The sequence below is a fragment of the Gorilla gorilla genome, chromosome 1 (assembly GCF_029281585.2).
Source record: "Gorilla gorilla gorilla isolate KB3781 chromosome 1, NHGRI_mGorGor1-v2.1_pri, whole genome shotgun sequence".
In the NCBI taxonomy this organism is placed as follows: domain Eukaryota; kingdom Metazoa; phylum Chordata; class Mammalia; order Primates; family Hominidae; genus Gorilla; species Gorilla gorilla.
Window position 1 is genome coordinate 95924019 of NC_073224.2, and position 144179 is coordinate 96068197.

Consider the following 144179-nt stretch of genomic DNA (forward strand, 5'->3'; position numbering starts at 1 on the left):
CCTATGGAGAAATACCTTGTCTTGGGTGTGATAGAAATTCAGTTGTAGGGGATTAATGAAGAGACTGCTAAGTTAGGCAAGCAATTGTATATCTAGCTCATTCTTTGATCTACTTGATTTTAGGTGTTGGTTTATGTGGACCCTGAGTAAAGAATATACTCCAAACTCTTGGTATTATCCTCATGATTGTCATAATAGTAGCCTCCCTGGTGTGCTGTGTTCTCTCAAAAGTTTTAAATGTTTGCATGCAGCCATCACTAAAATGTCAAATGGTCTTGCTTCAACTGGAATGACAAGGGCTGAAAGAAATGTGTGACCATAGGCCAGGCATGGTGACTCATGCTTGTAATCCCACCACTTTGGGAGGCCAAGGTGGGCAGATAGCTTGAGTCCAGGAGTTTGAGACCAGCCTGGACAATATGGCAAAATCCCATCTCTACAAAAAGTACAAAAATTAGCTGGGTGTGGTGGTGCACACCTGTAGTCCCAGCTACTCAGGAGGCAGAAATGGGAGGATCACTTGAGCTCAGGAGGTGGAGGTTGAAATGAGCCAAGACCGCTCCACTTCAGCCTGGGTGACAGAGTGAGACCCTGTCTAAAAAAAGAAAAGAAAAGAAAAGAAATGTGTCACTATGAGGGCACCATGACCTGTGAATGACATGCTGATACTGGAAATCCAAAATGATGGCAACTGAGAGTGACGCTAAGTTTTGGTCATACTCTCACCTAACTGAGGACTGAAATGGGGGAATTTTTAAACAAATTTATGGGAGGCCATTGTTTTGGACTGAGCTCATGTACTAGGTCCAAACAGACCAGACCAAACCAAAATGGAGTCACTCGTGCTAAATGTGACATAATTAAATTAAGATTTTAAGGAAACACATAGATCCTAGAACAAACCAGGTTTTTTTTCTCCTATAAACAGGAGATCCCAGCAGAAGGAAGTATCCTCTACCCTAACCCTTAAAAAAAATAACCCGAAGTCCCACCTTGCAAAACCCACTGTTCTACTGTTTCCCAGTGGGTTTCAAGACCAAATAAATACTTTCATGATGGTGATTGTGACATCAATGACTAAAGTTCAGTAAATCTCTCAAAATTGAGAGGATGACCAAAAAGGGGGAATTGTTAAATCAAGTTTAGCCTAAAGTGGCTTCCTTACATATTTTAAGTTCGGCCTAAAGGTTTCATCATGAACTATAGCCTAAGTGGAAGTGTAAACAAACTGTAGTCTACTCTCGTGCCAATCACTAAGTTTTGACCAATCAAATGTGGCTAAATGTTCAAACCATGTTCCAATAAGGCAAACGTCAAGCTATAAACAATGCAACTGTTTCTGTACCTCACTTCCATTTTCTGTATGTCACTTTCATTTTTCTGTCAGTAAATCTTCTTCCACCATGTGTCGGCGCTGGAGCCTCTAAGCCTACTCTGGCTCGGGAGGCTGCCCGTTTTGGGAACCATTCATTGCTTAACTAAACTTTAAAAAATTTAATTCAGGCTAGGGATGCTGGCTTATGCCTGTAATCCCAGCACTTTGGGAGGCTGAGGCGGGTGGATCATTTGAGGTCAGGAGTTCAAGACCAGCCTGGCCAACATGGTGAAACCCCATCTCTACTAAAAATACAAAAATCAGCTGGGCATGGTGGCACGTGTCTGTAATCCCAGCTATTTGGGAGGCTGAGGCAGGAGAATTACTTGAACCCCGGAGGCAGAGGTTGTAGTGAGCCAAGATAGTGCCACTGCACTCCAGCCTGGGCAATGGAGTGAGACTACGTCTAAAAAAAAAAAAAATGTAATTCAGCTGAAGTTTTTAAAAATCACCCTTCTGCCCATAATTCTGGACTTTTTTAAAAAAGCAGTTTACTCACCAAAGTAGAGTCCATATGTCCATTTCAATCAATGATAGCAACACATTTATGGTGAGAAAGGCCTGCATTTATGCTGGAGTAGTTATTTTCTGAGGACGATTATTATTGGCCATTTTGTGCAGTTGTTGTTTTATGCACATCATATCAGTTTAACTAAAGAGCTTGAAACAAATTCACTATTTTCCCATCCTGTCCTGACTTTCATTTTTATTGGCTGATTAACATCAGCTTCCTTAATGCCATCAAAATAAAGTCTCTGAATTTTCTTTTGGCAGCAGTGGGCTTTAAAAACATTTTTAGGCTGGGCGTGGTGCCTCACACCTGTAATCCCAGCACTTTGGGAGGCTGAGGCGGGTGGATCACCTGAGGTCAGGAGTTCAAGATCAGTCTGGCCAACATGGTGAAACCCCATCTTTACTAAAAAAATACAAAAATTAGCTGGCCATGGTGGTGTGCGCCCGTAATCCCAGCTGCTGCAATTACAGGCACGTACCACCATGCCCGGCTAATTTTTGTATTTTTAGTAGAGACAGGGTTTCACCATGTTGGGAGGCTGAGGCAGGAGAATCGCTTGAACCTGGGAGGTGGAGGTTGCAGTAAGCTGATATCGCACCACTGCACTTTAGCCTGGGTGACAGGGCAAGACTCTGTCTCAAAAAAAAAAAAAATTAAAAAAAAATTTATTAAAAACATTGAGATGGGGTCTTGCTATTTTGCCCAGGCTGGACTCAAGCTCCTGGACTCAAGCAATCTTCCCACCTCAGCCTTTAGAGTAGCTGGGATTACAGTTTTGAGCCAACATGCCTAGCTCAGCAGTGGGCTTTTGAAGGAAGAGTTGTGCTTTTTCTTTCATTAACCGTGCTGGACTGCATGATTGGAGGATGTATTCCTGGTTTCAGGAGTCCTCTGTGAACCTCTGTTTAGCCTTTGGTTCCCGTGCAAGGCTTCCTGGACTCCAAGGTTAGCTCCTAAGAAGGGCCTTCACAAGCTTCACAAAGAGTTACAGGCCTACATTTATTTTGATTGCTCTAATTTTCTAGACATTTTCCTTATTTTTCTTCCTCTTTATTTTGAAAATGTTCAAATCTACAGTAAAGGGTATGGAAGGCAGAATAATGGTCCCCCAAAGATGTCCACATTCTAATTTCTGGAACCTGTGGATATGTTATCTTAGATGGCAAAAGGGACTTTGCAGGTGTGATTAAGTTAAGGATTTTGAGATTAGAGGAGTGTCCTGGATTATCCAGTTGGGCCCAATATAATCACATGAGTCCTTTAAAGGCAGGTAAAGGGTCAGACAAGGGTACAGAAGGCAGGCAGAGGATACAGAAAAGGAAATGCGATGATCAGAGCAGAGGTTAGAGTGATGTGTTCTGAAGATAGAGGAAGGAGCCACGAGCTAAGGAGTATGGGTGGTGTTTGAATCTGGAAAAGGAAACATTCTTCCCTGAGCCCTGAGAAGAAACACAGCTCTGCCAACACCTTTCAGCTCCATAAGGCTCATTTGGAATTTCTGACTTCTGAAACTTTAAGACAATAAATTTGTGTTGTTCTGGTAATTTGTTAAGAGCAGAAATAAGAAACAAGGTGCAAAAGATTGGCAATGAACTCCTTCATCTAGACATTTTGCTACATTTGTTTTCTCTCTCACTATGGTTTGTTGAAGAATTTAGAAATGAGTTGCAAGTGTGACACTTTTTTTTTTTCTGAGACGGAGTCTTGCTTTGTCGCCCAGGCTGGAGTGCAGTGGCACCATCTTGGCTCACTGTAACTCCGCCTCGCGAGTTCAAGCAATTCTTCCACTTCAGTCTCCCAAGTAGCTGGGATTACAGACACCTGCCACCATGCTTGACTAATTTTTTGTATTTTTAGTGGAGACAGGGTTTCACCATATTGGCCAGGCTGGTCTCGAATTCCTGACCTCAGGTGATCCGCCCACCTTGGCCTCCCAAAGTGTTGGGATTACAGGTGTGAGCCACTGTGCCTGCCCTCTGATACTTTACCTTTAATTATTTCAATATTAATCTCCTACACAATACAAATATAACTAAGGGCATTTTACATTAATAAAATACTAGTACTTAACAGTAGCTCATATTAAATTTCACTAATTATTCCTATAATGTTCTTTATAGCTTTTTGTTTGATCCAGAACCCGACAAGGGATTATGCACTGCACTTATTTGTCATGTGTACCTAGCCTCCTTTAATCTAGACTAGTAACCGAGTTATTTTTGATCTTTAATGATATTACCATTTTTGAAGAATCCAGGGGGTCAACTATTTTGCAGAATGTTCCTTAATTTGGGTTTATCTGGCTGCTTCCTTCAGGTTATTAGTTCCAGGCTAAACATCTCTGGCAGGAATATATGTTGCTGCTGTTTTGTCCTTCTCAGAGCATCTAGGGGACAGACAATGTTGGCTTGTCCCACCCCTGGTAATTGATATAGGACCTTACCTAGCACATGCTCTGTACTGGAAGAAAGAGGGCAGCCTGCTTCAGGAGAAAAGGTGTGTGCATTATACAGAGAAGTCTTGGGACAGTAACTGGAGTTTCAAATTCTTTGATTTTCTTTCTTTAAAGCTGTTCTCCCTGACAATGGTGTCAGTAGCACAAAAAGATTGACTTAGTAATGTCATTTGAGCATCATCAGCCACTTTTTGTGCATCCACAGGTTTGTTTATACAAATAGTACCCCCTTACTTACAGTTTTGTTTTCTATAATTTCTTTCTTGTTTTTTTTTTTTTTTTTTTTTTTTGAGACGGAGTCTCGCTCTGTTCCCCAGACTGGAGTGCAATGGTATGATCTCGGCTCACTGAAACCCCCGCCTCTAGGGCTCAAGTCATTCTCCTGCCTCAGCCTCCCAAGTAGCTGGGACTACAGGCAACCACCACCATCCCCAGCTAATTTTTGTATTTTTGGTAGAGACGGAGTTTCACCATGTTGGCAAGGCTAGTCTTGAACTCCTGACCTCAAGTGATCTGCCACTCTTGGCTTCCCAGAGTGCTGGGAGTACAGGTGTGAGCCATCATGCCTGGCCTTGTTTTCTACAATTGCAATTACCTGAGGTCAACCATAGTCTGAAAATAGGTGAGCACAGTGCAATAAGGTAATTTGAGAGAGAGAGAGAGAGAGAAACCACATTTATATAAATTTTGTTACAATATATTGATATAATTGTTCTATTTTATTATTAGTTTTTGCTAATAATCTCTTACTGTGCCTAATTTATTTTTATTTTTAATTTTATTACTTTTTTGATACAGAGTCTCGCTCTGTTGTCCTGGCTGAAGTGCAGTGGTGTGATTTCGGCTCACTGCAACCTTTACCTACTGGGCTCAGGCAATCCTCCTGCCTCAGCCTCCTGAGTAGCTGGGACTGCAGGTGCAAGCCAGCATGTCAGGCTAATTTTGTTTAGTTTTTGTAGCAACAAGTTCTGGCTGTGTTGCTCAGGTTGGTCTTGAGCTCCTGGGCTCAAGCAATCTGCCCGCCTTGGCCTCTCAAAGTGCTGGGATTTCAGGTGTAGAGCTACTGTGCCTGGCCTCTGTGCCTAATTTATAAATTAAACTTTATCACTGGTATGTGTGTATAGGAAAAACACACTACATATAGGGTTGGTACTATCATTGGTTTTGGGTATCCATTGGGGTCTTGGAACATATACCCTGAAGATAAGAGGGAATGACTGTATTTCTTCTTTTTCTAAAATAAGAAATAAGAATACAGTTATGATATTGGCTGGTGTGGTGGCTCATATCTGTAATCCTAGCACTTTGGGGGATCAAGTGGGAGGATTGCTTGAGCCCAGGAGTTCGAGACAAGCCTGGGCAATATAGTGAGACCTCCTCTCTACAAAAACCTAAAAACACTAGCCAGGTGTGGTGGTGTGTGCCTGTAGTCCCAGCTACTTGGAAGGTTGAGGTGAGAGGATTGCTTGAGCCCAGGAGGTTGAGGCTGCAGTGAACCGTGATCGCACTACTGCACTCCAGCCTGGGCAACAGAGTGAGGCTCTGTCTCAAGAACAACAACAAAAAAATAATGATATTCACTTTGGCAGAAGATTAAGATGTATAACAAAGTACAATTGCTTCATACTTTTGTCTAGTTTTTCATAAAATTTTGACTGGAAATATTGTCAATATGGGGTTCCTTTGAGATTATTTTTTCTTGTGGTCAGGAATTTTAGATCTCTCTCTCTCTCTCTCTCTCACACACACACACACACACACACACTTCACTGAAGGAGAAAGGAATTTATTTTAGAATCTCAGAACTATTCTAGAATCAGTGGAAAGTGGGAAGGCTGGCATGGCATCCTAGGCTTGGCAAATGGGCTGGAACTCAAAGGAGGGAGAACTTCAGGGAACACAACTGTGGTTGGTCACAGCTCCAGTCTTGTCAGGATGCTGCTGCTGGCTCTGTGTCTGTCAGGCTCTCTGAGGCTGCTCTGGGCTGCTGATGCTGCCACTACTGTGGTCATTACCAAACTGACTCTCTGACTTTGCTTCTCTGTCTCAAGATTTAGAATTCTGGGCTGCAACACCAACTGACAAAGCCTAGGTCATCAGCCTGCATCATGGACTGTCCAGAGGGGTACGAAGGAGAATCAGGACCTTCAGCTTCCTTAGTTAGAGGTGGGGCTCTGCCTCCCTCCAAGTCTTACATGATACAGGGCGTGAGAGAGATTCCTCCAAAAGAAGAACGGTGTTCTGGTGTGGGGTAGCCAGAAAGGGCACAAAGGTCCACTCTACTCAGCCCGCAAAAGAGAAGGGTGCAGGCTTTTCCATGAAGAAAGTAATTCTTCTAATTAATAGTATCTTCAAATAAAGGATCTGTGGCTCTGGGAAAACTGCAAATGAACAGTGAACATAGAACATGTGCCATCTCACTATTCTACCATTAATTGGGAATTAAAACAGGAAGATGCCCTGAGAGGATTTTGAACAGGGGACAGATGTAGCCAGAATGCTCGCTTTCCAAGGGAGAGCCCCTTCATTCAAAGTGAAACTTTAATGGAGCATATAACCCACTTGAAATGTCTCAACTTGTAAGTGATGTGGATTACAAAATTTAAAAATGCTGAAGTAGGAGATCGAGACCATCCTGGCTAACACGGTGAAACCCCGTCTCTACTAAAAATACAAAAAATTAGCCAGGTGTGGTGGCGGGCACCTGTATTCCCAGGTACTTGGGAGGCTGAGGCAGGAGAATGGTGTGAACCCGGGAGGCGGAGCTTGCAGTGAGCCGAGATTGCTCCACTGCACTCCATCCTGGGCCTCAGAGCAAAACTCTGTCTCAAAAAAAAAAAAAAAATCCTGAAGTAATGAAATTTTTATTTTTAATTTAATTAGTTAATTTTTAATTTTTTTCAGCCAATTTTAGTTTTTATTTTTATTTTTATTTTTTAATTTCTATTTTTGGTTCAGGGGTACATGCGCAGATTTCATGTGTAGGCAAGTTGCATGTTGTGGGGGTTTGGTGTACAGATTATTTCGTTACCCAGGTAATAAGTATAGTACCAGATAGGTAGTTTTATGATCCTCGCCCTTCTCCCACCCTCCACCCTCCAGTAGGCCCTGGCGTCTGTTCCTTTCTTTGTGTCCATGTATACTTAATGTTTAGCTCCCATTTATAAGTGAGAAAATGTGGTGTTTGGTTTTCTGTTCCAGTGTAGTTTGCTTAGGATAATGGCCTCCAGTTCCATTTATGTTGCTGCAAAGGATCTTGTGCCTTTTTATGGGCTGCATAGTATTCCATGGTATGTATGGGCCACATTTTCTTTATCCAGTCTACTGTTGATGGGCATTCAGGTTAATTCTATGTCTTTGCTATTGTGAATAATGCTGCAATAAACATACGTGTGCATGTGTCTTTAGTAGCACCATGGATTTTCCTTTGGCTGTGTACCCAATAATAGGATTGCTGGGTTGAATGGTAGTTTTAAGTTCTTTGAGAAATTGCCGAATCGCTTTCCACAGTGGCTGAACTAATTTACATTCCTACCAGCAGCGTATAAGCATTCCCTTTTCTCCACAATCCCAACCACATCTATTATTTTTTGACTTCTTAATAATAGCCATTCTGACTGGTGTGAGATGGTATCTCATTGTAGTTTTGATTTGCATTTCTTTAATGATTAGTGATATTGAGCACTTTTTCATATGTTTGTTGACCACATGTATGTCTTCTTTTGAAAAGTGCCTGCTTATATCCTTTGCCCACTTTTTAATAGGGTTTTTTTTCTTGTAAATTTGTTTATGTTCCTTAGAGATTCTGGATATTAGACTTCTGTCAGATACATAGCTTGCAAGTATCTTCTCCAATTCTGTGGGTTGTCTATTTACTCTGTTGATAGTTTCTTTTGCTGGGCAGAAGCTCTTTATTAAATACTGTAATTAGGTCCCATTTGTCAATTTTTGTTTTTGTTGCAATTGCTTTTGGTGTCTTCATCATGAAATCTTTGCCAAGACTTATGTCCAGAATGGTATTTCTTAGGTTTTCTTCTAGGGGTTTTATAGTTTTGGGTTTTACATTTAATCTTTAATCCATCTTTAAGAGTAGACTTTTGTATATGGTGTGAGAAAGGCATCCAGTTTCAATCTTTTGCATATGGCTATCTAGTTGTCCCAACACCATTTATTGAATAGGGAGTCCTTTACCCTTTGCTGATTTTTGCCAACTTTGTCAAAGATTAGATGGTTGTAGGTGTGTGGCTTTACTTCTGGGCTTTCAATTCTGTTCCATTTATCTATGTGTCTGTTTCTGTACCAGTACCCTGTGGTTTTGGTTACTGTAGCATTTCAGTATAGTTTGCAGTCTGGTAATGTGACGCCTCCAGCTTTGTTTTTTTTGTTTTTTGTTTTTTTTGCTTAGAATTGCTTTGGCTATTTGGGCTCTTTTTTGTTTCCATATGAATTAAATTAATTAATTAATTAATTTTTTTGAGATAGAATCTACCTCTGTTGCCCAGGCTGGAGTGCAGTGGTGTGATCTTGACTCACTGCAACCTCCATCTCCTGGGCTCAAGCGATCCTCCTACCTCAGCCTCTTGAGTAGCTGGGATTACAGGCATGCGCCACCATACCCAGCTAAGTTTTGTATTTTTGGTAGAGACGGGGTTTTACCATGTTGCCCAGGCTGGTCTCAAACTCCTGACCTCAGGTGATCTGCCCACCTCAGCCTCCCAAAGTCCTGGGATTATAGGCGTGAGACACTGCACTCGGCCAAGAATGTCATCAGTAGTTTGATAGGAATAGCATTGATTGTGTAAATTGCTTTGGGCAGTATGGCCATTTTAACAATATTGATTCTTCTTATCCATGAGCATGGAATGTTTTTCCATTTGTTTGTATTGTCTCTGATTTCTTTGAGCAGTGCTTTGTAATTCTCATTGTAGAGATCTTTCACCTCCCTGGTTAGCTATATTCTTAGGTATTTTATTCTTTTTGTGTTTATTGTGAATGGGATTGCATTCTTGATTTGGCACTTAGCTTGGACGTTGTTGATGTATAGAAACGTTACTGATTTTTGCGTATTTATTTTGAACCTTGAAACTGCTGGAGTTGCTTATGAGATCTAGGAGATTTTGGGCAGAGACTGTGGGGTTTTCTAGGTATAGAATTATATAGTTTGCAGAGACAGTTTGACTTCCTCTTTTCCTACTTGGATGCCTTTTATTTCTTTGTCTTGCCTGATTGCTCTGGCTATGACTTCCAGCACTATGTTGAATAGGAGTGGTGGGAGGGGCATCCTTGTCTTGTTCTGATTGTCAAGGGGAATGCTTCCAGCTTTTGCCCATTCCATATGATGTTGGCTGTGGGTTTGTCATATATGGCTGTTATTATTTTGCAATATGTTCCTTCAATGCCTAGTTTATTGAGGGCTTTTAACATGAAAGCATGTTGGGATTTTGTTTTTTAAATTTGGTTTTAGCAGTCTCCTAGAATACCAAACACTTTCATTTAATCATTTAATCTCTAGCAGACCCTGGTTATAGATCCACTTGAGGTCTATTCTTGGAGTTGTAAACATTTTATCGTTCTGTCTTTCAATAAATATCTTCTGAATCCTCTCATAAGCAACGCAGTGTGTAAGTATACCTTAGTATGTAGCAGAAGGGCTTATGTAAAACAAGGGGGCTTTTGCACAGGCCAAATAGGAAAGTAAAAAATCCATGAAGAATATAATATGGGTGCTATACACACCTGTTGATTGAGTTTGGGGCTTCCCAGCTGAGGTGAGCTGCTGATGGCAGTGGTAGTAAAGAGAAATCCAGGTTTTTGAGATAATCTTTCTAAATGATAATCACGCCTTTCACATATTCATGTACATTCTCATTTTGCTCTTGTCATTTCACTCCTCACAACAGTCCTGTGAGGTAGAGCTCGTTACTCACATTTTTATTTTTAGTTTTTGAGATGGAATCTTGCTGCATTGTCCAGGCTGGATCGCAGTGGCAAGATCTCAGCTCACTCTAACCTCCACTTCCTGGGTTCAAGCAATTCTCCTGCCTCAGCCTCCCGAGTAGCTGGAATTACAGTTGCTGCCCACCACGGCCGCCTACTTTTTATATTATTTGGTAGAGATGGGGTTTCACCACGTTGGCCAGGCTGGTCTCAAACTCCTGACCTCAAGTGACTTGCCTGCCTTCGCCTCCCAAAGTGCTGGGATTACAGGCATGAGCCACTGCACCCGGCCTTTTTATTCACATTTTACTGCATGAAAACTGAAGTCCAGAGGGATGAAGTGGTTTGCCCAATGTCACATGTCTAGTACATGATCTTGGATTGGAGCTCAAGCCTGTGGGCTTGCAGGAAGTTCTCATTCCAGAGTACCAACTCTATGCTAATGTCAGAGCTAGCATTTTTTCACCAAATCTAAGGTATAAAATGCACCATTGTTTTATGTACCACTCAAGATGAAATACAAACTATGATATGCCATTGAATGAAGGATGCACTCAATATCAGAGATATGAAAGTGTTAGACATAGTTTTATAAGAAGCATAAATTTTATTTGGACTGGGCACAGTGGTTCACACCTATAATCCCAGCACTTTGGGAGAGTGAGGTGGGAGAATCACTTGAGCCCAGGAGTTAGAGACCAGCCTGGGGAACATAGTGAGACCCCATCTCTAAAAAAAATTAGAAAATTATCTGGGTGTGGTGGCATGTGCCTGTAGTCTCAGCTACTCAGGAGGCAGAGGTGGGAGTATCACTTGAGCCCAGGAGGTCAAGGCTGCAATTAGCCATGATTGTACCACTGCACCCCAGCCTGGGTGACAGAGCAAGACCATGTCTCAAAAAAAAAAAAAAATCGAATATTTGTCTTGAACCTATATACAGTCTATTTCCTTTTGTTAATATATCTGAAAATATATAGTTCAATATTTTCTCTCCACAAATAAAGTATTAGCTTAACAAATATGGTGCCTCATAAACCTTTTCTTAAGAACTGCTGTGAGAAACATGAAAACAGTGAAAAGGTCATGTTATTGTGTTAAGATAATAATGGGCATAAGGGATGTGGCAACACCGAGCAGGAAGTGATCCATTCCATTGTTGAGGGAGAAGAGGCATGAGTGACATTTATGCTCAGGAAATTGAGGAATGACACTGGGACAGAAATGGCAAAGCAGGTATTGAAGCATCAGAGGAAGTTTGTCCTGGATCAGTGATTCCAAAATGTAGTCTGGGGGCCAGTGCTACTCTAGAATGACCCCCCCACCAAAAGAGTGTTTTCATTGGTTTGTAGCAAAATGAGAAAAGTAAGAAAAAATATTATTTTTCATAAAACTAAATTTATTCAAGCTGAAAATTTATATTTATTTTGATACTTTGTCTTTCCTGTGCTGTCATTGAGATATATATATATATATATATATATATTTGTGAAATCAGTTGTATTTCTATATATAAGCATCAAACAATTAGAAAATAAAATTTCAAAAATATGGCATTTATAATAGCATCAAAAATGTCAAACACTGCCAGCATGGTGGCTCACGCCTGTAATCCCAACACTTTGGAAGGCCAAGGGTGTGAGGATTGCTTGAGCCCAGGAGGTTGAGACCAGCTAGGGCAACATAGTGAGATCCCATCTCTACAAAAAATAAAACAATTAGTTGGCCGTGGTGATATTTACCTGTGTTCTCAGGTACTTAGGAGGCTGAGTTGGGAGAATCACTTGCCTGGGTGACAGAGTGAGACCCTGTCTAAAAAAAGAAAAAAAAAGTCAAATACTAAGGAACAAATAGCAAATCATACACAAAATCCCTATAAGGAAGCTATAAGATACGAAAAAGCAATAAAAACACAAATAAATGAAGAAACAGGCCACACTCAATATTTTAAAGACATAAATTATTTCTAAATGATCTATAGATTCAATGTAATTCCAATAAAATCCTAAAGGGTGTGTGCATGTGTGTGTGTGTGTGTGTGTGTGTGTGTGTGTGTGTGTGCGTGTGTGTATGTGTAGAGGCAAACGACCAAGAATAACCAAAAAAGAAGAGCAAAGTGAGAAGCCTTGCTCTGCTGGATATCAAGACATTTTATCAATCTAAAATATTTGGAACAATGTGGTATGGGCACAAGGAAGTGCTGATTTCCATCACAGTCAGGCCAGTAATTACCTTTGGGAAGGGAGAGGTCTGTTATCTGGAAGCCGCATATGGGAAGCTTCTGGGTGCTGCTAAAGTTTCATTTCTTAGCTAGGATGATAATTACACAGGTATTTACCTTTCTTGTAATTTGTTAAACTGCACATTTAATGTCTTATATCTTTCTCTGTATGTGTAATTTTACAACAAACCTTCTCCAAGTCACTGGAGATGTAGATGTGGGGCTGGAGTGAGTTGGTGGTGAGGGGCTTTCTTCCACACTCTTCTATCTTCATGCACATCTATACTGTCACATACTTACCTATACTCTCAGCACTTTGGGAGGCTGAGGCAGGATTGTTTGTGCCTAGGAGTTCGAGACCAGCCTGGCCAACATGGTGAGAACTCGTCTCTACCAAAAATACAAAAGTTAGCAGGGTGTGGTGGTGTGTGCCTGTATTCCCAGGTACTTGGGAGGCTGAGGTGGGAGGATCACCTGAGCCTGGAAGGTTGAGGCTGCAGTAAGCTGAGATTGTGTCACTGCACTCCATCCAGCCTGGGCAACAGAGTGAGACCCTGTCTCAACATAAATAAATAAATAAAATAAAATAAAGAGAAGCTGCTGTCAAGCAAGCCTGGATGTTGCCCTCTCTCTCGATTTTCTATTTCATGAGGTAATAGATTTACTTTTTAGAAAAGCCACTTTGAGATGGGGTTTCTATTCGTTACAGCTACAAGGAACCAGACTGAACTAAATAAATGTCCAGGGCAGTGGGGTTTGGAGGAAGTTGTGTGGGGAACAGATTCAAGAGGAAGTAGGGGTAGAATCAATGGGACGCAATCACTGATTGGATGAGGATGGTTAGAAGGGGTAATGTCCCTAAAATGGATGTACTGTTTTCCCAGTCTATTAGATGGCATCATGTACCATTAAGGATGAGATGCATAATGATATTAAAGATGTCAAAATACAAAAAAAGTGTCTTAGAATCAACTAAAGAAAGTAGTATAAGTATAAATTTTCTTTTTTTTATTTTTGCAAATATGTTACTGTTTTATTAAGCCATAAAGTTTTCAGGTGGTTAGTTACACACAGTAATGAACAACTGAGGGGATGTTTAATTTTTTTCTCTAGATCTTGGGCCCTTGGTGTTAACTTTATATACATGTATTTACTATTGTGAACTGTAAACTTAGAGACCTCTATTTTTTTTTTTTTTTTTTTTGAGATGGAATTTCACTCTTGTTGCCCAGGCTGGAGTGCAATGGTGCGATCTCAGCTCACTGCAACCTCTGCCTCCCGGATTCAAGCAATTCTCCTGCCTCAGCCTCCTGAGTAGCTGGGATTACAGGTGCCTGCCACCGTGCCCAGCTAATTTTATATTTTTAGTAGAGACAGGGTTTCACCATGTTGATCAGGCTGGTCTTGAACTCCCGACCTCAAGTGATTGGCCACCCTCGTCCCCTCAAAGTGCTGGGATTACAGGCATAAGCCACAGCGCCTGGCTGAGACCTCTATTTCTAAGAGGTTGTTGTTTGTAAATATGAAAGCTGAGTATGTTCATTTTGTTACCTATACTGATGAGTTAATTTAGTTTCTAATAGATTTAATTGTATTTAATTAATTATTTTCCAGATACACAGAGCAAATAGCTTCTAATAGATTTTAAATTTACAAAAGTATAACTTTTTTTGCAGTTTTTCTTCTTGGGTGCTATTTTATTTTCTTCTATCAATATGTGAGTATTTTTCGCAAATCAGTACTTTGAACCAACAAATAGGAAATAGTAGCTTAACAAAAAAGATATTCACAATCTTTGTAAGAAAAGGTTGCAGTATTATTAATGCTATAATGACATTATGTATTAGATGTATGATATCACTGGGGAAGAACTGAGTAATTCTATTATAGCTGCAGGGTAGCATTTGAGAGCTTCATGACATAGGAGCAGGAATAAGACAGGAGGTTCGAAGTAGCAGAGAGGTTTCATACTGATTCAGTTTCAAATGAAGTCTGTAGTAAATTTTCCCTCGTTTGTGGCAAAATGACAAAATTAAAGACAAAGTAGTGAGTCTTTGTGTGAAACTAAATTATTCAAACTAAAGATTTATATATTTTTTAAAACTTTTTTATTCGTTTTTTGTGTGTTTTGTATCTCTTTCCCCTCCGTTCCTTTTTACCAATTTATTCAGAAATGATCACTTTCCCATTTTGTTAAAATTTCCTTTTTCTATTGATATGAATTGATAATTATGGCCAATGATTAATTTCATTTATTTATTTATTTTGAGATACCTAAGCTGAAGTACAGTGGCACGGTCATATTTCACTGAATCCTCTATCTCTGGGACTTAAGTTACCCTTTTGCCTTGCCTCAGCCCCATCTGAAACTACAGGCAAGTACCACCATGCCATGCTAATTTTTTTATTTTTATTTTTAGTAGAGAAGAGGTTGCCCTATGTTGCCCAGGCTGGTCTCAAACTCCTGAGTTCAAGTGATCCTTCTGCCTTGGCCTCCCAAAGTATTGGGATTTGAGCCAACGTGCCAAGCCAACAGATGCTTAATTTAGAGAAAGTTTTTATTTTGCAAGAAAGAAAGGCACAAAAACCCAAAACCAACACCAACTCTTGTTAGTCTCTTCGTCTACTTCCTACTTGACACAGGTCCATGAAACCCCCAGATCCGGGAACAACGCTAGTAGGTGTTATATAGGATTGGTTTTTTCTTTAGAACCTGTTAATTCCACTGTATAAATAACCTCCCTGAGATAACCAGAAGCCTCCCCTGCACTGGGCATTGTGCCAGGGGAGGGTGAGGCTGGAAACCTGGGTTGGCCCCACTGGGCTTCCTCCATAAAGCTTTCAGCACCTCATTCCACATCAGGAGTGTTTTTGGAGAAAGCTGCACTCTGTTGAGCTCCAGGGCACAGTGGAGGGAGTGAAGGAGCTCTCTGTACCCAAGGAAAGTGCAGCTGAGACTCAGACAAGGTCTGTGAGTTGGGGGAACCCTGTTTTCAGCTTAGGTCTGCTTTTGGTCTCAGAGATGTGTGAAGTTTAAACAAAAGTTAAGGGGTTTTGGAGTCTTTGTCGGACTGGACAGGGGTGGGGCAGGGATGTAGAGAAAAATGATGGCCAAGATGGTGACCTTCATCTTGCTTTCTTTAGATTACAATGAACCAACTCAGCTTCCTGCTGTTTCTCATAGCGGCCACCAGAGGGTGGAGTACAGGTGAGTCACGCTGCTAGGGACAGCAGTTCCTTCAGCTGGATGACTTCTGGGATCATGGTCTCTCCCAGGACACAGAGTATGTCTCTGAGATGCACAGAGGCTGGCTTGCATGTAGACTGAGTGCCGATTTCTGGTCTCTGGCGGAATCTGGCATGTGGCAGTGAGGGTATTGCTTGAGGCATGTCCTGGGTCCAGGCTCTGTGCTTTTGTGTGGCCCTGAGGGGGCTGTGGTAAGAACTGTGTCACCTTCCAGCCACTGCCCACTCCTGTGGCCTTGGCTGTGGGATTTCCATGGGAACTACATGGTCTGCTTTGTGCCTGGAGAATGTTCTCTCCACAGTCTTCCTCTCTATAACAAGAATAACAATGACATTTTAAAATTTGTATTTTTCTTCACTGTCTGAAAATTTTTTTTTATTAAAGAAAAGGCTGTTTCGAAATATCTTCTTACTTCATCTTTGCAAAAGCACTGTTTGTTAACTGTGTTTTAGGTATGAGGAAACTGAGGTCAGTCACCTCTGACCTCAAAGCTTTCCCCTAGACTGTTCGAATAGTTTGCAGACTTTTTGGGGTAGAGATTAGTCTCACCACTCCCTACTTCACACCCCATGTTTCAGCCATATTAAGCAGCTTGTAGTTCTACAGCTGGACTACGCTGTATTTTTTTTTTTCTCTAGGCCTTTGGATATGCTGTTTTCCCTGCCTTGGATTGTCTTCCTACTGATAAATCATGTTTATTCTCTCAGAATAAGCTAAGATGTCACCCGGACTGGAAGGTCTTCTGTGACTAATACATGAGACAACCCCTCTTGCCTTCTTCTCCCAGGCAACTGCCCTGCTCGCTCTCTGGCCTTTCCATTCTCCACTGTTACCTCGGAGTCTTTCTTTTGTTCTCTTGAGTTTGCCTTTCTTCTACCATTTATTCTTGTCAATACAATTTTCTGTTGACTTGTTAGCAATTCCCTCTAGAGGCAAGCTCTTGCTGGGGAAGTTTAATGTCTTTGATTACTCAGTGCTTAGGGCAAGACCCAGCACAAGGACAGGTCTTGTGGCGGGAGGCAGGCTTTAAGCCTGTGCTGGCTGTTGGGTGGGATGGGCTGAGTGGATATGATGCCGATGGGATGAGTGGATGTGACACTGATGGGCTGAGTGGATATGACACTGGCTGTCTCAGGCCTTACCACCTGGGCAGTGAGGTTCTGCTACAGTGGTGGAATGAGTGTGGGACTGGTGATAGGAGAGGGTAGGTTTTGTGTCAAACCAGGAATGAGAATAAACCCTGTGTATTCCCTAGATGAGGCTAATACTTACTCCAAGGAATGGACCTGTTCTTTGTCTCCATCTCTGCCCAGAAGCTGCTAGGAAATCAAAGACGAATGTCCTAGTGCATTTGGTGAGTGATGAAACGTTCAAACAGAGCTCAGTCAGGGTATCAGGATTGTGTCTTCTGGGAGTCTTTTTGTCTTTTAGTTAAAAAATTATGGTAAAGTATATGTATATTATAATTTACATAAGATTTGCCATTTTAGGCAATATTAAGTGTGCAATTCAGTGGCATTAATTACCTTCAAGGTTGTGCAACCATCACAGCTATCCATATGCAGAACTTTTTCAGTGCCCCAAACAGAAACTCCGTACTTAATAACATGGAGGGGCCGGGTGCGGTGGCTCAGGCCTGTAATCCCAGCACTTTAGGAGGCTGAGAGGGGTGGATCAGTTGAGGCCAGGAGTTTGAAACCAGCTTGGCCAACATGGTGAGGCCCTGTCTCTACTAAAATACAAAAATCAATCGGGTGTGGAGTACATGTTTGTAATTCCAGCTACTTGGGAGGCTGAGGTGGGAGGATCGCTTGAACTCAGGAGGCAGAGGTTGCAGTGGGCCAAGATAGTGCCACTTCACTCCAGCCTGGGCAACAGAGTGAGACTCCATCTCAAAAACAAAAACAAAAACAAAAACAAAACAAAAAATAACATGGAGTTATTAAGCAATAACTCTCTTCCCTCAGTCTCTGGTAGCTGCATTTTACTTTCTATCTCCATGAATTTGCCTAGTGTAGTTACCTCATGTAATTGGAGTCATATGGTATTTGTCCTTTGGTGTCTGGCTTATTTCACTTAGCACAGTGTTTTGAGGGTTTGTCCATGCTGTAGCATGGGTATTTCATTTCCTTTTATCCACTGCAGCTACATATATGCACATACACCATTTTTGTTTATTCATTCACCTGTTGGTGAATATTTGAATTGTTTCTTCTATTTGGCCCTTGTGACTAATGCTGCAATAAACACTGGTTTAAAAGCATCAGCGTGAGGCCCTGTTTTCAATTCTTTTGGGGATAGACCTGCAGTGGAATTGCTGGGTCATACAATAATTCCATGTTTAACTTTATGAAAAATGTCACTGGGATTTTATACAATTCTGTGTTCTGCCTCAGTTACAGGAACATGATCTTCTGAACTCAGGGAGGCCCCAGTACCCCTGGGAGCACTTAGTGATGTGACTCAGGACAGGAGCCTTTAGGCCATGTCTCTGGTTCCTAGGGCCTTTCTTGTCATGGGGCTGAGATGAACCCTCAGCTCTCAGACAGGGAGGCTCTGGGCTGGTTCCCTCTACAGATGGCCTGTATTTTCTCCGCACTGAGAATGGTGTTATCTACCAGACCTTCTGTGACATGACCTCTGGGGGTGGCGGCTGGACCCTGGTGGCCAGCGTGCACGAGAATGACATGCATGGGAAGTGCACGGTGGGCGATCGCTGGTCCAGTCAGCAGGGCAGCAAAGCAGACTACCCAGAGGGGGACGGCAACTGGGCCAACTACAACACCTTTGGATCTGCAGAGGCGGCCACGAGCGATGACTACAAGGTTGGTGCCACTTCTTACCCACTCGTGTGAGGGTGAGGAGTGGAGTGTGGCTGGCTACAAGCCTGCAGGAGGGATGGCTGGAAGGTAGGGATGTGGAATGGGCTGGAGAAGAAGAGAGAAATACTTACATATTTTTTTTTTTTTCTTGAGACGGAGTCTTACTCTGTTGCCCAGGTTGGAGTGCAGTGGTGTGATCTCGGTTCATAGCAACCACTGCCTCCTGGGTTCAAATGATCCTCAGTCTCAAAAGTAGTGGGACTACAAGCACCCTCTACCATACTCAGCGAATTTTTGTACTTTTAGTAGAGATGGGGTTTCACCATGTTGGCCAGGCTCGTCTCGAACTCCTGACCTCAAGTGATCTGCCCGCCTTGGTCTCCCAAAGTGCTGGGATTATAGGCATGAGCCACCACACCCAGCCAACTTACACTTTGAATCACAACTTCCTCCTAACAAGGCTGTTAGGGCCCTGGGTGTGGTGGGATCATCGGCTGGGAGTGGGGTGTCTGAGTATGGTTGGCCATCTGCTCATCTGGAGTCCAGAGCTCTCAGTCCAGCTGAAGTTGCATGTGTGGACCTTCTGCCTCCTGGGACCTCCTGGCCCAGTCAGGCTCAGTGTCTGTTGCTTTCCAGAACCCTGGCTACTACGACATCCAGGCCAAGGACCTGGGCATCTGGCACGTGCCCAATAAGTCCCCCATGCAGCACTGGAGAAATAGCTCCCTGCTGAGGTACCGCACAGACACTGGCTTCCTCCAGACACTGGGACATAATCTGTTTGGCATCTACCAGGTACAGAGGGCTGTTGGCTGGGACTGGTTTTCATGGGTGTACAGAGAAGCAAGTGTTAGAGGTTGGGCAGGAGTCATTTGTTAATGGGCCTGTCTCCCATGTTCTTCTAACCCAGATTTGCTGATGGCTTCTGTTGCTTCTCTTAGGAATTCTAAGCCAGGCAAGAGAAGGGACCTATTGGAGAGGACAGCTGGGTCAGGAAGAGTGTGGATGGGTCAGGGAGAAGGAGAGAGAGAGAATGAAGTGGTCCAGGCTGCCGCAGAAGCACAGCTCTCGCCTAACTGGCAGCAGTGTCATGGAAAGATTCTTATTTTGACTGGTTTTGAAGTAATCTCAGTCACTGAGAAAGCATTGTTTCCCCTCTATGAATGGCAGCATCCCAGGAGATGCTGGTAATGGCAAAGCTATTGTCTTTACTCCATGACTTTTTCTGTGTTCTTTGTAGAAATATCCAGTGAAATATGGAGAAGGAAAGTGTTGGACTGACAATGGCCCGGCGATCCCTGTGGTCTATGATTTTGGCGACGCCCAGAAAACAGCATCTTATTACTCACCCTATGGCCAGCGTGAGTCTTTAATGATCCTCTGAACTCCTGGTAGGAAAGGGAATACATTCAACTATGCTAGGTAACAGTTATGCATCGGACTGAAGCCTGGTTCTCTTCTGTAATGTTCCCTATATTGCCCCACTTGATTTGCATGGCTGCCTTTGAGATTTGAACTTTATTAACCTCATTTTAGGAAACTGAAGCACTGAGAGGTTTAGAAACTTGCGAAGATCACAAGGCATATGTGGAAGAATCAGCAATTGGGGTGAGGAAATTTGGCTCCAGACTTTTTTTTTTTTTGAGATGGAGTTTCACTCTTGTTGCCTAGGCTGGAGTGCAATGGCGCAGTCTCAGCTCACCGCAACTTGTGCCTCCCAGGTTCAAATGATTCTCCTGTCTCAGCCTCCCAAGTAGCTGGGATTACAGGTGCCCATGACCACGCCCAGCTGATTTTTGTATTTTTAGTAGAGATGTGATTTCACCATGTTGGCCAGGCTGGTCTCCAACTCCTGACCTTTGGTGATCTGCCCCCTTCGGCTCCCAAAGTGTTGGGATTACAGGTGTGAGCCACTGCGCCTGGCCAGGCTCCAGACTCCAGACTCTTTACTCCTAACAACCCACTCTCAGCCCTGCAGGAGCTTGTTAGGACCAGGCCAGGTCCATGTGCACAGAACAACCGAAAAAATGGCGAGACTTTTTTTTCTATTGTGAGTTTATTTTGTGTGAAGCCAAAGTTGGTAGCATAGTATGCTCCGCAGAGGCTGAGCATATATTATAGAACTCAAAGCTGTTATTATTTACATTTGGGAGTTGACATTTTAAAATAAAGGAGAAAAGAAAAATGTAAACAGGAACAGAGTGAATACATCTGTTAATTTTGCAACTCAGCCCTTGGAGATGTTCAGTGGTGATCTTCCTGCAGAGTTGAATTTCTCTTCACAAGCCTCTGGCATATGAGGAGCCCTCTCTGAGGACCAGCTCTTCATTTCTGGGGTTGGGAAAAGGCCCCTCTTAGCTAAGTTTGAAGCCAGGATGCACCAGCCATTGGCCACAGGGGTGCTGGGCTCCACCAGTACAGCTGGAATGTTGGGCTGTAGCCTGAGCTTTGGCATCGAGAGCCTCTGGGCTGGCCTAAGGAAAGCAATTTCTAGCATCTTCCTTGAATGCTGTTTTCTGCCTCTTGTTTTCAGGGGAATTCACTGCGGGATTTGTTCAGTTCAGGGTATTTAATAACGAGAGAGCAGCCAACGCCTTGTGTGCTGGAATGAGGGTCACCGGATGTAACACTGAGCACGTGAGTCTCTGTGGGGACCACAGGGACCTGTGAGTAAGGTCGAGTTTGTCAGTGTGTGTTGTATGTGTGTGTGTGTTGAGTGTGGTATGACTGGGGTGTGTGTGTATGTGTGTGGGAGTGTGACCTTCTCTTGCTCATTGCTGGGCTTCAGGGGCCAGGGCCGTGGGAACTTTTGTCCAGGTATGCATATCCTGTCCCTTTGAAGACCAAAATCAAGGGGTGAGGCTTCAAAAGAACCATTACTGGGTGTTCAGCCTTTGTGAGAAAACACTCAATCGCTTGGAGCTGGGGTGAGGCTTGTGTGCTGAAACATTGTGTAGAAGTCTTTAGAGCTGAGATTCCTTGAGAAACACAGGTGTTGTTTTCCTTCATCTGAGGTTTATATTTCAGAGAAAACCTGGACCTCTCCAACCCTAGCCATGGTTTGCCTAGATACACACTGCACTGGGGAGTTGCTGGGACAGTCCTGGACATCATCTTCTAGAAACCTCACTCAGGCCATCCCTTGTGTGGTTGAAATGTTAAGGCTCAGGAATCCTGAATGGTGGGATTGATAAATTCCAAAGATTTGAAATGGAATACCAGTTGTATTAGTCCATTCTCTCACTGCTATAAAGAAATACTGGCCAGGCATGGTGGCTTCCGCCTGTAATCCCAGTATTTTGCGAGGCAAGGCAGGTGGATCTCTTGAGTTCAGGAGTTTGAGACCAGCCTGGGAAACATGGCAAAACTTGTCTTTACAAAAAATACAAAAATTAGCCAAGTTTGCTGGCACATGCCTGTGGTCTCAGCTACTTGGGAGGCTGAGTTGGGAAGATCTGCTTAAGCCTGGGAGGTGGAGGTTGCAGTGAGCCAAGATCACACCACTGCACTCCAACCTGGGTGACAGAGTGAGACCCTGTCTCAAAAAAAAAAAAAAAAAAAAAAAAAAGAAAGAAAGAAAAAGAAATATCTGAGACTGGGTAATTTATAAAGAAACGAGGTTTAATTGGCTCATGGTTCTGCAGGCTGTACTGTAAGTATAGTGGCTTCTGCTTCTGGGAAAGCCTCAGGAAACTTCCAATCATGACAGAAGGCAAAAAAGGAGTGAGGTGTCTCCCATGGCAGGAGCAGGAACAAAGGCAGGGGAGGCGTTACACACTTTTTTTTTTTGAGACAGAGTTTTACTCTTGTTGCCCAGGCTAAAGTGCAGTGGCACGATCTAGGCTCACCGCAATGTCTGCCTCTCAGGTTTAAGCGATTATCCTGCCTCAGCCTCCCAAGTAGCTGGGTTTACAGGCATAAGCCACCACACTGGGCTAATTTTGTAGTTTTAGTAGAGATGGGGTTTCTCCATTTTGGTCAGGCTGGTCTCGAACTCCTGACCTCAAGTGATCTGCTTGCCTCAACCTCCCATAGTGCTAGGATTACAGGCATGAACCTCCATGCCCGGCTGGTGCTGCATACTTTTAAATGTCCAGATCTCATGAGAAGTCACTCACTATCATGAGGACAGCATCAAGGGGCTGGTGGTAAAATCATTCATGTGAAACCACCCCCATGATCCAATCACCTCCCACAAGGCCCCACCCCCAACACTGGGGATTACAATTCGACATGAGATTTTGTGGGGACCCAGGTCCAAACCATGTCACCAGTTGAATACAGAGGATGGGCAGGGAAGTCTAGAATAACATGGTTCTCATTTGGGTGAGGGAGTGTCATTTATGAAGTCAGAGTGTCTGGATGATGAATAGGTTCTGGGTCAATGAGGGATATAATTAACTCTATTTTGGTCATTTGGAGCTTGAGATTCCTGTGTAGATATCCAAGCTGGACTTTGAGGTCTTCAGCACAAGAAGCATCTCAACAGGAGATGGAGATTTTGGGGCCATCAATGAATTTTTAGTAATTGAGGCCACAGTGGTCATGCAGTTTATAAGGGAGAGGGAGATAGGCCGTCCACTAGGGAGCAGCACTTAGAGGATTTATGAAAGAAGAGAACAGGCAGGGGCTCTGAGCATGAATGTTCAGAAAAGTTGAAAGGAAGTCAAGACAATAATGTCACTAAAGCTAAAGGAAGAGAGTTTTTTTTTTTTTTTTTTTCTTTTGAGACAGGGTCTTACTGTGTCACCCAGGCTGCAGTACAATGGCGTGATCTAAGCTCACTGCAACCTCCACCTTCCAGGTTCAAGCAATTCTCCTGCCTCAGCCTCCTGAGTAGTGGGACTACAGGTGCCTGCCACCATACCTGACTAATTTTTGTATTTTTTGTAGAGATGTGGTTTCACCATGTTGGCCAGGCTGGTCTCGAACCCCTGGCCTCAAGTGATCCACCCTCTTCGGCCTCCCAGACTGCTGGGATTACAGGTGCGAGCCAAGGAAGAGAGGTTTTTATGGGAAGAATAGATCAACACTGTCAATGGAGAGTCTGATGAGGACCAAAGAAATCACTGGATTCAGCTGTTAAGATGGCATTGGCCTCACTGGCAGATCTCTCATTACTGCCTCTTCCTCTCTTTGTTTCCCAGCACTGCATTGGTGGAGGAGGATACTTTCCAGAGTCCAGTCCCCGGCAGTGTGGAGATTTTTCTGGTTTTGATTGGAGTGGATATGGAACTCATGTTGGTTACAGCAGCAGCCGTGAGATAACTGAGGCAGCTGTGCTTCTATTCTATCGTTGAGAGTTTTGTGGGAGGGAACCCAGACCTCTCCTCCCAACCATGAGATCCCAAAGATGGAGAACAACTTGCCCAGTAGCTAGAATGTTAATGGCAGAAGAGAAAATAATAAATCATATTGACTCAAGGCTTGGTGTTTCTGTGAATTCCTTTCGTGTAGGGGTGAAGCACTATAGGAAATTTCAAAAGCATGTGTATTGCTTTGGCTGATTGTACTTCAACTGCATGTGTGCTTGGACTGTCAGGACTCCGGAATCCTGATAGAGAAACATGCCATCTCTACTTCCCTTTCGATAGCCCTTAAAATAGCCACAGGCATACAGGCAAGGGGAAAGGAAGCATTTTATCCTAACCCTTCCTAACTCACCCACATGGACTGATCAATTTGTATCCTCAACCTGAAGACCCGAAAAGAGAAAAGAGTCCATTTTTTGGGGGGTGAACCAACAAAGAGGAGATATACCCAATATCTATATCTAGTATGTTCTAACCTTAGTGACTGAGCGTTCTCCTTAGGGAAGAATGGGCTGGCATGTTGTGATGATGGTGACTCTCCTTGTGCAGTGGCTTAACCATTCCTGGGCTCCCATCTGCAGGTGCTCATTCAGAAGGAGACATGTGGCCAAATCATCCCCAGTGGGTTATTGGTACAGATAGGATGGGGATGGCATCAGTTCTTACCCGTGACTAAATATTAGGCATAATATTGTGTTTCCTCTACAATGCAAATTGGATTATGACAAGCCCTTGCAATTCTTTGCCACTCTAAGTGTCAATTACTTCTCACTGGTTAGAAAATGAAGTTTAAAGTTCTTAGGACTTAGAGGAATTAGAAGAGGAAGGGGAAGAAGGGAAAAAGGAAGGGGAAGAAGAAGGGAAAGAGGAAGGGGAAGAAGAAGGGAAAGAGGAAGGGGAAGAAGTTTGCTTAGAAAATGTTTGGGAGGGGTGGGGTGCAGTGACTCACGCCTATAATCCCAGTACTTTAGGAGGCCAAGGTGGGCAGATCATGAGGTCAGGAGATCAAGACCATCCTGGCCAACATGGTGAAACCCCATCTCTACTAAAAATACAAAAATTAGCTGTGCATGGGGGCGCATGCCTGTAATCCCAGCCACCCGGGAGGCTGAGGCAGGAGAATCGCTTGACCCTGGGAGGCGAAGGTTGCAGTGAGCTGAGATCACACCACTGCACTCCAGCCTGGGTGACACTAGGACTCCGTCTCAAAAAAAAAATTGTCTGGGAGGGTTTTCTTTGTTGTTTAAACTAGATCTATTTGGACCTGGGTTAGAAATTGTTAGTATTCTCTCTAGAGCCTTTCTTTCTTTAGTTCTTCCTACCTTTTTAATAACTCATTTTCTGTCATCTGTTCTTTCCTGCCTTCTCTCTTACCCCTTGTCCCCATTCTCTATCCTGAAACACAGACGTCTCTGTCCCTCTTCACTCTCAGATGCCCTTCTTCCAACTAGAGGAGACAAACCTGAGTATGTTTTTATCTCTGGTTGGAGTTCCCCTGTATGTGAGTCACCTTTTGTGTGCCAGACACTGTTGGCTGGGAGTGCACAGACAGTGGTGGGAGAGAGAGGTGAACAGTGTTTCTCTTTTATAGATTCCTTTATGAATTAATTCCAACAATATTCATTGAGTGTGTACTAGTTCCTGGGCTAAGTGCTGGGGATACGGTGATAGAGAAGTGATAGAGAAGACAGATGAACCCAATTCTAAAGCTGCAGGTGGTGGAGCCCAGGGGCCCTTCAGGTGCAAGGTGATAAAGTCTCCCATGAGAGCTTCCTGTGGAGCTGTGGAAACACAGGAGAGCGATCCCCAATCCAGAAAGGCATGTTAGTGAAGACCTCTCAGAGAAGGTGGCTTTCCCTGCCACCTCGGCGTGACCACAGAGATCTCTGAGCTGGGAAAGTTTTTAGCCGTCATTGTTTTCATTGTGCTCCACATCCAGAGAGTGAGGTTGTTAAAGGTCTAAATGAATCTGACCCTTCAAAAAATTTTCGTCTATCAGAATCTCAGTTTCCTTATCTGTAAATTACAGATAAGAGCAGTAAAGTCCTCACATGTGGTTTTCATAAAAATTAAATGAAATAACATACAGCCTTTAAAGGAGTGCCTGGCTTATAGTTACTGCTTGATATATATTAGTTATTGTTATTATTTTTTGAGACAGGGTCTTGTTTTGTTGCCCAGGCTGGAGTGCAGTAGTGCGATCTCAGCGCACTGCAATCTCTGCCTCCCATGTTCAAGCGATTCTTGTGCCTCAGCCTTCCAAATAGCTGGGATTACAGGCATATGCCAGCACACCTGGCTCATTTTTGTATTTTTAGTAGAGACTGGGTTTTGCCACGTTGGCCAGGTTGGTCTCGAGCTCCTGGCCTCAGGTGATCCACCCACCTCGGCCTCCCAAAGTGGTGGGATTACAGGCGTGAACTACCATGCCAGGCTTATGAACAATTTTACACAAACAAATTATATAACCTGGATAAAATGGACAAATTCCTAGGAACATAAAACCTATCAAGACTAAATCATGAAGAAATAGAAAATCTGAATGAACGTATACCTAATAAGGTGATTGAATCAGTAATAAAAAATCTCTTGATAAAGAAAAGCTCTGGACCTGATGGTTCACTGGTGAATTCTACCAGTGAAGAAACATTTAAAGAAGAACTAACATCAATTCTTCTCAAACTTTTCCAAAAAACTGAGGAGAAGGCTAAACTCACTAATTCTGTGAGTCCAGCTTTACCCTGATAACAGCCAGGTGAAGGCACTACAGGAAAAGAAAACCACAGATCAGTATCCCTTGAGAACATTGATGCAAAAACCTTTGACAAAATACTAGCAAACCAAATATATATATATATATATATACACGTATATATATACGTATATATATATACACATATACGTATATATACGTATATATATACACATATATGTATATATACACATATACGTATATATACGTATATATATACGTGTATATATATACACATATACGTATATATATACGTGTATATATATACACATATACGTATATATACGTATATATATATACGTGTATATATATACACATATACGTATATATACGTATATATACACACATTATATATGTATATATATATATACATATCACTATTTTTTTTTTGTATTTTTAGTAGAGACAGGGTTTCACCATGTTGGCCAGGCTGGTCTTGAACTCCTGAGCTGAAGCAATCTGCCTGCCTTGGCCTCCCAAAGTGGTGGATTAAAGGCATGAGCCATCACACTCAGCACCCTGCCACATATTAAAATGATTTTAAACCATGACCAAGTGGGATTTATTTCTGAAAAGCAAGGATGTTTCAATATATGAGACTTGATCAATGTAACACATCACATTAATAGAATAAAGGAAAATAGCTACATGATCATCTCATTGGATGCAGAAAAAGCATTTGACAGAAATCAGTACTCTTTCATGATAAAACACTCAACAAACTAGGAAGAGAAGAAAACAACTACAATGCAATAAAATAAAAGTCATAGATGAAAAACCCACAGCAAACATCATACTTAATGGTGAAAGCTTTTCTTTTATGTCAGGAACAAGGCAAAAATGGCCACTTTGGCTACTTCTATTCGACATAGTACTGGAAGTTCTAGCCAGAGGAATAAGTCAAGAAAAACAAATGAAAGTCATCTGAATTGAAAAGAATAAGTAAAATTATCTCTGTTAATGGATGATGTGATTTTATATGTAAAAAAACCCTAAAGATTCCACAGAATATTGTTAGAACTAATAAATAAATTCACCAATGTAGCAAAATACAGAGTCAACAAACAAAACCATTTGCATTTCTATACAGCAACAATGAACAATATGAAAAGTAAAATTAAAAATTCCAGTTACAATAGCACCAAAAAGAATAATACACTTAGGAATTAACTTAGTCAAGGAAGTGAAAGACTCCTTGCAAAATATTTCTGAAAGACATTAAACGAGACTTAAATAAATGGAAAGACATCTCATGTTTATGGATTGAAAGGCTTAATATTGTTAAGATGTCAATACTACCCAAAGTGATTTATAGATTCAATGCAATATCTATCAAAATCCCAATGATATTTATTTGCAGAAATAGAAAAACCCCATTTTAAAATTCATATGGAATCTCAAGAGACTCCAAATAGCCAAAACCACCATGAAAAAGAACTAAGCTTGAAGACTCAGATATCCAGATTTCAAGACTTGCTACAAAGTTACAGTACTCAAAGCAGTGTGCTACTGGCATAAGATCAGACATACAAACTAATACAATAGAATAGAGAGCCCAGAAAGAAACCCTAGCATATATGGCCAAATGATATTTGACAAAGTTGCCAAGACCATTCAACGGGGAAAGGGCAGTGTTTTCAACAAATGATACTGAGAAGACTGAATATCCACATATAAAAGAATAAAAGTTGAGGCTGGGCATGGTGGCTTACACCTGTAATCCCAGCAGTTTGGGAGGCCGAGGTGGGTGGATTATGAGATCAGGAGTTTGAGAGCAGCCTGACCAACATGGTGAAACCCTGTCTCTACTAAAAACACAAAAATTAGCCAGGTGTGGTGGCGCATGCCTGTAATCCCAGCTACTCAGGAGGCTGAGGCAGGAGAATCACTTGAACCCAGGAGGCAGAGGTTGCAGTGAGCCGAGACTGCGCCACTGCACTCCAGCCTGGGTGACAGAGTGAGACTCCATCTCAAAAAAAAAAAAAAATTAACTCCAAATAGACCCATGACTCAAATGTAAGACCTAAACTATGAAACTCTTCGATCAAAATAGGACAGAAGCAACACAGCACTGGATTTGGCAATAATTTCTTGACTATGACAACAAAGCATAGGCAACAAAAGAAAAAAATGAACAAATTGTGCTTTATGAAAATTTAAAAATGTTGTGCACCTAAAGACCCTATCAACAAAGTAAAAACCCACAGAATGGGAGAAAATATTTTCAAATCGTATATCTTATAAAGAATTAATATCCAGACTATGTAGATAACTCCCAAAATTCAACAACAAAATACCAAACAACCCAATTAAAAATGGGCAAAGGACTTGTATAGACCTTTTTCCAAACAAGATATACAAATGCCTAATATGCATATGAAAAAATGCTCAGCATCCCTAATCATTAGAGAAATGCAAACCAAAATCCCAATGAGATACCACCTTACACTCATTAGGATGGCTACTATAAACAAAACAAAACAGAAAATGACAAGTGTTAGTGAGGATGTGGAGAAATGGAAACTCTTATGCACTGACAGTGGGAATGTGTTTTAGTCTGTTCTCACATTGCTATAAAGAAATATCTAAAACTGGGTAATTTATAAGGAAAAGAGGTTTAATTGGCTCATGTTTCCACAGGCTTTACAGGAAGCATAGCGGCTTCTGCTCAGCTTCTGGGAGGCCTCAAAAAACTTACAATCATGGTGGAAGGCGAAGGAACAGCAGGCACATCTTACATGTTGGACATGGGGCGCGGGGGGGGGAGGTGCCACCCACTTTAAAACAACCAGATCTTGTGAGAACTCTATCATGAGAACAGCACCAAAGGGAGAAATTCATCCCCATGATCCAATCACCTCCCACCAGACCCCACATCCAACACTAGGGATTACAAATGGACATGAGATTTGGGCAGGGACACAGATCCAAACCATATCAGAATGTAAAATGGTATAGCATCTGTGGAAAACAGTATTAGGTTTCTCAAAAGATTAAACATAGGCCAGGCACAGTGCTTCACGTCTATGATCCCAGCACTTTTGGAGGCTGAGGCGGGCGGATCTCCTGAGGTCGGGAGTTTGAGACCAGCCTGGCCAACATAGTGAAACTCCATCTCTGCTAAAAATATGAAAATTAGCTGGGTGTGGTGGCACATGCCTGTAATTCCAGCTACTCAGGAGGCCGAGGCAGGAGAATCACTTGAACCCAGTAGGCGGAGGTTGCAGTGAGCTGAGATTGTGCCATTGCACTCCAGCCTAGGGGACAGAGTGAGACTCTGTCTCAAAAAAAAAAAAGATTAAACATAGAATTACCATATGATTCAGCAATTCCACTTCTGGGTGTATACCCAAAAGAATTGAAAGCAGGGTCTTGAAGAGATATTTGTTCACCCATGTTCATAGCAGCATTACTCACAATAGCTAAAATGCGGAAACAACCCAAGTGCCCATTGACAGATGAAGCAAAAAGTGGTATATATGTATACATATATATGTACATATATGTATACATACATATATATACAAATATATGTACACATATCTATATATAGATATAGATATAGACAGGGATATTATTCAACCTTAAGAAGGAATAAAATTCTGACTGAAGCTACAACATGGATGAATCTTGAGAGCATTATGATAAGTGAAATAAGCCAGTCAGAAAAAAACAAATATTGCATGATTTCACTTTATGAGTACCTATAGTCAAATTTATAGAGACAGAAAAATGGAATGATTGTTTCCTGGGGCTGTGGGGAAAGGGGTATGGGCCATTATTGTTTAATAGATAGAGTTTCAGTTTTACAAGATGAAGAGTTCTGCAGATGAATGATGGTGATGGTTGTACAAGAGTATGAATGCACTTAATACTTGTTCTTGACTGAGGTGGATGGAGAGAAAGATTTTTATTGTGCGCGTGCATGTGTGTGTGTGTGTGTGTGTGTGTGTGTATTTTTTTTCTTTTTTTGAGACAGAGTCTCACTCTGTTGCCCAGGCTGGCGTGCAGTGGCATGAGCACAGCTCACTGAAGCATTGACCTCCCTGGCTCAAGAGATCCTTCTACCTCAGCCTCTCAAGTAGCTGAGACCACAGGCATGCCACCATACCTGGCTAATTAATTTTTTTTTTTGTAGAGTTGTGGTCTCACTACATTGCCCAGGCTTGTCTCGAACTCTTGGACTCAAGCAATCCACCTGATTCAGCCTCCCAAAGTGCTGGGATTACAGGGGTGAGCCTCCACACCCAGCCACGTGTATGTATTTGTGTGTGTCTTTATTGAAGATCATTTATTAATGAAAGCTTTCTTTACCATTTACCTGTTGAAGACACGGAGTCAGTTAGTTCTTTCATTGCTGCTTGCAAAACAGACCATCTGATTTTTCCTTTGGGCCTCTCTTTCATAATATGTTACCAAAGGCAGCTGGCACACAGCGTTGCATTCTGTTTCCCTGATGTCTTCCCTTAGAGCTCAAGGGCACTAGGTATATAACACACTTCTTGAGTGGCCACAGGCAACGCTCTTAACATTTTCACTTCTTACATAACATGGAGTGCCATCTTTCCAACCTTCAATATTAATTTCTTCATCACCAGTAAGCCTATTACCAAGCCAATGCTATGTGTTTTAGGTATTTACTGAAGCTGGAGAAAGGAGTGTGTTGACTGGTGTCTTGCTTCTCCTAAAGGCTTCAGCCTGACAGTGACACTTTCTGCTTACATTGCTCGGCCAGAGCAAGACACATGGTCCTGTTTAACTTCAAAGAGAAGTGCAGCCTTCCATGTCCCCACCCTGCCCCAAAAGAGGAGAATTGTATCAGAGTGAACAACACTAATGATTACCTGAAAGGTTTCATGATGAGGTAGTATTAGTGGTCTTTCTTTGTGGTTGTAACAAGCAGCCAGAGACGCATGGCAGCTAGGTCAGCTCCCTCTCTCACTCTCCTTCTACCCCCGTCCACCTCTCTCCCACCTTCCTTTCTTTCACAATGCAATGGACGCTTATCATGACACAACCCAACAACTAGAATATTATTAATAATCTACACCTACCTCTGTGTTCCTCTATGTCACTCCATCCCTCCCTTCTTCCTTAGTTGTTGCCATTATCTCAATTTGTGGTTAAGATCCTATTGCTTAAGCTACTTTTTAACAATCATGCACACACATCATGCAGATGCCCAAATAATATGTTTAATTTTTTGTTTTTAAACTATATAAAAATACTATCATATTGTATATTGTCTTCTGGTGCTTATTTTTTCCTATGACATTATGTAACTACTGTTCTCCTGTGCTGTCCCACATTCATTTTCGATGCTATTGAATTTACATTGTATGAATAGATCACATCTTGTTTTTCCACTCTCCCATTGCCATTTGTTTTGTTTCCAGTTTTTTTTCCAATACAAAACAATGCTGCTATGCACATTGTCATATGTGTCTCCAGGTATATATGTGCTAAACTTTCTCTTATATGTAGGTATATAACTAGATGTCATATTGCTGGATCATTAGAGTTTATAAATATTTTACTTTACAAGATAACACCAATTTATTTCCACAGAATTGTACCAATTTACATTCCCATCAGCTGTATATAATTGATCCAATTGATCCATATGCCCTCAAATACTTGGTGTTACCAGACTTCTTTATTTTTGCCCATTAAATTCTTGAACTCAGCCGCCCAAAATGTTAAGATTACAGGTGTGAGTCATCGCGCCTGGCCAGAGGCAACTTCTTAGCAGGAGAGGGTATGCCACAAAAACCCAGAGAGCTTCACATGAAAATCATGTAGGGAGGTCAGTTAGGGCACGGATAGGGGAAGAAGAAGAGGAACTCTTAGAGAACAGGAAGCCAGTTTTAGGTTCTTCATCTTCTATAATCTCATATGTGAATGCGTGGGCCCATGCAACCTGTGTGGTAGATTCAGTGACACATAGAATCAGGGAAACTCTCAGGACTGATGAGGATTCTACATGAGGGATAAACAGCAATGTGAAATAGAATAAAACAGCAATGTGATGTAGAATAAAATACTCCACAGTAAAGTTTTGTCATGTCAAAACAATTTCATGGTCAATTACGGATATTCAAACCATTAAAATAACAACTTGGTTGTAAGTTGTACTGGTCTGTTTTCACTCTGCTGATAAAGACAGACCCAAGACTGGGAAGAAAAAGAAGTTTAATTGGACTTACAGTTCCACATAGCCGGGGAGGCCTCACAATCCTGGTGGGAGGTGAAAGGTACTTCTTACATGGTGGCAGCAAGAGAAAATGAGGAAGGAGCAAAGCAGAAACCCTGATAAACCTGTCAGATCTCATGAGGCTTATTCACTATCACGAGACTAGCACAGGAAAGACCCTCCCCTATGATTCAGTTACCTCCCCCTGGGTCCCTCCCACAGCATGTGGGAATTCTGGGAGATACAATTCAAGTTGAGATTTTGGTGGGGACACAGCCAAACCATATCATAAGTTTATCTGATTACACCACTAAACATTGATCACATTCATTTCTTTTTAGGTGTCAACGTAGCACAAAAAAATTAAAAGAGAACATTGGCTTGCACAAATGACTTTATCATTATAACCCCAATTTTGATTTTCTGTATTTGTAATTCACAAACTAGATAAAATTCACAAACTAGATGGTAGGGCACTTAGAAGTCATTATGTTTTTTTTTTTTAATTGCAAAACACTTGGTCTACTAATATGTCAAACATAAAAATCTCAGAATATAATTTCATACTAAATCAGATTCTGATTTATACAATGTAATAAAAGATACAAATGTATAAGACAAATTTATATTTAATTATCTTTAAATAGGAGGCTAAATAGGAGGCTATTCTATGGTGCATTTCCCTTGCAATTTGGGAAAACTTTTTTGTACCTTTTTCATGTAGAAACATTTTGTTCCAACACAGGGAAGCAGAGATTGATTCCATTTCCCACACCACATTGCTAGTGTCAGAGAGATAGCCTGCGGTTCTCTGCATCGTCAGAGCTGTTTCTCACACTGAATCTGGGAATGGCAAATTTCTTGTTATGTTGAAATTCTGAGATGAGTTAAGACATGGATTGCACTCTTTAGCCTTTGCTCCTGTGGATGTGGGTTCTCTGCATTATCTGATGTCCCATAAATTGTTTTGAGAGGCTCTGTCTTCCATCTTCTTTATGAGACTGTTGCATCTCTTACCTTTAACCTGAACCTGAAAGTTATCACAGCCAATAAATAAACAATAACTGGCTACTTCTCTTCCAACAAGTGAAAGCCCACAGAAGATAAATGTACATAGAAGGGAAAGCGATTTTCTAGCCCTTCTGAGAAAAAGAGACAGAAAAAGAGATTGTGCTTATTAAAAGTGTCGTTATGGTTTCATTCAAACAGGAACACAGACAATATTCAGATGGTTAGAAATAAAGGCAATGAGTTCTCATTTAGTGTCTGGTGTTACGGAAGTTATTTATTGAATTCTTGCAAGATTGGTTGACTATACCTATAAGATCAGTTGGGCTCTTTGTGAACGGTTCATCTTTGACAACTTTAATAAACTTCTTTCCAGTGGTGCAGTAAAGGATTAACCTTGTTCAAAGAGAGGCCCAACCTTTGCCCTTGGCTCCTGGGAGGTAATCTCTAAGCTTTGAAATGTCCTGCTTGATAAGAGTATCTTCATTACTGGGGACCTTGTTAGCATTGTCAATGCTAATAATGTGATTTATGGTGGGAGCTCTGGCCACATAGCATCAACTCAATTTCTGGAGGGGCCAGAGACTATGGTCAGCCACATGGGTGGTCAGCCATGTCTATGTGAGCAAGCCCCAATAAAAATTCTGGACACCAAGACTTGGAAGAGCTTCCCTGCTTAACAATATTCTCTGTGTGTATTGTCACACATAGTTTCTGGGAGAAGTAGGCCCTGTCTGCACAGCTCCACTGGGAGAGGAGAACTGGAAGTGCTGTGACTGACTCCTTTGTTTGGGACTCTCCTGGACCTTGCCTTAGGTACCTCTTCCCTTGGCTCATTTTCATCTGTATTTTTTGCTTTAATAAACTCTAATATTACAGAAGTTATTTGTTGAATTCTTGCAAGATTGGTTGACTATACCTATAAGATCAGTTGGGTTCTTTGTGAAGGCTTGGGTAAAACATTTGTAAAACAGCTTTCAGTGAGTTTTGTGAGTCATTCTAGTTAATTATCAAACCTGAAGGTGGTCTTGGGGACCTCAAACTTGCAATTTGTCTCAGAAATGGGTGGTCCTGGGGACTCATGAAATTTGTAGTTGGCATCAGAAGTGGGATTTACTGGAATGACCTTGACTCACCGAAACTTGATGAAAGCATGGTTTGGGCAGGGGTTTATGAACCTTTGATTCCCAGATGGCCGCTAACCTTTAAATGCCCCTGTCTGAGTCCCCTGTCCCAGACTTATAAAGATCTCGTGAATATGTATGGGAAATGTAGCTAAGGGAGTCTCTGGTTTATATTGATTTTGTAGGTCTCGGGTCCTCGTGCTAAAGTGGCTGAGCTGCACAGAAGGGCTCTCTGCACAAAAATTCGGTGGGGCAAAATAAAAACTCCAAGAGGGCAGAGTCCATGGTGACTTAGCTAACCAGTCTATCTCAGGGGAAATAGAAATGTCTTCCTTAGGGAATTCATTCATTCCTTCAGCACTTGACAATCTACTAATCAACTCTGAAGAACGAGGCACTGGGTGAGGCTTGGAAACACTAAGCTAAGGAGAGCATAGACTTTGTGTTGAAGAGCTCAGGGCTGGGGAGGTCAGTGTGTAGAACAAATGGCAGGTTGTTTTTTTGATATTGTTGTTTTTTTTGTTATTGTTGTTTATTTGTTTGTTTTTGCTCTTGTTGCCCAAGCTGGAATGCAACGGCGTGATTTCGGCTCACTGCAACCTCCTCCTCCTGGGTTCAAATGATTCTCCTGCCTCAGCCTCCTGAGTAGCTGGGATTACAGGCGTGCACCACCACACCCGGCTCATTTTTTGTATTTTTAGTAGAAACAGGGTTTCACTATGTTAGCCAGGCTGGTCTCAAACTCCTAACCTCAGGTAATCCACCCATCTTGGCCTCCCAAAGTGCTGGGATTACAGGCGTGAGCCACTGCGCCCAGCACTTTTTTTTTTTTTTTGAGACAGAGTCTTGCTCTGTCTCCCAGGCTGGAGTGCAGAGGCATGATCTCGGCTCACTGCAATCTCTGCCTCCTGGGTTCAAAGGATTCTCCTGCCTCAGCCTCCCGAGTAGCTGGGATTATAGGCACACGCCACCACACCCAGCTAATTTTTGTATTTTTAGTAGAGATGAGGTTTCACCACATTGGCCAGGCTGATATCGAACTCCTGACCTCAAGTGATCCGCCTGCCTTGGCCTCCCAAAGTGCTGGGATTATAGGCATGAGCCACTGCGATCAGCCTACAAATAGCAGATATTGTGTGATAGAGTTTGTCAGGGACCACAAGACAGACACACACTAAGTGGTACAGCTGCTCCGAGTTCAGTTTCCAGGAGATGATAGGTCATCCACATGCCTGGTGGGAAGGATGGAGCTGGTGTGTTGGGGTCAGGATTGGAGAGGCTGATTCCTAATTCACATTCATTAGTGGGTTCCAACAGTTGGATCTTGTTTTCCACCTGTCATGTGAGGAAGTTTACCCCTCTTTGTTATATCATGTCTTGTGCACCACTTCTCAAGGTTAAGGACATGGCCAGATCAATTCTGAAGAAATTCCCCAGGGTTGAGGGCTGACCCTTGGGAGGAGACAAAGGAGCGAAGAGATGATAACCATTAGACCAGCTGGAAAAAGCTATTCAGAGCTTAAAAAAATGAAAACAAAACCACAAAAACTTCACCTATGTCCAGTGTTTTTTGTGTGCATATTCTCAAGTATCATTTTTAATTTGATCCTGAAAACTACCTTGTGAAGGTGGGGAGGATGTATTGTTGACCCTACAGGCTCAGACAGCAACAAGGCCAGAATCACATAGGTTGTAAGTTGCTGAATGGGAGCTGCAAGTCCAAGTCTTTGACTCTAAATCCAGCGCTCTGTCCAGAGCCCCGCTGCTGCCTCTGTTGGCAGCTGAAGCTGTCAGTCTGCTGCCCCCTGCCAAGTTCAGACAAGGTGGCTGGAAATGGACCAAAGGATGGAAAAAGAGAATAAGAGTGGACTTGAAGGGAACCGAAAGTATTTGTTAAGGGGAAAGCAGAAGGAAGAAAGAAAGAGGCATGAACCCTGGGGCCTGGCCTTGAAGCACAGTGTTCCAGGGGAGGGGGGATGCCGCTGTCCCCACCCCTCCATGGGGGCCTGAGCAGATCCATAGCTGCCTGGCCTTCCTGGAGGGTGGCGTCCAAGCATGGATGGGAAGGCAGCAAAAACAGGCCCATGTCACTTCTGGGAGAAGGCAAAAGAGGGAAGAGAGGACTACCATGGAAAAGTAGAAAAAGAGGAAGGGAGGGAATCTAGACATACAGATCGGAAATGTGGAGCAAAACAAATTCTTTTTTTTTTTTTTTTTTGAGACACAGTGTCGCTCTGTCACCTAGGCTGGAGTGCAGTGGCGTGATCTTGGCTTAGCGCAATCTCCACCTCCTGGGCTCAAGTGATTCCCCTGCCTCAGCCTCCCAAGTAGCTTGGATTACAGGTGCATGCCACCCAGCCTGGCTAATTTCTCTATTTTTAGTAGAGATGGGGATTCACCATATTGGCCAGGCTAGTCTCGATCTCCTGACCTCAAGTGATCTGCCTGCCTCAGCCTCCCAAAGTGTTGGGATTACAGGCGTGAGCCACCATGCCCCGTGTGAAGCATATTCTTATGAAACAAATTTAATTTACATGTGCTTAAACTTTGGTGTACACTTGCATGGAATCCCCAGGCTTGTTAGATTTTTCTAGTGCCTCCAGCCCTTAGGTCTCTTCCTATGTTCTCTCAGCTACTCCTCCTTTCCTTCAACACTGTTAGCCGCTTATCCAGGGCCCTACATCTCAGCCCACTCCTCCTCCAGCCCCTCTCCACTCCACCTCCACAATGTCTGTTGGAATGGAACAGTCGAGGATACTGGCTGTTTGGCCCCCATGGGGGTCTCTCCACACAGGATTCAGAGAATTGGAACATTGCTTGGGCTGAAGCAGAGAACGGGATGCAATTTTGAAACTGGCTTTGTGAGTCACTGTGAACTTCAAGCACCCTCCCACTTGAGGTAAGCTTCACCAGTTTGGCTTGTGGGAACTGTCAGACCAGCTCCAGGCGCTGGGGCTTTCTCAGCGGCCTTGTCAGCTCACAGCAGGCGTTAACAGCCTCTAATTGAGGAAACTGTGGCTGGACAGGTTGCAAGGCAGTTCTGCTCCCCATCGTCCTCTTGCTGACTGGGGACTGCTGAGCCCGTGCACGGCAGAGAGTCTGGTGGGGTGGAGGGGCTGGCCTGTCCCCTCTGTCCTGTGGAAATGCTGGGGCAAGAGGTCACCCTCGTACTCCTCCTGCTCCTCAAGGTGTATCAGGGCAAAGGTAAGGAGGTCCTACCTGGCGTGGGGCGAGGGATGGACTAGGAGCTGTGCCCCTCAGGGAGATCAGAGCCAGAGCCTCTGCTTGTGCCACATACGCAGTCATCTGGAACTTGACTCCGAGCAGCTCCTGACAGCTCTGACAGTCTAAATCAGACAGGACAGGCTGGCAGTGCACTGGGAGGTCTGTGAGAGGGGCATCTGGCCCTGCCACCAGCAATCCAGGAAGTCTTGGGTGAGGAGATTCCTTCCCACTGGCTTCAATTTACCCATCTGTGTAGTGGAGAGAGAAGCCTCCTTCCAGCTGCCTGTAAAGATGAAGAAAATTGCATCCTCCAATTGTGGCATGAGAGAAGAGAAGCAGTCCCAAGGAAGTGGGTGGTTCTCGAGCTCAGAGACAGATGGATGGACCCCTGAGGCAGGAAAGCTGAGCCCAAGGAGGGGAGGGAGAGGCCAGCAGCCAGGAAGAGGCTGGAAGGCATGGTCCTTCATCTCCCCGGCTTCTTCAGCCACCCAGATGCCACAGGAGCCTGGAAATTATTAGGGACATGTTGGGTTGGGGCAGAAGAAGGAGACAATATGAGGAAGCTCCACAGCAAACCTAAAGCTGTCAGCCAGGCATGGAGCCATCTAACATTTACTCCTGGGGACCCCAGCTGAGGGCTGCTCCCCTCTTTCTCCAGTTCTGGGGTCCAGGATGCTCTGAAACCTGGATCCCGCATTTAATTTAATTGAATTAATTTATTTATTTCATTTTTAATTTTTATTTATTTATTTATTTTTTGAGACAGAGTCTCCTTCTGTCACCCAGGCTGGAGTGCAGTGGCGTGATCTCCGCTCACTACAAACTCTGCCTCCCGGGTTCAAGCGATTCTCATGCCTCAGCCTCCCGAGTAGGTGAAATTACAGACGTGCACCACCATGCTTGGCTAATTTTTGTATTTTTAGTACAGACCAGGTTTCACCATGTTGGCCAGGCTGGTCTTGAACTCCTGACCTCAGGTGATCTGCCCACCTTGGTCTCCCCCAACCAAAGTGCTGGGATTACAGGTATGAACCACCATGCCCAGCCAGGGTTCTGCATTTTAGATCAGTGACTCTGCAGGGGCTTCACGGGGGTGGAGAGCATGGAATTAGAGGAGGGTACACTCTGGGCACAAAGAGGGGAAACTGAGGCATAGTGTTGTGTGGGTTCAGGGCCAGGTAGAAGCCCCATATGCAATAAAGTCCCATGCCCAGGTACTCAATTCAGTTACCGAGTCCCTGAGCATTCTTGTGTCCTTCAGGAAGACACAGTCAAGGCTCAGGTGGACTCAACATTTGTAAGGATGCAGGCCGCCTAGGGCAGAGCATGATGAGGAACAGGGATCAGGGAGGAAGGAGGGAAGCCTGCAGCTCTTGTGGGTGGGTTGGGGGGCCTAGTGGCCCAGGATTCTGGGCAGGAGAGCTAGGTTGGAACCTGATCTAAGGATCCTTGAATGCAGCTCAGACAGCTGAAGGAGGACTGATGGGATTGGTGCCTGGTTGTGGGGATGAGAGTAACAGAGAAGCTGAGGTTATGACCCTGAGGTCATGAGCCTGTGTGACAGAGGGCGATGCTCCCTCCACCCTCATTCCCAGGGCTTCAGCACCATAGCTGGGCTTGGCTATGCCGGCCCTTGCACGGTGAAGCTGGTGAGTGACTTGTTAGGCACAGGGAGGGATGGACTTGGGTCTTCCTGAGCTTCTTCCTCCTCCATCCTGTGTCTGTGGGGCAGGCCTGGCATAAGTTGACTGAAGCTGCTCTATTTCTTTAATTTTTAAACCTTTTAGTTTGAAATAATTGTGAAGTTCCAGGGAAGCTGCAAGAATAGTTCAAACGGTTCTTGAATTTCTTTCATCTAGATTCACCAATTAACATTTCATCACATTTACTTTATTTCTCTTTCTCTAGCTGTATGTATATGTGTGTATAAATGTATAATAATTTTTGCTGAACCACTTGAGAACAAGTTGTGACATTATGTCCCCTTACTCCTAAATATTTTAGCACTTATATCCTATGAACAAAGACATTCTCATGTTACTACAGCACAATTGTCAAATTCAGTAAATTTAACATTAATACCATCAAATACGCTGTCCATATTCACATATTACCAATTGTCCCAAGAATATGCTTTATTTTTTTTTTTTGCTGACCCAAGATGCAATCAAGATCATGTATTACATTCACTTGTTATGTTTCTCATGTTCAGTCTATGACCATACTTTAACCTTTCTTCATCTTTCATGATATTGCATTCTTGAAGAAGACAAGCCAGTTGTTCTGTAGAGGGTTCCTTAATCTGGGTTTGTCTGATGTTCCCTCATATGATTCAGGTTATCATATGCATTTTTATTTATTTTATATCATCATTATTATTATTTTTTAGAGATGGAGTCTCGCTCTGTGGCCTGGGCTGGAATACAGTGGTCCAATCTCGGCTCACTGCAACTTCCGCTCCCCCGGGTTCAAGTGATTGTCCTGCCTCAGCCTCCCGAGTAGCTGGGACTACAGATGCATGCCACCAAGCCTGGCTAATTTTTGTATTTTTGGTGGAGACAGGGTTTCACCATGTTGGCCAGGCTGGTCTTAAACTCCTGACCTCAATTGATCCGCCCACCTCCGCCTCTCAAAAGTGCTGGGATACCAGGTGTGAGCCACTGTGCCCGGCCTATTATTATTTTTCAAGAGAGGATCTGGTTCTGTCACCCAGACTGGAGTGCAGTGGCATGCTCACGGCTCACTGTAGCCTCGACCTCGCAGGCTCAAGCCATCCTCTCACCTCAGCCTCCCTGGTAGCTGGAACTAGAGGTCTGTGCCACCATGCCTGGCTAATTTTTTTTTTTTTTTGTAGATACAGGGTTTCCCCATGTTGCCCAGGGTGGTCTTGAACTCCTGGGCTCAGGCGATCCACCTGCCTCAGTCTCCTAAAGTGGTGGGACTACAGGTGTGAGCCATCATGCCTAGCCATCATATGCATTTTTAAAATTATTTTTTCTATAAAAAATTTTTTTTCTGTGCCCATTGACAGCAGATATTATATGCATTTTTGACAGGAATACCACAAAAGTGATACTGTGTCTTTCTTAGCGCATCCCATCAGGAGTCATATGATGACAGTGAAATTTAAAAAACCACTTTGTTTACTGAATAATTTAGCAGGAGTACTATTTATGTAAGATGTGCATATAACTCTTGAGCATTGCGAAATTCTTCCAAAGACTTCTTCTTTCATTCAGAGTAAAAGCCGTGCATTTTACAATGGTGCGTGACCTGGCTTCCAAGACCCGCTCCTCTTTGTCTCTCCTCTTGCTCACAGCATTTCAGCCGTGCTGCCTGCTGGTCCTGGAGCTCGCTCTCTGCTGTATTCACAGTTTTCTCTGCCTGGGATGCTGCTCCTTCACTGGCTACATGGCCTCTTCCCTCAACTCCTCAGAGTTTTGCTCAAATACCTCCTTTTCAGTGATGCCTTCCCCACTGAAAATGTCAGCCTGCCATTCTGCAACCTCTTAGCTCTCTCTCCACTTAATTTTTCTCCATAGTCCTCATCTCCATTTATGTTCCATCCTGTTTACTTATGTTTTTCATTTTCTGTCTCCCAGTCTCCTCTTCAGCCCCCTAGACTGTAAGATCCTTGAGGCCAGGGCTTTTGTCTGTTTTGCTCACCGTTGTCTCCTCAACATCTAGAGCAGTACCTGGCACAAGTCAACCCTCAGTAGATACTTATTTCACAATAGCAGCCCCCTCTCTGTTCCCATTCTTTCTCTGGATATATTTTGAGTAGCTCTGAACCAGGGCTATTGAGGATTCAGTGGCAAGTAAGTCCAGGGCCCGTTTGTTCAGAGAGCTTACACTAGATTGCCTGAGTCACTGTTACTACAGTTGTGATTAGTGCCTGGTGCAGTGCCAATGCAGTAGGTGTTCAAAACATGTTTCTTGAGTGAATAAGTGAATTATTTTCAGGCATCTTACGGGCAGCCTGGGATGTTTTTTGGGTTAGACATATTGGGAAGGAGGGGTCTTCAAATCATTGCCCAAGGAATAGGCCTGGGCCCTACAATTCATTTTGGACCCAAAATTCAGGTTTCAGTTGTCCATTCTGAGGAAACCCCAAAGGACACACAGGCTGGAGGCTATGAATCCCCAGATGCTTTACAGCCTGAGTTGAGATCTGCTGGACAATAAAAGGGCACAGGTGACACCTTATAGATTAGCTCCAAGGGTTGCCAGCTGTTTGCGTAGATTGTGTTGGAACTGTCACTTCTCAGGGAGTGGAGTCTAACTGCAACTGCTTTGGCTGGGATCCAGGTAAGCTGTAGAAAGGCTGGAGTCGTTTTTGCTCTTCTCTTCCTCATTGCACCTCCCCTCCAACAAAGGGTGAATGGCAAAGTAGCTGGACACAGGAAAGAGATTGGAATTCAATGTACCCTGGGATGCAGCACCATCCAGAAAGGAATCCACTGAAATCACTTCAAGGAGAGACAGGGCATGTCTTGTTTTTTTTTAATTTTTAATTTTTATTTATTTATTTTTATTTTTTTGTGAGACAAGGTCTTGCTCTATCACCCAGGCTGGAATGCAGTGATGTGATCACAGCTCACTGTAGCCTTGACCTCCTGGGCTCAAGCAATCCTTCTGCCTCAGCCTCCTTAGTAGCTGGGACTACAGGCATGTATCACCACACTTGGCTTATTTTTAATTTTTGTGTAGAGGCGGGGTTTTGCCATGCTGCCTGGGCTGGTCTTGAATTCCTGGGCTCAAGCAATCCTCTTGCCTTGGCCTCCCAAAGTACTGGGATTACAGATGTGGGCCACTGTGCCCAGCCAGGCCATTGTCTTCACAGACAAACCTCTTTTATTGAAGTGCAACATACAGAAAAGTACACAAAATTGTAAATGTACATCTCAATGAGCTATTGTTAAATGAACACACTCTTGTGTCTACCACATGTTCTCTCCCATTCATTACTTCCTCTGTCTTCCATAAATATAGCCACAATTCTGACTTCTAACATCACAGATTTGTTTTGTCCGTATATATGGAATCAAACGGTATGCACTCTTGTGTCTGACTACTTTTGCTCAACATCTTATGAGATTTATGTATGCTATTATTTGTAGCAGATCATTTTCATGGCTGTATAGTATTTTATTGCATGACTATATCATAGTTTATTCACTTTTTCTATTATTGATGAACCTTTTGGTTGTTTTCAATTTTGTTTTTGCTGTTATAATAATGCTGTGATGAGCCTTTTGTGCATGCATGTCTGTTGGGTATATCTCTAGGGGCAGAACCATGGAGTATGTGTACGTAACTCTAGCAGATGCTGTCAAACTGTTTTCCAAAGTGGTTGAACCAAATAGTACATGAGAGTTCCATGCTGCTTTGGGGCCACTGGCTTTTGGTTCTGAAGGTCTGCATATGGAAAATTAAACTGTGGAAATGTGGAGCTTGGCAAGAGGCCAAAGGCAAGGGAATTACAGCTCTGTGATTTCTCTGGTATCCTGCATGAAATTCTGACAATAGAGTCATTTTTAGGAGTTATGTGAGATGCATTGTTGAATTAATTAATTTAAACGGATTCATGAAGCCCTTGCTTGGGTTGTTCATTTTGCTGTTGTGACGTTTGAATTTCTTGTCTATTCTGCATATTAGTTGCCTGTAGGATTCATAGTTTGCAATTTTTTTTCCTATTCTATTGGTTGCCTTTTCACTCTGTGAATTGTTTCCTTTACTGTACACGATTTTTTTTTAGTTTGCTGTAATACCATTTGTTTATTTTGCTTCTGTTGCCTGTGCTTTTGAGGTCTTATTCATAAACTCTTTCCCCAGCCCTTATTATGCTCCAAGAATTATGCAAGGTTTTGTGGGGGAAACAAAGATGAAACAGATGTCTATTCTACCCTTAAGAATCTTTCAGACAGAGGAAAATGGGTATGTATAATTACAACTATAAGGGAAGATGGAAATGCTATGTGTCATTAACAGGCAAGATACATTTAGAATAAAAAAGGAGCTAAGAAGTTGAAGATTCCTTCTAGGTAGGAACACTGGGGAACTGGCCTTGAAGAATAAATAAGAGTTTAGGAGGTAAGTACAAAGTAGAAGGACAATTGAAGCAGCGGAAACAGCTCAGAAAAGCCAGGGATGCATGGGGTTTGGATGGGAAACAGGAAAGGCAGATGCACTTGTTATCATTGGAGAAACAGTATGACATATGAGATGATTTGGTTAACTGATGCAAAGAGTGGGACTTGGGCTAGGTGAGTTTTGACAGAGGTAAGGGGGTTGCATTGCCTGAGGAGGAGAGTTAATATGGTCAGTATGAAGCTAAATAGAGAGGAAGAAAGAAATGGGATGTGGGCCCTATAGGATACTTTATCTATCTTATGATTTTGCCCAGACTAGAGCTGGATTGCCCCAGCACTTTTGGAATCTCACTGGACTCTGTTCACTTAGTCCCCAGCAGGTACATCTTTTGATGCCTTTACCCCAAGCCTGGTAGCACAAGCCCTAGCTGAGAAAACCTTAACATCTATTTGTTGGCTGGTGGAAATTCCACTTGCTCTGAGACCCTCCCGTGCTCCTTCTCCCAGGTGCTCAGGCCCCACACCTTCCTCCGACTGGCAGGTCCAGGTTGGAGGAAGCTGAGCTGACTCAGAGCTCTGCACATGGGCTCAGGGCTGAGCGGGACTCACTGCTGGATCAGATTGTCTCCTTCACCATCCTCTGTACTTGTCTCCTTGACCATCCTCTGTTCTTCCTGAGGCTGCAGTGGAGTTAATCATCTACCCTCTGCCCTCCCTTTCAGAGTTACTAGTTCACCTCATCCGTTCTTAACCACAGGAAGGTGGCCCCCAAAGCTGCCGAGCAGTAGCAACAGCAGTGGCAGGGGCCCGGGGGCCTTCCTGGACTGCGGCCTCTTTCCTCTAAACAATTTTCACTTGTTGGCTCCTCCTCTATGCCTCGCTAAATGTGTGAGAACTTGTGTTGAAGTTATGTTTTCGTAGTAGCATTTCATCTCCCCTATCTGGTGTGTGTACCCCTCTGGGACAGAAACCGAGGTCTTTCTGTATCAGTCACAATACCCTGGACATAGTGACTTGTCTACTTGCCTTTTCACCGTATCTGCTCTGCACCCCTGCCCTGGCACCCACCCCTTCCAGGCCGTCCATGGAAACTCATTCCAACCATCTTCCTCCTTCCCACACTGGAGTGTTGGGGGCTGCAGGAGAAAATTCAGCAACAAAGAGCAGCTACAGATTCGTAATCTCCAACCCCAGCTGGACTGTCAGTGTCCTGGGAATCCTCATTTCTGGCCCACAGCTTCTCCTGTTCCCCAAAAGGTGGGAGAATTCCACACCTTCATCATCTCTTTCAGGGCCCTGTTCCACTATCTCAGCCTCCACAAACCAACAACCTCCTTCTTTAAGAAAACAGAAGCACAAGTTAGGGATTCCACCAACCTTGCTAACAAGTCTCCAGTGTCAATGTACTTCATCTACTCCTGTAAATGGCCACATTTGCCTCTGTTGAGGGCAAGAGTGTTCTTGCCCTGTCCTTGACCAATACTCCCCTGTGTGCTCAGGGCACCAGAGCTTCTTTCAGAAGTCACCTGGGACCTGCTGTCTATGAAGACATCCCTCATCTTTCTTCAGCTGCTCCTTTTCTGTGGGCTTCCTACCTTTAGTACAGTTTCCTTCCAGTTGAAAAATCAAACCAACAAATCAAAACAACACCTGGTGTTCTCTCTAGCTCCTTTTTATTTGCAGACAAACCAGTCTTAAATGTATAAACTAATATAATATTACATAAAAATAAAATATAATGGCATTTTATTTTATATTATATATTTTATATATTATTTTATATAATTATATTATATTATATTAATATTTTATATTAATATAATATAAAAAATAAAATATAATATAATTTTTAAAAAGACCCCAAAGGCAGTATAGCATGAGGACTGTAGATCACACATTTCATTCTTTAAGTATTTAGAAGTCTATGGCTGGGAGTGGTGGCTCACGCCAGAACTTTGGGAGGCTGAGACGGGTGGATTACTTGAGGTCAGGAGTTCAAGACCAGCCTGGCCAATATGGCGAAACCCTGTCTCTACTAAAAATACAAAAAAAAAAAAAAAAAAATAGCTGGGGGTGGTGGCAGGCACCTGTAGTCCCAGTTACTCATGAGGCTGAGACAGGAGAATCACTTGAACCTGGGAGGCAGAGATTGCAGTGAGCCGAGATCATGCCACTACACACCAGTCTGGGTGACAGAGCGAGACTCCGTCTTAAAACAAACAAACAAACAAACAAACAAACAAAGAAGTCTAGACAATAACTTAACCATTTTCCTGTGTGATTCCTATTCAGTTTTATAATAGCAGAGAACAACCTTCTTCTACATAGCGCTCTACATTCTGATCTACTGGTGGATTATATGGGAGTTTATGTTATTATTCATTACACCGTATATTTATATTTAAGTACCTTTTAATAGTTGTGCTACCTCTCACAATTTTATAAAAGATAAAAATAAAGTGAAACCACCGCAAAACACCTGAAAATTAAACTCATGTTCCATCACCCCGTTCTCCAAACCTGCTCCATCTTTACCAGACCCATAAGCCACACGTGTGTTTTGTGTTCACTTAACCATGCTACTGCTGTGTCCGTAATACCTGCCTTCCCTGTTCCTTTCTGCATACACCAGGCAGGCCTTGGCTTTTTCTTTCAATGGCAGCTCCCACCCACCGCCTCTGGGCAGCCACTCCTAACTCTGCAGGGCAGAGGAAAACATGCTTTCCTTATGCTTGCCTCACACCCTGGGCACACCTCCATAGCACATTCCATATTGCATTTCAGTTGGCTGTTTTAGGTCTATCTTCTTTTTTCACTTTTTTTTTTTTTTTTTGGGCAGGGTCTTGCTCTGTCACCCAGGCTGGGGTGCAGTGGTGCAGTCATGGCTCACTGCAACCCCTGCCTCCCAGGCTTTTCTGATATTTAGCTAAGAGTTGGGTTTAGCTGAGATGAGTGAGGAAATCTACAAATTCACTTGCTATGGTAATGTTTCCACAATGGGCAAGTCATATTTTGCTTTTATCGAAGTACATCTTAGTTAATGGTCAGAACAGTTGAGTGAGAGGTAGTCATTACTCTTTCTGCTTTTTTATCAAGATACAACTCACAGCTGTGTGCACAAAATTTAAATCAACAGCTTGATGAACTTTTATATGTGTAAGTACATATCAAAACTACCCACATCAAGATGTAACACATTTCTAGCACCCAGTTATTCCTTTTTGGCCCTTCAAGTTGATAACCCTCCTCCTGCAAGGGTAATCACATTCTAACCTCTCTCACCATATATTAGTTTTTCCAGATTTTAAACTTTATATCAGTGAAATAATTCACTATGTACTTTTTGGAGTCTAGCTTCATTAATACTCATCATTGTGGTGAGATCCATCCACATTATTGCCAGGAAAAGTAGCTTTTCTTTTTCATTGCTGTGTAATATTCCTTATAAGACTATACCATGATTTATTTGCTCATCTAATCGTGATAGACATTTGGGTTTTTTCTCATTTTGAATTATTATGACTAAAGCCATTATTAACACTCTTGTACATATTTTTAGTGGATATAAACACCAGATTTTCTTTTTTTTTGAGACGGAGTTTCACTCTTGTTGCCCAGGCTGGAGTGCAATGGCATGATCTTGGCTCACTGCAACCTCCGCCTCTCAGATTTAAGTGATTCTCCTGCTTCAGCCTTCCAAGGAGCTGGGATTACAGGTGTGCACTGCCACGCCCAGCTAATTTTTTTTTCTTTTTTTTGAGATGGGGTTTCACCATGTTGGCCAGGCTGGTCTCAAACTCCTGACCTCAGGTGATCCGCCTGCCTCGACCTCCCAAAGTGCTGGGATTACAGGCATAAGCCACCATGCCTGGCCCAGATTTTCTTGTGTACAAATTCTTCTGGATCAAAGGGTATATGTAAGTTTAGTTTTAGAAGATACCGTAAAATAGTTTTCCAAAGTGCTGGTACCAATTTACACTCTCACTAGCAATAAATGAGAATCTCAGTTGCTCCCATCTCTGTCAAGCCTTGGAATTTTCACATTTATTTATTTACATTTATTTTTGAGACCAAGTCTCAGTCTGTCACCCAGGCTGGAGTACAGTGGCGTGATCTTGGCTCACTGCAACCTCTGCATCCTGGGTTCAAGCAATTCTCCTGCCTCAGACTCCCAAGAAGCTGGGATTACAGGCGCCACCACCGTGCTCTGCTAATTTTTGCATTTTTAGTAGAGATGGGGTTTCACCATGTTGGCCAGGCTGGCCTCGAACTCCTGGCCTCAAGCAATCCACCCGCCTCGGCCTCCCAAAGTGTGGGATTACAGGCTTTAGCCGCTTCGCCCAGCCTTCAGACCTTTAAATGTTAGCTATTTTGGTGGGAATGTGAAATCTCATATTCTCTGATGACTAATGTTGTTGGGCACCCTTTTGCATGCCTATTGGCTATTGGATATTCTCTTTCCTAAAGTGCCTGCCCAAGTCTGTTGCTTTTTTTGTCATTATTGTCATCAGTCTATTATTGATGGAATTCTTTATATACTCTGGATATGAGCCCTTTTTCAAATATATGTATTGCAAACATTTTCTCCCAGTCTTTGGCTGGCTTTTTCACTCTCTCAATGTTGTCTTTCACCAAACAGAAGTTCTAAGTTTTAGTGAAGTCCAATTTATCAATATTCTTTTATGGTTAGTGATTTATTTTTTTGTGTGTGTGTCCTGTTAAAGAAACATTTGTTGTCTGGGTGCAGTGGCTCATGCCTGTAATCTCAGCGCTTTGGGAGGCCAAGGCGGGTGGATCACTTGAGCCCAGGAGTTCAAGACAAGCCTTGGCAACATGGTGAAACTCTATCTCTACCAAAAATGCAAAAATTAGCCAGTCTCATAATCTGGTCTCAAAATAAACATAAAAATAGATTAAAATGTAAAAATAAAAAAGGAAACATTTGTCTATCTCAAGATGTAGATAAGATATTCTCTTGTGCTTTTTCCTGGAAGCTTTATAGGTTTAGCTTTCATATTTAAATTTATGATTTGTTTTAAATTAATTTTTGTATATGATATGAGGGAGATATCAAGGTTTTTTTTCCTTATAGATATCAATCTGACCAAGCACCCTTTATTGAAAAGATCAAGTATGTGTTGGTTTGTGTGATATTGTGAAATATATATTTGGTTTTCAACCTCCTTTCCTGGCATACAAGTCCTAAAATTTTTAGAAATTCCAGAGTGATGTCTTTTTGTAGGCTAATGAGGTGACCGATGGCTGGCAGCCTGTAGGCAGCTTCGGGATAGGGGCCGGTCACCAGAAAGACCAAGGCAGGGTTGGAATATTGGACTCTGAGCCCGTCCCCAACCTCCAGGAAAAGGAGAGGGATTGAAGGTTAAGTTGATCACCGATGGCCAGTGGTCAATCATTCCCACTTATTGAGGCCTCCATGAAAACCCAAAGAACAAGGTTGAGAGAGCTAAACATACGGAGGTTCCTGGAGGGTGGCACGCCCTGGGAAGGCATGGAAACTCTGTATCCCTTCCCCTACACCTTGTCCTATGCAGCTCTTCATATGTACCCTTTGTAATAACCTTTCTAATAATCCAGTGAATGTGTTTCCCTGAGTTCTGTGAGCCATCTAGCAAATTAATTGAACCCAAGGAGGGAATAACGGGAAACCCAGTTTATAGCTAGTTGGTCAGAAGTGCAGGTAAAACAATCTGGAGCTTGCAGTTGGCATCTGGTGGATATCTACAGGTAGATAGTGTCAGAATTGAACTGAATTAGAGGACATCCAGTTGGTGTCCACTGAAGAGCTGATTGCTTGCTTGGCACGTGGGAAACTCCCCACACATTGGTCACAGAAGTCTTCTGTGTTGATTGTTGTGGTGTAAAACCAGAGGAAAAACAGTTAGTGTTTTTCCCACACACAGGGTCTATTTCTAGACTATTATATTCCATCGACTACTTTTCAATCCTTGCAATACTGGAATGCTATCTTAATTTCTGAAGTTTTACAATATATCTTGATATTAGGTAGTGAAAACCTTCTAGCTTTGTTCTTCTTCAAGATTGCCTTGGCTATTCTATGTCTTTTACATTTTCATATAAGTTTTAGAATCAACTTGTTAATTTCTATAAAAATAACCTGCAATAATTTTTATTGGAATTCTATTGAATCTATAAATTAATTTAGGAAGAATTGACATCTTAGCAATATTAAGTCTTCCAATAAAAACCATGATATAGTCTCCTGTTTATTTAGCTCTTTAATTTTTTCTCAGCAATCTTTTGTTGCAATAGGTGTATAGGTCTTAAATATTTCTTCTTGAAATTATTTCTATATATTTTATCTTTTTTGTGCTGCTGTAAATAGTATTGTTTTCAAAATTTCATTTTTATCTGTTTGTACTAATATATAGAAATAAAAATGATTTTTGTATATTGACCTTATATCTAGCAATTTTGCAAAACTGACTTCTACACTCAAATAATTTTTCATATAGTCGTCTTGGTTTCCTATATACACAGGTATATAGTTTGTGAATAATGACAGTTTCACATATTCATTTTTTTTTTTTTGAGATGGAGTTTTGCTCTTGTTGCCCAGGCTGGAGTGCAATGGTGCCATCTTGGCTCACTGCAGCCTCCGCTTCCTGGGTTCAAGCGATTCTCCTGCCTCAGTCTCCCGAGTAGCTGGGATTTCAGGTGACTGCCACCCACCTGGCTAATTTTTGTATTTTTAGTAGAGATGGGGTTTCCCTGTGTTGGCCAGGCTGGTCTCGAACTCCTGACCTCAGGTGAGCTGCCCAAAGTGCTGGGATTACAGGCGTGAGCCACTGAGCCCAGCCTCACATATTCATTTCTAATTTTTATTCCCTTTGACTATTTTCCTTGTTTTGTTGAACTAGCCATGACCTCCAGTACAATGTTGATTAAAAGAGGTAATTATGGAATCCCTTTTCTGTTCCTGAGTTTGCAGGGACATGGATGAAGCTGGAAGCCATCGTTCTCAGCCAACTAACACAGGAACAGAAAACCAAACACCATGTGTTCTCACTCAAAGTGGGAGTTGAACAATGAGAACATATGGGCACAGGGAAGGGAATATCACACACCAGGGCCTGTTAGTGGGTGAGGGGCAAGGGGAGGGAGGCATTAGGACAAATACCTAATGCATGTGGGGCTTAAAACCTAGATGATGGGTTGATAGGTGCAGCAAACCACCGTGGCACACGTACACCTACGTAACAAATCTGCATGTTCTGCATACGTATCCCAGAACTTAAAGTAAAACAAAAAAAAAAAAAAAAAGAAAGAGGTGGGTACAAATGTGAATGTTTGTTGTTTTGAACAAACCTCTCCAACCATGTTTTTCCTCTGCTCCCACATCAAAATAATAACAAGCATCAACGTAGAAGACTTCTGTGACCAAAAGGGAGGTGGATTTCTCCTCACAGCAAACTGAATAATGGATTCTGCAGTGGACACCAGCTGGGTGTTCTCCAATTCAGTTCAGACACTAACTGGAGAGAGTGTCAGACCACAGAGGCTGGGGGCTCAGTCCCCAACACCACCCCTCCACCACACCAGTTGTAAGTCTGGGCCTCCAAAACTTCGGACCAACCAGCTTCCACTTGGGGTTCTCACAACCCCCTCCTTGGGTTCAATTAATTTGCTGGAGTGGCTCACATAAACCAGGGAAACATTTATGTTTGCTGGTCTATTATAAGAGATATTACAAAGCATACAGATGAAGAGATGGCATAGGGCAAGGTATGGGGGAAGGGACATGAAGCTTCCATGCCTTCCCTGGGCACACTGCCTGCCAGGAATCTCCAGCTATCTGGAGGCTCTCCAAGCCCAGTCCTCTTGGGTTTTTATGGAGACTTCACTTCATAGGCATGACCAACAACCTTGCAGAAATGTGACTGGACAAAAAGGGTATGATTCCATACTAACAGGCTGGGTGGAGAAACCCAGCAAGGCCTGTCTGTTCAGATTCTTCTTGGTCTCTCTGTGTAGCATTTCTTTCTCTAGAATCTGAGGCAGGAACTTCTCTGGAATGAGGGTCTTTTGATTCATATCAGATTAGAGTTGTCTACACTCAGCAATGGTGATCTTCTTGCTGGCCTTGCCATTCCTGGACCCAAAGGGCTCCATGGTGTCTACAATATTCATGCCCGCTTTCAACTTGCCAAATACCACACGCTTGCCATCCATCCATTCAGTCTCAGCAATGTAGATGAAAAACTGTGAACTATTTGTGTTGGGTCCAGCATTTGCCATGGACAAGATGCCAAGACCTGTATGCTTCAGGATGAAGTTCTCGCCATCAAATTTCACCCCATAGATGAACTTGCCACCAGTGCCATTATGGTGTGTGATGTCAACATCCTGGCACATAAATTCTGCAATAATCCTGTGAGAGCAAGAGCTCTTGTAACCAAATCATTTCTCTCTAGTGCTCAGAACACAAATGTTTTCTGCTGTCTTTGGAACTTTATCTGCAAACAGCTCCAAGGAGACACGGTCCAAGGGTTCATGGTCAACTGCTATATTAATGAACATGGTGGGGTTGACTACGGTTGATAGCAAGAGACTCTAGGTGCTGAAGGCACCTCCAAAGCACCAGGTATATACATTTTAACACTTTTATTTAATGAATTTACTTTTGGCTTTGCTAATTTTCTCTATTGTATATTTGCTTTTTATTTTATTGAGGTTAACTCTTACATTTACTTTCTCCTTTCTCCTTTCTCTGGGTTATCATCATCGTCATCATCAATATTTGAATTACTATTTCTTTTTCTTTGGTTTCTTGAGATTGAATCTTGCATTATTGACTCGCAAACTTTCTTTTTTTTCCAATATACAAATTTAAAGCTATAAATTTCCCTCTAAACACTGTCTTAGCTATATTGCACATTTGATACTCATTATCACTTAGCTCTAAATATTTCCCAAATTTCATTTGATTTATTCTTTGACTCATGGGTTTTTAGAAATATGTTGCTTATGTTTTAAACATTCAGAGATTTTCTGGTTATTTTTCTGTTATTGATTTTTTATTTAATTCTACTGTGCTTAGAGGGCATAATTGGTATGATTTCAATACTTTGAACTTTGTTGACACTTGTTTTAATACACAGCATATGATAATACTTTGGTAAATATTGCATGTGCACTTGAAAAGAATATGTATTCTGCAATTGTTAGGAGAATTGTTTTATATATAATTAATATATATATATTGGTTTAATGATCTTCAAATTCTTATAGCCTTATTGATTTTTTTGTGTGCTTCTTGTAGCAGCTAGAGAGACAGATGTAATAAAACTCTCCAACGACAGTTGTGGATTTACTTCTCCTTTTAGTTCTATCAAATTTTATTTTATATATTTTAAACTTGTTATATGCATAGAAACTGAAGATGATTGTTTATTCCTACTTAATTGGTTCTTTTATAATGATGACATTTCCTTCTATTTCTGTATATTTTTTATACATCTTATGTCTTTTTTGTTCATTTTCTCCATTAGTGCCTTCTTTTGTATTTAATTGATATTTTTGTGCTGCATCTTTTTGATTCCCTTCTCATTTCTTTTTCTGTACATTTTGTTATTTTCTCAATGGTTACCACAGGTCTTACAACGAATACCTCCAACAATATAGTTTGAATTGATGCCAATTCAGCCTCAATACTATAGAAAACTCCTATACAGCTCTATCCCCCCACTTTTATTGTCACAAATTACATCTGTTTCTATTGCTCTTCACTTCTTGTGCCTGAGTTTCCATTTTCTTTATATCTAAAGAACATCCTTTGGTATTTCCTTTACTGCAGGCCTTTTTGTGACAAATTCTTTCAGTTTTTTATTTTTTCTAAAAATGTCTTTATTTCAGCTTCATTTAAAAAATTATTACTGTTTTTTGAGACAGTCTCACTTTGTCGCCCAGGCAGGAGGGGAGTGGCACCATCTTGGCTCGCTGCAGCCTTGACTTCCTGGGTTCAAGTGATTCTCGTGCCTCAGCCTCCTGAGTAGCCAGGATTACGGGCGCGTGCCACCACGCCCAGCTAATTTTTGTATTTTTAGTCGAGATGGGGTTTTGCCATGTTGGCCAGCCTGGTCTCCAACTCCTGACCTCAACTGATTCACCTGCTTCAGCCTCCCAAAGTGTGGGGATTACAGGCACGAGCCACTGCGTCTGCTTTCATCTTTGAAGTACCGAAATTCTAGATAGGCGGTTATTTTCTTTCAGCACTTTAAATATATCATTCCTTGGAAAACCAAACAATGTATGTGCTCACTGATACGTGGGAGTTAAGCTACGAGGATGCAAAGGCATAAGAATGATACAGTGGACTTTGGTGACTTGGGAGGAAAAGTGGGAGGGGAGTGAGGGATAAAAGACTATAAATAGAGTGCAGTGTATACTGCTCGGGTGATGGGTGCACCGACTCACAAATCACTGCTAATGAACTTTCTCTTGTAACCAAACACCACCTGTACCCCAATAACCTATGGAAAAATAAAAAAAAAAAAGATACCATTCCATCATCTGCTTTTTATTATTTTTGCTGAAATGTCAGCTAAGTTGTTTGTTTTGTGAAGGGAATTTAGTTTTCCCCCACTCTGGCTATTTTACGATTTTTCTATTTATCTTTGGTTTCCATAATTTTTTTGATGTATTGAGAGGTTGTCTTTTGTTCATTGGTTTGCTTTTTTTTCTTTTTTTTTTGAGACAGAGTTTCACTCTTGTTGCCCAGGTTGGAGTGCAGTGGCGTGATCTCGGCTCACTGCAACCTCTACCTCCTGGATTCAAGTGATTCTCCTGCCTCAGCCTCCCAAGTAGCTGGGATTACAGGTGTGCACCACCATACCTGGCTAATTTTTGCATTTTTAGCAGAGATGGGATTTTGTCATATTGGCCAGGCTGGTCTCAAACTCCTGACGTCAGGTGATCCATCCGCCTGGGCCTCCCAAAGTGCTGGGATTACAGATGTGAGCCACCGTGCCCAGCTTGTTGGTTTGTTTTGATCTTGCTTGGGGTTTGTAACACATTTTACAAATCTATCTTGATGGCTTTTGTCAGTTTTGGGAAATTCTTATCTGTTATCTCTTTTGCTTAGTTCCTCTTTCCTCTCCCGTCTCCTTGCTTTCCAATTACACTTAGTTTAGGGGTTTTGTTTTGTTTTTGCTATATCTCAAATATCTCTTACACTCCTTCTTGTGTATTTTTATCCTTTTGTTTTTCTTTACTTCACTCTGGATATTTTATAACAGTTTTCTAATTCTCTTTTCAATGGCATCTAAATGGCCTTTTTAACCCTTCAATTGAGTTTGTTTTACAGTTATTTTACATTTTACTTCTGTAATTTTCATTGAATTCTTTAAAAAAAAATCCAATTTCAGGTAACTATTGCTGCATAATGACCCACTCCAAAATCCAGTAGTTTAAAACAACTACCTATTTAGTTAGTGATTCTGCTAGTTGGCAATTTGGGATGGGCTCAGCTAGGTGGTTCTTTTGGTTTCCTCTTGCATCAGTCATGCATGTGTGGTCAGCTGCCAGACTGGCCACGGGTGGCTGATTCATTTGTTTATTTTTTATTGTTTTTTGAGATTAAGTCTTGCTCTGTCACGCAGGCTAGAGTGCAGTGGCATGATGTCTCGGCTCACTGCAAGCTCCATCTCCCGGGTTCAAGCGGTTCTCGTGCCTCAGACTCCCAAGTAGCTGGGGTTACAAGCGTGTGCCACCACGCCTGGCTAATTTTTGTATTGTTAGTAGAGACGAGGTTTTACCATGTTGGCCAGGGTGGTCTCGAACTCCCGACCTTGAGTGATCTGCCGTCCTTGGCCTCCCAAAGTGCTGGAATTACGGGCATGAGCCACCGCACCAGGCCAGGGGTTTATCTCTGCATCATGTGATATCTTATTCTCCAGCAGGCTATTTTAGGCTTGTTCACAGGTCAGCCAGATGAGGTTCCAAGAGAACAAGTAGAAATGTGCAATGCCTTTTCAGATCTAGGCTTAGAACTGGCAGAACATCATTTTTGCTGCGTTTCATCATGAAGACCAGCCCGGTTCCAAGAGACAGGGAAATGAACCCCATTTCTTGATAACAGAAGGAGCTGTAAAGTCACATTGCAAGGACATGGTATTTTTGCATTCTATCACGCTAGTTCTCTGCTGAAATTCTTAAACTTATGTTTTATTTCCTTGAACATATTAGACATGATTACTTTAAAGTTTATGACTGACAAGTCTATTATGTAGATGCCCTGTTTGTTGGTTTCTATTGTCTCTATTCTTCTGTTGGTTTTTGGACATGTTTCCTTTTCTTATACTTCATTTTGAATATTGTGTATGAAACATTCTAGAAATAATTTAATGCTCTGGTTGATGTTATTTTCCTCTAGTCATAACTTATATTTGCCTCTAGTGGGCAGCCAGGTTAGGGCTACTAGAGATTCCAGATCATTAGTTCAATCCAGGGTTGTGATGATTCAAAACTGAGCTTCAGTTCCTGTGAGGGCTGTTCATTTCTCATTCACTCTTACTCTTTGGGTATAGCCCTCTGTGGTACCAACCTCAACACTGACGGATTTTAGGTCTACCCGGTTTCTAATAGGAGGGACCTGAACTTCATGTTCTCTTAGTTCCTTGAGTTTTATTGTGAGCTCTGCTCAGCTTCTCAGCCTTTCAGCTGCCATTTATGGAATCAGAAGATGCCTCCAGGCAGTCAGAAATGTTGATCTCACCTCTCTGAATTTCCTTCTTCCAGATCTTGGCCCCATAATTTTTCACTGCTTTATAAACTCTCTGATAACTTTAACAATGTGCTTCTACATGTTGTTCATTTTTCTTCTAGCTATTTTTAGTGGGAGGATTGGTTAGCATGTCTTAACCTGGATTTTCATTACATAATTAGAATTCCTTAGATGATTTTTTTATCTCGACAATTAAGGGGATGCTGTAGAATGAAAGTGTTCTGTTTCCAAATCACAAACTCTCTGGAGTCAGGAATCATGCCTTATACATGAAGAGGCCCTGCCTCTTCAGGGGCTGGATTACAGTGGGACTCAGTAAGGACTGAATAATTGATGAAGACAGTATATGTCCTCCTTGTAGGTTTAGTAATGATTTTTTCCATTCACCTTTGCTCTCAGGGTCTTTGTGCAATATTTGGTAGGTTGACTTGTTCTTATAAATAGTGCTCGGATCGTAGGAGACAGAGACACAGAGATGCACAGCACAGTCTCTGCTTTTGAGAAGCTTTTTGGTTTGCTAATGGGCAGAGCCAGTACAAGTCATATAAATATAAATGGGAACCTATGTGTTTTAGTCTTAGGAGCATCAAGATCAAAGAAACATATTTCATCAAACAAATAGTATTACAAGTCCTTTAATTATTTACTTAGTCTCTTGAGAAAATGCCAGGATGAAGCTGTGGCTTGGAGAGACTGCATTCATAATGCACTGGACATATAAAAACCCCTCTGTCTCCATTGCTCTCTTCTTAATAGCCTCCATTTTAACGGAGCCACTTGTAAAACTCTCCCCATCTCCTATTTTCTCTTCCAAATCCTCCCTGAGCCTCCCCAACTCACCCAGAGAGACTTTTTAATTTCCTGCACCTGCTGGGCCATGCCACATAGCTTTGTTACTAAAAATGGCTGTAGGAACTTCCAGTTTTGTACACTGACTGCACAGAATTGCTCTAGGTTGTCACACCCCCATATTCATTAGGTTTCATCTTGATTCTTTGAGAGGGAAGTGCTGGGATCTGCCTGGGAAGTGTAGTTTTATTTTTAAAATTGTTTTCTAGGGAGAAATTTTTGTGGAGACTTTCTGATCACTGAAAAACTGGCAAACATCAATAAGTAATGACCAAAATCCAATGAACCAAGTGCCACGAGAGAGGATTATGTATTCAGCTCTCTGAGAGGATGGTTGAGGGGCCATGAGTTCAGCTTGAACGGTTAGTCTTCCTGGGCCTGACCATTCAGAATTTCCGACAGTCACTACTTGCCATTAGTAGTTGCCTCAGCACTGCTTGGAGGGAGTCACCTTGGATGTGGTATTTATAGCATCATGGTTAAGAATTTATCCTCTCAAGCCAAACTGCTGTCTTTACAAAGAGTAAACAAATAAGCTCCCTAGCACCTGTACTCCCAGCTGCTAGGGAGGTTGAGGTGGGAGGATCACCTCAAGCCCAGGAGTTCAAGGCTGCAGTGAGCTGTGATTGCGCCACTGCACTCCAGCCTGGGTGACAGAGTGAGACCCTGTCTCTAGAAAACAAAACAAAAGAAAACAAAAACATAACACCAAACTGACTAGGTTTCAGGCTCATCATTCTTTTAACTCATCATACCTTTTAACTGAAATAGTTAAAATGTATAAAGTGTGAAACCTGCCTGTCACATAGTAAGTACTCAAGATTTTAGCTATTGGTCTATGGGATCCCTCAGACTAGGGACACAGAGCTTGGGGACAAGGGGAGGCAGATGGAGGGGATACGCTTTAAGGTGCTCCTAGGTTCTGGGCTCCTCATACTCATCCCCACCCCATTGGCTTAAGGGAAGTCACATCCAGCTGCCCACATTGCTCAGGCCTGACACTCTTCCCGCTACTTTCAGCTTGGGTTCTCTTTCCTAGGATGCCAGGGATCAGCTGACCATGTGGTTAGCATCTCGGGAGTGCCTCTTCAGTTACAACCAAACAGCATACAGACGAAGGTTGACAACATTGCATGGAAGAAGTTGCTGCCCTCACAAAATGAATTTCATCAGATATTGAAGTGGGAGAATGGCTCTTTGCCTTACAATACTTCCAATGATAGATTCAGTTTTACAGTCGAGAACTTGAGTCTTCTCATCAAGGCAGCTCAGCAACAGGACAGTGGCCTCTACTGCCTGGAGGTCACCAGTATATCTGGAAAAGTTCAGACAGCCAAGTTCCAGGTTTTTGTATTTGGTAAGTCTCCAGGACTGTTCATACTGCCCTCTCTGATTCCTACAGGCCTCTAATTTCTGTATTTCCAATGCCTTTCTGATCAGAATCTCTGCTTCCAGATAAAGTTGAGAAACCCCGCCTACGGGGGCAGGGGAAGATCCTGGACAGAGGGAGATGCCAAGTGGCTCTGTCTTGCTTGGTCTCCAGGGATGGCAATATGACCTATGCTTGGTACAGAGGGAGCAAGCTGATCCAGACAGCAGGGAACCTCACCTTCCTGGACGAGGAGGTTGACATTAATGGCACGCACACATATACCTGCAATGTCAGCAATCCTGTTAGCTGGGAAAGCCACACCCTGAATCTCACTCAGGACTGTCAGAATGCCCATCAGGGTAAGTGGAACACACTGGGCTATAACAAGCGCTGAAAGTTTGGACCCCGCAACCAGGCTTATGTGCAAGACAGATGTGGTATGAGATAAAATCCCTTGGCCTCCTCTCCCAGTGCCTTGTAGCCCTTCCCAGGGTAGCCCTAGCCTCCAGGCACACAGTTCCTGTAAAGCTAGGCCTATCCTACTCTGGAAAAAAATGTTATCCCTATTTCCTTCTGGGAGATGCAAGCTTTTCTTCTGCAGAGGGAGGGCATAGTTGTTTGGTGAGTGACAGTCCTGAAATGGCTCCTGAACATTATTTTCTTCCTGGGAGAGGCTGATGGAGAACTGTCCTCTCCTCCTGAGTGATAACTTTCTCCAAGCCACATAGTTCAAGAGGTAACTACACTGTGCAGCAGTAGCCTGGAGCAGGAGCATCAGGATGACCCCAGGGATACCTAGATGAGTTCTTGGGCTGTTGCTTATGCTCATCCTAAGAGTTACCTGAGTTAACTTTCCACAACTTTTTATTACATAAACAGGGACTTAATGTGCCAGCAGCATGGGCATTATAGGAAAAAAAAACCATACAGCTCTCATTCATAAGGAACTTATAGCCAAATGGGGCAACAAAAATAACTACTTGTGGACAAAAAAGAAACAAGACCGAGGCAGGCCGGGCGCAGTGGCTCATGCCTGTAATCCCAGCACTTTGGGAGGCTGAGGTGGGTGGATCACAAGGTCAGGAGTTTGAGACCAGCCTGGCCAACATGATGAAACCCTGTCTCTACTAAAAATACAAAAAATTAGCTGGGCGTGTTGGCGGGCACCTGTAATCTCAGCTACTCAGGAGGCTGAGGCAGGAGAATCGCTTGAACCCAGGAGGCGGAGGTTGCAGTGAGTCAAGATCGTGCCACTGAACTAGGACACTGGCTTCATCATTCAGAAGCTCTGTGATCTCTTAGAGGTCAGGTGTGGTGGCTCACACATGTAATCCTAGCACTTTGGGAGGCTGAGGCAGGTGGATCACTTGAGTCCAGGTGTTTGAGACCAGCCTGGACAATATGGTGTAATCCCATCTCTATTTGAAAAAAAAAAAAAAAAAAAAAAGAAGCTCTGTGATCTCTGGCAGATTCATTAACCTCTCTGAGCCTCAATTTTCTTACCCCCTTGAGTAAAATGGGGGTGATAATAAGTACCTCACAGGATTGCTGTTAAGAGTAAATGAGATAATGTTTGCAAAGAGCCTTGTCAGCCCTTGGAACACTTAATTCCTTTTCCTTCCTCTTGTTGGCTGGATTATATATCAGGCTACATGTGTGACACAAATCTTTTAAGTAGAAGTTCAAATGAGGAAGAGCCATGAAGGAAGGAATAGTGGAAAAGTGAGATGGAAAACTTGCCTGTACAATGAGTATTTTTTTGAGTTAAAAACAAAGGAATGGATAAATGTAACATTTGTTGTGCTACATGTCCCTCAGTATCCATGACGAATTGGTTCCAGGACCCACCTCGCAACCACAGATGCCAAGATCCACGAATGTTTAAGTCCCTGGCATAAACAGGTGCAGTTTTTGCATATAACCTATGCACATCCTTCTGTATACCTTACTTAAGTCACCTCTAAATTAGTTATAATGCCTGATACAATGTAAATGCTATTTAAATAGTTGTTATACTGTATTGTTTAGGGAATAATGACAAGGAAAAAGGCCTCTACATATTCAATACAGATGCATTTCTTTTCCCTGAATATTCTGGATCCACAATTCATTGAATCCACATTGTGGAACTCAAAACTTTGGAGGGCAACTGTATTAGATCATGTAATTAACCCCTATAGGTAGATAACGTTATCCCCTTTTACAGGTGAGAAAATCTAAGAGGCTCTGAGGCATCTTCCAAAAATAAGAGGACTTGAGAGGCCCAGAGAGGTTAAATAAATAGTGCAGAGCTCACAGGGTTAGAATTTGAGCCAGGCCTGTCTGATATATCTATGCTCTTGGCATCACTCAGAGGAGGTTAACCAAATGAGCAAAGAGAAAACCTTGACCATGAGTTCACAGAGCGCGAGGCAATCAGCCACAACACAGAGAAAAGTGGGTTTTGAGGCAGCCCCTGCAGCAGGCAGGTGGGAAGGAAGAAGAGAGCGAGCTGACAGCTCAGTTCTCACGCCTTCTGTATTCCTCAGAATTCAGATTTTGGCCGTTTCTGGTGATCATCGTGATTCTAAGCACACTGTTCCTTGGCACCCTTGCCTGCTTCTGTGTGCGGAGGAGAAAGAGGAAGGGGAAGCAGTCAGGTGAGTGGAAGGTCCTTGGGGTGGTGCTCCTGCCTGAGGCCTTGGATCCTGTGACTTTGTCCTGCGTCCAGTGGGATGTGTCTGGGAGCACAGCATCTTCTTTTCCTCAACGAGCTTTGGTATGTTTGTGTGCGTGGTGGCGGCGGGCAAGCAGGCTGCTAGGCTCTCTCTCCCAGTTCATGCCTTCTGATCCCAATGCACAGATTTCCCTGTAGACAGCTGGTTTGGGAGGAGGTGTGGGAGGGGCAGTTCGGTTGCTGCCTCTGTGCTCTTTGGGGTTCCTGGGAAGAGCATTAACTTGCCTCCTTTCTAGAACCTTTTTTAAGGTTTGGCCATTTGGGGTGGAGGTGGGACCTGTTAGAAGCAAAAGCCCTTCTGGAGGTTTCTGCAGCTCTGCTCTTTGTTTTCTTCCTCCCTCAGAGACCAGTCCCAAGGAATTTTTGACAATTTACGAAGATGTCAAGGATCTGAAAACCAGGAGAAATCAAGTATGTCATCCCGGAGGCTGGGGTCTCTCTCAACTGGCTTGGAAAATGCTCTTTCAATGATGGTTATTCAGAGCAGAGGGACAAAAAGGACTGAACGACTGTCCTTTTGATGTGACCCTCAGCCCTTCCCCATCTATCTTTTCTGCACCTGCTTCCTAGTTCTGGTGATGGAGGAAAAGAGGAAACAAAAGGAGCAGAGGAGATGAAAGGGAGGCTGAAGGGGCATCTTGGTGCAGAATTGCACCTGCTGAGAAGGGATGGAGCACAACAGAAATCAATGACAGAGGCAGAGTGCTGCTGTGGTATTTGTTGTCTGACCACAAATTCTTTTTCCTAATGAGTCAGGGCTTACATTCATGAGTCCCTTAATGGTGACACAGGCTGGGAAGTGTGACCAGCCAAAGCATAATAGTTTTGTAGCTGGCTCAATAGGCTGCATTCACAGCCTTTTGGAAGAAGAGGCCTGAGTGTGGCTGAGGTACTAGAGAGAGTAACCAGCCTGGCACAAAGCCCACCAGCCTGAGTGGGCTCCTCCAGGAGCCTCTCGCCTGCTCTTTGCAGCAGGTAGTGGCCAACTCTGCCTGTCATCCAAGAATTAGAAGAGGAGGAAATTGCAGAGGGCCTGCAGATGCCCCTACTGCTGTGTCTTGCTTAGGGCAGATGTGGTGACAGGCCCAGGGGAAAAGCTCTGATGGAGCCTACCAAACTGCTGGCAGGAAGTGGGGCAGGGTGGGTGAAGTGGGGCGGAAGTCCCTTCTTTCCACTGCCCCCTGGCGCTTCGCTGTGGAGACCCAGCAGCACGCAGGAAGCACATGTGGTGGGGCTCTTCCGCGCTGGCCACATACGTGAGGCCCTGTGCAGCCTCGCAGAGCAGGCAAGCATCCTCTCCCAGATGCCTCTGGGTTCAGAGGCTGTTAGAGCAGCTCCCCATGCCTGTTTTTTTATTTTTATCTTTATTTATTTATTTATTTTTGCCCCAGCAGTGGCTATGGGAATGTGAAAAATAAAGCAGTGGCTATTGGAATGTGAAAAATAAAAGGGGACTTTGTTTCTCTCACTGCTACCAGACTCTGGTACAAATTCCTGAGAGCATGTGAATCTACCCACAGCCAGTGATGCCCGGGTGCTTGCTAAAAATAATCTATTTTTCCAAAAAGAAGATGACTTGAGATTAGGAGACCACAGGAGGAAAAACAACTTAGAGCAAAGGAAACCTCTTTGGGATTCAGGCCTATTAGCTTACTTCTTCCGACTCAAGAGCTCCTCCCTGCCTGGCCTCAGCCCTCTCTGGCCTCTCCCTATTGTCTCAGGGCTCCAATTTGAAGGCCTAAATCTCAAGTTTCGTGTGGTCTCACTTTGAGACCCAGCTCTAATCTTTCTAGAAACACTTCACACGAGTCTGGATGGGAGAGAAAAGCAACAAACTCCTGCAGTATTTTAAAACACAAATGAAGTTATTGACATTGTCAGATGCCCATGACTCCCCAGCCTCTAAGGACAGCTGACAGTTCTCTGCTTCTCTTAGCTTCTTCTTGCTTCCAGGAATTTTGCTTGCACCTTGCCTAATGAACCCTGCTGCCTCCACTGGCTCCCATTAGAACCCAAACTGGCAATATGCTTTCAGTGGCCAGCAGCATGAAATACCTCCACCACTGATTTCCTAAGGGGTAGGAACAAGAAAAGGGAAGCAGGAAGCTCTGCTTCCTGCTTTGGCCCTTGGGTTCAGGGCTGCACCCAGCACTATAGCTGCCCAGGGCGTTGACTTGAGGTCAAGGGCAAGGTGGCCTCAAAGATGATCTAGAGAGGGCTTAACTGTGTTTGGTCTTTGAAATGTTTAAACTTTCTGAATTTCAGTGCTCTGAGGTAAGGCTCAGATAACAGCCCTACTCAGAGCTCTGCAAGGAAGGGTTTCTAAGTTACTAAAGGAAAGAAAGTGACAGCATTCTCTTTGAGCAGGGTTGCTGGAACCCCTCACACCGAGGTGGTTCCTTGCTCCTGATACTAATGGTTCCACTCCAAACTGCTCTTCTTCCAGTCTCTTCCCATCTTGGGAGGATCAATGACTCTCCCCAGTCCTGCCACCTCCCTCCCAGTCTCCTGAAAAGCCCTCTTCTTTGTGCTGTTTTTCCCCACTCAATCTAAATCTGGACAGACCCAACTGTCGCTCATGTTACCCCATCTCCATTTCTTGTGCAGGAGCAGGAGCAGACTTTTCCTGGAGCGGGGAGCACCATCTACTCTATGATACAGTCCCAGGTACCTCTCCAGTTTCTCTAGTCCATTCCATACCTATCTCTGGGGTTTCCTAATGCCCCCCTGAAACTCACACCATTGAATGGCAGAATAAGATCTTGGTGCTTCTAGAATCCAGAAGATAGCTTGGCTTCAGTTGCATTAACACATTATTTGAAAAGATCCATGTGATACTAGAGCATCTTAACACAGCTGGGAAGCCTGCTGTGGACATTCCTTCTTCTTCCGTGTCTGGCAGAAGGTCTGGCCCAGATAAAGTCTATAGGAGCAGAAACCTGGTTAGGGGACTCAACTTCTGCTTTCTTGCCCTGCTGCTGCTTCTAATACTTGGGGCCCTTGCACTTTTTATCCCTATTCCCTATTATATTCGTTTTCAGGAAAGAATGAATCTGCATTGATCTCTTTTATCTTATTATGACTTAGCAATAATGTCCATTTTCTTTTCTTTTAAAACAATTTTATTGTTTAGAGACAGGGTCTCTTTATTTATTTTTTATTTCCATAGGTTTTTTTGGGAACAGGTGGCATTTGGTGTCATGAGTAAGTTCTTTAGTGGTGATTTGTGAGATTTTTGGTATACCCGTTATGAGACAGGATCTCATTCTGTCTACCAGGCTGAGTGCAATGGTGGAATCATAGCTTACTGAAGCCTTGAATTCCCAGCCTCAAGTGATCCTCCCACCTCAGCCTCCTGGGTAGCTAGGTCTGCAGGTGTGTACCACTGCACCCAGCCATATTTTCTTACTAAATCTCACACAACAGCCTCATGAAAATAGTTCTAATACTTTAGATGTGGTCTACATTCCATATCACAATGAGGAAACCGAGACTCAGGTCAACTGATATCTCAAGGCTACATAGCTAGGTAGTGGCAGAGCTGAGCCAAAGGGTTTCTGAGTCTCCATTGCACCTCTTCATACTCCACCTCTTATATTCTGGGATTACAGAAATTCACTCATAAACTGGAGAAGCATCCTTTAATATTGATGGCTAAAATGACATTGATAACCCAGGCTGGGACATCTCTCCCAAGGGAAACACTGCCTCCTGGTGGCCAGTAATAAAAGACTTTCTGATAAAAATGGCTTTAAAAAAAGAAAAAAAAATGAGCACCATCTTCAGTTTGGTGGCTGAGCTGTGGGGCAAAGAAAATCTGATTATAAGAGCGGTTGATATCTGCCGGTTCTCTAGTTTCAGCCACATTGAACTCCAATGAGAGGAATTTCTATCAGTGCAAGAAAGAGCTCCCCTCAAACTATGGTGTTGGGTGAGAATGACAGTCCTCCTCTGGAGCATCTTAAAAGGAGAATGGTTACCTGATTTAGAGGACACCTGGTTCCAGGGAAGGAAGGCAAGTTGCCAAAGGGAGGCATTGAGGTGTTGAGGAAAGAGCCCTGGAGAGTCTTGGGTTTGAATTCTGCTTCTACTGTGTACGCACTGCCTGACTTGGGCTATTTATCCTTTTGGAGCCTCATTTGTGGCATGGGGCAAATTATGATCATTCTTATTTTATAGGAGTGTTAAAAGAGTTAGAGAAGAGGCCAGGCGCGGTGGCTCACGCCTGTAATCCCAACATTCTGGGAGGCCGAGGCGGGCGGATCACGAGGTCAGGGGTTTGAGACCAGCCTGGCCCACATGGTGAAACCCTGTCTCTAAAAATACAAAAATTAGCTGGGCATGATGGCAGGCACCTGTAATCCCAGCTACTCAGGAGGCTGAGGCAGGAGAATTGCTTGAACCCAGGAGGCAGAGATTGCAGTGAGCCGAGATCGAGACATTGCACTCCAGCCCAGGCAATAGAGCGAAACTCTGTCTCAAAAACAAACAAACAAAAAAACAGTTAGAGGAGAATACATGTATAAGATAAATGCTCAACAAATAGAAGCTTTCATTAATGACAGAGCGAGACTAGCACTCAGGTTGTCTGAACTCCTGGCTAGTCCAGGGCTCTTTTCACTAACACTTGAAGCTTCCATCTGGGCAGGGTTGAGGAGGAGAAATGGAAGAGATAACCTTTGTAGGACTGTGCTGGATCTGTGCTTCTGAAATGATTTTATTTCTCTTCTCATTAGTCTTCTGCTCCCACGTCACAAGAACCTGCATATACATTATATTCATTAATTCAACCTTCCAGGAAGGTGAGCCTCTTCCTGTGGTGGTGGTGGGGTGTTGTTGATGTAGATGTGTATTTTGCATGTGTTTGCAGTGAGAGTGTGTGTGCACATCCTGGCAAGTTGTTCTTTACTGTGTGTATCTGAGTAGCTTCTGTTAAATGACTGTATTTAAATGTCAATGGGCCAATGAGAAATGCCTTACTGGTTCTGTCTGGAGAAAAATAACAGCTTCTAGACTAAGAGAACAGTAGATTAGATGAGTTTTTGGGAGTTTCTGTGGGAGGTAAAGGACAATCAGAGACAGAAAGGAGGTGCTTTGCACAGAGAGACTACGGGGTACTTAGTAGGTCAGCTGAGGCTATGGTGAGAGATACTGGAGGGGTTTGCAAGGCAAGGCATATTGCCTGGAGCTGGAGGAGTAGACTGGATCTAGAGAGACACAATCTTGACCTTCAGAGACCAGAAAAAGGTCCTGGCCAGTCAGTCACCTGCTGGTGGAGGCCTCTGGACTGAGGCAACCCATCCTTTTGCACTGAAATCTTTCTCCAAGCTGAGTTCATAGCTCTCTTGTGTACTTGGAAACAGAGTTGGATATCCTGGTACACATGGTCATTGTTTTTCTCTTGTATGGAAGGGGATGGGAAGAGTGGTGTTCCCAAGGCTGGAGCCACAGTGTGAAGCCAGAAAGCCTTAACATGGTAGTATGGGAATTTGGGAGTCCACACAACTGTGGAAGTCCATGCAGGTCAGGGACCACAGGCCTGAAGGGGTTTAGGACAGATTTTCAAGACTGTTCATTCAACCTCCTTCCAACAAGCCATTCAACCTAGTTGGATCCCATTGTGAGACAGATTTGTTTTTAATTATATGCTACAATATAAGGCCATATAGATGTTCACAGGCACCATGTTCACATGCTTTGGTGTATGTAAACTCTATATGCTACTGAACGTGCCTCTGAATTCTAGTGTCCTTGGGTTGGCAATTATTTATATGCCTGGATTATTTACATTAAGGGTGTGTGTATGCCATGCGTTGAAGAGATACATGGTTTGGGGCAGTATTTGCATTAGGATTGCCTGAGGGATATGTGTGTATGTGTATGTGTGTGTGCTCTGGGAATGTGTGTGTATATATATATGTGTGTGTATATATATACACACACACACACATATATGTGTATGGGTTTTAGGTGTATGTGTGTATGGAACAGTAAATTCTGATTTTGGTTCAGAAATATCATATTATAGGCAAATACTGTATATATTGTGTCTTCCCTGGAGACCGTAAACACCATTGTTTTGCTCCTAGGGTGACAGATTCTATTCATTTTCTGGCTGAGAGTGCCTCAGAATTTTTCTGGGCCCTGAGTCTCTTTTGGGACCTCTCACATCACTTAGGAGTGGGAGAGCACTTATCTCGAAGTTAAGCATTCTTTACCTTCTGAATTTCTAGTCTGGATCCAGGAAGAGGAACCACAGCCCTTCCTTCAATAGCACTATCTATGAAGTGGTAAGATTCTGGAACTCCTCAATGGGTTTACTGTCTGTCGCATAGCCCTGAAATCTAGCCATGAAAGGGTACACTTAGGAAAAGGTCATTCACACAGTCTCAGAATTGTAGGGAATTTAGAGATCTTCTAATGCAAGTCTTTGTTTTAGAGATGAAGACACTGAAGCCCAAGGAGAGTGAGGGTCTGACCCAAGATCATATTGCATGTTTAGATATGATACTTACTGGGCAGCTTGGGTTCTAAATTAGGGCCATCCCCGAGCTAGTTCCCAGGCTATGGGCCACAAACTGGACATCTCTCCTTTCCAAGAGTGTTTGGAGGAGGGGTCAGAGAGGGGAAGATAAAGGACTCTAAATGATTTTCTAAAATTAGCAAGTCTCTGGGAGCCATTCCAGGACATAGGTGAGCTTAATCTTCTGCAGGGGTCAACACTATTCGGAGATGACCACTGAGCCTGGTGGTTGAATTGATTCCCATCAGAGCATTTAGGGACTGGAAAGGAGGGACTCAACATTTCTTGGGGGTTTATTATGGATAAGGTAGCCTGCCAGTGTCTTCACATGGATTATTTTATTTAGTCCTCACAGAATGCTACAAGATAGGTATAATTATACTTTCCATTTATACTCAGAGAAATTAAGGCATGGAGAGCATCCCCCAATCTCCCCCACTACCCATTAGCCACATACTACACCTGAGCATCCCCACCTGTGGTCCAATAAAGATGCTGCCATTGGTCAGAAGGGAGGGATGGGTGGCTGCCTGCTGGAGTTCCTGGCACTTCAGCTATCACCCAACATTAAAGCCAACTGGACATCCCAGGGTCATAGAGGGCACTGGGTAGACCCAGGCAGCTTGTGAGGTCATGAAAAAGCATATGTGGTTAAGAGAGTACTGGAATTGGAGCCAGAAGAACTAGATTCAAGTCCCTCCTGCACTTCACACTAGTCGTGGATCCTGAGTAATTTGTTTTGTCACTCTGAGCTTCATTTTTTAAATCTGTAAAATGGGGATGGCAAGTCATACCTCACAGGATTGTGATAAGGACTTCCCAGCGGAAGGGTCTGAAGTTTCTCCTTTTCTTTTGCAGATTGGAAAGAGTCAACCTAAAGCCCAGAACCCTGCTCGATTGAGCCGCAAAGAGCTGGAGAACTTTGATGTTTATTCCTAGTTGCTGCAGCAATTCTCACCTTTCTTGCACATCAGCATCTGCTTTGGGAATTGGCACAGTGGATGACGGCACAGGAGTCTCTAAAGAACAGTTCCTAGTCTGGAGAGGATATGGAAATTTGTTCTTGTTCTACATTTTGTTTTGAAAATGATGTCTAACAACCATGATAAGAGCAAGGCTGTTAAATAATGTCTTCCAATTTACAGATCAGACATGAATGGGTGGAGGGGTTAGGTTGTTCACAAAAGGCCACATTCCAAGTGTTTGTAATCTAGAAAGTGTTATGTAAGTGATGTTATTAGCATCGAGATTCCCTCCACCTGATTTTCAAGCTGTCACTTGTTTCCTTTTCTCCCCTATCTGGGTTGACTGCATTTCTAGACTCTCCCCGGCCCAGGCCCATCTTCCAAAGCAGGAGGAAGGAATGATAATGGTGACTCAGGGGAAGAAGAAACAGCCCTCCTCTGAAAGCCTGGACTGTCTGGCTGTGAACTGGCTGGCAGGTTCTGCACGTGGGTGGGGGCCAGGGCCTGGGCTTTACTCAATTGCAGAGAAAAAACTTTCTCCCTGCATCTTACACCTTTACCTCTGGCCAGTTGGCCACCAGGGCGAGTGGGCTGAAGGGAGAGTAGATGGTGCAAAGCAAGCCCATCTCTGAGTAGAAAAATCACCCAGAGCACATGCTGACCTGATAACTGGGTGTTGAGACCAGCTTTGTCCATGGTATGATGTTTGATTTATGAAGACACATTGTTAGAAATCCATTTGGCTTCTTCATAGAAGTGGCTTCCCAGAGGAAGAGGCCTCTCAGAAACCATGTTCTATTTAAGTTCTGAGTCCTGATGAGTGTTCCCCAGGATGCACATTGAAGGGAGGGCTCAGGCAGCTGAGGGCTGAGAATGAGGCAGTTGGAATCTAGACACTATGCTGGGTTCCCTGAGTCGTCAGGCCAGACATTTCAACAAGGCTGTGGGGAGCAGGGCTGTGACTCTGGCTGAGCCCAGGAAAGCAACAAGGGTGAACTGGGAGAGGACTTACTCAGAGACCCCAACAGGTGATACTGCACAAAGCCTGGTTCTTCAATTTTCCTACCCTGTATCTAATATAGGAGTTTCATATAAAACTGTGATATCATGCAGATGCAGTCTGAATTCCTTGCCTGAATTAAATTTATGTATCCTCTCCATACCCTGCATTTTTATTCTCTATAGCAGCCGAAGGGCACTTGTGGGCCATCAACAAACACATGTCTGTTTGAATACTGCTGTAGAGGGTCTGACTTCCTGGTGAGCTGGCAGTGTCCTTCAGCCCTGTTCACACTGGGACAGCAGAGAACTAGACACTAGGGGCTATTCCATCTTGTGAAGGAGAGCCAAGGCACGCACTTGGTCACATCCTGCAGGATCCCTTTCCCCTGAGACTGTGCTGCTGGCCAGGCTGGTTTCCTCCTGGAGAGAAGTGTGAACAGACCACATCTTAAAGCAAGTGAGAAGCTTAAAAACCAGGGAAATATATTCAGAAAGAGCCTGGGGGTCCAAGGCAGGTACTGGGAGTTGAGTTGCAGAGTCAAGGAGTTTAGTGAATAGAGGCAGCAGGAAATGATGGGGTTCAGAAACAGTCCAGATGAACACCAGGGACTCTGACCATTGACTGCTGCTGGCCTTTCATGTGTCCTGCATAGATCTTGAACTGGCCAGATTTATTTAAGGAGCAGAAGAGACCCTATGGGGTCAGGGCTTTTGAGGATGCTGTATTCTAGAAAGAAAGATGTACAACATCATCATGTTATGTGTCTGATTGTTGAGCTTCCGTGACAATGCCTCACAAAGATAATTATCCATGCAACAAGCCAGTCAATGAACAAGCAGTAATTAAGCTCCTGCTGTGTATGAAGCACTGCCTGAACTCCTGGGAGTACCCACTGCAGGTGACAGAAGCCATACTGAGTTCAGGCTCATGTGCAGGAGAGCATGACAGAGGCAGCACACAATTAAAGGACCTAGATGGGCTGCAAGGTGATGGTAACAGAAATGTACACTAGAGTATCATGAATATAAATCAAGTATAGTGCATCTTACAGGCAGAGGAGAGGGCTGTGGCCACAGTCTTGGGGAGAGATACTGTGGGTATTCTGTGTCCAGACTGGACAATAAGGAGGGAAGTTCTTTCGGGTAAATATGGGAGACTTATTTGAAACAGGCATTTTAAGCACCTTTACAAAACAGCAAAAGAGTAATACACACATACAGTTTAAAAAAAATCCAGCAGTACAAAAAATTGTGCAGTAAAAAATGTCTCTTTCCCAACTTGAGATTCCCAGTTCCTCCCCAGAGGCAGCCACTAATGTTTTTTGTATTTCTTTCCATAGCTTTTCTATGCCTATGTAAGCATGTAGACTTACATTTTTTTCTTTTCTTTTTCTTTCTTTCTTTCTTTCTTTTTTCTTTCTTTCTTTTCTTTCTTTCTTTCTTTCTTTTTTCTTTCTTTCTTTCCTTTCTTTCTTTCTTTCCTTTCCTTTCTTTCCTTTCTTTCCTTTCTCTCTTTCTTTCTCTCTTTCTCCTTCCTTTCTTCTTTTTTTTTTCCTTGAGATGAACTCTCGCTGTGTTGCTAAGGGTGGAATGCAGTGGCTCACTGCAACTTCCGCCTCCTGGGTTCGAGTGATTCTCCTGCCTCAGCCTCCCAAGTAGCCGAGATTACAGGCACACACCACCATGCCCAGCTAATTGTTTTTTTGTATTTTTATTAGAGACGGGGTTTCACTATGTTGACCAGGCTGGTCTTGAACTCCTGACCTCAACTGATCTGCCCACCTTGGCCTCCCAAAGTGCTGGAGTTATAGGCATGAACCACCGTGCCTGGCCAACATACATTTTTTTTTTTTTTAATCCAACTGGTAGCATACAATGCACATGGTCCTGAACTTTGTTTTTTCCACTCCATAATGTATCTTAGAGCCCATTCCATATTAGCACCTATTAGTCCTTGCTTGCTTTCCAAGCGGCAGGGTTTGCTGTTGCATGGGTATATAATCATATATGTAACTGGATTCTCACTGAATGAATGGACATTTAGGTTATTTCCTGCCTTTTATTTTAAATAACACTGCAGTGAGCATGATATTACGTACATCTTGTGTCATGTGTGACAATTCTCTTGGGTTCTTTTCAGCAGTGTTGAGAAGGTGGTGTAAAGGACAGCTGGTCCAGGCCCCTCAGCAACATTTGACCAGTCTTTGTAGAATTTCGAGGAGGAAACGCTATAAGTGTGCGAGGTGACAAATGGGGCAAAGACATCTGAAGCCCATAGGCTCCAAGAAGGAGCCTGTGTCTGAACTATTAATGGGTTTGGGAGGCCTTGAGGGTGAGAAGGAGGGGGAGGGGCCACATCCAGGCATCTCTGAGGCACTGAAGGAAATTCTGAGGTGCTTCGGTCTGCGAGCCCCAGGTCCCATGAGGTCCAGCTGACTTTCCAACCCCACGGTCCCAGGAGAGAGGCAGCAGCTGCTTTTCCTTTCAGGTGAAATTTTCATAGGTAGGACTTTCAGGAATTTCAAGATCATTCTGTTGTGGTGGTGGCACCACCTGTGAGCCAAAAATCCACAAAAGAATATGGTTAATAAAGCCTTGGAAGAGTGAGGCTGATGAAAGAGGAAGGCAAGGCCAGGCTATGACTGGTCCATCCTACAGAAGTAGAGTCATATGTGCTGGCCCAGGGATGGCGCAATCAACCAGCCTGATGCCAGGCATTTACGGAGGCTCCTAATAGGAAAGGCTGTGGGCTGGACTCTCTGCAAGGCCAACACAAGACAGTTTAGTGCAGCAAATCCAGGGGATAAAAAAATGACAATGAAGGGGCTTGCCCTCAAGAAGCTACTGTCAAATGATTCCAATCTCTGCCCTAGCTGGAGAAACAAAACGAACATTTATATGAAGATAATTTAGATGGCAGAGGTTAAGTTCCAAAGTAATGGTCCAGAGCATTAGTCCCCAAGCTGTTCCCAAGGGTTCTTAGGCTTCCCCGTCTGAGAGTGTTCAGGGAAGGCTCTAAAGAGCAGGTAAGCTCTGCGCTGACCCAGAGGAGCGGGAGGTTGGGTACCAGCAACAGCTTGGGGATAGCATAAACCTTTGAGATGTTGTACAGAGAGGTATATCAGAAATAAGAACTAAAGTAGGTTTGAGAATTTCCAGATCAAGTAGGCAATAATGGCCTTCAGAGATCCAAAACCAGAATTCCTGGTCCTGACAATTCTGAAGACAAAAGATATAGTTGTCAAGAGTTTGACTCAGGAAATGCAATGATTTCAACTTACACTGTAAGTGAGGTGGTTTCAGGGGTCTCAGTCTCCAGGGTAGTGTGGGTGCCTTGCAGGACTGACCAGACATGTGGTGGTCATTCTGAAACTCAGAGCAGGGACTGACTTTAAGTTTGACCGGTATTGACCCAAACACAAAGGGCCAGGCCGGAGTAGAAAGCAGCTCTGGGAATGCAGTGAACAGCACAGATTTGGCCTTAGGTTCCAAGGCAAAGTCTCTAGCTGGCTAAGCATTAGACTACTGTCTAGAAGTCAGGATGAGATGGATGATGGTTGAACCAAACCACACATCCCAACAAGTGTTTACTGAGCAAATTCTATCCATCTTTTAAGGCCCAACCCAAATTCCTTTTTCATGAAGCGTTTCCTCTTTACCACAGTGCAGTGATATCCCCCACCTTCAGCTTCTGAAAAACCCTTGGGAACTGTGCATACAATTTATTAAGTAGTCAAGTAACCTTAACCCATTTATGCAGGAGGTTGCAATTTTTTGAATTTGTGCATGAGTGAAAAATCAGACCTTGGTGATGATCTTGAGCAGTAGAATATAAATAACTCCTACATGCTTAGTGTTCCAATAATGGAACACCAGGCATAAGTGCAACATATGTTTGAACTGCATGGCCACTTACATGCGGATTTTTTTTCAATAAACATCACACCGAGTGTGCCTGCCTCTCCTGCCTCCCCTTTACCTCCTCTACCTCTTTTACCTCTACCATTCTTGAGAGAACAAGACCAACCCTTCCTCTTCCTCCTCAGCCTACTCAATGTGAAGGTGAGGATGAAGACCTTTACAATGATCCAATTCCACTTAATGAATAGTATACATATTTTATCTTCCTTATGATTTTCTTAATAATTTCTTTTCTCTAGCTTACTTTATTGTAAGAATACAGTATATAATACACATAACATGCAAAATATGTGTTAATCGAATGTTTATGTTTTTGGTAAGGCTTCTGGTCAACAGTAGGCTGTTAGTAGTTAAGTTCTGGAGAGTCAAAGTTATAGAATGATTTTTGATTGCATGGAGTGGGGTGGGGTTGGCACTGCTAAACCCCTGAATTGTTCAAGGGTCAACTGTAGTCTTTTTTTTTTTGAGATGGAGTTTTGCTCTTGTTGCCCAGGCTGGAGTGCAATGGTGTGATCTCTGCTCACTGCAACCTCCACCTCCTGGGTTCAAGCAATTCTCCTGCCTCAGCCTCCTGAGTAGCTGGGATTACAGGTGCCTGCCACCACACTCAGGTAATTTTAATATTTTTAGTAGAGATGGGGTTTTACCATGTTGGCCAGGCTGGTCTTGAACTCCTGACCTCAGGTGATCCACCTGCCTCGGCCTCCCAAAGTGCTGGGATTACAGGCATGAGCCACCATGCCCAGCCGAGAGTTTTTAAAAAAATATTTTTTTGAATATGCTATAGGGAGGGAATTTGGGGGAGATTTGAAAGCAAAAGTATGAATGGACACGATGTTTTCAGGAAAGTGAAAATGAAGTGGACAGTCAGATCAAGGTGAATTATTTAAGATTACTCAGGATGATCTTAAAACACCTCATGGTTCTTAATACTGGAACCTTAGGCAAAATTAACTTCCTTGAATCTGTTTCTTCAGCTATAAAATGTGGATGACAACACTTTTCTAGAAGTATTACAAAGATCAAAGAAGAATGTGTATCAAGGTATTGTATCTGCAAAACTTCATATAAAAGCAAGTCAGTTATTATTATCATTATGATTATTTAATGATAAATTCTACCTGTAAGGGATTTTTTTTTTTTTTTTAAGACATGGTCTCACTCTGTCACCCAGGCTAGATTTCAGTGGCATGATCTTGGCTCACTGCAGCCTTGAACTCCCCGGCTCAAGCGGTCCTCCCACTTAAGTGTCCTAAGTAGCTGGGACTACAGGTGTGTACCACCACAGGCCTGGGTAATTTTTTTTGAACTTTTTATAAAGACAGGGTTTCACCATGTTGCCCAGGCTGGGAATTTTTTTTTTTTTTTTTTTTTTTTTTTTGAGATGGAGTCTTGTTCTGTTGCCCAGGCTGGAGTGCAGTGGCACGATCTTGGCTCACTGCAAGCTCTGCCTCCTGGGTTCACGCCATTCTCCTGCCTCAGTCTCTGAGTAGTTGGAACTACAGGCGCCTGCCACCACGCCTGGCTAATTTTTTTGTATTTTTAGTAGAGACGGAGTTTCACCGTGTTAGCCAGGATGGTCTCCATCTCCTGACTTTGTGATCCACCCGCCTTGGCCTCCCAAAGTGCTGGGATTACAGGTATGAGCCACCGCGCCCGGCTGGGATTTTTTTAAACACTAGAATAAAACTAACGTACTGTAGGTGGTGGTGTATTTTCCGAAAATTCTTGTTGTTAAATTGTTAGCTAATTTTCAATGGTTTTGAGAAGTTGTCATTTAGGTAGATTAGGATTAGGGTTAGAGATAGATTTAAAAAACTATAAAGACCCTACCTTGTTTGAGTGTATAAGCTGTCATTCGGGTCAGTGTTAAAAATAACCAACATAAGATATTATTAAATCAATTAGAAATGTTCAGCCTTTGGTCACACAGATGTCAGGAATATTTGTTTACGCATCTGTGTTGACCATGGAATGTATCTGAGGGGTGCATAGTGGGTAGAATTTGAGATCCTTAGCCATGGGAATCTCGGATTTTCAGTTCAAAGGATCTAAAGAATAGTTCCTCACTCTGTGGGCTTTGGGATACAGAGAATGTAGTTCTCACCACCTGAGGTTTCCATATGGAGCAGTAGATTGTGGCTGAGCTCTCTTCCTTCTGAGAAACTGGGGTCTTTCCCTGTAACAGACCAACAGCAGATGAGCCCTAGTGACCACATGAGAGCTTTTCAGTTTTACCCTCAACCCTTGAGGAGAGGGGATACCCCCTGGCTTCCCATCTCACACACAGGGTGGGAGCTGCCTTAGTGCAGTGGGGATGGTGCCTCTGGTTCTCCAACACCTTCCTTATCAGTGGTCCAAGAATGAGAGCTGAGGGACAAGTCCCTCCTTCCACAGGATCCCAAGGTTTGGTAAACATGGACACAGCCATGAGTCCCTGCCCGTATGCCCCTAGTCCTGTTTCCAGGCCCCAGCCCCCAGTTTGGAGGAACTAGTCATCCAGGATCTCAGATGCCGCTAGACGTGGGAGGAGGAGGAAGGTGTACTGATCAGAAGGGCTCACCTGTAAGTTGAACACTTGTGCATACACGGTGTTCTCTCCAACCACAGACTCAACTTCCGTGACATATGGAGTGATGGGATCATAGTCTGCTTGGCCCTCAGGGGCTGGGTCATGTCCAGCGCCCTCCTGAGTGACCTGGTCATACACCTCGTCTCTTCCACTGATGGGCTTGTGCACCTCAGGCCTGTCCTCATCCTCCTCAGTTGTGAGGTTGCTGTCAGAGCTGCTGTCTGAGGTGGGTGTAGGCTGTTGCCTGGCAGGCCTGAGGGGAGTGTCCAGCTTCTCGTACCCTTGGGAGAGCACAGAGTATAGCGTGTGGCCAGCTGTGGGTTCTGGAACACATTGTGCAGGGCTGATAAAAGTATGCCAACCCCACCTCTCTTCTTGCTTTGCTGCAAGGCCCCAGCCTGCTCTGATGCCTGCATTAGATGAGGCCTAGAGAACCGAAGGAGATTGTTTTTTCCTGTCTTCCCTCAGGGGGTCCATTCCACTCTCCCTTCCTCCTTCCTTTCAAGCATTCATTTATTCACTCATTTGATAAATATTAAATATGACATGTGACAGACTTTAGAAACTCTCTGGCCCTGTGGGATAAACCATGCCAAGCATCATTGCAGGTACTCTGGGGAAACACAAAGGTAAGCTAGACCTGGCCCTGGAGGAGCACCCTGTCTAGCTGGGGAGTCAGGTGCATGTGTAAATCAGTAACGTAAGGCCAGCTTTGCCAAGTATCCTATGGAACGTATGAGGAAAGTGCAGAGTTGAGAGGAGATGACTCTGGTTAGAGAAGCAGAGAGGAACTCATGAAAGTGGCAGAATTGAGGTGGGTCTTGAATAGGGATTCAATATTTCGATGAGTGGAAGGGTATTCTAGGTGGAGGAGGGAACAGCATGATTAGAGGCAGGTGTAAAGCCTGGAGCAGTCTCCTTTTCCGAAAGGATGATATTAAAAATACTTAACAATTGCAATGGTCAGGCCTTGGGCAATCAGCACGGGCACCTGTGAACAGTGGCATGGTGGATGCTCTGTGAGGGCCGGTGTGGCCCACTGGGTGGATATGCTGTGAACGCTGTCATGGCACACTGGGTGGATGTCAACCCTGCCTGTGGGGCACATGAAGTAGCCCATTTTGATACAGGAGTTAAGAAGAAATTACTTAGGCAGATAGTAAGGGTATGGGAGCCCTTGGTCAGGCTTTTCTTTTTATTGAAAAGCAGCCCCAAATCATTTTCTAACAAAGAGCAGCCTGCAAGCTGGGAGCTTGCATGGGTGAACACCAGCAGGGACTAAGGAATAGACATTTTCAAAATGGCGGCTCCATCTTCCCTTCCCTGCCAGCCACTTGTATAGAAAGGAGCAGATAAGATGGTGCCAATAAACTGGAAAATCCATTTGCATAAGAAGATTAGGGTGTGGCAACCAGCCTTTCCCAGGCACTACGTAAACGTCATGCCTTATCGAACCAATCTGTGAGCCCTAGGTAAATCAGACACCGCCTCCTCAAACTGGACTGTAGAACTCAGCGCATTCACCAGCAGCCGGTCCCCACCCCTCTGAGACCCCTTCCTCTATAGAGGAAGCTGTTTCTCTTTTTCTTTTCTTCTACTTATTAAACGTCCGCTCCTAAACTCCTCCTGTGTGTCTGTGTCCTAAACTTTCCCGGCACGTGAGGACAAACCCTGAGTTTATATCTCAGACAACATAGCCCCTTCAATTTGACCTGATGCTCATATTTAGTAAGTGCCTACTGTGTGCGAGGCACAGTTCTAAATGCTTTTCATGAACAAGTTTATTTAGTCTGCCTAAAACCCCATGAAGCATAGACAATAACTCTCCGTATTTATTTTTTGTAGATGAGGAAACTCGGGCACGTAAAGATTAAGTATTTTCCCGAGTAAGGGGTAGGGCCAGGATTTGACTACAACTAGTCTTGTCCCTGATGCTCTTAACTGCTGCTCAATCCTGCCCCCTCCCGGCTGGCCCCTCTTTCTCTTTCGCTCAATACTGAGTGAAAATAGGTAGATACCTTCATTTTGGAAGGTAAGGAAACTGAGGCTTAGGGATTCATAAGGAGGAGAGCTAGGGTTTGAGCACAGGGTTGTCCTACCTCAGAACCCATACACTTGACCACTTGGTTATATTGCCTTTTGAACAGACAAAGGCCATTAGGGGCTATTGAAGGTTTTAGAGAAGTCAGAGTTGAGCTTGGCAAAGTGATGAGAGGGAATAGTCTGCAAAGAAACTATTAGCATACTTTAGGAAAGAAGTAACAAGGAATGAAAATGTCTGTTAATAAGGACTGGTAAAGTAAATTAGTACTGGTAAAGTAAATTAGTTAAACAAATGTGTAGAATGGAATAAATGGGAATCAGTTTTAATCTACAAACACTAATATTGCTGGGATGTACTGTTAAGATCAAAAAGCAAGGTTTAGAAAAAAAGTGTTATGGATTGCTCCCGTATGTGAAGTTAAAGGAACACCCTCCCCACACAAATATGTATGAAACCTGCAAATGCATTAAAAGTTTCTGAAAGGATTCAGGTCTGTAGAAATCTCAGCAGTGGTTGTCTCTTGGGGGAGAGACTTAGAACCTGGAGACTGGAATTTGGAAAGACAACTACTTTTAACTGTATGCCATGTGAATATATGGTTTTTTTTTTGTTTGTTTTTTGTTTTTTGTTTTTTTTAGCAAAGTTTCACTCTTTTTGCCCAGGTTGGAGTGCAATGGTGCAGTCTCAGCTCACTGCAACCTCTGCCTTCCGGGTTCAAGTGATTCTCCTGCCTCAGCCTCCAGAGTAGCTGGGATTACAGGCATGTGCCACCATGCCTGGCTAATTTTTATATTTTTGTTAGAGACGGGGTTTCACCATGTTGGCCAGGCTGGTCTTGAATTCCTGACCTCAGGTGATCTACCTGCCTCAGCCTCCCAAAGTACTGGGACTACAGGCGTGAGCCACCGTGCCCAGTCTGACTTTTGAATTAAAAAAAAAAAAACTATTCAATGAAACAACAAATTGGTGACAACGTGAACTAAGGCAGTGACAGTGGATCTAGGGAAGAGGAGACCTTGGAGAGGTTAAAGAAGCAGGCCTTGGAGGTTCAAGAAGGGTTCTGGGGGAGAGAGAAGAGGTAGGGAGGTGGTGGTGGCCCCAACATCTCTTTACCCTCTGCCCAAGGAAGGAGGGTTCAGGCAGGGGGACACCAGGGCTCTGTCCTGCCAGTAGTGAGGAGGGAGCTGATGGGGAGCTTCATAGTCCAGCCTAATTCCCTTCCTTGCCCCCTGTCTCTTGGTTATGCTTTTCCATCAGAAGAGCCCATATCGTCACATGCTCCCTGCCCAGTCCTGCCTCTGATTCCATCTCCACGGGGAATCCCTGCCATGAAGGGTGACATACAGTTTTATTTATTTATTTATTTATTTATTTATTTTTTAAAGCAGGATTTGGTTAGAGTGAGCACAGGTTGGGGATTCCTTAGCACTCCAGAGCTCCAGAGTTTAAGGTGAAATTTTAGGACACTGTGGCATGGGAGTGGGGGAGTAAAGGCAGGCATCTCAGCTCCCCACACTGAAACCTGTCAGAGCAGTTCCATTTCCCACGATGCTCTTAGGTAATAGGTTGTACAGTCTCCTGAGGTTTAATTTTAATTAAGTTTTAAATTTTTTTCTACCACAGATTTACTGTTCCATCTGGCCTTTGTTTCTCTGTTCTCAGAATGGAGACAATAACTCCATCCTCATTGTAGGCCACATTCAAATGGTGAATGGCTAATGCCCAAGGAACCCTAGAGACCCTGGGGGACAGACTGCCTCTCCTAGCTCTGGTGACCATCTCTGAGGAGTCTATCTTGGCTTTTGTTTCTATGCTACCTTCCTTTTCAAACTTCAATGGGCATATGAATCACTTATGGATCTTGTTAAAATACAGGTTTGGAATCAGTATTCTGGGGTGATGCCCAAGATTCCCTCCCTCCCTCCCTCCCTCCCTCCCTCCCTCCCTTCCTTCCTTCCTAACTTCCTTCCTCTCTCTTTCTTTCTCTTTCTGTTTTTTTTTTTTTTTTGAGACAGAGTCTTGCCCTGTTGCCCAGACTGTAGTGCAGTGGCGTGATCTAGGCTGGCTGCAACCTCCACCTCCCAGGTTAAATAGATTCTCATGCCTCAGCCTCCCGAGTAGCTGGGATTACAGGCGTGCACCACCATGCCCAGATAATTTTTTCTATTTTTAGTAGAGACAGGGTTTCACTTTGTTGGCCAGGCTGGTCTTGAACTCCTGGCCTCAAGTGATCTACCTGCCTCAGCCTCCCGAAGTGCTGGGATTACAGGTGTGAGCAATGGTACCTGGTCAGATTTTGCATTTCTAACAAGTTTCCTGGGTGATGCCCACACTGCTGGCCAGCAGACCACACTTTGAGCAGCAAGACTTTAGAACTTCCATTTGGACCAGAGACCCCATAGCCTGTGTCATGGGTGATGTTACCTGGTGTATCCGCTGGGGCCTCAGCTTGGCTGGAACAGAAGGCTGGGACTGAACCTGAGAAACAAAGTTAGAGAAGGTTTATCAAGAGGGCTGTGAGGTGAGAGGTGTCTTTTATTCTGTGAGAGTCAAATGAGAAGGGGAGAGACTTCTGGGACATAGACAGGGAAAAGGCTTCAGGAAGGAGGATGAACCCTGATGAGAAGCCAGGCCTATGTGAAGGGGTGACCAGAGTCTAGGGCTACTTTCTGCAGAGGTGGAGGCTCTGGAGCTTCCTGCCATCCCTCCAGAAGAGAGAGCTCCTCTGCCATAGCCACTGATCAGAGTAGTTTGCCTGCAATTCAGTAATTCTTCCAGGGACCCCATGTGTTCTACCCATTCTGCTCTTTTTGGCTACTACTTCATTTCCACTTCAATACTGGGATTCTAGAGGAGCTGCCAATCATAATAATGTATCTTCTTGGCTATAGAAATTGGTCCAAGCAGCAGCCACATGACCTTAACTTGGGCCAATCAGAGCTATTTCTGACATTCTTTAAATTGGAGTTAGAGGGAAGCACATTTTCTTCCCTGTCTGGTGTCGGAGCTGTTATTATGTGTGGGTCTGGAGCTGCCAGCTGTTGTGTTGTGGTACACTCCTCCCCTCGCTCCCACCCCTTCCCTCAGCTGGCTGCAGTAGGAAGAGTTAAGCTGACTCAAAATACACAGTAGAGATGAAAGGTGGAGAGCTCTGATGACTTTTGAGTCTCTGGTGACATTTCTCCATTATGCCAGCTCTATCCCTGCCTTCCCCACAGATTGATTATTTAAGTGAAAAAATAATAAATCACTCTCCCTGCTCCCACATGCCTTTTTTTTTCTGTCTAAGCTACTTTGAACTGGGCTTCTATTATTTGTAAGTAAAGAGTCCCAACTGACACCCCTCCCCCATTGCTCTGAGAAGAAATAAGATGCTGGCAGGGAGGGGTAGCACGGGATTGTGTGAGGGCAGAGAAGCCTCCACAAGTCCCAGGGAAATGGCCTAGCACTGGCGGACAACATTGATCTCGGAAACTCACACCGTCCTTTTTGCTTCCAAATGCACCAGCTGAAGATCCCAATGCACAGAAGGCAAACCATCAGGAACAACCCAATCCAAAGCTTTGTGTTTCTCTCAGGTCCTTTGAGGAGGAAATGAGTGATGTTAATTCAAATAATGACAAGACACACTGGAGCAGACAATGCACAGAACATGATGGCCATCCTACCTGCCCCTTAAAATCCATGACATTGTGGAAAGTCTTTCTTTTCATTCATTCTACAACCATGTTTCGAGCAAGCATTACTCTAGGCAAGAGGTTATAGCAGTACCTGAGGCAGACAGTCCCTGGGTAGAGAGGTTTACGGCTTGCCCGGTGTCACAGAGTTTCAAGTGTCTGACCTGAGGTTCGAGTGCAGATCCTACAGTGCCCTTAATCGCCACATTACACTGCCCCTCTGTAAATGATATGAGAGGAGTTCCAGATTCCTGTTAAGCTGGACTCTAGATCTGTCTGCCAGACACAATCTGACCCAACATTGTCAGATCCTGAGTAGACCGTACCTTTTTTCTGCTTCCTTCTACGGAAGAGCAGAAGATAGAGCTCAGGGTTCGAAACCAGCTTTTATGGTGTGACCTTGGATAAGTCCCTTATCTTTTCTGAGCCTCAGTTTCTTTATCCATATAAAGGGGAAAAATGAGAATATCTACTCTGTAGGATTGTTGCGAAGATTGTGCAAAAATGCCTGAAGGCCTAGAATAGTGCTTGGCATTTAGTAAGGGCCACTGGGGCTTCTTTTCTAGCTCCCACTCACGCAGCCTTTGTTCCTGTGTGGTCCACATCCCTTTCCATATCAGCTTCCTATCGGCTTTTCTCCACAAGCCTCTAACTCTGTGCTGTTCAATATGGTAGCCACAAGCTATGCATAAGCCCTTGAAGTGTGGCTAGTATTACTGAGACACCAAATTGCTTCTTTTATTTAGTTTTAGTTTAAATTTAAAAATGGCTACTCAATTCCTTCTTGAAAAACTGATAAGTATGCTTGGAATAACTTGGGTGCATAAATCTATTTTTTCAACTGTAAATTTTACAAAGTCTGAATATAGATTAAACACTTTCAGTGAAAATTTAGCATCGGAATCGAGACGTGCTGTAAGTGTAAAAAACATACTGGCTCTCAAAGACTTAGTACAAAATAAAATGTAGTGTCTAATGAATGTTTTTTGTATTGAATACACATTGAATAATGATATTTTGGATATATTCAGTTAAATAAAACATATTATTAAAGTAACTATTTCTTCTTGCTTTTTCTAATGTGGCTATTAGAACATTAAAATCACATGCGTGACTCTCATATATCTGTGGAAACATGCCACTCTAAAGAGCTCTCACCCACAGCCTCTCACTGCACTTCATAAAGAATCAGTCAGGATGCAAACTCTTGGAGGCCCCAAGGCCCTGTGACCTGAGTAAATAGAGATGGAGGGAAACCTGAACAGATGTTCTCAGAAAGAAACTGGTGGGAACTGTTGCTGACAGGGTTGCTGGCTGTGCATGTGAGGTTGGGGTGATTTTCACTACTTCTCCATGAGACGTTGAGGTGTGATTCCCCTTGGGACACAACAGCTTCCTTCTGCAGCGGGGTCCATGTGTACATGACAGTGTTTCCCCCATCCTCCACGGAGCAGGTCAGGCTGATCCTGCAGATGCCATCCTCACTGTGCCTGAGGCTCCACGTGATTTTGGGCTTCCTCAGCCTCCCTGTGAGGAGAGAGGCAGACTCCATGTGGAATCAGGCCTGCCCCCTGAGCAGTCACCTGTCTTCATTCATTGAAAATATATTCATGAAGCTGAGTGTTGATACTGCCAGCAAAGTGCCTCCAGGAGCCACAGGAATTTTGGAGTATACCTGTCATTTTCCTCACCACTTGTGACATCTCAGACACACCTCTTTGCCTCTTGATGCTCAGGTGAGAAACAAGGGAAATGATGAAAAGTGAAGAAAGAAAGATACAACCTCATTCTATACAGTTAGTTACAGCTGTGAAAGCAAGCAAACCAATCAACACAGATGAGCGCAACACTTCCATGTGCTGTGAAGACCCTTCAAGGCTTGCCTTTGAGGCTGATTTGTTTACTTATGTGAGATAAGGGATGCAGAGAGGTGAGCACTGTACCTGACACAGAGTAAATTCTCAATAAATGTTAGCAACTTTAAAAGAAACAGTAAGACTGACTCTATTTGTTTCCTGTTTATTATTTTTACTTAACCTTGTGGGTTCCTTTATATTTGAGGCATTGTGTGCAATAAGCATGGCTTGGCCGACTTGCTGCATATTTTAACAAAACCATGATAGTGACTCTTCACAGATACCTAGACATTGACAAACTCAGGCAGGGGGTATGCTGACTATGTCTGAATGGCACGAGTGAAGGAACAGGTAAACATAAACCATGCAAATTGCCAAGCCAAGCTCCTGTGAGGCCCAGGGCTGAGGAGGTAGAATGCAAATTCTGTTCCTCACGCCCAGGGGAACTGAGTGGCCCACCTTCTTGGAGGCCACAGTGTCTTTGGACACCAAGGGCTTCTCCTCAGTCTTCTCTGATTTCACCCCAGCCAACTCTGGCCTTATTCAAAATGATAATAGTTTATAAAAAATGCAGGTTGGGGCCAGGTGCCATGGCTCATGCCTGTAATCCCAGCACTTTGGGAGGCTGAGGCAGCGGATCACCTGAGGTCAGGAGTTTGAGACTTGCCTGGCCAACATGGCAAAACCCTATCTCTACTAAAAGTACAAAAATTAGCTGGGTGTGGTGGCGTGTGCCTGTAGTCCCAGCTACTTGGGAGGCTGAGGCAGGAGAATCCCTTGAACTTGGTAGTCAGAGGTTGCAGTGAGCTGAGATCGTGCCACTGTACTCCAGCCTGGGTGACAGAGCATGACTCTATCTCAAAAATTTAAAAATGCAGGTTGGTGAGTTCCCAGTCCCCCCCCCCCTTTTTTTTTTTTTTTAGACGGAGTCTCGCTCTTTCTCTCAGGCTGGAGTGAAGTGGCACGATCTCGGCTCACTGAAACCTCCGCCCGTTGGGGTTCAAGCGATTTTCCTGCCTCAGCCTCTGGAGTAGCTTGGATTACAGGCGCCCACCACTGAACCCAGCTAATTTTTGTGTTTTTAGTAGAGACGGGGTTTCACCCTGTTGGTCAGCCTGGTCTCAAATTCCTGACCTCAGGTGATCCACCTGCCTCAGCCTCCCAAAGTACCGGGATTACAGGTGTGAGCCACCACGCCTGGCCTCCTAGTCCCTTCTGACACTCAATGCAGAAGGACCGGGGCAAGCACCTAAAGTTGGGTGGTGGAGGCCTAACTGGCAGCCTAGATCCAGGGGCACTTTGGCGGGTAGACTTGTCCAGCAGCTAGTCATGAGTTTGCCTCCTGTGAATCAACTGGTGTGAACTGAACAGCTGTCTTAGTGGTCTGAGGCATTTCAGTATGAAGGAAGACCCTTGGAGAAGGGGAAGGTGGAGAAGGCAGCAGAGGAGAAAGCTTTCAGAGAAGGAATCTGGTGATGGGTGCCCTGCCCAGAGACTCACGGTAGATGAGCAGGGTGACATGTGTCATGCTGGTGACGCTGGAGGCCTCTGAGCACACGTAGGCATGGTAGGGGCCGGCGTCCTCTATCTTCAGCTGGCTGATCTTCAGGGAGCAGTCCTGGCTGGAGACCCACACCCTGTTCTTGTAAGGATCCCTGGATTTAATGAGTGGATCTGCTGTTGCTGCTTCTTCCCTCTCTTTGCTAATGATGGATGTGTTAAACAACCAGACAACCTTCTCTGTGTCCCGGCAGGCTGGGAGTGCCAGTGGCAGGGTGACTGTCTCTCCCAGGACCCCTACCACAGTCTTCCCCGTTGTTCCTCCTCTGGAGGCTCCTGGATCTGGGGTCACAGATGAGACATTGCAGCTTCAGTCACTGTCCCTACTCCCTTGGCCCCCAGGCATCCTAAAGGGGACTGAGGGGACTGAAGTCCCTCCTCCTCTTCCTCTTCCTCCTGGCCTCCTCCTCTGAGGGGCATGCCTGCTACTTCCCCATGACCACCTGTTCCACCGGGCTGTGCCCACTGAATACTTGGACTCTCATGTCCCCTCTCTGCCCTTCTGAGGGTACCCGGAAACACCTCCACCCAAGCAAAGACCAATCTGGACTCATGTATCCATATTGTCTTCTCCTCCCTTGCTCTAACCTTAGAGTATCACAGTGTTCTGGGCTTTCCCAAGTCCTGCCAGCCTCTGTCAGGCCCCTGAGAGTACAGAATAAGGGGTTTTGGGGCCTGTCCTCTTGCTTCCCCACCCCCTGTGTGTCTGACCAGGATCCTAGGGTTTAGACTCCACAGCTGCTCATATTGTTTCTGGAATTCCCTCAAGGGCCAAGTTGGAGCCAGTTACCTGTACAGAACTGCCCAATATGGACAGGGAGGGAGCTTCTCTGGCTGACGGGGTTCTGGGCTGTGCAGGTGTATGGCAGGTCTGGGTCACAGGGTGTTCGGGAGACAGTAAGAATGGAGCCTCCATTGGACTGAGAAGCATGGGGGTCCCTTGGGGTCCAGCTGTACAGAACACTTTTCTCTGCCCCCTTCACGGAGCACATTAGAGTGATGTTACAGGAGAAGTTCTCAGACACCTTCACAGACTTCATGGTGACTTGGGGCTCCTGCAGCTGCTCTGCAGGGACAACAGCATGGGAAGATGCTCAGATCCTTTTGCCAGCAGGAAAGCGCTGAGAGAAGAAGGGAGTGATAATAGGGGAGTTGGGGGCAGCAGAGAGAGGCCAGCATTACCTGTCGCAGGGACATCTTCTCTGCAGGCTGGGTTGACAGCCTCTCCTCTGTACTCCCATAACATCCTCTACAGGTGTTATCACCATGACTCAGCATGACTAATAGTCTGATTACTTCTCTCTCTCCCCGACCAGTGTAAGAACTCCTTGACGACAGGGCTGATTCCTGTGTCTGAACATCTAACACCCAGCCTGCCTTATGAAAAACACTCATGAATGTTCAATGAATAAATAGGTGAATGGCCCAGCCCCAAACACTATGGAGTGGGGAACTCTGCCTCTAGAATTTGAGTTGCCCGTGTCTTTGGTCTGAATTTAGGATGCATTGTGCTTCTAGATCTTCTTCCTTGTCTTCTCCTTTCCTTTTGTTCCATCTCCACTGCTCACCATGTATGTCCACATGTGTCAATGTTTCATTAAGTTATATTTCTTGAGACAGAGTCTCACTCTGTTACCCAGGCTAGAGTGCAGTGGCGTGATCACTGCTCACTGCAACCTCTGCCTCCTGGGTTCAAGCGATTCTCCTGCCTCAGCCTCTTGAGTAGCTGGGATTACAGGCACACACCACCACACCCGGCTAATTTTTGTATTTTTAGTAGAGATGGAGTTTCACCATGTTGGCCAGGCTGGTCTTGAACTCCTGACCTCAGGTGATCTGTCCGCCTTGGCCTCCCAAAGTGCTGGGATTACAGGCATGAGCCACTGCACCTGGCCCAATATTTCTTCTTTTGAATAGGTAATACATTAAAAAAAATTGAGAAAATACCAAAGGTACATAATGAAAAAAGTAAGCTTTCTAGCCTCCAGCCATTTATTTCATCTCCCCAAGAATTACTATTCCTGGAGGCAATTACTGTTATGGGTTTCTTGTTGATCTTTCCAGAGGTATTCTAGATGTAGACAGATATATGCATACTTTACACACTGTTTTGAACCTTAAAAAATTAACAATATATCTTGGAAATTATTGTACGTCATTTGTCAACACTTGTTGAGTTGATTCATTCTAATTCTATTAACTGCACAGAATTCCATTTCCTTAATAGATACAGAATACCCTACAAATCAATGAAAACGGTCAAATTATCTGATAGAAAGATGGTGTTATGAGCTAAACTGTGTCTCTGCAAAGTTTAAATGTTGAAGTCTTAACCTCTAGCACCTCAGAATGTGACCGTATTTGAAGATAGAACTATATTTGGAGATAGAAGTAATTAAGTTAAAATGGGGCCATTAGGGTGGGCCCTAGTCCGATATGAGTGGTATCCTTATAAGAAGATGAGATTAGAGCACAGACAATACAGACAGAGGGACACCCATGTGAAGACATGGAGAGAAAGTGGCCATGTGGGAGCCAAGGAGAGAGGCCTCAGAAGAAACCAAGCCTGCTGATACCTTCATTGGCCTCCAGAATTGTGTTCTGGAGAAATGTGGAATACATTTCTGTTGTTTAAGCTAGTCAGTCTGCAGTATTTTGTTATGGCAGCCCTAGAAAACTAACACAGATTTTGATACCAGAAGTGGGATGAAGCTCTAACAATCTAAAAATGTGAAGTGGCTTTGGAATGGGCTGATGGGTACAGATTGGAAGAATTTTGAGGTGTGTGCTAGAAAAATCTTAGATTGTCTTCAAGAGACTCTGGGTAGAAATATGAATATTAACGAAAATTTGGGTGAGCACTCAGAAAGAAAATAGGAACACTGCAGGGAATGCTGCTATTACCTTAGAGATATACATATGTGATCATGAGCAGAATGTTGATAAAAATATAAATATTAAATGTGTTGCTGGTGAGGTCTCAGACAGAAATTAGAAATATGTTACTGGAAACTGGAGGAAAGGGCATACTTGTTGTAAAGTGGCAAAGAACTCGGCCACATTGTATTCTAGTGTTTTGTGGAAAGCAGAATGTTTAAGTGATAAATTTGGGTACTTAGCTGTGGAGATTTCTAATCAAAGAGCTGAAGGCACTGCCTAGTTTCTCCTTGCTACTTATATAAAATGTGAGAAGAGAGAGAGAGGTTAAATAAGGAATTGTCAAGCAAGATGGAGCCAGAACTTAAAGCTTTGAAAAAATGTCATCCTATTCATATTGTGAAAAACGAGAAAGTGTGTCTGGAGAGAACACAAAGATTGTGGCTTGGCAATGTTTGCTAAAGAGGTTATGAGATTTGACCACCTCAGCAGAAATGCTGCCAGTCTGGACTGTAAGGGACAGAGACAGGACAAATGAAGGAGTGTGTCAGGCTTCTGGGATTTTATGAAATAAGTCAATACAGCTGTACAGCTGCAAATATGTATTATCCTTCAAGAAAAGGGAAGAGTGACCCCACAGGCAGTTCAGAAGTAGGCAGAGCTGCCACTGCCACCATAGGCCTAGAGGGCACAAACCTTGGGTAGGGTGAGGTGGTTTCCTCCTTGGTTCCAGGGGGCAGAACTGCCACTCAGGGCCAAGGAGGTGGTCCTGCTACTCCAGTGGGCCCAGAGGATAGAGCACTGAGCCAAAAAGGATTATGCTTGAGCCTTAAAATCTAATGGAATTTACCCTGTTAGATTTTGGACTTGTTTGGGACCTGTGACTTTTTTCTTCTTCCCAATGTCTCTCTTTTGGAATGGCAATCTCTATTCCATACCTGTTCCACCATTGAATTTTGGAGGCAGATAACTTCTCTGGTTTTGCAGGTTCACAAGTGAAGAAGAATTTTGCCTCAGGGTGAATCATATCTCAAGTCTCACCCATACCTGATTTAAATAATATTTAGATGGATTTTGGACTTACAGTTGATGCTGGAATGGGTTAAAACTTCTTGTGTTGTTGGAATGGGGTGAATGTATTTTGCATGTGAGAAGGACATGAATTTTGAGAGGCCAGAGGGTAGAATGTTAGGGCTGTATTCTGTCCTCCCACAACATTCATATGTAGAAGTTCTAATCCCGAGTACCTCAGAATGTGACTGTACTTGGAGACAGGGCATCTAAAGAGGTAATTAAGTTAAAATGGAATTGTTAGGGTGAGCCCTAATACAGTATGACCGATGTGCTTGTAAGAAGAGATTAGGACATAGACAACACAGACAAAGGAATGACTGTGGGGGCACAGTGAAAAGGTGGCCAACTACAAGCCGAAGAGAGAGGTCCCAGGAAAAACCGAACCTGCCAACACCTTGAACTTGGATTTCTAGTCTCCAGAATTGTGAGAAATAAATTTCTGTTGTGTAAGCCATCTATTCTGGGATATTCTGTTATGGCATCCCTATCACACTAATACAGATGAGTAAAGAATATTAATAGAGAGTTACAGAAAAGAGAATACAAATGGCTATTCAATACATGAAAAGATGGCTAGACACAGTGGCTCATGCCTATAATCCCAGCACTTTGGGAGGCTGAGGAGAGTGAATTGCTTGAGGCCAGGAGTTCAAGATCAGCCTGGCCAACATGGCAAAACCCTGTCTCCACTAACAATACAAAAATTAGCCAGGCATGTGGTGCATGCCTGTAATCCCAGCTTCCTCGGGGGCTGAGACGGGTGAATTGCTTGGACTCAGAAGGTGGAGGTTGCAGTGAACGGAGATTGCACCACTGCACTCCAGCCTGGGCAACAGAGCAAGACTCTCTATCAAAACAAACATAAAACATAAAACACGAAGAGATGCTCATCTCATTCATAAGAAAAATATAAATTTAAGCCATGAAATACTTTTGTAACTACTCAATTTATCAACAAAGAAATGTTTGACAATACTTTGTTATTGAGAATATAAGGAAATGGTGTCTCTCAAACATTGCTGGTGGGAGGATTACTTGATAACATGGAGGGAAATTCAGCAATATCTAGCAACATTAAAAATGTATATACTAAGCTAGGTGCAGTGGTGCCTGTAATACCAGCTTCTTTGGAGGCTGAGGTGGAAGGATTGTTTGAGGCCAGGAGTTTGGAATCAGCCTGGGCAACATAGTGAGAACCAGTCTCTACAAAATAAAATAATAATAAATAAAAACTGAGGATTTTAAAGCCAGGCATGGTGGCACATGCCTGTAGTCCCAGCTACTTGGGAGGTTGAGGGAAGGGGATAGCTTGAGTCCAGGAGTTTGAGACTAGCCTGGACAACAAAATGAGACTATGTCTCTATGAAATACTGGTAATAGTAGTAGTAATAATAATAATAATAATAAATTCAGGATTTAAAAGCTGGGCATGGTGGCAAGTACCTGTAGTCCCAGCTACTTGGGAGATAGAGGCAGGAGGATCACTTGAGCCCAGGAATTGGAGACAAGCCTAGGTGATGTAGTGGGACGATGTCTCAAAAAAAAATGCATATACCATTAGATTCAGTAATTTGACCCCATGTATATATTCTAGATGTATCCATCAGAATATAACCTAGTCACATAAGCGTGAAAAGATAGGTGCACAAGAATATTCATTGCAGCATTGTTTATAAGAGAAAATATTGGAAACAATGTTTCTATAAGCAGAAACAATATTTCTACAAGTAGGAGACCAGTTACATGAATTATGGCGATTATATAACATGTAAGGAATTTACGGGTGTGTCTTCTAATTTTGACATCTGTGTATACGGAATTAGGTGAAAAACGATCAATATAGTAGTCATATTTATCCTAGAGAGAGAAATTCCTGGAGAAAAAGAATGTCTGTTTTAAAAATAAAAGATCAAGAGAAGGGGCTTCGAAATGGCTGACTAGAAGCATTTAATGCCTACCTCCTCTACTTAGAAGAACAAAAGTAGTATACAAATAGTCATATTTCAAATACATTTTCCAAGGGAGAATGCTGGAATTCAACAGAGATGTGACAGGAAACACTAAAAGCAGGGAAGGAGAAGGAACAGAGGCAGCCTCCCTGGCTGAGATCTGCTGGGAGCTGGGAGTGATTTCCCAATAGAGGTGAGCGAGAGACTTCCAGTGGCCCACATCCCACTGCAGAATCATGCAGTCCTGGCCACATGAGACCCCTTTGACCCTCCCAATCCCTGAAACTACCATAGGGAGCTGCTGGGAGACTGTGGGGCGGAACTGCTCCAGGGAGGGAGCTCCTGCTGGGTTCCATACTCTTTCTGAGACCTCTGCAGTTATAGTAAGGGACCATTTTCAAACTTAGCCTTTGGCAGAATGCACGCTGTCCTGGGGCCCAGCAGTGCTGGGTCTGAGGTGTTAGGAAAACTAAAACTGTTGCTGCTGAGACTAGAGTATGGATTGGGAGCACTCTGCAGGTAGAGCTAAGTAGCAAGAGAGGTGTGGGTTGCAGTTTCTGGTCCTAGGAAGTGAATGCTGCTGTGACTGAGACTGGGTAAAGTAGTGGGCTGTGAGTTGCTGCTGCAACTTGGTTGCAAGCTGGGCAAAAGCTCCTGCAGCTAGTGCTGGCTTGGGGGAAGCCCTCCTAGGACTGAGGCTGAGAGGGATGCATATTCCCCATCTGCCATCCAAGGCTGTGGCCACTGAACCTGGCCTCACCTTCTCCAGTGGCAGGGCCTCACGGTGGCAGCCACTGTCCTCACCTGAGCACTCTGCCTGGGGCCTGAGGATGGCCCTGCTTCCGCATACCATAGCTGGTGTCTGCTTTCACCATTGGGGGGCCTGAGCGCAAGCCGACTCAACCTGGCTTCCCCCTTCCCCCTTGGAAAGAGAACACATAGGCCAGCATCTTGGGGATTGCCCAACCCAATCCACTGCCTTGGGCACCTGAGCATTTTTCCACAGGGGCCTAGGGTGGGCCTAACTCCCAGCCACTGCCACCTACCTGCAAGTGCCACCTGTGGTCCTGGAGACTGGTCTGCCCAGGCCATTGCAGCCACCATCAACATCAATGCACACTGCTTGGGACCCAGAGAATCATCCCACTACTGTCATTGCCCATGCCACACTGACTGCCTGGGGGCCTGAGAACCTGCTCACCACCCTTCAGTCCACTGCTGCCATTATCGGTATCTGAGCAAGCCACCTGGAGGCCTAAAAATCGGCCTGCTGATAAGCATAAACACAAGTGACAGCATACACTGCCTTGAGGCACAAAGATAGGTATGCTGCCACCACTGTGGCCTGATGACTGGCCCACTTGACATTTCAATCCTCAGCGCAACTTCACCACAGCCTCTGCTAATAAACACACTCTGACCTACTGAGGAAATCACAGATACCACTAATGTTATTTACAGCCAAATAAATCATACAGAGACTATACTACTGCATGCACCCAGAATCAAAGCCAGAGTGCCTACCCCAACAACACAATAGACACATATTCAGGAAAAAGACCTCCCCATGAAAGTAACTTAAAAAAATAAGAAGAAGCTCAGTGAGATACAAGAGAATTCTGAAAGACAATACAAAGAAATCAGAAAAACAATTTTGGATATGAATGACAAATTAACCAAAGAGATAGATATTTAAAAAACAGAATGAATAGAATTCTGGAATTGAAGAATTCACTGAAGGAAATACAAAATATACTTGAAAGCTTCAACAATAAACTAGATTAGGCTGAAGAAAGAATCTCACAACTTGAAGACAGGTCTTTTGAAATAATTCAGCCAAACAAAAAATAAATAAATAAAAAGAATAAAAAAGAATGAGCTAAACCTTTGTTACATTTGGGACTTCATAAAGTGATAAAATATTCAAATTATTTCATCCCTGAGGGCAAAGAGACAAAGAGCTGATTAGAAAATGTATTTAATGAAACAATAGCAGAAAACTCCCCAAGTCTAGCAAGAGTCTTAGACATCCAGATACAGGAGGCTCAGCGATTCCCAGGAAAATACAATGCAAAAAGATCTCCATGACACATCACAGTCAAACTATCTAAAGTCAAAGAGTAAATCATAAAAACAGTAAGAGAAAAACATCTAGCCACCTATAAATGAAAGCCCAGCAGGCTAATAGTGGATTCCTCAGCAGAAACTTTGCAGGCCAGAAGAAAATGGAATAATATATTCAAAGTGTCAACCAAAAATACTATATCTGGGAAAATTATTCTTCATAAAAAAGGAGAAATAGCGTTTCCCAGACAAGCAAATGCTGAGAGAATTTATTACCACTAGATGGGGTCTTACAAGAAATGCTCAAGGGAATCCTAAACCCAGAAGCAAAAGATGACATTTACCATGATGGAAACACACAGAAGTATAAAACTCATTTGTAAAGCAATCACACAAAGGGTGAAGAGAAAGGACTTGAATGATGTCACTACAGATACCCACCAAACCACAATGACAAACAATAAGAGAGAAAGAAACAAAGAATATATGAGACAACCAGAAAATAATTAACAGTATACAGGAAAAAGCTTCACATATCAATAGTAACTCTGAATGTAAATGGATTAAATTATCCATTTAAAAGATGTAGAATGGTGGAATGGATTTAAAAACACGATCCATCTATATGTTAATTACACGAACATTCACCTTAACAGTAAAGATATATAGACTACAAGTAAAGAAATGGAAAAACAATTCCATGCAAATGGAAACCAAAAGCAAGCAGGAATAGCTAGCTATATTTATATCAAATAAACAAACTTTAAGTCAAAAACAGTAAAAAAAAAAAAAAAAAAGACAAAGAATGCCATTATGTAATGATGAAGGGATCAATCCAGCAAGAGGATATAACAACTCTAAATGTATATGCACCCAACACTGGAGCACCCAGATTCATAAAGCAAATATTACCAGAGAGAGAGTGAGAGTAAGAGTGTGTGTGTGTGTGTGTGTGTGTGTGTGTGTGTGTGTGTGTGTGAGAGAGAGAGACAGAGAGAGAGAGACTGCAACAGAATAGTAGTGGAGGACTTCAGCACTCCACTCTCAGCATTAGACAGAGCTTCTAGATGGAAAATCAACAAAGAAACATTGGATTTAAATTGGAGTTTAGACCAAATGGACCTAACAGATATTTACAGAACATTCTATCCAACAGTTGCAGAATATACATTCTTTTCATTAGTAGATGAAGCATTCTCCGGGATAAACTATTTGTTAGACCACAATACAAGTCTCAACAAATTTTAAAAAATTGAAATCATATCAAATATCTTTTCAATCCCAATGGAATAAAACTAGAAATCAATATTAACAGGAACTTTGGAAATGATACAAACACATGGAAATTAAACAACATGCTCCTGACCATTGGGTCAACAAAGAAATTAAGATGGAAATTTAAAAAAAGTTCTTGAAACAAATGAAAAAGAAAACACAACATACCAAAAGCTATGGAGTACAGCAAAAGCAGCGCTGAGGGAAGTTTATAGAAATAAATGCCTACATGAAAAATGTATAAAGATCACAAATTAATAATGTAACAATGAACTTTAAGGAGCTAGAAAAGCAAGAACAAACTAAGCCCAAAATTAGTGGAAGAAAAGAAATAATAAATATCAGAGCAAAACTCGATGAAGTAGGGACTAAAAAAATGCAAAGAATCAATGAAAGAAAAAGTTAGCTCTTTGAAAAGACAGACAAAATTAATAACCTGCTAGCTAGGCTAATTAAGAAAAGAAGAAAGAAGACCCAAATAAACAAAATCAGAAAAAGTGGAGACATTACAACTGACATTACAGGAATACAAAAGACCAAAATCCAAAAGACCGTCAGAGACTATTATGAACAACTATACTCTGACAAACTGAAAAGCCTAGAGAAAATGGATAAATTCCTAGAAACATACAACCTACCAAGACTGAATCAGTAAAAAACAGAAAATCTGAACAGACACCAACGACAAGTAGTGAAATTAATCTGTAATAAAAAAGTCTCCCAACAGAGAAAAGCCCGAGACTGATGGAGTCACAGCCAAATTCTACCAAATATACAAATAATAACTAATATCAATCCTCCTAAAACTATTCTTAAAAATCAAAGTGGGGGGAATTTTCCTTAACTCATTCGATGAGGCCAGCATTATGCTAATACCAAAATCAGACAAGGACACAACAACAAAAAGAAAACTACAGGCCAATATTCCTGATGAACATAGATGCAACAATCCTCAGCAAAATACTAGCAAACAGAATCCAACAGCATATCAAAAAGATAATACATGATCAAGTGGTATTTATCCCAGGGATGCAAGGATGGTTTAACGTATGTAAATCAATAAATGTGATACATCACATCAATAGACTGAAGGATAAAAACCATATGATCATCTCAATGGTTATAGAAAGAGCACTTGATACAGTCCAAATCCCTTCCTGAAAAAATTTCTCAACAAACTAGGCATAGAAGGAATATACCTCAAAATAGTAAAGCCCATATATGACAATTCCGCAATTAGCATTGTACCAAATGGGGAAAAGCTGAAAGCCTTTCTTCTGAGAACTGGAACAAGATAAGGATACCCACTTTCACTACTTTTATTCAACATAGTACTGAAAGTTCTACTCAGAGAAATTAGGCAAAATAAAGAAATAAAAAACATTCAAAATGTAAAAGAGAAAGACAAATTGTTCCTCTTTGCTGATGATATAATTTTTTTTTTGAGACAGGGTCTCATTTTTTCACCCAGGCTGTAGTGCAGTGGTATAGTCATGACTCACTGCAGCCTCAGCCTCCTGGGATTCAAGCAATCCTCCCACCTCAGCCTCCAGAGTAGCTGATACTACAGGCACATGCCACCATGCCCAGCTAATTTTTGTATTTTTTGTAGAGATGGGGTTTTGCCATGTTGCTCAGGCTGGTCTTGAACTTCCGAGCTCAAGCAATCCACCTGCCTTGGCCTCCCAAAGTGCTAGGATTACAGGTGTGAGCCACCACGCTCAGCCTGAGGATATGATCTTATAACTAGAGAAACCTAAAGACTCCACCAAAAAACTCTTAGATTTGATAAATGAATTCAGTAAAGTTGCAGGATAGAAATCAGTGTACAAAAATCAGTAGCATTTCTATACACCAATAATTATTATTTAATCAAGAAAGAAATAAAGAAGTGAATCCCATTTACAACAGCTATTAAAAAACCCTAGGAACAAGTATAACCAAGGAGGTGAAAGATCTCTACAAGGCAAACTACAAAACACTGATGAAAAAATCATAGATGACACAAACAAATGGAGAAATATCCCATGCTCATGGACCAGAAGAATCAATATTGTTAAAATGACCATATTGCCCAAAGAATCTACAGATTCAAGACAATCCATATCAAAATACCAACCTTATTCTTCTCAGATTAGAAAAACAATCTTTTTAAAAAAAAATTTTTTTTTTTTTAGACACGGTTTTCACTCTGTCACCCAGGCTGGCATTCAGTGGCGTGATCTTGGCTCACTGCAACCTCTGCCTCCCAGATTAAAGTGATTCTCCCGCCTCAGACTTCCGAGTAGCTGGGATTACAGGCGCCCATCACCACCCGTGGCTAATTTTTGTATTTTTAGTATAGACGGGGTTTCACCATGCTAGCCAGGCTGGTCTCGAACTCCTGACCTCAAGAGATCTGCCTGCCTCAGCCTCCCAAAGTGTTGGGATTACGGGCATGAATCACTGTGCCTGGCCAGAAAAAAAAATCCTAAAATATATACGGAAGCACAAAAGACCATGAATAGTCATAGCAATGCTAAGCAAAAAGAACAAAGCTAAAGGCATCACATTACTCGACTTCAGTATACAGTATATGGCTATAGCAACCAAAACAGCATGGTATTATAAAAATAGACACATAGACCAATGGAACAGAATAGAGAACACAGAAATAAAGCCACAGATTTATAGCCAATTGACCTTTGACAAATCCAACAAAAACTTACACTGGGGAGAAAAGATACTTTTTATTTATTTATTTATTTATTTATTTATTTATTTATTTATTTTTATTTTTTTAGAGACCATGTGCAGTTTAATTGTGGGGAGGCTGAGGAAAGCAGCATTTTTACCAAATTGGTGTAAAAATAAAATGGGGTCCACACGTGTACACTGGCAGCTACAGTAAATTTAAAAATCTGAGCAGCAATTTGAACCATTTCTTGGAAAAACAAACACTGACAAACACTGAGTTGGTGCCTGGCGCGGCCTGCAGGGTTGGAGGCCAGCTCCGCATCACGGGTGCAGCCCCGCACTGTGGGCCTGCATCCCGAGGATCCCGGCTCCTCGGGGAGTGGCCGGTGACCTCCCACGCAGTGGGCTGAGCCAGACCTGGCTGAGAGGGGGCCGCAGCCAGCAGGCCCGGATGGCCGCCCGCGCCTGCAGGGGACATTGGGGAAATGGGTGCAGTGTGCGGGACCCGCATGCTGCCCGAGGAGTCTTTGCAGGGTGGACAGGCTTGGGAGTCTCTACCAGCAATGCAATAAATAAGCAAATCCAAGCGGAGAAAGACCAAGCACAAACCCCACTGGCACACAAGGCCCAGCCCGGTTCCTGCGGGCATCACCGGCTCTTCACAGACCAGGAGTCTCCAAGTTGGCGGCTCCGGTGTTCCCGACGTGCCATGGGAGGCGGCGGGTGGGTGGGACACGCCTAACGCCCACGTCTAGCAGCCTCGGGGGGCAGTGGCACTGGGCCTGGCAGGGTCCCATCGGCAGGACCCTTCCAGCTCTGCTGCGCGGCGGTGAGGTGGGAATGGCGGAGCGGTCTCCAGTGGCAGGTGGGGGCGCGGGCCTAGCCCTCCCGCACGCTCACACGTGGCTCAGCCAGGGTGCTGATGATGGACTCCAGGCTGCTGCCCTCCAGGAGCGTGCGGTGGTCACCCTCGATTACGTGGACGGACAACTTTTCAATAAATGGTGCTGGGAAAATTGAATAGTCACATGCAGAAGAATGAAGTTGAACCCCTATTTCTCATCATATAAAAAACCTCCTCAAAATCAGTTAAAAGACTTGAATGTAAGACCTGAAACTATAAAAATACTAGAAGAAAACCTAGGGAAAACTCTCCTGGACATTGGTCTGGACAAATAAATTTATGACTAAGACCTCAAAAGCACAGGCAACAAAAACAAAAATAGACAAACGGGATTTAAACTAACAAGCTTTTGCACAGCAAAAGAAATAATCAACAGAGTGAAGAGACAACGAGTTGAATGGCAGATATATTTGTAAACTATTCATCTGACAGGGAACTAATATCCAGAACATACAAGGAACTCAAATAACTCAACAAGAAAAAACAAATAATTCTATTAAAAAGTGGGCAAAGGATACAGACATTTCTCAAAAGAAGACATACACACGACCAACAGATATATTAAAAATGCTCAATATCACCAATTATCTGAGAAATACAAATCAAAATCACAATGAGATATTATCTCACTCCAGTCAGAATGGCTGTTATTTGAACACTAACCACATGTTGGCAGGATGTGGAGAAAAGGGGAAATCTTAGACACTCTTGGTGGGGATGGAAACCAGTACAGCCACTATGCAAAACAATACGAAGATTTCTCAAAAAACTAAACATTTAATTAGCATTTGATCCAGTAATACCACTACTGGATATCTACCCAAAGGAAAAGAAAAGAAATTGATATATGCAAGGAATACCTGCATTTGTATGTTTATTGCAGCACTATTCTCAATAGCAAAGATATAGAATTAATCTGTGTCCCTTAGCGGAAGAATGGATAAAGAAAATGCTGTATACACATACATACATGTATTTATACACATCATGGAATACTAATCAGCCACAAAAGAATGAAGTCATGTCTTTTGCAGCACCATGGATGAAACTGGAGGCCATTATCCTAGCTGAAATAACTCAGAAACAGAAAGTAAAATACCACACGTTCTCACCTATAAGTGGAAGCAATGGGTACACATGGACATACAGAGTAGGAATAATGGATAGTGGAGCCTACAAGAGGTAGGAGGGTGGGAGAGGAGTGAGGGCTGAAAAATTATCTATTGAGTACAATGGTCACTCTTTGGGTGATGGGTGCACTAAAAGCCCAGACTTCCCCAGCATGCAATATGTGCATGCAATAAATCTACACTTGTACCCCCTAAATATATTTAAACATTTTAAAAATCCATAAAAACAATGAAATCATGTCTTTTGCGGCAACGTGGCTGAAACTGGAGGTCATTATCTTAAGTGAAATAAGCTAGGCACAAAAAGACACATATCGCATGTTCTCACTTATATGTTGGTACTAAAAATTTTGATCATGTGGAGGTAGATGGTGGAAAGATAGATAGCAGAGACTGAGAAGGGTGAGTGTGGGGAGTGGGGGGATGATGAAGAGAAGTGGGTTAAAGGGTACAAACATACAGTAAGATAGAGAAAATCAATTCAATTTTTGATAGCAGAGTAGGGTGACTATACTTAACAGGAATATATTGTACTCAGGCAGCAGACACACTGAAAACCCTGACTTGATCAGTATGCACTATATACATATAACAAAATTTCACACATACCCCATAAATTTGCACAAATAAAAAAAAGAAAAGATCAAAACACAGAAGCTCTCTGGAACTCACCATAGACGAACAGGGTGAATTCCTCCTCGGTGGTGACTTCAAAATTCCTTTGGTTTATCTGGGCTTTGTAGGATCCTGCATCATTCAGAGTCAGATTGCTGATGCACAGGGAGTAACTCCACTTGGTGATGTCTAGTCGGCCCAGGTAGCTTTTGACCATAATGGTTACATTTTCTTTGGGACGTGCAAAAGCAAGAGCATTTTTGGGACCAATCCAGATGACGTTCTCAATCTCTGTGTCTACTGAGATGTTTAGGGGGAGAGTCACAGAACCCCCTAGGATCCCTGACACCACTGTTGGGGCTGAGTCCTTTCCAGAGGCTCTTAGTCCTGCAGAGATAGAAGAGGGACTTGGAGGAGCAGCTAGACTCCTTGAGCTAGCCTTCTTTCTTTCACTCTGTGAATATACGTTGGGCATAAATGTCAGATGCTGAGAAATGAAATGAGATTCTTGTTCTCCTTCTTCTAGGTCAATTGCCTAGCACAGTCATTAATTCCTCCATTCTCCAAACACTGTCTCCCTTAAAAGCAGCCACAACAATCTGTGAAACAGATCTTCTGGGTTTCTGTTCCAGTAGAGGAATTAGCCTTGTGACTTTGGGTACATTTCTGAATTTTTCAGTGAATCAGTTTACTTATCTAAAAGATTGAAATGCTCATACCTGCACCATTTTCTTCAAGGGATATGGTAAAAATGAAATGAAAGCAGGTTGCTTCAAATTGTGAAGAGCCAATGAAGTAAAAAGGAGCATATTTTTTAAAATATGGGTGGGTAGAGGGATGGTTAGATGGGCAGGCGAGTGATAAAGCAAGCAAAGTAAAACGTTTGTGTTAGAATCTAGGTAGTAGGCCTATGAATGTTCAGGGTAAATGCTCCAACTTTTCTGAATGTTTGAGAACTCTCATAGCAGTGTTGGGAACTAAAGGAGCTTCTCCTACCTCTACCTCACCCTACTTTTCCCCTTATTGTCCATGGCATCTCAGATTGACTTTGGTTTGGCCAGGTTTGGGGGTGGGAATAGCTGGTGGTACTAATACAGTTCCTGATTTCCTCATCTTAGGCAAGATCATATTCCTGATAAACATTGTTACCAAGGCATCTAGGAAGCTGGTATTTGGCCAAGGCAGTTAATTTTCTTGTAGCGACCCTGTGGGTGTCTTCTGGGTGACCCTAGCTTGGATTCCCAGATTCCAGGGCTTCCGAGGCTCTGGAGAGCACTTTGGAAATTCTAGACCAAAACAGATGGGTTTGGGACCCAGACTCCACCAGGAATTCTGGGTGGAAAATAAGTAGAAAATGTTAGAGACAAAAAAGGAGCATAAGCATAGCCTGGAGGGGCGGAAGAAAGCTGAAGCAAGCTCTGAAAACCCAGAGGATACAGAATATGCAGACACTGGAAGGAGAGAGGCTGCTTGGTGCAGGTCATGGGGGTTCTCTGCTTAGACTTCCATCAGCCAAGCACTTGCACCTTGTGGAGAGGCAGCTATGGAGCATGCAGGGCTAGGGATCCTGGACATGAGAAGGTCGGGTCAGGTGGATTCTTTAGGCAGATTCAGGCTGAGTTGATGTGAGGTTGGTTTGAGGTTTTCTAAAAGAGAGCTCTTCCCATCTGGAAGAGACTGCTTATGATTGCTATGTGTGCATTAGGTACTTTATGTAAATTATCTCATTTAATTCTCATAACTATACTATAATTAGCCCCTTTTTACAGATGAGGAGCTGAAATTTAGAGAATTTAAGCCACTTCCCTGAGATTACAGGGTTGATCAGTCACAGAGTCCAGATCCTATGTCCATGATGCCCCTGGAGTAGGGAGGCCAGGAGTACTGTCCATCTGTATCCTGGAAGCCCAGGAGCTGCTGGGTCTTGACTGGGTGCATATGACTCGTTTTGACTTCAAATTTTCTTACATCAGACAAAAACCATAAACAAAAGCCTCACAGACTGTCAGTGGAGGTGGCAGGATGTGGGCCTCACAGGGCAAATCTTGTTGCAGAAGACAGTGCAATGCAGCTCCCAGTACAATGACAGGTCCCCAGTACCAGTCATTTTATTTTGAATTGCACCATAGGACAAATAATAAAAGAGCATTCAAAGATTGCAATAACTGAATTTGACTCACCTGTCTCTTAATAGTTTCCAAAGAATGCACATAACAGTAATTATAATAACAATCATAGCTTCTGCCAACTATGTGCCACTATACGTGTGTGTGTGTGTGTGTGTGTGTGTGTGTGTGTATAGATCATCTACAATCTGTAAGAGTGTTGCATGATGCATCCTACTAACTACATTTTACACTTAAGAAATAGAGGCCCTCATCACTAATAAATGATGGAGCAACGATTTAATTTCAGATGTTCCTGATACTAAAGTGAGAGAGGTTTTTTCACTCGACTGCCTTTTAAGTTCCTGAAATGACTCTTCGGAGATACAAAAGCATCATCCTTTCAGACCAAAAGAGTGAGATTTGAGGTCATCCTAATCAGTGGAGCCAGACCGAAGGAGATGCCTCTTTGCTCTGAACTGTTTGAAATTCACTGCATTGACCATCTGCGGCTTGGATGACCTTGAATGTAGCTTATTTCAGGTTTGCTCAACACAATCAAGGAACACCCCAAAGATTGGAGGTAAGCATAAACAGCCTTGCTGCTTTCTGTGTGTTTTGATGAGCCAAGATAAAATTGAAAGTGAAGAGAGGTCAGACTGGACCTCAGCTCTGAGGTCTAGGCTCCTCGTTCACCCATATCTGCATCTAGGAGTGTTTCTAGAGCTCCCTTCAGGCACCAACTGCCAAACCCCACTGCTCTCAGATCTCTAGTGCTACCTGCACCATCATCCCTGAAGCCCTGGAGAAAGCGGGAGCACAGAAGGACAGTAGCTGCCACAGTCCCAGGTGGCTGAGATCCTCTCTGGGGTACTGGATTGGCTCTATCTGCTGGACAGTGGGGTTCCGGGCCATGCAGCAGAGAGATGTTTCCCAGGAGTTGGGCCTTGATAGGGAGGAATAAGGTTGAGGAGAAAAGGATATCCAGATAAACACCACCTTGCCCATGGTCACCTAACCGCCTCCAGGTCCCCAGTGAAGCCTCAGTAATAAAGCCAGCATATATGATAACCAAGGCAGGATATGTAGAAAGAAGCTCCAGAAGTTCTCTCCATCCCTAGGAAATTGCTAGGTGGCTTCTTATCAGGGGATTTTCCTGGATCCCTCTGTGGGTTTTATCCACACTATACAGGGAACAAACTCATTATGTACTTGGCATTTCTTAGGAAAATGTGAGGGTGAGAGAAATGTAGTTTGAGCCCAGAGCTATTTGAGACCGGGGCTAGAATGTTACCCCCTTCATAGTGCACGAATATGCACACATGCAAAGTAATTTCTGGCAAGGAGATGAGTTTCCCAATTTTACCAACAAGAACTGGGCTCACGCCTGTAATCCCAGCACTTCAGGTGGCTGAGCCAGGCAGATCACGAGGTCAAGAGATCGAGACCACCGTGGCCAACATAGTGAAACCCTGCCCCTACTAAAAATACAAAGATTAGCTGGGTGTGTTGGCATGCACCTGTAATCCCAGCTACTCAAGAGGCTGAGGTAGGGGAATCGCTTGAACCCAGGAGTTGGGGGTTGCAGTGAGCCGAGATTGCGCCACTTCACTCCAGCCTGGCAACAGAGTGAGACTCCGCTAAAAAAAAGCAAAAAACAAAAAAAGAATCTCCCAGGCAGGGAATGCAACTGGCCTCAGAAGAACCGCAGTAGCAAGAAGTGGTGGCCATAAAGTGGACTTACCCATGAGCAGGAAGAGGAGAGAGGTCTGTAGAACAGAAGAGAATATTTGCAGCTGACTCCTCTGTGGCTTACTGGAGAAAGGCCCAGGAGCCCAGTCATCTGTGTGACTCTTTGGTGCCACCATGATGATCTATTTTCAGAACTGAGACTGAAGGAGGATGCACTTACCACAGCTTCCGCACGTGTCACAGCTTCTGCATGTGTATATGAGTGTGTGTGTGCATGTGTATGTGTATGTGTGTGTGTCTCAGAGGGAGGGTTGTTTATACAAAACACCACAGACTCCTCCCATCTGCGCAGGCAGGTAGAGGTCCCAAGTCTATTCAGGGCCTCATTTGTGACTGACGTGGAGCATCACTTGCTTTGACATCAAGGGACTTGGGTTCTAAATTTGGCTTCTAAAGGTGACTGCTAAAGATCTGTACCTCCTGGCATTCATGCCTCTGTGTAATCACCTCTTCTTGAGTGTGGCCTGGATTTAGTGACTTGCTTCAAGTGAATAGAATGTGGCAGAGATGTGGGATGGGTCACTTCTGAGATTAGGTTACAAAAAAGCTGTGACTTCCATCTTGGGTTAGCATGTGTGTGCATATGCGCTCTCTCTTTCTCTTGCCCTCTCTCCCTCTCTTTCTTTCCCACTATCTCTGTCTCCCTACCTTACACTGAGGGGAGCCAGGTATTATTTTGTGAGATACTTTAGGGAGAGGGTTCCAAAACAAAGAACAGAGGGAGGCCCCCAGCCAACAATCGGCGAGGAGCTGATTCCTCTGGCCAACTGTCCATGAGGACTGAGGCTAGCCAAGAATCACATGAGTGAGACTGGAAGTGGATCCTCCCCAGGAGGGCCTTGAAATGACTGCAGCCCTGGCTGACACCGTGATGTTAGTTGTGTGAGTACCTTAAGCCAGAGGCACCCAGCTAAGCCATGCCCAGATTCCTTATCAAGAGAAACTGTGAGATAATAAATGTTTGGTTTTTAAATTTTTTTCAATTTTTTATTTTTCATCAAAAATGCTTATTGTTTTTAGCTGTGAAGTTTGGGGCAATTTGTTACACAGCAACAGATAACTAATACAGTGACCCAATACATTTTCTATTTTGCTCAAGGCAGTTTGTGCTAGCTTTCTGTCACATGCAATGAAGGACTTTTAATATGGACAAAGGCATCAGGGAGACTGCAATGGGGGTGGACATCGTATGTGACAGTGTAGAGGTGACTGAGTTGAAAAGGTAGGCTGGAGAATGGCATGATTCCCTATATCCTGACTTGGGAAACTGTCTTTTTCTCCTCCTTCTTCTTGTCAGTAGCGTAATAGCTGGCCATGCTATAGTTTGTGTTTCGGGCTTCAGGTCATTTGTTTACTTAGGCTGTAACATTAAGGGGACTTGGCAGGAAAACTTGAGGCTGGCAGAGTGTGTAGTTTTAGCTAATATTCAATGAAAGCTTACAGAGTGCTAGTCCATCTTCTGACACTTTAACATATTCACTCATTTGATCTTACAATAGTTTTATGAGATATCTTTTATCATCCCCATTCTATAAATGAGAAAACTGAGGTGGAGAGGGGTTAAATAGCTTACTATAAGTTTTATAGTTAGTAAGGACTTGAACCCAGGAAGTCTGGGTTCAAAGGAAGAAGGGAGAGAGAGCGAGGAACCATTAAGATAACAGGCTTATGTCCATGGAAAGCATCTTTAGAGGCTGGTCATGATCTGATGTTGCACAATATTGAAAGTGACAGAATCTCGAAAATCTTTAAATTTTGTGCACTAGGAGCATGTCTTGTTTCACTCTAGCCTTGGTCCTGTGACTAGAACATGGGCTGTCTAGACGGGATTGCAGGACATACGGTCAGGAGAAGTTACCAGAGCCCAGATAAAGCATCCTGTTACCAAGCTAAAGGCAACAAGAATCCAGTAGGAGTAGGAAGCTTCCTGGAGCTACAGAGTGGAGGGAGAATGGGTGGAACGGATGAGCCTGGGGATGAGAAGACAGGTGCGGAAGCTATTGAAGGAGTCTGAGTACAGAACATGAGAGCAGGAACAGTCTGCATGGGAGGCGAGGGCAAAGGCAGAAGGGAATTCAGAGAGATTGGTAATAATAAAAATCATTACTAACATTTATTGCGTAATTACTATGAGTGAGCCTCTGTGTTTAGAACTTTACATATGTTTTCTCCTTTAATCCTAAGATAGACCCTATTTGGATGATACTCCAATTATCCCCATTTTAGAGATGAGAAAACTGAGATTTAGGAAAGTAACATCACTGAAATGACCTCCTTTGAAGTTGTGACCATAGGAGGACACAGCCTTATAATACACAAAATCCAATTTAAGTATTATCATTTAAGTATAGTAAAACCTAAATTAATATAAATTTTGGTATGATGCATTTGTTAAGTGTGCCCTGTCCTCACATGGGGAGGGCTAATATTCTCATCAGGACAGGGAGGCAAAGGCACTAGCACTGGGAATAAGGGAGCAATATCCAGTGATGTTGGCCCCGGCGTCTCCAGTGTTGTCCTTCTCAGTATACTTCAACCAGCCCAGCAAGTGGATGTGACTGACTGGAAAATTTTTGAAATCCATGCTACTGTCCTTGGAGTCCAGCCAGCTACAGGCCCAGAATCACCCCTGTCAACTGGGCATTGCCTCCAGGTAGCATCAGACTCCAGCCTGGGTTGAGATTTGGGTCTGGCAGCCACAACCACATACTCAGCTGTGTTGCTTCACCACCAGCCCCCAACCAACACTTCATTCACTGTGCAATTAAGACGACCTTGCATTTTACACAGTTGCATTTTTTTGGACTTTATTTCTAATGTTGTATTGACTTGCAGTATATATATGCTACTACAGATTGGAAGAATATGAAAGACTGTAGAATTTTGACAAGCTCAAAGCTTTTTACACTTAGATGGAAAGACAAATATATGTTAGGAGCTAAAGAAATTCAACATCAAATCAACTGCTGCAGCCACAGTAGAGGGAAGAATTAGGGAATGTCACAGTGTTCAAGTGGAATCTAGGGATACAGGCTATGAGACCAGCCTTTTAGAGGGTAGCAACAAAACAAGCAAAAAGTGGTGCTGCCGGCTGGGCACATTGGCTCACGCCTGTAATCCCAGCACTTTGGGAGGCCGAGGTGGGCGGATCACGTGAGGTCAGGAGCTCAGGACCAGCCTGACCAATATGGAGAAACCCTGTCTCTATTAAAAATACAAAATTATTGGGAGGCGGAGGCGGGCGGATCACGAGGTCAGGAGATCGAGACCATCCTGGCTAACATGGTGAAACCCCGTCTCTACTAAAAAAAAAAAACAAAAAACCAAAAAAACAAAATTAGCCGGGCGTGGTGGCACACACCTGTAATCCCAGCTACTGGGGAGGCTGAGGAAGGAGAATCGCTTGAACCTGGGAGGCGGAGGTTGCGGTGAGCCGAGATTGTGCCATTGCACTGCAGCCTGGGCAACAAGAGCGAAACTCCACCTCAAAAAAAAAAGGGGTGCTGGTAATACCATTAGTTAACATGTCAGTGATATTTCTGGTCATTAAGCAACTTTAGCTAATTGAGAAGGTACCCCAGGAAATGGCTGTAAATGGGATGACATAATTGTTTCTTTTGTGGTTATGAATCTTTCAATCCTGGGAAAATAAGGAATACAAAATAGACATGTTCAAGGTAATCAGTATTTTTTAAGTATACGTATTGTTTGAGGAAATTTAGTTCATTAAAATTGTAGTAAACTTTGTTGCCATGGTTTGAATGTATTTGTCCCTCCAAAATTCATATGTTGGAAACTTTTTTTTTTTAAATGAGATGGAGTCTCACTCTATCACCCAGGTTGGAGTGTAGTGATGCAATCTCAGCTCACTGCAACCTTTGCCTCTTGGGTTCAAGTGATTCTCCTGCCTCAGCCTCCTGAGTAGCTGGGACTACAGGCACGTGCCACCACACCTGACTAATTTTGTATTTTTAGTAGAGACAGGGTTTCACTATGTTGGCCAGGCTGGTCTCGAACTCCCAACCACAGGTGATCCACCTGCCTCAGCCTCCCAAAGTGCTGGGATTACAGGTGTGAGCCACTGTGCCTGTCCTATATGTTGGAACTTAAACCCCAAAGCGATAGTATTGAGAGGTGGGGCCTTTTGGGAAATGATTAAGTCATGAGCACTCTGCTTTCATATATGGGATTAATGTCCTTATAAAAGAGACTTCAGAGAGTTATCTGGCCCTTTCTTGCCCTTCCACTATTCTGCCATGTGAAGACAGTGTTCATCTCCTCTGGAGGATGCAACAACAAGGCCCCACCTTGGAAGCAGAGAGTGAGCCCTAACCAGACCGAGAGTCTGCTGGCACCTTGATCTTGGACTTCCCAGCTTGCAGAACCATAAGAAATAAATTTCCACTACTTATAAATTGCCCAGTTTAAGATATTTTTGTTATAGCAGCCAGAATGAACTGAGATATTTGTGTTTCTCATTTAAACTATGTAATTGATTTACATTTGTGCCTTTGTGATTTTAGTTGGAAATCTTAATTTACATGAAGAATTGAATAATTTAAGACAACTTAAGAATGACCACACTTAGAAGTTTAATGTGTTAGGTTTACAAGCCTTTAAGTATTTGGGAAGGTTTATTTGCTGATTAAAATACTTTAAAACAAAACTAAATATATTACATTTATAAGTTAGAATAATAAGGGAATCAACTTATAAATTTGTAAAATGAGTCAAATTATTATTATTATTTTATTTTTGAGACAGGATGTTGCTCTGTGACCAAGGCTGAAGTGCAGTGGTACGATCTCGGCTTACTACAACCTTTACTTCCCTGCTCAAGCGATCCTCCAGCCTCAGCCTCCTGAGTAGCTGGGACCACAGTCATGAGCCACCATGCCCGCCTCATTTTTGTATTTCTTGTAGAGATGGGGTTTCACCATGTTGCTCAGGCTGGTCTCGAACTCCTGAGCTCGAAGTGATCCACTTGCCTCGGCCTCCCAAAGTGCTAGGATTCCAGGTGTGAGCCACCATGCCTGGCCTTGAGTTAAATCTTATTAATTGTCCTCAAGAAGGGTAGTTAAAATTTGCCTAATTTGTAAGCAGAACAGTAAGATTTGTAAGCTGAACTGAACTTAAGACTGACTTAGGTTTTAAATTTATTTATTTAATAAATTGAATATGAGTTCTTAAAAGCAATATGGCCTATGAATAAATTTTTATGTGCAAAAACCATCTTCAAGGAAATAAATTATAAAGGAGAACTCCTAACTCTTATTGATTGGCAGGTAGTTTGCCTAGGTCACACAACTAGCGAGCAGCAGAGGCAGTATTCAAACCAGAAAGCCTCATGCCCAACACACTGTACCCAACCAGAAAGTAAAACCATCTGCATTACTTTATTTTTTATTGACATAAATTTTCTTTCCCACTAGACTGTAAGCAACATGGTTGCAGACACTTCCTTTCATCTCTGTATCCCCAGTCCTTAGCACAGAGCTTTTGTGGCACCTAGCAGGAACTCAACAAATATGCATTGAGTGAAGGAGAGAGGAGAACCCGGGGGGAACGGTATCCTGGCGTCCAGGAGGAGAGAGTATTTCAAGTGTCAAATGCCACAGGCAGTTGTATTAGCCAGGGATCTTCAGAGAAACCACACCTTGAATATATATATTGTTTCCTTTTTTCTCTTTTAATAGGAATTGGCTCACATGATCATGGAGGCTGAGAAGTCTCATGATCTGGTGACTGCAAGCTGGAGTACCAGGGAAGCTGGTGGTGTAGGTCCTGGTCTGAGTCAGAAGGCCTGAGAACTGGGAGGCTGGTAGTACAAGTGTCCTGACCCATAACCACAGGCCTGATGTCCAACAGCAAGAGGGAATGGATGTCCTAGCACCATCCTAGCCTGGGGCTTCAGGGAGGCCTTTCCCAAGGTGGTGATGACTGGAGATGGTCAATAGGAGGGTGTTAGGGTGAGGTAGATGACAGAGACTAGGGCAATCCAATCAGTAAGATGGCCTGAGGGAGCAGAGCTGCATTTACAAAAATGAGAAATCCCAAGGGGACTGCTTTAGAAGCAGTCTGTGGTGACTGGAGTCCAAGCTGTGAGACTTGGTGACAGAGTGTGGCCAGGTAGGTTGGCAAGACACAAGCCAATCATGAAGGGCCTTGTCCACAAGGACTTTGACCCCGGACTTTAGCCTTGTGGGGGTGGTACACCCCTGAGGGGTTTAAAGCAAGGCTGTGATGTCACCAGCGTTGGCTTTTAAGTAGCTCGTTCAGGCGCTTCTCATCCTTCTTTCTTTTGTGTTCCCTCATCTTCATATCTTGTGACACATAAACTACATGTGATTAAAGTGGTGACACTAAAAACAGGAACTGGTAGTAGGCTGACATTTACGCATGCATAGTCCGTCATCTGCTGCCATGTGACAAGCAGTTCTGCAGGTGCACTTTATGGCCCATTCTCTACCATGGTTCTTGCTCCTCCTTGGTCTTTTCATAGGTAAGTCCACCCCTCCACTGCCTCCCAGGCTCGTCTATTTGCTGCGTACACTGGTTTACTCTAGGAATGTGCAATTTTCATTGAGGTGCTGCCTCTATGGGAGCCAGGCTCTGTGTGTGCGTGTGTGTGTGTATGTGTGCGCACGTGTGCGTGGGTGCGTAAGTCTGTGCGCATGTGCTATAACCTCAGGTCACGCAGCTCTAAACGGTGTCCTTGTGACCCTCACATCTCTTTGACTAATGTATCACAAGGAGCCTGAGCATTTCCAGAGAGGCTGAATTGTGGAGGCATGAGATGGAGGATCAGCCACAGTCAGTTCCAAGACACATGTAGTCTGCATCATGTCATTTCAGTCATGTTTCCAGAGATGTCCAGGTTTTTAAAGACCTGTGGTGATGTAGTGCCTTGGGATTTGTGTTTTGTATCTGGTTCTCTTGCATCTCTTTCCCCTTCCTCCCTCTCCTGCCAGCTGCTGGGAGTCACCCTTCACCCTGAGTTGGGCCTTTCATGTCCCATAAGTGGTTTCAGTGGGGGAGCTCAAGCCTGGCACACTGGTAATTCCTGTCCCTGTGGATTCTCACTGCTCACCTCTAAGAACCTGACAGATGACAGGGGGATGGGCCTGGGACTTGGAGGCTAGGGGAACACAGATCTTGAGATATTCATGATGAGGGGACAGGTTCTGCTCTTAGTCTCCAGAGTTTCAAGCTTTCACTTTTATTCTCCATCAGGGGAAAACCAGCACGTTCTGTTCTTTTTTTTTTTTTAACTTTTTTTTTTAATTATACTTTAAGTTTTAGGGTACATGTGCACAATGTGCAGGTTAATTACATATGTATACATGTGACATGCTGGTGCGCTGCACCCACTAACTCATCATCTAGCATTAGGTATATCTCCCAATGCTATCCCTCCCACCTCCCCCCACCCCACAACAGTCCCCAGAGTGTGATGTTCCCCTTCCTGTGTCCATGTGTTCTCATTGTTCAATTCCCACCTATGAGTGAGAATATGTGGTGTTTGGTTTTTTCTTCTTGAGATAGTTTACTGAGAATGATGATTTCCAATTTCATCCATGTCCCTACAAAGAACATGAACTCATCATTTTTTATGGCTGCATAGTATTCCATGGTGTATATGCACCACATTTTCTTAATCCATTCTATCATTGTTGGACATTTGGGTTGGTTCCAAGTCTTCACTATTGTGAATAGTGCCGCAATAAACATACGTGTGCATGTGTCTTTATAGCAGCATGAATTATAGTCCTTTGGGTATATACCCAGTAATGGGATGGCTGGGTCAAATGGTATTTCTAGTTCTAGATCCCTGAGGAATCGCCACACTGACTTCCACAATGGTTGAACTAGTTTACAGTCCCACCAACAGTGTAAAAGTGTTCCTATTTCTCCACATCCTCTCCAGCACCTGTTGTTTCCTGACTTTTTAATGATTGCCATTCTAACTGGTGTGAGATGATATCTCATTGTGGTTTTGATTTGCATTTCTCTGATGGCCAGAGATGGTGAGCATTTTTTCATGTGTTTTTTGGCTACATAAATGTCTTCTTTTGAGAAGTGTCTGTTCATGTCCTTCACCCACTTTTTGATGGGGTTGTTTGTTTTTTTCTTGTAAATTTGTTTGAGTTCATTGCAGATTCTGGATATTAGTCCTTTGTCAGATGAGTAGGTAGCAAAAACTTTCTCCCATTTTGTGGGTTGCCTGTTCACTCTGATGGTAGTTTCTTTTGCTGTGCAGAAGCTCTTTAGTTTAATTAGATCCCATTTGTCAATTTTGGCTTTTGTTGCCATTGCTTTTGGTGTTTTAGACATGAAGTCCTTGCCCGTGCCTATGTCCTGAATGGTAATGCCTAGGTTTTCTTCTAGGGTTTTTATGGTTTTAGGTTTAACGTTTAAGTCTTTAATCCATCTTGAATTGATTTTTGTATAAGGTGTAAGGAAGGGATCCAGTTTCAGCTTTCTACATATGGCTAGCCAGTTTTCCCAGCACCATTTATTAAATAGGGAATCCTTTCCCCATTGCTTGTTTTTCTCAGGTTTGTCAAAGATCAGATAGTTGTAGATATGCGGCGTTATTTCTGAGGGCTCTGTTCTGCTTCATTGATCTGTATCTCTGTTTTGGTACCAGTCCCATGCTGTTTTTGTTACTGTAGCCTTGTAGTATAGTTTGAAGTCAGGTAGCATGATGCCTCCAGCTTTGTTCTTTTGGCTTAGGATTGACTTGGTGATGTGGGCTCTTTTTTGGTTCCATATGAACTTTAAGGTAGTTTTTTCCAATTCTGTGAAGAAAGTCATTGATAGCTTGATGGGGATGGCATTGAATCTATAAATTACCTTGGACAGTATGGCCATTTTCAAGATATTGATTCTTCCTACCCATGAGCATGGAATGTTCTTCCATTTCTTTCTATCCTCTTTTATTTCATTGAGCAGTGGTTTGTAGTTCTCCTTGAAGAGGTCCTTCACGTCCCTTGTAAGGTGGATTCCTAGGTATTTTATTCTCTTTGAAGCAATTGTGAATGGGAGTTCACTCATGATTTGGCTCTCTGTTTGTCTGTTATTGGTGTATAAGAATGCTTGTGGGCCGGGCGCGGTGGCTCACGCCTGTAATCCCAGCACTTTGGGAGGCTGAGGCGGGCGGATCATGAGGTCAGGAGATCGAGACCATCCTGGCTAACACGGTGAAACCCCGTCTCTACTAAAAATACAAAAAATTAGCCTGGCGTGGTAGTGGGCGCCTGTAGTCCCAGCTACTCGGGAGGCTGAGGCAGGAGAATGGCGTGAACCTGGGAGGTGGAGCTTGCAGTGAGCCGAGATCGCGCCACTGCACTCCAGCCTGGGCGACAAAGCAAGACTCCGTCTCAAAAAAAAAAAAAAAAAAAAAAAAAGAATGCTTGTGATTTTTATACATTGATTTTGTATCCTGAGACTTTGCTGAAGTTGCTTATCAGCTTAAGGAGATTTTGGACTGAGGCGATGGGGTTTTCTAGATATACAATCATGTCATCTGCAAACAGGGACAATTTGACTTCACCTTTTCCTAATTGAATACCCTTTATTTCCTTCTCCTGCCTAATTGCCCTGGCCAGAACTTCCAACACTATGTTGAATAGGAGTGGTGAGAGAGGGCATCCCTGTCTTGTGCCAGTTTTCAAAGGGAATGCTTCCAGTTTTTGCCCATTCAGTGTGATACTGGCTGTGGGTTTGTCATAGATAGCTCTTATTATTTTGAGATACGTCCCATCAAAACCTAATTTATTGAGAGTTTTTAGCATGAAGAGTTGTTGAATTTTGTCAAAGGCCTTTTCTGCATCTATTGAGATAATCATGTGGTTTTTGTCTTTGGTTCTGTTTATATGCTGGATTACATTTATTGATTTGTGTATATTGAACCAGCCTTGCATCCCAGGGATGAAGCCCATTTGATCATGGTGGATAAGCTTTTTGATGTGCTGCTGGATTTGGTTTGCCAGTATTTTATTGAGGATTTTTACATCAATGTTCATCAAGGATATTGGTCTAAAATTCTCTTTTTTTGTTGTGTCTCTGCCAGGCTTTGGTATCAGGATGATGCTGGCCTCATAAAATGAGTTAGGGAGGATTCCCTCTTTTTCTATTGATTGGAATAGTTTCAGAAGGAATGGTACCAGTTCCTCCTTGTACCTCTGGTAGAATTCGGCTGTGAATCCATCTGGTCCTGGACTCTTTTTGGTTGGTAAGCTATTGATTATTTCCACAATTTCAGCTCCTGTTACTGGTCTATTCAGAGATTCAACTTCTTCCTGGTTTAGTCTTGGGAGAGTGTATGTGTCGAGGAATTTATCAATTTCTTCTAGATTTTCCAGTTTATTTGCGTAGAGGTGTTTGCAGTATTCTCTTATGGTAGTTTGTATTTCTGTGGGATCAGTGGTGATATCCCCTTTGTCATTTTTTATTGCGTCTATTTGATTCTTCTCTCTTTTTTTCTTTATTAGTCTTGCTAGCAGTCTATCAATTTTGTTGATCCTTTCAAAAAACCAGCTCCCGGATTCATTAATTTTTTGAAGGGTTTTTTGTGTCTCTATTTCCTTCAGTTCTGCTCTGATTTTAGTTATTTCTTGCCTTCTGCTAGCTTTTGAATGTGTTTGCTCTTGCTTTTCTAGTTCTTTTAATTGTGATGTTAGGGTGTCAGTTTTGGATCTTTCCTGCTTTCTCTTGTGGGCATTTAGTGCTATAAATTTCCCTCCACACATTGCTTTGAATGTGTCCCAGAGATGCTGGTATGTTGTGTCTTTGTTCTCGTTGGTTTCAAAGAACATCTTTATTTCTGCCTTCATTTCGTTATGTACCCAGTAGTCATTTAGGAGCAGGTTGTTCAGTTTCCATGTAGTTGAGCGGTTTTGAGTGAGATTCTTAATCCTGAGTTCTAGTTTGATTGCACTGTGGTCTGAGAGATAGTTTTTTATAATTTCTGTTCTTTTACATTTGCTGAGGAGAGCTTTACTTCCAACTATGTGGTCAATTTTGGAATAGGTGTGGTGTGGTGCTGAAAAAAATGTATATTCTGTTGATTTGGGGTGGAGAGTTCTGTAGATGTCTATTAGGTCCGCTTGGTGCAGAGCTGAGTTCAATTCCTGGGTATCCTTGTTGACTTTCTGTCTCATTGATCTGTCTAATGTTGACAGTGGGGTGTTAAAGTCTCCCATTATTAATGTGTGGGAGTCTAAGTCTCTTTGTAGGTCACTCAGGACTTGCTTTATGAATCTGGGTGCTCCTGTATTGGGTGCATATATATTTAGGATAGTTAGCTCTTCTTGTTGAATTGATCCCTTTACCATTATGTGATGGCCTTCTTTGTCTCTTTTGATCTTTGTTGGTTTAAAGTCTGTTTTATCGGAGACTAGGATTGCAACTCCTGCCTTTTTTTGTTTTCCATTTGCTTGGTAGATCTTCCTCCATCCTTTTATTTTGAGCCTATGTGTGTCTCTGCATGTGAGATGGGTTTCCTGAATACAACACACTGATGGGTCTTGACTCTTTATCCAATTTGCCAGTCTGTGTCTTTTAATTGGAGCATTTAGTCCATTTACATTTAAGGTTAATATTGTTATGTGTGAATTTGAACCTGTCTTTATGATGTTAGCTGGTTATTTTGCTCATTAGTTGATGTAGTTTCTTCCTAGTCTTGATGGTCTTTACATTTTGGCATGATTTTGCAGCGGCTGGTACTGGTTGTTCCTTTCAATGTTTAGTGCTTCCTTCAGGAGCTCTTTTAGGGGAGGCCTGGTGGTGACAAAATCTCTCAGCATTTGCTTGTCTGTAAAGGATTTTATTTCTCCTTCACTTATGAAGCTTAGTTTGGCTGGATATGAAATTCTGGGTTGAAAATTCTTTTCTTTAAGAATGTTGAATATTGGCCCCCACTCTCTTCTGGCTTGTAGAGTTTCTGCTGAGAGATCAGCTGTTAGTCTAATGGGCTTCCCTTTGTGGGTAACCCAACCTTTCTCTCTGGCTGCCCTTAAGATTTTTTCCTTCATTTCAACTTTGGTGAATCTGACAATTATGTGTCTTGGAGTTGCTCTTCTCGAGGAGTATCTTGTTGCGTTCTCTGTATTTCCTGAATCTGAATGTTGGCCTGCCTTACTAGATTGGGGAAGTTCTCCTGGATAATATCTTGCAGAGTGTTTTCCAACTTAGTTCCATTCTCCCCGTCACTTTCAGGTACACCAATCAGACGTAGATTTGGTCTTTTCACATAGTCCCATATTTTTTGGAGGCTTTGTTCGTTCCCTTCTTGCTTCATTTCATTCATTTCATCTTCCATTGCTGATACCCTTTCTTCCAGTTGATTGCATTGGCTCCTGAGGCTTCTGCATTCTTCATGTAGTTCTCGCGCCTTGGCTTTCAGCTCCATCAGCTCCTTTAAGCACTTTTCTGTATTGGCTATTCTAGTTATACATTCGTCTAAATTTTTTTCAAAGTTTTTAACTTCTTTGCCTTTGGTTTGAATTTCCTCCTGTAGCTCGTAGTTTGATCGTCTGAGGACTTCTTCTCTCAACTCGTCAAAGTCATTCTCCATCCAGCTTTGTTCCATTGCTGGTGAGGAACTGTGATCTTTGGAGGAGGAGAGGTGTTCTGCTTTTTAGAGTTTCCAGTTTTTCTGCTCTGTTTTTTCCCCATCTTTGTGGCTTTATCTACTTTTGGTCTTTGATGATGGTGATGTACAGATGGCTTTTTGGTGTGGATGTCCTTTCTGTTTGTTAGTTTTCCTTCTAACAGACAGGACCCTCAGCTGCAGGTCTGTTGGAGTTTGCTAGAGGTCCACTCCAGACCCTGTTTGCCTGGGTATCAGCAGCAGTGTCTGCAGAACAGTGCAGACACTGTTCTTGAACCGCGAATGCTGCTGTCTGATCGTTCCTCTGGAAGTTTTGTCTCAGAGGAGTACCGGCTGTGTGAGGTATCAGTCTGCCCTTACTGGGGGGTGCCTCCCAGTTAGGCTGCTCAGGGGTCAGGGGTCAGGGACCCACTTGAGGAGGCAGTCTGCCTGTTCTCAGATCTCTAGCTGCGTGCTGGGAGAACCACTGCTCTCTTCAAAGCTGTCAGACAGGGACATTTAAGTCTGCGGAGGTTACTGCTGTCTTTTTGTTTGTCTGTGCCCTGCCTCCAGAGGTGGAGCCTACAGAGGCAGGCAGGCCTCCTTGAGCTGTGGTGGGCTCCACCCAGTTGGAGCTTTCTGGCTGCTTTGTTTACCTAAGCAAGCCTGGGCAATGGCAGGTGCCCCTCCCCCAGCCTCGCTGCCACCTTGCAGTTTGATCTCAGACTGCTGTGCTAGCAATCAGCGAGACTCCGTGGGCGTAGGACCCTCCGAGCCAGGTGCAGGATATAATCTGCTGGTGCGCCATTTTTTAAGCCCGTCAGAAAAGCGCAGTATTCAGGTGGGAGTGACCCGATTTTCCAGGTGCCGTCTGTCACCCCTTTGTTTGACTAGGAAAGGGAACTCCCTGACCCCTTGCGCTTCCCGAGTGAGGCAATGCCTCACTCTGCTTCGGCTCTTGCACGGTGTGCTGCACCCACTGACCTGTGCCCACTGTCTGGCACTCCCTAGTGAGATGAACCTGGTACCTCAGACGGAAATGTAGAAATCACCTGTCTTCTGCGTCGCTCATGATGGGAGCTGTAGACTGGAGCTGTTTCTATTCGGCCGTCTTGGCTCCTCCCCCACGTTCTGTTCTTAGAGTCACCTGCGTTCAGGGTTGTTTTCACCCCAGCCTTTAGGGATCTCCTTTAATAAACTGATGAATCCCCCAGATGTGTTTAAACCTTGATAGTTCATCAAGAACTTTAACTTAAATCTTTAAAAACGTGATCCCTGGCCGGGTGCACTGGCTCACACATGTAATCCCAGCACTTTGGGAGGCTGAAGCAGGTGGATCACCTGAGGTGGGGAGTTTGAGACCAGCCTGATCAACATGGAGAAATCTCATCTCTACTAAAAAATACAAAATTAGCCGGGCATGGTGGTGGATGCCTGTAATCCCAACTACTCAGGAGGCTGAGGCAGAAGAATTGCTTGAACCCAGGAGGCGGAGGTTGCGGTGAGCTGAGATCGTGCCATTGCACTCCAGCCTGGGCAACAAGAGCAAAATTCCATCTCGGAAAAAAAAAAAAGTGATCCCTATAACAGTCTTGTGATATGGACAAGGCAGGTAGCATTTCACCTATTTTATAGATGATAGACTGAGGCTCAGAGAGATTACGTGGCATCTTCCAGTGATCTGCGAAACTGAAAGTCAGCACAGCCCAACTGTGTTGTTGGGTAGGAGCAACAAGGAGTGTATCAGAGAACCACAGTGTCCCTGACCAAAGACAGAACTGAAACCAAGAAGCTGGATTACTGCAATGTTTCTCACACCTGCGCTTTTCCTCTTCCACTGTGGAGCATGCATATCAGTGTTTTCCTCCCTCCACAGCATCTGGGCCAGGCCCTTGGTAGTCTCTGAGCACAGGGGCATCTCTTGGGCCCATGGCAAGAGATTGAGTAAGACAAGTGTGGCCTTAAAAATGTTCACAGTTCCTCAGTTCAGTTCTAGAAACATCAGTTAAGTCCTCTTGTGTGCCAGATCCTATGCTGTGTGTGGCTAGGGAAAAGCGGGTGACAGTGTGACACAGGAAAGAATTTGGCATGGGAAGGCCTGCTGCTGGCAGCTGGTGTAGTAAACAGAGCCTTGATTCTGGGGACAGACACACCTGGGTTTTAACCGGTACTCTACTGTTCCTAGCTGGTGACTTTGGGCAAGTTCCTTAAGCTCTTTGAGTCTCATGGTCTTCCATCTATAAAGTGCAGATAAAAGAATACCTACCTTACAAGTCTGTTGGGAGGGTTAAGGAAAGTAATGTGCATAATATGCTTGGCAAAGTGTCTGGCTTTTGGGATTTGTGCCCTGCATTTGATCCTTCTCTGTCTCTTTCCCCTCCTCCCTTGAATCCAGAAACAGGATTCATTGGATTCCCCCAACTACACCTAACTATGAGGCTAAACCGCTGGCCTTACTTTACCTTGTTACTCAGATATTAATTCCCTCCCAACTTCTCTCCGTGGGTTGCTCATGGGCTCTAGGGAAAGACACACAGCACAACTATTTGTATGAGGCAGAATGAAGTAAATGCTTGAAACAAAACAATTCAACAAAAGCACAGGCCAAAGGAAACTAAGGGGAAGGCGTGGCTGGACCAGAAGTATAGAGCTCAGATAAGGCTGTAACAAGGAAGCAGAATGGAAACCGGTCTAGCGAGTTACCACACTAGAGGGTACAAGCCGGGGGCAAAGCTGCTTGTTCCAGGTGGAATACCTCCAGCTTAGGTTTCAGGCCTGGGCTGTATTTGGGGAGAGGAATATCTATCTGGTGTCAGCAACACCCTGTGTGGGATGCTTCCTGCTGCCCACTCCAGGCAGAGCCAGAATAGTTAGTTCCATGGAAGAACATAACATTGGGCCAGCCGGTGGAGTCTGGTGAGTGCACCAGGACACTGCATGTCCCCTGGCTTGGCGCACACACCCTCACAAGACAGCAAACACCATCCCACTCCTCGTGACCGCAGCTATCATCACAGGACCACGCAGTTCAGCTTGGCAAGGACCCTCATCACCCAGTCTAAGAAGCAGTTATGTAGCCAGTGCTTCCAGATTCCAATTTGAAATCAAACCCTAGACCCCATGCTGCCTTTTCTCTCTGTACACAGCTGTATAGAGAGAAAAGTGTGTAGTAGACCTTGGTCAGCTTCAGCATTTCTGCCTCCTGGGACTGCACGTCTGTGCTGCAGAAATACTCTGACAGAGATAGGTCATGCTACTGAGGAGTGGTTTTCAAAATTGCTCTACAAGAGTTCTGACTGGTTTTGGTGAGGATGCAAACAAGGTGCATTCACTAATTTATTCCAGTGATGTAAAGTGCCTTTAATAATACTAATAGTGGATTGAAGTGAATTATAATAATTCACAATACTTATAGTGAATACTAATAGTGAATAGTATTTACTTGCATTATTTCATTTAACCCTCACAAAATCCTAGAAGATGGCCTTTCCTGTTTTTCACAGGTAAGAAACCAAGATTCAGAGAGTTTTAGCACCTGCTCAAGATCACACAGCTAGTACCTGGTAGAGCAAGTTTGAACTCGGGCAGTCTGACTGGTTCCCCAGTGCTTACACTCTTCTCTTAAGTATAGGCTGGGATCCCAACAGCTGCCCCTGAGCACCCTTAAACTGGCTTGGCCAGCACACCACAAGTTCTCCTGCTCTAGAAAGATGTGTTCCCAGGAATCCTGGCTAGGCCTCAGAGGATGTGACATCTGTTTCAGAAGTGACTGGACAAAGCCTTCTGGGGATGTGGTCTCGAGCAAGTCACCTAAATTCTTTGTCACTGTTTTCCCGCCTATAAAATGGGGATAATAATCCCCTCTCAGGCCTGTTGTGACCTTCTGGCGTAGTCAGGCTACCCCCTGAAGCTTCTGTTCTGTGTCTGCAGGACCAGGGACGTCCAGAGGGACCACAGCACCCCTAGTGGTCACTGGGACCTAGGAGGGTCTGTCATTCTGCCCCTGCAGATGCTCTGGACAGGAGGTGGCGACCATCTCCTGGATATCGCGTTCGGTCCCCATGGAGATCACCACAGTAACCATGGGAGAAGCTGGGGGCACAGACATCTTTTACCAAGCGGAAACCTGGTCCTCGGGTCGCTTGAGTGTCATGAGTCCAGGTTTATCCCTGCGTGTAGATCAGCAACCGAGCTGGGAGGATGCAGGGCCCTACTGAGCCCATGTTAACATGAGGATTTTCCGCAGCACCCTCACCTGGGAGTACCATCTGCAAGTCTATAGTGGGTGTCTTAGAGATGGCAGCAGTGGGTGAGGCAGTGTCAGCCTCTCAGTCATTTCTACAGCTTTAGTAACATTCGCAATTTGCAAGACTAATTTATGCGCACTGTTTTGTTTTTTGTTTTTAAAGATATGTAAGTTAGAGTTGCCTGAGAGAATCTCCTGAAAAATGTCAAGCCTCAGGACCTACCCTAGACCACCTGAAGCAGAGTTCTTGGGACAGTAGTGGTCAGAGAATGGGATTTCAGGCCCTGAGAACTGAGTTTTTCCACAACCTCCTCTTGTGGCCTGGAGCTTCCTCATTACTAAAATGGGAACAATACCTTTTTGTGAGAGTGAAAACATATGAAAGTGCTTTGGAAAGGCCTATGGAGATGCAGAAGGATGCTCTTATCAAATTCCTTAAAGAAATTTTAAAAATCTTAGCAGGAGAAACTACAAAGGAAGCAATGGGGTGGGTATCAAGCACACACAGCACCGAGAAAGGCCTATGAAAGATGCTACGCTGAGCCACTTTGAGATTCAGACAGTTGATTATTCATATAATGAATGGAAGAGTAGCCAAGGGTTCCAGATCCCTGGGCACTTGTCCCACACCAGAAAAGATAACATTGAAACAAAAGGGGCCAGATGGCTGCAGTGGGAGCTGTGGAATACCCAGATGCCGAGGGGCCAATTCTACCTTCAGCAAAGAGGACTTAGAGACCGCAGCTGTGTTCTGAGGACAGGAAGTCCCATACTGCATCAGAACCCCAGGGGCCAGGGGACATAGTCTCATGACAGCCTCCCAGGGGAGATGGCTTCAAGGCTGTGCCTCACAGGCCACCTGAACTCTCGTGTTCTGGGCGGATCACAAGGCATTTTGCCAAGACCCAGTTTAGCAGAGGTTGAAACCTTCGCCTGAGAGAGATGCGCAAGGTCTCAGGGTGCTATGGCGGAGCCGTTCCCCTGCAATGAGCGAGGGGGACAGGTGATGAGTGAGGATGGACATGGGAAGGCCAGCAGAGAACCTTCACAGACATTTTTCTTGGATTCTGTGATAGGAAATCTTCCTATTAGATGAAGGCACTCTTTTAGTGGAGTTGATGGGGCTGCTCTCTGGTCAGGTCCACATGGCTGGGGAGAAGGCGTGTCTGCCATAAATCAGGCCTGGGCTGGCTATGGCCTGCTTCTCACAACAGGACCAGGGCACAATGGAAGTGGGTTGCTGGAACTTGGGGTTGGGTTGCTCACTGGGGTAGGGTGGGCCCAAAACTGGTGGGAGAGGCCCTTTGGCCTCGCTGATAGTCATTCTGATAGCACTAACTTAGTGTGGTATGGTGTCAGGTGGAGTCTGGGTAGAGGATAGGGTTGTGCCAATCCATCAGAGGTGGGGTCTTCCAGAGAGCCCTTCTCTCTCTGGGTTGACATCCCAATGGCAAGGCGGTGCTAATGGTCAGGCTCCGTCCTTCACAGGGTGTTTCCCGTCACTGCAGCCTCACAACAGCCCTGTCAGTATGCAGGTCAGGAGTTTTCATTTCTAGGAAGGAAATGGAATCTTAGAAAGGGAAAACAAGACACCTATGACATGGAGCTAGAAAGTGGCACATTTGGGAATCGAACTCAGGTGTTCTGATGCTGTACCCTGTGCCTTCATTCTCTGGGTTTCTGGTATGTCGCCATATTTATTGGATGAGAAAAGGGCCAATAGAAGTCAAATGGCTTGCATCCCAGGGCCTGATCTATAGGAGACACACTGGGGAGAGCCAGCAGCAAGGTACCCACCTGTGGGGATGTCCAGGCTGCCTTCTCCTGGGGGACACGCTGGGCCTGTGTGGTCCTACTTTGCACAGTTGAGTTGCCCCTGGGGCTGCAGTCGTGTGGAACACAGGGCTGAGGCTGAGTAGCAGAGTAGCCTTGTTCTATGCAATATGACTTTGTTGAGTGTTTCAGGCCTGGTGTCTGCAGCTGCTCTTCTCGCCTCCCCCAAATCCTCCTGGGTCTGGCCTGGGAGGCTGGTGGAAAAATAATGGCAATGTGGACACCTCAAGCACTTAAGAATATCTGGGTCATGGCCCTGGGGCAAGAGGAGACGGGGAGCAGGTCCAAGGGAGTGCAAGGGAGTGGGAGAAACCTCAAAGGCACACAGCCACCTCCTCTGGGACTCTTGATCAACACCTGGAAGCTCAGCGTATGCTGCAGAGCCTCCTACGGGGAAAATATGTAATTACAACACAGCTCCATACTTGCATTCCTTTATCTATTCAGGGCAGGATTGGGAACCTCAGTTTTGGGCTCAAATTCACTGGATTTGGATTTTGGCTTTACCACTTAACTAGATGAGACTTTGGGCAGGTTATCTAAGCATTCTGAGCCTGGGAAATGGAGTTGATATAACATCTTCCCTGTTTAGTTCATGGAGTTGTTCTGGAAATCAACTGAGATGTTAAGTGACATGGCCTTACATAGCACAAAGTTCTGGAACAAATGTGGGCAGATCCTGCCTCTGCTGTTCCTTCTGTGTATTCAAGGTGATGCAAGGTTTGGGCACTAATGCCGTGCATTTTCTGTCCTGTGAAGTGGAGGCCCAGAGCAGTTTCCCAGTCCTCAGTTTATTCCCTTTCGCACACACAGAGCAGCTGGCCTGGCCTCATGTCACACTGAGCTCCAGGATTAGTGAGGATGGATGCTGCATTGTCACTCTCATATGTCATTGACGTGTGGCAGAGAGCAGAGGAGGCAGTGTGACTTACAGCTGGACACCCCTGGAACCCCAGACTGTTGTTGTGTCCTGTGGAGGGTCTGTCCTCAGTGTCTCCTTGAGGCCTGGGGACAGTGCTCTAACTTTTACCTGCGTGGTCAAGAACCCATTCAGTAACAGCAGCTCCCACCCTATCTCGGTGCCTCACTTCTGCATATGTACCAGGCTCCTCAGTCTGCCCAGGGGCCTGAGCAGCTCTGGGGTTGACAGGGAGGGTGGAAGAAGAAGTCCTGGTTCCCTTCAGACCCTGGGGCAAGGGGGCTAACACCATTGGGAGGGTGGGAGTCTGGGGTGGGTGGGTGTTGGTCTGTGTGGTCATGGCAGTGGGAGGAGAAGACCCACTGGAGCTGGTGGGGAGGCTGGAGGGACTCACACAGGAGGAGCTGGATGGAGCCTGTGGCTTTCCTGACTAGGTGGGGAGACACTGACACTGAGGTTGTGGGTTCTCTTCTTTGTCTACAGGGTCAGGAACACTGGGAGAGGACACAGTGGGGAAGATATCCTTGGGGAGTTGGCCACTCGGCCACTGGAGGTCCCAGCAGAGCAAGAGGTAGAAAGTGTTACGTGGAGCTCTTGAGAGCGTGTTGCTGTTTTACAACAAGGATGAATAGGCAAACCAGTTCTGGTTCCTGAGACTCAGGGACCCTACAGTGGATGACTGAACATTCCCCACCACAGCTACTCTCTTCAGATCAGCCCCCTGAGGCTGCAGGACTATAAGCCTATAAGCCTGGGTAACTCTGCATACTTCCTCAATCATTATCACCAGGGATTTCACCCTGCTTGTCTATGGTAAGGAGGGCTGGAGGGCCCCACATTTGAAATTGAGCTTTCCTCTACCCTGTTTGGCCAGACCAGAGCCTTCTCATATCTCAAGCTTTCCCTTCTTGGTTCAGAGATGCTGTAGGAGTTGAACATCTTTGCCAGCTCCCAGATCATGAAGGATGGGACTTGCTTCATCACCCTGGCCTGCTCCCTGGAACAGGCTGGAGAGAATGTGCAGAACAGCTGGGAGCCTCCTAGTCATGGGGCAGTTGTGTCCCATGGGGGGACCACTCTCAGTGTCCCCTGGATATCTGGGGAAAGTGAGAGCTATCACTGCACTGCCAGGAACCCCACCAGCCAGAGCTCCAGCTCTGTCCTTACCAGACCCCTTTGCTCAGGTAATGTTTTTCCTTCTCTGACTCTCTTCTTCCTGGCAAGCCTTGGTCTAGTTTCTTAGCATCCCTGCCTCTCTTCCTCTTGGATCCAGGAGCAATTGAAGAAAGGGAGGAGCCAGATTAGTTGGCAGCAGGAAGTGTCTCTGGGGTGGCAGGAGACAAGGGCTCTGGAGCCACCATCCCAGGGCCCGCTTCGGTCCACCTTTTCTCTATTGGCCTCGGTCCTCTGTGCATGACCTGCTGCAGACTCAGCGAGGCATTCAGCTCATTCTTGGGACTCCCTGAGGAAAAGTGCTGCCTCACCCACACTCAACCCTGCACAGCCCACTGAGGAGAGCTTCAAAACCCCTTGCCTGTGTTCTCAGAGAGGACTTACCACCTCCCCTTGCCTAGAGGTGCTCTGAGAGACACTTGAGGCTGTGCTCTTCCGGCAGGCAAGGGGAGGCCTCTCATGGCGTCCCTGGTCCCATTTGGCTTAGTCATAGGTCATGGCTGGAAACTGTGTTAGTCCAAACATATCCTGTCTCTCCTCTTCTCAGTTGCCTTCTGAAACAGCTGTCTTTCCTGACTCCAGATCTTCAATCATTCATTCTCCACCCACTTGCTGCTGATTTGCCCCTCCAGCTACATCCTGATGGATAAATTCATTGGCCACTTTTAAATTCTGTTATCCTTGGCTTCTCCCAGCACTTGACACATTAACCTGCTCTCCTTTGTCACCTGGGCTGCTCTCTCCTGGGACATCTTCCCTTGGATCAGGATCCTTCTCAAGACTGGTGCCTCAGGCCTTTCTCCACTCCCCTTGTTTTCTTTCTGTTGCCAAAGGCAGAAATGCCAGTGTCATTTAGGGCCCCTCCTCTTCCCCACCACATCCTGCCATTGCTCACCCTTTCCCTTTATTCCTTGCCTGGACCACTCCACAGACTCCTAACCACTCCTTCCTTCCTTAATCTTTTCCTTCCCAATCATCTTCCAGATTGCACTGCCAGAGGTCTAATTCTAAGTTAAGAAATGCTTGTGTTACTTTTCAGCTTAAAACCTTAGGACATGAGAGGGAATGTGGAAGTGTTGATTAAAGGGTAATAGTTTCAGACAGACAGGAGGAATAGGTTTTGAGATCTATTGCACAGAAGGCGACCATGGTCAATAATAATGTATTATACAGTTCAAAATAGCTGAGGGAGTACATTTCAAATGTCTCACCGTAAAAAATGGTAGGTGAGTGAAGATATGTTAATTAATTTGATTTAATCATGCCACATTGTATACATGATCAAAAATCACCTTGTTCACCATAAATGCATGCTGCTGTGATTTGTCAATCAAAAATAGTAAATATTTTAAAAACTAAAAAAAAGCCCTATGATGTCTGCCCACTATCTAAGGTATTTTAACAATTATTCATTCATTTAAGCCACAAGTATTTACTGAGTATCTTTTATGAACCCTGTGCTGTTCTAACTGTTGTAGATACAATGAAGAAGAGGTCCAGATAAATTTCTACCCCTCATGTAAATCACTGTTACAATCATCACAACCTGCACCTGACTAGCTTTTTGGCCATTTCGTCTTCCAGTCAGCCCTGGGAAATGACTTTGGGAGAGTTCTGTATTTTGTTGTACAAAGACAACATTGAATGTGTTCTATTATGGGCTTTTTGTGTCTGTGCTCTCCATTGAACTGTGAGAAAAACACATTCCTACTGTTCTCTGCATCTCTAATACACAACAAGTAACAGGTGTCAAAAAATGTGAGTCTGACAAGTATTTAAAAAGCATCTGCGCTGGGTGTTATGGGACACATGGAGACATGATAATTGGCTGTAGACGTTCACAGTCTCCCTCTCTCTCTACGGGGCCTGATGGACATTTCAGTTCCGCCCCCACATTCGGCTACCTGAAGGGGCCTCCAGCCCACCCATGCCTCTGACTTGTCTTCCTTCAAAATCATTTTCCCTGTTTCTCTGTCTTCCTGTCTTCCTGTCTTCCTTTTCTCCCAATTCCTAACTTGTGGTCATTGTTCATTCAGCCTCCTTTGTACCCCACTCCCTGAGGAAAGAATTTCTTCCTTTTTTGATTCTGGGAGTTTTGGGGATTGAATAGATTTCACCTGGACATGGGGAGAAACCAAGAAGAGAAGTATGAGATGGCGGCCCTCCTGTGAGACAGAGTTAAAGAAGTTCGCATGTGGAGTGCTGCCTGAGGTCAGCATTTCCTGGTGTGAGAGAAGGACATTGACACTGATTAAGGCATAAACCCTATTTCATTTACAAACTGAGTTCAAAATTATCAGGAAACTGCTATGTGTCTTCTGTTTAAAATAATCTGTTTATGTTTTGTTGAAGTGTGTTTTTAAGTGTTCAGAAAGAAAAAGGAGCTTATTTATTTAAGAAAAATTAAATGGAACATAAAAACATTGTTATTGTCACACATATATATTATTAAGTTTTTGTTAATGTTTAAATAACTAGATTCAGCCTAGCTTCAGCTTGAATGTCATCTCCTTGGAGCAGCCTTTGGCCACTATACTTAAGTAGATCTTTCCTCTCATTCATAATCAATGTATGTTTAAAAAAATAATCTGGAGTCTGTTAGGCTGAGACGGCCCTAGCAATCTGGGATTCTACACAAGCAAACAGAAAACCAACTCAGAATAACTTAACCAGTTGGAAACCACCAGGTAATCTCTAAATGGGGAATTCCATTTAAGCCATCAAATATTTTCTTCTCTTCTTTTTATTTTGCATAGAGACAGGATCTAACTCTGTTGCTCAGGCTTGTCTCAAACTCCTGGCCTCAAGTGGTCTTCTCACCTTGGCCTCCCAAGGTGCAGAGATTACAGGCACAGACCACCATGCCTGGCACACTTATTTGTTGGTTTACTTATTTACTGTTTATTTCCCTCACAAGATATTCAGCTCTATGAGGATAAGAACTATTTCTATATATATTTTTTCACAACTAAAAACCCAAAGGGTAATAGTGTTTGGCTTATGATAGATACTTCAACATTTACTGAATGAATGAAAGAATGAATTGGAGTTGAGAATATTTTTTCTTAAGATTTGAAGACTATTAGGAGGTTTTACAAGGATCTGGGGCCTACACCATTGTCTGTTTTCTCTTTCTGCTTTTGATGGAAAGAAGCAGCAAATTAAATCTTCATCCTAAAAGTTTCCTAGAATGCTCAACAGTTAGCAAAAGAAAAAGTTAAAATAAAAGAAACATTTATGTTTTGTTTTGACAGCAAGCTGCTCTGCAGTGCTAGATAGGCTAATCTAGAATTTGAACCATATACAAATAACTGAACCAAAAGCAAAATTTAGGTGGGAAACTTTGAGCTTCTCTTTCTTTTTTCTTACTCTCAGTTGATCAGCTCATTTCCTAGTTCATTCACAGAGAGGATTGACAAATATCACCCATTACACACAAAGCTTCCAATCAAGTAGTTGATGACTTATTTGGAAATATAAGTGGGCAGACAGGATCACAAGATATTTGGGGAAGGCCTCTAACATGAAAGACAATCTCCAAACCAAATGAATCAGGGGGAAAAAAGAAACTTGGAAGAAAAGAGATAATACAGGGAGCAGGAGAAAATTAAATAAAATCCCTCAAACTTAATATTCTTAGAGACATATAAAAAGATTTTCACTTGAAAACAGAAACAGGGTGCCAGCCTAAGAAAAACTGAAAAGTCCGAGAGTAAGAAAGAGCCCTAGTAACAATAAATACATAAATAAAAAGCAGAAAACTTCTAAAATTCAATGGAAGTGTTGGAAAATCAAATGGAGAAACTCTCTCAGAAAGTAGAACTAAAGACAAACAGATGAAAATAAAAGAGAAAAGATAAGGCCATTAAAGAATCAGCCCAGGAACTCCAATCCCTGGATAACACAGTTCCAGAAAGGGACATGTCTTAGTCTATTTTGTGCTGCTATGACAGAATCCCACAGATCGGATAATTTATAAACAGTAGAATTTTATTTGTCTCATGGTTCTGGAGACTGGGAAGTCCAAGATCAAGGGGCTGCATCTTGTGAGGACCTTTTTGCTGCATCATAACATGGTGGAAGGCATAACATGATCAGAAAGTGAGTGAGTGTGTGTGTGTGTGTGTTTGTGTGTGTGAGAGAGAGAGAGGGGAGGGGGCTGGACCCATCCTTCGATTAGGAACTCACTCCCCCAATAACTAACCCACTCCCAAGATAATGGCATTAACCTATTCATGAGGGCTCTTAAAATTCCCACCTCTCAACTCTGTTGTACTGGGGATTAATAGAGGCAGCAGGACCAGAGCACCCAGTGAAAGACATTATCCACTATAGGAAAAACAAAGAATTGTTAGGAAGGAAATTGAATCATTGTACTCTACGTGGCTCGAATGTGAATACTTATTGTCATAAATGTTAAATACAGTTTAGCAAAAAGCTATGTTACAACATACTCTGGCGGGATGGGCAGAAAGGCCTTTGTGTTGCTGAGTGGCTAAAGAGTGTGGAGGACAGTGGATGAGAGAGCCAAATACCTATCTCCATAGCAGGAAGTCAATAACTAATGTCTAAAATCAAGAAAGGACAGAACAAATATATCATTTCTAAATATCAAGGAAGTATCATGAGAAAAAACAAATAATTGACAGTGGTTGCCAGCACAACAGTTGCCAGAACAGCAGTTCTGGGTGTAGTGTGGCAGAAGTCTGCTGCTTTTTTTTTTTTCAAAATTTATTATGTCTTATGCTATTAGTTGAATTTTATAACTATATATATGTAGTATTTTGAAAAAAATTAAAATATTAGAAAGCACATGCACCAAGAGACGAAGAACAATAACAAAAAAGAGAACTCAAAGGTCTAGGAACTTGACTGGGTGGAAATGGGAGGATTTCAATGGGCCACGGGGTTCTACAGGAAGAGTTAATGGTTTAAACAAAGAGGCAGAGACTAATCAGTCAAATTTTAGTTGAAACAAAATTAGAGTTGAATATCTTTTCTCCAAATCTAGGTCCAATTATACATTCAACAAAATTCAACATTACTGACTAGTTAATATTTGTGCTTATTTACAGATATAACAAAATTTCATAGCTAGGGAAGCAGTTCTGGGGCTGTCAGTGATCTTGCTTGTTATTCCAGACAACTGTCATTCAGGGACTCCAGGTAGCATGATCCTGAGAGCAAATGCACCATTGTTAAAGACATAGATGTATAAATACAAACCTCTGCCACAGAGCACTATTCACTCTTTGCGTCTGAAGAGAACCAGAACCCCTTAACTCTTGGGCGGCAGCCTGGCATCTGAATGTGAAGGAGAAGGAAGAATTAGTACAATACCTGTTTTTGAGCTCTTCAAGTCACCAGCATTTTGTAGGAGTGGAATGCTTCATCTCCTGGCCCCTAACTTAGGGGTAGCAAAATGAGAAGCTAATGCCTGCTGGAAAAGGTCCCAAGATAGAGAAGCTAATGCCTGCTGGAAAAGGTCCCAAGATACTGAAAGCTCTGAGATTGCACTAGAAGAGAAGAGCTCAAATCCTGCCACTTACCCACAAAAAGCCAGGGAAGTGAGTGTCTACTGGAAATTGTTTTAGGTGTGAAGTATGAACTGTATGTATCTGAAGGCTTCCTGCCTTGGTGCTGCCAGATGCCCTTGCTGTGTGACAGGAGGAGGTGAGAGCAGGTTGAAAGAGGAGGAAATGACTAATGACCCTCAGGAGCAGATCGATTACCACCCTATGAAAGAGTAAGTTGACAGTTCAGACTATGCAAAAACAAATTGTTGGAAAAGCCCCCTTCATTTTTCTTAGCCGAAAAGTAAACAGATTGCTACAATCTGGCATCTCTGTAGTTTTACCCACTCTCTCCACACCCCAAAGTACAGCCATTAAAGCCCCACGGTCACTACACATGTCTCTGTGTTGTGACCTTGCTTTTCTTTCTCCTCGAGGGGACTTATTGACCTTTCTCCATCTGGCTCAATCTGTGTCAAGCTGCTTCTTGACCCATTTGTTTTTCCATCAGTTGTGAGCTCTTTGAAGTTAGGGGTCATGCTTTATCCATCCCTGCTTCCTGGCCATAGCACATAGTTGGTGCTCACTAAATACTTGCTGAGACACTTGTCAACTAAAGAAAAGCCAAGTTTTTAAAGAATTAAAGTTAGTTTTATTTAGTCTTACTGAGGTTGGCAACCCAGGAGAGTCTTTCAGAGAGTTTCTGTTAGACTGCTCCAAAGCAGTGTTTCAGCCTACAGCTTATACATAAGGTGACAGTCATTCTGCCTGTGCTCAGAAGTTATGTAAGAGCAAAATTTCACCAAAGTTTGGGTGCAAGGGTACATCTAGTTATAGATTACAGAAGCATAATGATTAATCCTGTCAACCATTATCTTATGTACAGCAAAAAGACAAAGGCCAGGATCATTGAATTTATCTTTTCTAAAAATGCAGTGATTTAGGTAAGAGATGTGGTAACCTGGGCTCCATCCTTCTTATCATCTTCAGGGCATCCTTCCGAAGGGCTGTCCTCAGTTACTGAGTCAGGGGCTTTGTGAAATTCTGCTGGCAGCTGAATGAGCAAACATGGCCTCTTATGTTTGCTACTTTGTCTTACAGAGTAAGTGAATGTAAAACAAAAACAAAAACAGAACGAATGAATGAAAGTCTCTGTGAGAGAAGCAACCTATCCATTGCTGTTTGCCTTTCCCACAGTTCTGGGTTTGGCTAGGGAGAGTTCACATCCCTACTGATGTTTATTTTAAATTTTGAAGCAATAAGGAAATTCAAAAATGGACACAAAATTCAGGGGTATCTATTTCCTTTCTATTCATACAGCCTTATATTTTGCCTTCTAAGCTAGTCTTTTCCTTGTGTTCTTTTCAGACTCTCATTCAGATTATGTTACCTCAATATTCTTCCCTTAGAAGACTTTAAGACTGAAGACAGATTCCCTTCAACAGTTTTACTCTACAGAAATACTGTGTGTAAGGCCGGGTGCGGTGGCTCATGCCTGTAATCCCAGCACTTTGGGAGGCTGAGGCAGGTGGATCCCCTGAGGTCAGAAGTTTGAGACCAGACTGGCCAACATGGTGAAATCCCATTTCTACTAAAAATACAAAATTTAGCTGGGTGTAGTGGTGCACACCTGTAATCCCAGCTCCTCAGCTACTCAGGAGGCTAAGGGAGGAGAATTGCTTGAACCTAGGAGATGAAGGTTGCAGTGAGCCAAGATTGCACCACTGCACTCCTGCCTGGGCAACAGAGTGAGACTCCATCTCAAAAAAAAAAAAAGAAGAGGAAGTACTGTGTGTTTTCCTCAGTGTTCATGAAGCAGGTATTTTCATAAGGTTCTATATTTTATTGAAAAACAGACAACAAAACAAGAAACAGACTAGTAAAATGGCTGAATATGTGCATGGTTTGCCAGCTGGGCCAAGAGGAGGCAGCAGTGAGCTAAACCAGGGCTTGCTGTGTGGCTTGGAGGATCCTGTTACCACCAGCCTGCATTGTGACCTTGCTTTCATTTTCTCTCTCTGAGATGAGGGAGTTAGACTACATGATCCTTAGAGTCTCTTCCAGCTCCAAAATTCTCTGTGTAAGTTTTAAATAGATGTTTGGGGCTGATTTAGGTCTGGGAAGAGAAAAGTGAAGGAAACAGGCAAAAATTCCCTACGTTTATGAAGCTTACATTCCCATGGGGCCTTCCAGACCCTATGGTTGTCATAGTGGCGAGGAGGCTGTCTGGATTGGAGGGTATGAGGCTGGGTAGGAAGTCAGACCAGGGCTTGACCAGTAGGCATCAGACAGATCCAGGGACCAGGCAAAGCAGGAAATGAATGAAATTCACTGGGTCCAAGTGAGATGGGAGCAGGGAACAGGCTCTCCACAGAGCCAAGCAACCAGAGGGATTGTGCTAGGTCCCTAACTGACCAGGAGGAGACAGGCAGAGTTGTACCCACAGGACAGTTGGGCCTGCAGAACCTCCAGAACCAGAAAGTCCGTTTAGCAGCCTGACTCAGCAGGGCTTGCTTCTGCTCCTGGGGAGATGCACAGGTCCCAGCATGCAAGTGACTGGGAGGGAACATGGAGAACACAGCAAAGAGGAGGAGCTAGAAAGAGCACCGGAGGAGTGAGGGGAGGAACAGCTCGGAGCCTTATAGCTGACAAGCCTTCTGTAAGGGTGGCATGAATGAGTGAATGACACAGAGGGGAGTGTTTGCTACTTTGCTTCATCTGTGAGCACTGGTCAGCTGCCTCTTATTATATGCCTCAACTTTATAATGATATGATTAACTGCTATTCTCAGGTCTTCAGTTACTCTTTATACTTAAAGTTCTAGAGGCTCAGTTCTGAATGGAATCTATATAATTAGCCAGTAGTCTCTTTATGATGAGGTAACTTCTGTTGAAGGACTGTGATGTTATACTCTGCTGAACACTTTATGTGTATGATTATCTTTACCTTTAATCTCACTACAATCCTATGAGGTAGAAAGTATCTTTCACATTTTATAGAAGAGAAAACTGAGGTTCCAAGAAGCTAAGCATTTTGCTCATGGTCATAGGACTAAGAGAAGATACATGACGTCCAGAGTTGCTTTTCTCTTTCTCTCTCTCTTTCTCTCTCTCTTTCTCTTTCTCTCTCTCTCTCTCTCTCTCTCTCTCTCTCTACCCTCCCTTCTCTGTATCTCTTCCTCTCTCCTCTCCAAGTTTTCAGGGTGGTGAAAGTAATGCAGATTAGTGACTAACCACTGTGGGTAGCATGGGTTTTTTCTTCTTTTTCCCCTTTTTAATTACACATCCTTTCCTTTCGTTTTCCTGGTGCTCTAAGCCAGCTCACCCCTGGTTTTTTATTCTGCCTTGTTTGGGATGGAGGTGGTATGCATGGAAGAGCAAAATCAAAAACTTTAGGTAGCCTCAGCCCTAAAGTAGAGCCAGGATCCACACCAATGTCTCCTCTTAACTGCCTCAACCACTTGCCTTGCTGTCTGCCCATCTTTGAAGTTGAGATCTTAGTGGTTAGCCTCTGGGCCTCACCTTCATCTCTCCCTGTCCTCATCTTGTTTTCTTTCTTCCCAGACTAACTCAGCTCCAGGATTGTCCCTTCTGGAAGCTATCCTATGGGGCTGTCCCAGCCTTATACAGGATCTACTTTGGCAGAGGGAAAACAACTCTTGGTCCTTGTCATGGTAAATTTTATGTGTCAACTTGACTGGGCTAAGGGATGCTCAGATACCAGATAAAATATTGTTGCTGGGTGTTTTCAGAGGACATCAGCATTGGAATCAGTAGATGAAGTAAAGAAGATTGCCCTCACCAATGAGGGCAGGCATCACACATCTATCGAGGACCTGAATAGAACAAAAACGCAGAGAGGAGGGATAAGGAAGGACTTGTTAAAGATTACAAAATTATAGCTAGATAGGAGGAATAAGAGGAATAAGTTATAGTGTTCTATACCACTCTAGGATGACTATAGTTAACAATAATGTACAGTTTTAGATAACTAGAAGGAGGATATTGAATGTTCCCAACATAAAGAAATGATAAATGTTTGAGATGACAAGTATGTTAATTACCCTTATGTTATCACTACAAATTATATGGCTCTAAACATCACTATATACTCCATGAATATGCACAATTATTATTTGTCAATTAAAAATATATACATACCATGGAATACTATGCAGCTATAAAAAAGAATGGGATTATGTTTTCTGTGGGAACATGGATGGTGCTGGAGGCCATTATCCTTAGCAAACTAACACAGGAACAGAAAACCAAATACTGCGTGTTCTCACTTATAAGTGGAAGCTAAGTGATAACTCATGGACACAAAGAAGGGAACAACAGACAGTGGGGCCTACTTGAGGGTGGAGGGTGGGAAGAGGGAGAGGAGCAGAAAAAAATAATGATTGAATAGTAGGCTTAGTATCCGGGAGATGAAATAATCTACCTGACAAATCCCCATGACACGAGTTTACCTATATAACACATCTGCATATATACCCCTGAACCTAAAATAAAAATTAAAAAAAATAAAATAAAAACAGAAAGGTGAAGGATGGAAGGAAATTAGTTTCTTTGCTTGAGTTGAGACATCCATCTTCTCCTCCCCTCAGATATTGACAATCCTGGTTCTTGGACTTTTGGACTCAGACTGAGGCTTACACCACTGGCCTCCTAATTCTAAGGTCTTCAGGCTTAAACGGAATTATATGACTGGCTTTCCTGGTTCTCTGGCTTGTAGACAGCAGATCATGGGACCTCCTTGACTTCCATAACTGTATGAGGCAATGCCTATAATAAATCTTTGTACATGCATATATCTCCATCCTATTGGTTGTGTTTCTCTGGAGAACCCTGGCTAATATAGAGTTTGGTACTGAGAGTGGTTCTACAGGAAACAATTTTAAGAATGGTTATTCTGAATAGGCTCTGGAGTCTCTGGAATTGGCTCTCCAATCTGATTAGATTTAAAGATACTAATGACTCTATTTCTAGTAGTAAGGAAAGCAGTGATAGTCTGTGACATACACTATTTACATAGAGGTAGGAAAAATATCTGCACTGAATACTTCTAATCAACTTATATCTAATCACTTATATGAAGCAAGGATCTCGTTTACTGTGTATATGATACTTTTAAACATTTTTAGAAAATGAGAGAATACAATGACATTGGTTGGTTTCTCCTAATATCAATGGACAAAGTGGTGAAAGAAAGGGATGAGCTTGGGGATTTAAATTCCCCACTGGAGGCTGGGCCCAGTGGCTCATCTGTAATCCCAGCACTTTGGGAGGCCGAGGTGGATGGATCACCTGAGGTTAGGAGTTCGAGACCAGCCTGGCCAACATGGTGAAAGCCCGTCTCTACTAAAAATACAAAAATTAGCTGGGTGGGGTGGTGGGCACCTGTAGTCCCAGCTACTTGGGAGGCTGAGACAAGAGAATTGCTTGAACCTGGGAGGCAGAGGTTACAGTGAGCTGAGATGGCGCCACTGCACTCCAGCCTGGGTGACAGAGCGAGACTCCATCTCAAAAAAAAAAAAAAAAAAAATATATATATATATATATATATATATATATATATATATATATATATACCAACTGGAGCATGGCATAAATGACCTAAAAGCTTGTAGTGTGCCCTGAAGAAGAGACTTATCTCCTATAGCTGAAAGGCTGAAAACCAAATGCAGAACCTCATCCTGTGATTGGCTGAATTACAATACAAGTTGAACTCCCAAACTTGCAGGGTGTCTACTGTTAAAGTGATGGCATTCATTGGGAAAGAATGATATCCTGTAAGCTGAGAAAGAGACATTGGGAATACCATGATAGAGCTGGGGATATTCAGCCCCTATATGCTTATGAACCTTCTTTGCCAGTGGAAAAGTCCTCCTTCATCCCCAGTGAAAGTAGCCTCCCCACCCACAGTGGTCTTGGCCTTTCCACCTCCTTCTGAGGTGCTGCATTGCCAAAGAAAAGAGTAATGCCTTCCCCTAAGGCAATTGCCATGCAAAACACTGCTGATTCAGGACCCACTCTCCCCACCCCTCTTTGCTTTGAGACCTATAACTAAACTCAAGTCCCAGGAGGCCCCTAAAGATGAGGTACAAAGTGGGACCCATGAGGAGGTGCACTATACTCCAAAAGAACTACATGAGTTTTCTAACTTATATAAGCAAAAATCTGGGAAACCTGTGGGAATGGATAATAAGGGTGTGGGGTAATGGTAGAAGGAACATAAAGTTGGGTCTTACTTTATTTATTAGTTAATATGCTGACTAAGCAGAGATTCTACATTTAGTGTTGCAGCTCATGATGTTTGAAAGGGCCCAAGACGTTGTCTGGTAGATTGAAATCATGGACCAAAAAGTTACCCGCCGTAAGAAATGGAAATGCCTGACCTCCCTTGTTTAGTGTAGAGAAAAGGATCAGAGACTTTGAGAGATTCGAATGTTAGAATGAATATATTATTTAAGACTTACTCACCCACACTGGGAGTATCCAGAAGACGTAACTTTTACACATTATGAGAAATAAATTTATGAGGGGAGTCCCAGCATCCTTGGAGAGCTCCATGATCACTCTTCACTTTGATTACATCTTACAGTGGGAACCACAGCCACTCAACTGGAAAACCTAAACACAATGGGAATAATTGGACCTTAGGTGGCAGGAGCCAAGTGTGGTATTGAACCGCCAAAGGCAAAGTGGGAGTAGTTACCATAATAGACAGCAGAGTCAAAGCAGCAATCAGAATAGTCTGACTTGTGCAGACCTATGGCACTAATGAGGTAATTATGGTGTTCCTAGAAGAAAAACAGATAGGAAGCCTACTAAATTCTTACTTGATTTGTATAAGAAAAAAAAATTTAGATCAAGTGAACAAAAGTTTAATTCAATTCATAAAAACAGTCACAGTCCCTGAATCAATTCCTAGACTTGAGCCAGTTTACAGATCCAAAACCTCTTGAATAAGGGGGAGACCGAGTTCTCTGGAAGAAGGACCCTGGTATACAACAGAATATTCATATGGTTAATCTTTCTCCCAGCCTTCTCCAAAAGGACCTATAGCCTTTAACTATGGTAACAGTGCATGGGGGAAAAGGAAATAGTCAGATCTTTTGAGAACTATTGGACACTGGCCCTGAACTGACACTGATTTCAGAAGACCAAAACATCACTATGGCCCTTCGATCAGAGTAGGGGCTTATGGAGGTCAAGTGTGTTTTAGCTCAGATCCATTTCCCAGTGGGTCCAGTGGGTCCCTGAGCCTATTCTGTTGTTATTTTCCTAGTTCCTGAATGCATAAGTGGAATAGACACACTGAGCAGCTGGCAGAGTCCCCACATTGGTTCCCTGACCTACGGAGTGAGGGCTGTTACAGTGGGAAAGACAAAGTGGAAGCCATTAGAAATGCGTGTACCTAGGAAAATAGTAAATCAAAAGCAGTACCACATCCCTGGAGGGATTGCAGAGATAGGTGCCATCACTGAGGACTTGGAATATGCAAGGGTGGTGGTGATTCTCACTACATCCTCGTTGCTCTCCTATTTGGCCTGTGCAAAAAACAGATGAATCTTGGAGAATGACAGTGGATAATCATAGGTTTAACTAGGTGGTCACTCCAGTTGCAGCTGCCATACCAGATGTGGTTTTATTGTTTGAGTAATTAACATACTCCTTGGTATCTAGTATGTAGCTTTTGTTTTTAAATTGACAAATACCTTTTTTTATTTTCTTAAGGTAAATGCCTTTTTCTTCATTCTTATCCATAAGACTGACCAGAAACAGTAGGCTTTTAGCTAACAAGGCTAGCAGTATACCTTCAATATCCTACCTTGGGGGAATATCAACTCTGTGGCCCTGTGTTATAATCATATTTAAGGGAATCTTGATCACCTTTCCCTTCCACAGGATATGACACTGGTCAGTTGCATTCATGACATTATGCTGATTTGACCTAGTGAGTGAGAAGTGGTATCTAGTCTAGACTTATTGGTAAGACCTCTGCATGTCAGAGGGTGGGAGATAAATCTGACTAAAATTCAGGGGTCTTCTACCTCAGTGAAATTTCTATGGGTTCAGCAATATGGGGCAGACAGAGCTATCCGTTCTAAGGTGAAAGATAACTTGTTGTATCTGGACCCTCCTGGAACCAAGAAAGTGGCACAATGCCGAGTGATCCACTTTGGATTTTTGAGACAACATATTTCTCATTCTGGCCCATTTACCTAGTGATCAAAAAAGCTTCCAGTTTTGGGTGGGGCCCAGAACAAGAAGAAGGCTCTGCAACGGGTCTAGGCTGCTGTGTAAGCTGTTTTACCACTTAGGCCACATGCTCCAGCAGATCCAATGGTGCTTGAAGTGTCAGCAGCAGACAGGGGTATTGTTTGGAGCCTTTGTCAGGCCTCTGTAGGTGAATCACAGCACAGGCCTTTAGGATTTTGGAGCAATGCCCTGGAGTCAGCTGCAGATAACTACTCTCCTTTTGAGAAAGAGCACTTGGCCTATTACTGGGCCTTAGTAGCGACTGAATGTTTGACCAAATTATCATATGATCCTGAGCTGCCCATCTTAAACTGGGTATTATCTGATCCCCTAAGCCATAAATTTTGGCATACACAGCAATAGTCCATCATCAGATGGAAGAGTTATATACATAATGAGGCCAAGCAGCCCCTGAAGGTACAAGTAAATTACATAAAGAAGTGGCCTAAATACCCATGGTCCCCATTCCTGCTACACTACTTTCTCTCTCGCAGTCTGAATGTATGGTCTCATGGGTAGTTCCATATTCTTAATTTACAGAGGAGAGACGATTGGAGAAGACTCAGGCCTGGAATACAGATGGTCCTGCATGACATGCAAGCACCATTTGAAAGTGGACAGCTGTAGCACTGCAGCCTTTTTCTGGGATATCCCTGAAGGACAGTGGTGAAGGAAGATCCTCCCAAGTGTGCCAGACTTGAACAGTGCACCTGGTTGTGTACTTTGCTTGGAAGAAGATATGGCCAGATATATAGTTATATACTGATTCATGGACAGTAGCCAACACTTTGGCGGAGTGGGCAGGAACTTGGAAGGGTCATGACTGGAAAGTTGGTGACAAAGAAATTTGGGGAATAGGTATCTAGATAGATCTCTCTGAATGTGCAAAAGGAATGACGATATTTGTGTCCAATGTGAGTACTTACCAAAGGGTGACCTCAGCAGAGGATGATTACAATAATCAAGTGGATAGGATGACCCATTTTATGGATACCAGTCAGCCTCTTTCCCCAGCCACCCCAACGGGCTTATTAAAAAAGTGGTCATGGTGGTGGGGATGGGGTTTTTCATGAGCTCAGCAACATGAGCTCCGACTTACCAAGGCTTACCTGGCAATGGCCACTGGCTGTGTTCTCTGTCAGTAGCAGAGACCAACACTAGGTCCCCAGTATGGCACCATGCTCCAAGCTGATAAGTCAGTTACCTTGTGGCAGGTAGAATACATTGGACCACTTCCATCATGGGGCAGTGTTTTGTCCTTACTGTAATAGACACTTAATCTAGATATGGATTTGCCTTCCTTGCATGCAATGCTTCTGCCAAAACTACCATCTGTGAACTTACAGAATGTCTTATCCACCATTATAATATTCCCCACAGTATTGCTGCTGATCAAAGAACTCATTACACAGCAAAAGATTGCAGCAATGGGCCCATGTTCCTAGAATTCTCTAGTCTTGCCATGCTTATCATCATTCTGAAGCAGTTGGCCTAATAGAACAGTGGAATGGGCTTTGGAAGACTCAGTTACAGCATGAGCTAGGTGGCAATACTGTTTTCGTTTGTTCTTAATGCTATAACATAATGTCTTAGACTGAGTTAATTTATTAACAACAGAAATTTATTGCTCACAGTTTTGGAGGCTGGGAAGTCCAAGATCAATATACCAGTAGATTCAGTGTCTGATGAGGGCTCTCTGCTTCATAGATGGCCCCCTGTTGCTGTGTTCTCACATGGTGAAAGGGACCAACTGGCCTTCTCAAGCCTCTTTCCTGCAGGCACTAATCCCATTCATGAGGCTAGATCCCTGGTGACCTAATCACTTCCTAAAGGTTCTACCACTTAATACTATCATATTGGGCAATAGGTCCCAAATATGAATTTCGCTGGGATACCAACCTTTAGACCATCACATACCTTGCGGGACTAGGGCAAGGTTCTCCAGAAGGTTGTGTCTATGCTTGGAATCAGTGTTCAACATATAGTGCTCTTTCTTCCAATAGCCAGTATTCATGGGTTGTGGAATCTAGGAGACGGCAACAGGAGTGGCACCACCCACTATTAGCCCCTAATGACCCACTAGCAAAAATTTTGCTTCCTGTTCTTGCAACTTTGTGTTTTGCTGGCCTCAATGTCTTAGCTACAGAGGGAGGAATGCTTCCACTAGTAGACACAACAGTGATTCCACTGAACTGGAAGTCAAGGCTGCCACCTGAGTACTTTGGCCTCCTCATTCCTCTGAATCAACAGGCAAAGAAGGGAATTTTGGTGTTGGCTGGGATACTGATCCTGACTGCCAAGGGAGAAATTAGTCTAGTATTTCACAATAGCAGGTAAGGGTCTGGAATACAAAGAGCTCCCTTAGGGGCATCTCTTAGTATTATCATGCCCTGTGATTAAGTTCAAAGGAAAACTATGACAATCCAATGCAGGCAGAACTGCTAATGGCCCAGGGCCTTCAGGAATGAGAAGGTATGGGTCACCCTACCAGGTAAAGAACAAAAACCAGTTGAGATGCTTGCTGAAGTTAAAGGAAATACAGAATGTGTAGTAGAAAAAGGTAATTGTAAATTTCAGCTACAACCGTATGACCAGTTACAGAAATGAGGATTGTAATTGTCATGGATATTTCCTCCTTATTTTGTTATGAATACAATTATGTGTATGTATGTTAGGCAAATATATTTGCTTTCTTTCCTGTCATCTTTTCTTATCATGTAACACAAGATGTATTAAATTTATATCAGTATTTAAGTATTGTTAATTTTACATCATAATATTTAAGTTACAGCTATCAGGAGAAGAGTAAATATTACTCAAAGACTTTACCTCTTCTTCTGGGGAAGAGGCTAGTGTGTTTTCAGTTGCATGCAAGATTGTTGTATCATGCTAGATTGAATTATGGCCTTGTTATTCTCTTTATTTGGAGATTAAGTATGAGTTTTAGGAGATTGGTATGGGTGCCAAATTGACAAGGGGTGGACTCGTGATGATGAATTTCATGTGTCAACTTGACTGGGTTAAGGGATGCTCAGATAATTGGTAAAATATTATTTCTGGGTGTGTCTGTGATGATGTTTCCAGAAGAGATTTATTTTTGAATCAGTAGACTGAGTAAAGATCACCCTTACCAATGTGAGTGAGCACCACCCAATCAGCTGAGGGCCTGAGTAGAACAAAAAAGGCAGAGGAAGGCCAGATGCAGTGGTGCACACTTGTAATCCCAGCCACTTGGGAGGCTGAGGCAGGAGGATCACCTGAGCTCAGGAGTTTGAGGCCAGCCTGGGCAACATACAACTCCATGTCAAACAAAACAAAACAAAACAAAAAGGTAAAACAAACAAACAAACAAACAAAAACCCCCCAAAAAAACAAAAACAGAGAAAGAGCAAATTTGGTCTCTCTGCTTGAGCTGAGACATGCATTTTTCTTCTGCCCTTGGGCATTGGTAGTCTCAGTTCTCTGGCTTTCTGGGTCATAGTGAGAGTTACACCTTTGGCTCCCCAATTCTCAGGCCTTCCAAGTCATAAACTGAATTACTCCTCAGGCTTTCTTGGTTCTCCAGCCGCAGACAGAAGATCATGAGACCTCTTGGCCTTCCTAATGCGTGAGCCAATTCCTATAATAAGTCTCCTTTTATATATATTTACAAATAACCTATTGGTTCTATTTCTCAGGAAAACCATGAGTAATACAACCCCCTATATATCTTATATATGCCTTTATTTTCTTACCTACCATTTTAACTTGTAATGTCTGTTGATATCCCTGTCTCCCACTTGATTGTGAGCTCCCAGAAGTATGGAGAGCACATTGAAGACGCATAATAAGTTTTAATTGAAAGAAAAAATAACTTTTATAATTAGTAAAGACAAGCAGTACCAGCATTTATTTTAAAATAATAAATTTTAAATAAATTAATCAATTAATTAATACTGCCTAGAGCAGTAATACATATGAGCCGAACAAAACAAAACAAAACAAAACAACCCACAAAACCCAATTAGACAAAAGACAATCTTGGTCTCAACTACCTCATCTATAAAATGGTTATGTTTGTTATGAAGATTAAATAAATGTACATAAGTATATACATGCACACATATATATATGTATTGTTTAGAACAATGATTGGCATATTGTGACTGTACTAAATATTAAATATTATAAATGATCATTTTATGGTTTATCAACTCTTCCCTGTTGCTGGCTATGTTCTTGACAGATTGCAATAAAGAGTGTGCTTAGGACTATAGTCAGCTAGAACTCCAAACATCTTTAAAGTCTGTCTACAAGTACATGAACTGAGGAGGTTGGAAGTTCCTCCTTCCATCTTCTTGGGATGAAATGAGAGGGAGGTGGGCCGGGCTGCATCCTGGGCTGCAGTCTGTCACTGGCTGTCCCCACCAGGAGGGTCTTGCTCATGGGTCTCCTCATGGAGGAGGATGATCCCCATGGGCCTGGATCCTCCTCATGGGCCTGGATATCTCTGAACATATGATGAACATTGCTTATGAAAAATTATTTGTAGGAAAATTGTGAGGCCTAAGAATGTTATTTTCTTTTAGTGATGATCTTTGTTTGCTTCTGTAAGGTACTTGTGGGCACTCGTAAGCTTGGATCTCTTTAATACCAGTTTTGAGATTTTCTTGGCCCCATAGATGAATTAAAACTGGTGTACTTCTTGTTTACAAGAAGGATAAGTCTCCTAGGGTAAGTCTTTTGGGGTCCCAGGTCAAAAAGATGAGTGATTTACCAGTTCTCTAACCTTGGTAGCCCCAGACTCCAAACTTTGTCCTTCTAGTCCCAAGAGGCTATCAAAAGCAAAGGCCCATCTTCCCACCTCCTTTTCCAGATCAGCACACATTCCCAAGACAGTACTGAAAGCAGGAACCTCCTTATCCCTTAGATACCTCTTGAGAGCATCCTTCCCTCTCTCTGCATCCTACTATGCTTGTCCAACCTACCATCACCTCTCTCCTGGATAACGGTAAGAGCCTTCTGACTCAGTTTGCCTACATCCAGTCTTGACCCCCTACAATCTGTTTCCCATACTGCAACTAATGAAATTTTAAAAGTGCAACTCTCTCTGCTGGCCACACTGACTTTCGTTCTTTT

The 144179-nt window shown here is 43.5% G+C and overlaps 3 protein-coding genes and 1 long non-coding RNA gene across 8 annotated transcripts; 3 read left to right on the top strand and 1 right to left on the bottom strand.

The window, feature by feature from the left end:
- The first annotated feature begins 15400 nt into the window (after positions 1-15400).
- On the top strand, positions 15401-23992 carry LOC101146454 (intelectin-1). The gene is given in 8 exon segments (XM_004027732.5): positions 15401-15466; positions 15644-15707; positions 17002-17100; positions 18324-18571; positions 19205-19363; positions 19809-19929; positions 21102-21205; positions 23716-23992. Coding segments are annotated over 7 exon segments (942 nt in total). The 5' UTR covers positions 15401-15466; positions 15644-15649; the 3' UTR covers positions 23869-23992.
- Positions 23993-37890: 13898 nt separating this feature from the next.
- Positions 37891-70622, top strand: CD244 (CD244 molecule). The gene is made up of 9 exons (XM_019036710.4): positions 37891-38161; positions 58926-59243; positions 59342-59617; positions 61787-61897; positions 62318-62385; positions 64582-64641; positions 66711-66776; positions 68208-68264; positions 69356-70622. Exons 1-9 carry the CDS (start codon positions 38101-38103, stop codon positions 69434-69436), a joined length of 1098 nt encoding a protein of 365 aa, XP_018892255.1. The 5' UTR covers positions 37891-38100; the 3' UTR covers positions 69437-70622.
- Positions 70623-72456: 1834 nt separating this feature from the next.
- LY9 (lymphocyte antigen 9) lies at positions 72457-104645 on the bottom strand. Of its 4 annotated transcripts, none has more exons than XM_004027728.5 (10): positions 104508-104645; positions 100716-101045; positions 86885-87160; positions 86035-86376; positions 83936-84205; positions 82481-82582; positions 81426-81479; positions 76949-77238; positions 76496-76564; positions 72457-73017 (listed from the first exon to the last, which is right to left on the bottom strand). In XM_004027728.5, the coding sequence occupies exons 1-10, from the start codon at positions 104629-104631 to the stop codon at positions 72949-72951; spliced, it is 1926 nt and encodes a 641-aa protein (XP_004027777.4). In that variant the 5' UTR covers positions 104632-104645; the 3' UTR covers positions 72457-72948. The 4 variants fall into 4 exon arrangements, with proteins under 4 accessions (XP_004027777.4, XP_004027776.4, XP_004027775.4 ...); XM_004027727.5 differs by having other exon boundaries at positions 76949-77280; XM_004027726.5 differs by lacking the exon at positions 83936-84205 and having other exon boundaries at positions 76949-77280.
- Positions 104646-110949: 6304 nt separating this feature from the next.
- Positions 110950-128538, top strand: LOC129527154 (uncharacterized). Of its 2 annotated transcripts, XR_010133542.1 has the most exons (4): positions 110950-111017; positions 124592-124921; positions 125026-125292; positions 127318-128538. It is a non-coding gene; the product is annotated as an uncharacterized lncRNA (long non-coding RNA). The 2 variants fall into 2 exon arrangements; XR_010133541.1 differs by having other exon boundaries at positions 125026-128538.
- The last annotated feature ends 15641 nt before the right edge of the window (positions 128539-144179 follow it).

Bases quoted from the DNA above. Each gene is read 5' to 3' on its own strand.
- CD244 (XM_019036710.4), top strand. From the start codon at position 38,101: ATGCTGGGGCAAGAGGTCACCCTCGTACTCCTCCTGCTCCTCAAGGTG. The intron at 59,618-61,786 runs GTAAGTGGAACA...TGTATTCCTCAG, and splicing joins CTGTCAGAATGCCCATCAGG to AATTCAGATTTTGGCCGTTT. The intron at 68,265-69,355 runs GTAAGATTCTGG...TTTCTTTTGCAG, and splicing joins ATAGCACTATCTATGAAGTG to ATTGGAAAGAGTCAACCTAA.
- LY9 (XM_004027727.5), bottom strand. From the start codon at position 104,631: ATGGTGGCACCAAAGAGTCACACAGATGACTGGGCTCCTGGGCCTTTC. The intron at 87,161-100,715 runs GTGAGTTCCAGA...TTGTCCCTGCAG, and splicing joins ATTCACCCTGTTCGTCTATG to AGCAGCTGCAGGAGCCCCAA. The intron at 86,377-86,884 runs GTAACTGGCTCC...CTGTGACCCCAG, and splicing joins TATTGGGCAGTTCTGTACAG to ATCCAGGAGCCTCCAGAGGA.